This window comes from Convolutriloba macropyga, chromosome 11 (assembly GCF_964194025.1).
Source record: "Convolutriloba macropyga chromosome 11, txConMacr16.3, whole genome shotgun sequence".
NCBI lineage: Eukaryota > Metazoa > Xenacoelomorpha > Acoela > Convolutidae > Convolutriloba > Convolutriloba macropyga.
Genome location: NC_134478.1, coordinates 53,860,127 through 53,979,374, shown reverse-complemented (window position 1 = coordinate 53,979,374; position 119,248 = coordinate 53,860,127). Strand labels below are relative to the sequence as shown.

General features: G+C 36.7%; 2 protein-coding genes across 3 annotated transcripts; one reads left to right on the top strand and one right to left on the bottom strand.

Moving 5' to 3' along the window:
* The first annotated feature begins 5,299 nt into the window (after positions 1–5,299).
* LOC142350001 (uncharacterized) lies at positions 5,300–70,019 on the top strand. 2 transcript variants are annotated; one of them, XM_075401887.1, is made up of 12 exons: positions 5,300–5,450; positions 5,563–5,627; positions 5,699–5,749; positions 6,539–6,643; positions 7,021–7,119; positions 8,947–9,192; positions 10,847–10,973; positions 12,555–12,752; positions 20,637–20,734; positions 60,905–61,068; positions 62,260–62,337; positions 69,453–70,019. In XM_075401887.1, exons 1-12 carry the CDS (start codon positions 5,384–5,386, stop codon positions 69,640–69,642), a joined length of 1,488 nt encoding a protein of 495 aa, XP_075258002.1. In that variant the 5' UTR covers positions 5,300–5,383; the 3' UTR covers positions 69,643–70,019. The 2 variants fall into 2 exon arrangements, with proteins under 2 accessions (XP_075258002.1, XP_075258003.1); XM_075401888.1 differs by having other exon boundaries at positions 8,953–9,192; positions 69,453–70,018.
* On the bottom strand, positions 25,312–37,673 carry LOC142349230 (uncharacterized). Its single transcript, XM_075400655.1, has 3 exons — positions 36,741–37,673; positions 30,758–30,972; positions 25,312–26,357 (listed from the first exon to the last, which is right to left on the bottom strand). The coding sequence occupies exons 1-3, from the start codon at positions 36,811–36,813 to the stop codon at positions 26,211–26,213; spliced, it is 435 nt and encodes a 144-aa protein (XP_075256770.1). The 5' UTR covers positions 36,814–37,673; the 3' UTR covers positions 25,312–26,210.
* Positions 70,020–119,248: the final 49,229 nt, after the last annotated feature.

The window sequence follows — 119,248 nt, the reverse complement described above, 5'->3', positions numbered from 1 at the left end:
CTATTGTGATGTTCTGATTTTGGTAAGATTAGGTTAGAGATTATAATGCACGACGATTCGAGTCGTTTCCGGTATACTACCGGCTATGTTTTTTTATAATTCTTAGCCCCCCCCCCCCACCCCCGCAACCCCCCCCCCAACTTACCCCCCACCTACCCCTACCCCCTCCCTTCACGTAGCTACCCCCACCTACCCCCCTAACTACCCCAGCACTGCCCACACTCCCCAACATATCTGCCCGCCCACCCAAACTAGCTCCCCCCAACTTAACCCCACCTACCCCTACACCCTTCCTTCACCTAGCTACCCCCCACCTACCCCCCCCCCCAACTACCCCCAGCACTACGGCACCACCCACCTCCCCAACCTATCTACCCACCCACCCCACCTAGCTCCCCCCGCACCTAAAAAATTGTCGGCATTTAAAAAATTTAATGGAGTTGTTTCAGGTTTTCTACCTGCTAAGTTTTTTAATTCGTCTCCATCGATGATTCTTACGACCTGACTTCTTGGAATCGGCTTTTCAATGACTTCAGTGACTTCTACTGCTTTGCAGTAGAAATTTGCGTACGTGACGTCATTGCGTACGTGACGTCATTTCTCTTATGTCAATGCGTGCTAAAAAATGACTTCTAAACTCACTTATGGAACTTAAAATTTTATAAACATTTATTAGTTAATGATCAATAGTGTGCATCTAAGTAGTACCAAACTTATATGCCCTAATTCTTGAGTATTAGTTTTGAGTTTTCGATTTCGAATATCAATTTTGAAGAGCTCTTTTAGGGCGTTTCCTTATAGACCTTATATGTCATAAAATTGACAGCGCGAATCTAACCCAAGAACTCCAGTGGTCTATTAAAGGACTGGTGGTCGATCTTTCTATTTTAATTTTTTGCTTGTTTCAATTCATGAATGGCCACAAGCGTCTATAGCGGCTATTTTCCGGCAATCTGCCGGCTATGTTTTGTTTTTTTTACAGCAAGTAATTTTTGCTTTGTTCATGCTGCATTTTGACCTAATTCACTGAGTTCAGTGAATTACTTTTTGACTTTAAAAAAGTTTCTGATAGAACAGCGAATATAGATAAACGTTTTGAGACGTTTTTTCGTCCATTTGGCTCAATTTTTTAGTGGTTTTTTTGTTTGTTTTTGTAGAAATGGTTTTGGATCAATGCTGCTTTAATATGTAACTTTCTGAATTGATGAGGAAGGTTTTCCAGAGCCCATAATTCTTTTCAAGTGAAGAATACGCACTAATTTTCAATTTGACAGTTGATTTTTGTTTTTATTCATTAATTGTTTCATTTTTGGATCTTAGAGTGGGCTTTTTCTAAGTGTATTGCAAGGTTTGTATGGCAATGCGTGCTTTGAACAACTGTTTTGAACGTGAGGATTTTTTTTGCTAAATTGTACACATACTAATCCGTTTTTTTACTATTCTTGCTCAATTTTTCATTGTTTATCTGTTTCCGGTTTTAATTAGTGGTTAAAATATTTCTGTGCACAGCAAGTGGTTATAATTCGCGTATAAAAGAACCCACTGGTTTTTTGACGTTTAATGTTTGAAATTTATTGAAAATCTGTTCCTTAGAATTTTAGTATTTTATAGAGATTTTTGGAGTTTTTTAAATTAGGATGTTAAAAGTCAACACTGCATGTGAAAAATAAATGTTAAGGTCGAACAGCTGAATGAACCGAAGAGCAGAGAGAAGAGGGAGAGGTTTTTTGTAAATGTCATTTTTTGAAGGAACGCGAAAAAAAGGTGTAAAAAATTTTCGCAAAGCGAGCGAATTTATGTTTTCATGTGCGTCCTTTTCAAAGCAGTCTCTTTTTAGCTGACTCCATTGTTTTCAATCAATAGTCTTTCCTATAAATATCTAAACAAGTTGTAGTGAGTTAGGAAGTTTTTTTGAACATCTGAAGCAAATTTTACTCTTATAGATTCAATTTTCAGCCATTTTAACCATTTCGCCTTGTTTTAAGCTTTTCTGGTAATTTTCGTATTCTTCATTTTTGTAGCATTTGCGAACTTACGTGGCTGATATAGATTGTTTAGGCAGTTTCGAATGTATTCGAATCTGTTTGATTATTTGTATTAAATGTTTTTGTCGGAGAAAATTGGCTAAATTGGAGCAACCGTTTGCCGATTTTTGTATGCTGATTATGGTTTATACCCATTTCTTCTGATCTTGCGCTTGTCGCTGTCTTTTTTCTGAATCAGTGCTGAATTAAGAGCTTTGGATGAGTGACTGATATAACAGACAAAATTTGCGCCGACTATTGGCTGCCATTGCTTCGGTATTACAGGTTTTTGAACAACCGTTTTTAAGTCTCATCTAAAATTAATTTTTATACGTGTGTATCTGTTTCTGTCGGTTAGTGTTCTCGTGATATTTTTCTGTTGTTTTTTCAAGTGCTTTGTATAATTACTTAGATTGTTCTTAAGTGAAGTGAGTGAGTCACTTTTTTTTTACTTCGAACCGTTTCCGGAATTCTTCCGGCTATGTTTTTTAATTGGTTGTCTTCATCATCGATGATTCTTGCGACCATTGATTTTTTCAATTACAGTGACTTCTACTGTGTTGCAGTTAAAATTTGTGTTCGTGACGTCATTTGGTCCGCTTTTAGGTCAATTGTGTGAATTACCTCACTCGGAAAATCAACTTCTGAACTCAATAAATGAACTTCAAATTTTACGAGCATTTACTAGTTAAAGATCAATAGTGCGCAGCCTTAATTCTTGAGTAGTAGAGTCGTGAGTTTTTGATTTCAAATATTGATTTTGAAAAAGCTTTAGTAGGGTTTTTCCCTACAGAGCGTATGTGTCTCATAAAAATGACAGTCCAAATCTAACCCACAAAGTCTGGTCCATTAAAGGAATGGTGGGCAATCTGTCTTTTATGTTTTTAGTAGTTTCAATTCTATGGAAGGCCACAAGCGTCCAGCGCAGCTATTTGCCGGCAATCTGCCGGTTTTGTTTTTTGAAGCCTATTGGGCATGCTCAAAGACAAGACTGGCGCTTAACCTTCTACAGAGATGGCCAAATATTTTGTATATTGAAAGAGACCTCGTTATGTGTCCTTGAGGGATGAGGGGTTAGATTCCAATTTGCTCTTAAACCTGGTCAAAAAATTTTCCTTCGGATTGATGTCAGACATGTCAATCTTTTCATCGGAAAAAACTCGACTCCAAGCACAATGTAAATAAGTCGGGGAAAATCTGATTTGTTTTTTTTGAAAGACCGTTAAAAAATTTGCTGGGCTGTACAATATCTGAATCCTGCCCGTCGAATTCGTCTTTGGGCTGTCAATATTGTAATTGCAAAATCTACCATGTGTCCGTCTAGTTCAGTTCGGGTCTTGTTTTGATGTCATAACTTGAGGGTAGGGGGGGGGGGGGGGCAGATTCAATGTTGTTGAGCTTGGAGTTCCCAGATAGAGCTTCTTTAATTTTCGCCAACCAGTGCTTGGACTAATGAAAAGTTTGTTAGCCAATTCGGCTAAGGATTTTTGCCTCCAACAAATCATGAGGTCAAAAACGTACATAATTGTCAAACGATCCTCTGCCTCTCACACTTCGTTTAATTTCTCGCTCTTGTTGAGCCTTCTGTTGTATCAGCTTTATGGGATACGCTGTAGAAGAAGGTCATCGACTTCCAATGCACGCAAACGTTCAAAACTACTAGACATTCCAATAATAATCATGGTCATGCTTGACTTATGACATTGAAATGATCATTTTGATTTATTTGTTTCGTTCCCTCTTTAGTCTGAAGTGCCAGTAACATTGATTAATTCGTTGCTGCTAATGTTGAGCTCTTTATCGCCAGCTCGCGTGTTCTGGTGTTAAATAAATAATCTTAGTGACCACAAGCACAACAAATTGTCTTCCTGGCATTAAATGAGGAAATTTTTTGGTTTCATCTGCGATACTGTATTTTAAAACCATTTATGGAGTTGGCAAATGGGGAAAAGAAGGAAAGCAGAGGCCCAAGTACTGTCTCATGGGGTCTCATGTCACTTTCTAAAGGAAAAGAAATAGATAAAACACCGTTAATAGTAGCAATCTGACTCCTCTGGCTCAAATAAAATTTAACATAAAGAAACTGTGTGTCAAATTGAAACAAGGCGTTTTAAATCAAAATTTATTGAAAAACTTAATTGGAAGCTTTGCCGGAGTCAATATAAATATTTTTTCAAAGAAATTTGAGTGGTTTTAGTCTTTAAAAAATAGCGGTTGGGTAATGGTTGAATTGTAGTGGTTTACATCAATTTAATATGAGCTCAATTTATTATTCATTGTACTGTATACGTAATTGAAAAGAATTTTTTGACAACCAAGGAAACGCCCGACTTAAGTAGAATGGGCCGACATCTATCAATTTTGATTTTGTCAAATTTTCTATGTAATGATTTTGTCAAATAATATTCTGTAATTTTTCAGTACACAATGTTTTTGTTTATTAGAACAATGTCAGCGTGTTCAAGGATGTTGTAGCTTCAAGATTGTCCTGAATTTTTCTAATTTTCTGAGTTAAGTCTTAAAAGCAAATAGAAACCACAAAACACACAAAACTATCTGAAATTCAAAAAATATATTGCAACATCTCCGTATAACTGTAATCATATCTACGATCACTACAGTAAGAATTTTCCCAAAGAATGGGATTAATGTTGCTTGATTTTGAGGTAATTCTAAGATTATTTTTTCATTTAGAACGCTTTTTGAGTAAACAAGCTGAATTGTTAACTATGACACAACACTTGAAGCTATTTTTAACGATCAGCAATATATCGGTAATCTTCTTCTTAGTTGATAAAACTAGTTGTTATACGATCGTTTATGGACTTGACGGCTCCGTCAGCGAAAAATCACTTTAGAAGACAGTTAATGCATGCACACAAAACATTTTTTTGCAAAACATGCAATGAAAGTATCGATTGCAGTACAAATCTATCGTTAAAGTCACGACAAACCACAGCACGATACTTGGAGGAAAACAACAGACTTATTAAAATAAATTTTTTAACTGTCATCGAACGAACTTTGAAGCAAATATCGTAAAAGTGTGGCAAAATTTTTGTATTAGCGTTTTGTTCTAGGACCCTTCCGTGATCGTTTTCTTTTTGCAGGCACAAAAAATTATCCAGGCACAGCCTCTCTAAATTAAATTGACCCGCCTGTCGTTAGAGAGCAATTTTTCCGATGTTAGTCGATTTTTGTTCTTTCATCTTTTTCTAAGATGATAGCGTACTTGCCTGGAATAGGTAGTTTGTCTTTACTTCGCGGGTACATCTTTGCAAGGAATCATTATATAGGTTCTGGATGAGCTAGAAGAGAGATTGTTGTCCCTGGAGACCCAATTGGTCGAGTTCTCATCAATGACAGTCACAGACACTGTCAGGCCATCCAAGTTCAAAGAGGGACACTTTCACGTCCCCAAAAAAGGTGAATAACCAAATATTTGCCGAGGGCGCCTAAAACTGTGGTAGACCCCCTTTTTTCACTGCGCATGAGTTTGGGGTATTAATAATGTTGCGTCAACTGTTTTAAATTTTAGTTGAAGACATGGAGAGATACGGTGATGGTCTGCAAATTTTCAGACAAGAGTTGGAGAAGAAGCAGGCAAGTGACATTAGTAGGTTGTAATGCATGTTATTAATCTTTTTAACTGTCGTTTATGACCATATCTTCAGAAACGGAAGTTGGCTGGCGGGGGAGGTGATCGCACATCAAAAAGCGTCGATGTGAGTACACAATTCGTTAAATACCTCATTTTGAAGTAATGGTTAAGTGACTGTGCTTGAAGTCACTGAGAACTTCTGGCGTTTATCGAGAACCGCGAAGTCATTCGAGATATTAAGTCAGAATTTCGGAGTGACTTCTACCGAGTCACTTAACCATGCTTAAAACAGGAAACGCGCACGTTTCAAAATGACGAAAGTCAACTTCTGGCTAAGTAGCAACTTCTGGCATTATAACTTCTGGCATTTTAAAATATGCACGTGAGTGTTTTAATTGATATTTGATCTGATGTGAATAAATTGCATTCACACGTCGTCTAAACACGTTCCGCAGAAGTGGTTTCGTAAAATCTTTGGGTGCAATTGATGAAAACCGTCAGATTCTGAGATTCTGTTTGTTGATTTTTTAATAAGTAAATAGGTCAGGCGTTGTGAGGACGTTCCGAGCATCAATTTATTTTATTCTTGCTTACTATCAGTTTTTGTATTGATACAAAGGATGAATTAATACTTCTGTTTCTAAGTCAGTTTTCTAAATCTTATTGAAATAATGAGAATGTTTGCTTACTTCCTGCTCCATATTTCTACTGTTTCTATATTGTACTATCCGATTTGATTTTTGATTCAATCAGTAGAATTATGCTGGCTTGATCTCATTATGCTTATAAAAGCAGAAATTTTTTTTTACAAAAGGCGCGTTATTCTTCTCTGTGATTTGGTTGTCATCCATTATTAAGCTCAGGCGTGATGTTAAGGTCATTAGAAACCTTTTGATGGCTTTTCGTGTTTTAGGCAATCCATTTTCCTGGTTTCTACGCTCAAGAGATGCTTGAGTTTCCTGGACAGTACGAGGCACCGGTTCTAATGAATGCTGTCACCCAGAGACAGAGTTTCAACGTGAGCGGTCTTTTTAATTCTCCTCTTCTTGAGTTAATATCTTTCTCTTGTATTTTGTCTCAATAAAAATGTGCCTATTTTCATTTTCAAAATATCAGGATTGATTGAAATTATTGGAAGCTACCAAATTTCTTGATTTGAGCCTCGGATATAGAGATCCTATTAGGAAAAATTGAATCTTTTCTCTTTTCCGTTTGTGCCCCCCCCCCCCCCCCCACTATGCACCCCCACATACAGAGCACGTGTCATTACATAGTAAATCATATAAAAATATGTCATGTGCGTATGGGGGGGGGGACGGAAACTATCGTTCGAATACTAACTATCATGTAGCGAATAAAATACCCAGAATTATTAAGGCTAACGATGTTTTTTAGGCTGGCTTTATGAAGTTCTGGAAGAGAATCTTTCTGTCCGAGGCATCTGTGGCCATCATGCAAGATACCTTCTGGTGGATATTTCTGGACAAGTTTGAGGTACATGTTAACTAATATTAGCACGCGCTGAAATATGCAGGTTTTTTCAAATAGAAAAGTTGGCTACTATGTTGTGAACAAATAAAGTATTTCTATTTAAATTGCTCTTGAACGAAGTTTGAAGCAATTATTGTAAACGCTGTCCTTTTATGCATTATTTATGCTTACCGTTATCTTCTAGAATGTTTTTTCATTATCGCTTGAGAAATTGAACTTTTCGTCTTAGAAACAGGATAAACTGGTGAAGCCCGACGGCATTAAATCTGAGCAACTCTCTTTGAGTTTTTTAAGCGCTGAGTGTACGGTTTAGCTAAGTGAAGAACTCCGTACCACTGGGAATTATTTAGAAAAATGTGAGTTTTTCCGCAAGCTCTCATTTCATTGAATCCAGAGAACGCAGCAATTATTTCAGCGTCAAATGACTCCCCGTATATGGCTTTTTTGATAAAGTTATCTGTTTGAGTGCCTGATGTCATCGCGACATGATTGATTGAGACAAAATCATCTCGGCATGCTCGGCCTTAAATTTAACCTGTGTGATTGAGCTAAAAAGATTGTTACGTGCTAGCGATGGGCAACAGGGAATTTCTAGTTACCCAATTGTAAGCGAGTCCACAAGAAGCTTTTAACGTCACAGTCACTGCAACAGAACTTTATTTAAGTTGCTGAGAGAAAGGGTGATGTTGCTCTCACAGCTAGTGAATTCAAATAGGAAAAATAATTACCAAACTTTTTAAAAAAGGGTCTGAGTTGATACACTTAGTCTTTTATTTATTCGGTGGCTTTCAGAAATCACTCGAAAGGATATGGAACGAATATCATTGCTTGCAAACAACAGAACTTTAACTCGTAGGTGCTTCAGTAGCCTTAAATCTTTTGGTTAAGCAGTATCGGTTAAGTTGATGAAAGGAGTAAGCGCAATGCTGATAGTAGAAAGCTCTTAGCTGTGGCGCCAAACTATAGATAAAGTTAGAATTTTTGCTACAAAAGAAAAACACATTTTACAACGCGTGTCCTGAAAGAATGTTCGAAATGCAAACGGTACATCCTATTGCATTTATTAATTGCTCTCGAGCGAAGTTATCGCGCTTTTGTTTTAGAAAACTCTCAGACTTCTTGAGTTACTTCGTCACGCTTCAGTTCTTATTCTTTTCTGCGATCTAAGTTGTTCTCATTCTGAAAGATAATTTCTTGCTACTATTGAAGCGATTGTGAGCGAAAGAATTAAAGTCATTGTAATAATTGTGGTTCCTGCGTTATCGCAGCGGAGCAGCATTAGGCCTACAGCAGCCTGTTCTCAGCTGCCCTTTTTCTTATTATTCCCCACATTTCAGACTGATCTTTTTACGAGCAGAATTGCTCTTTTTTGGTGACAATGGACTGTTTTTTTGCGTCTGAAACTTTCACGTGGTACCATTATTGCAGCCAACATTGTAGCTAAGTTGTGAAGATGTGAGAATGACATCCTGGAGGTCCGTTTTTCCCGTTTTTCGAACTGTGGGGGTTTTTAAGCTGCAACCCCTCTGAATTAAATTGCCCATGCCTATCGATTGAGAGCAATTTATCCGACGCTAGTCGATTTGTTGGAACGGAAATTGTATTCCAATTTTCTTAGCAGATAACATTGTCTCGAGATTGCATTTCAGTCAGCTTGAATAAATTCTTAAATGACTTCATAAACTGATTAATTGCTCTGCAACGAAGTTTTTTTAGCAATTATATTGGTCCTGTGGTTAATGCAATTTTTTGCCTGACCGATTTTTCGTCTGGCCCTTTTAACTTTTTGTCTATAGAAAAGGGATAAAACAAGCCAGCCGGGAAAGTAAGTTTCAGGGAAAGCACAACAAACAGCGTGAAAATGGTGGTGCTTACGCATCTAACAATGACGATAGTGGCAAACAGCCAAAAGGGGAGACGGAAGGTGGTGGTGGTAATGGAAATTCGAGATCTGCCTCTGGATTGGGAGAGACAGAGATCCAGGAATGCAAGGATAAACTGTTCAACAGGATTGCAGATTGTTTCGTCACAATGTTCTTCAGCATTCATCCTGACATGAAGGACAAATTTTTAAATGTACGTTTTTTTCTGGGCTTTTGTAGCAACTGTTTCTTCTTCTCTTTAACAAAATTTTGTTTTCAGGACCACTTGTTTGAACAGAATAATACGTTTTTTAATAGCCGCGAAGCGATAGCTGAGGCTATTATTGGCCTTCTCTTGTTTTTTTTTATTTATTTCGTCAAGATGTTTGTTAAGACCATATGACGTCACAACCACTTCAAATTGCTTTTTTTTCATTCGTTCATTCAATTTCAACTGAATTGCGTGCGTGACGTCATTTTTTGCTCTTAGTGGAACTAGTTTTTTTGTTCATTCGCGTGATTAAATTTTTGGTCACACGTGACTTACCTCACTCTTAAAAATGACTTCCTCACTCTGAAATTGACTTTTCTGTGCTTTAATTCAAAGAGAATAGGGCAATTGAGTGCTTGTCACTCTAATTGAAGGTTATTTAAGAGCAGCTAATAGAAACAGCAATAAGTTATACAGAATCTTAATTTTTTTGGTCTGTGTTTTTTACGGTTTTTGCGGCTATTTTTAAATTATTAAAAAATAGTTGAAGATATTTTAAGAAGAATAAAATTGTTTTTTGTTATTACGCGGGCCTCCTTGAGTTAAAATAAATGATTTTAAAATGAACATGTCTGATAAGATTTCCGAACCTTCAGTTAAGTTATGTCAGTTGAGAGATGTTTCTAGAAAGACTAAAACCAAAAAATGTTTCGAGAGCTTTTACATATTAGTCAGCCCTATAAATCATTTCTTTAGCGTACATTGAATGGGTGCGTATAACTCAACAAAACACGCTGGTTATCAGCATTAAGAAAGCTGTTCATTTAAAAGTCAAACCAAATGCATGAAAGAAGATATCAATTGGTTGGCGTATTTTCTATTGACAGAAGACCACAATCAACTGCACGCCGAATTAGGATCTTTTTTGAAACTTAGGAAAAAATTCTGTCAATTTCTATCTCCCTCTTTTTCTGTTTCAATCCCGACGTGCTTCAATGGCGGCTATTTTCCGGCAATCTGCTGTCTATGTCACTAATGTTGAACCAATCACATCCAGTACGGCATTCCCGCTTACAGTTGTTGCGGTTTTACGTCTACAAAATTCATGAATTTATTTTGAATAAGAACGAAGTTGCGACGATTTGTTTCTCAAATGTTTTTAATCAGTTTACGAGCTTCCTTTGTATGAGCTTTTAGAGTTTGTACAGAACTCAATAAATAAGCTTCATAGTGAGCATTTCTGCAATGAAATGTTTGACCTCAAAAGGGTACACTACACCATAAATGGACAATAAATTGCTCATTGAGTTTTAATCAAGAAAAATGTTGAATGGTTCTCTGTGAAGTACGGGGTAAAAACATTGAACCACATTTTGAAAAAAAATTGTCGTAGAAAAACTAACTTCCGAGGCAGCTGTTTAAAGTGTTACATCTTTATCATAATTTGAAAAACTTGAATTGCTATATATATTGTTTGACCTGAAGAGCAGACTAAAAAGGAGATTTGTAATAATCGCATATCTCAGCTTAAGCATGTGGAGTATTGTAAAATTTGTTAAGAGTGTTGGTTAAGAGACGATTTTTAATTCGAAATTCTGAATCGAAAAATTAAATTGTTATTCGAGGTTGAATTGAGAGAAGTTATGCTTGTGCTTAGGTATATCCGAATGTACTTGCACAGACCCTGTTCGCATCTTACGTCGAGTGTTTCCCAATGTCCAAGATCCTGTTCGATGTCCATTTTAAGGAGTATGTCGCCAACATATGCTTCCAGTGGATATCAGGTTACCTTTTCACATCTCGTTCTGGTTTATTAAATGCTCACGAACGAAGTTTGAAGCCGTTATCGTAACTGCGTGTCTTTTCGAGTCATTCTCACGACCATGGCTTTTGCGTAATCTAAATTGCGCTCATTCACTACTTGAGGCAGCCAAACTCCGTTGAGGTAAAATTCCTTCTGAAAATGAAATAAAAAGTATTTCCAAAATATTTTCATTTCAATTGAAATTTTGCTGGTCGACAATAAGCTCTAATAACATCATCTATACTCATTGGTAACTTATTGCAACCCGCTAAGTCAAGGTACTGTCAAATCCTTGTTGCGCATGACTGAAGCAGGCTACAATAGAATCAGGCTCCGTTTGTCGTTCGTGAGCAATTCGTCGATATTAGTCGTCTTTATCTGCCTTAGTGAAAACCTAAACGATGTCTTTGTAGTAAATTTGTAGGAGGAGGGTGCTACATTGATCAAACGTCTCTGAATATCGCTAGATAGTTCTGGATAATTTCTGATTATAGAAGATATTTGTGTACCTGCAAGCTTAAAGCACTCGAACTTTTCGTGTTCAAAGTGTAATGATCTATAACGTGATGATGACTTGCTTGTGGCGCTTAAGGTAAAAGTGAAATGAAAATATGCACATAACATTCAGAAGCGCATTACGATGCAGAGGTATACCCAAATCGTCACGGGCAGATATGCCCGATGCGTGTATCTCGTGTTCGTTTTTACTATGTTAATACATTGAAAGTGGAACAATATTGCGGAAAATAGCTACTTTAGCAGAAACCGGCAAAGTGGAAGGGAAATTAACAACCTGTGTTCGCAAAAGTGTCCTAATGCTAGCCACGAAATATAAGTACAAACTTTATAACCTATTTTTTGCACGGCTTGTATCACGCATCTGCTCCATTTATGTATTGATTTTTTGAACGCAATGTAGCTCGATTTCGCATATAATCCGCAATTAAGCCTAACTTATTTACTACTTATTTAATTCAGCCTAACTTATTACTACTAGTAGTACTTTATTACTACTTTTACTACTTATAGTACTTTATTACTACTTATTTCTACTTATTAGTACTATTTATTACTACTTATTAAACTCGGCCAGTCCCACGTTGATATACAAAGCCTTTGATGTGCGAGGGATTTTTCGGAAAATAATCAGTTTTTGTGGTTGCATGTATTTAAAGTACTTTAAAGCTTTGAAAGCTTTAATTAAATCTTTATTAAAGTGCTTATTGCATGCTCAAAATGCGCGCGAATAATAGATACCTAAATTGAGCGGAAACGTGCTACAAAGTTTGTTACCTACTTTTCGCACCGAATTTTCTTTTATTTCGCAAAATTGGCGGAACCCCTTCTGCGAAAAGTAAGATACAAAGGATGTCTCCTAATTTCGTTCATTGTATGTATCTAATTTTCGAGCCAATTTTACAAAGGCGGAATTTTTGGGGTATACCTCTGCATCGTAATGCGTTTATCGGTATACCTAGTTTTGTTAATTGCTCTCTCCCCTCCCTATCACTCACAATAAGCCTACTACGTCTACAACTCACAATGCAAATAATGTTCACAGGTATCAAGCCTAGTCCCCTGCAGACGCGTGATTGGAAGTTAGACAAGTTGATGGCTGTTCCAACTGATAATACTGCCAACTCTGTTCTGGACAGTGCGCGATCGGGTGGGGGAGACATCGAAATCAGTGGGTCTGGCAAGAGCACACCCAAAAGCCAGTTCAAACGGGCCTCTGGGCAAAATCACGCTAATAAGAAAGGTCTTTTTATTAATAGCCGCACAGCGATAGCTGGGGCTATTATTGGCCTTCTCTTGATTTTTTACAATTCAAAGAATTTGAATTGTATTGGGGCGCTGTCTTTTTACGACTCGAAGAGGAGTATTGGAGAAGTCCTTTTTTTTTAATCAATTTTATTGGAGTGATTTTTGAAGCGCGAAATGAAACTTATGAAAAAAATTCGAGTGATTTTGGTGCTGAATAAAAGTGAAGAGCGGAGCGAGTGGTTTTTGTTCATACCGCTGTTTTTGAGAGAGCGAGAAATTGATGTGTAAAAAAATTTTCTCTAAGCGAGCGAAATTTTTGTTCACGTGCGGCATTTTAAAGCAGTTTTTTTCTTTTATTTTGGTTAAGAGGTTTGGTTATGATTTTGTTTTAATTTTAGGCAGGTTTCGGTAGTGGTTTGAAGGTTTCTGGAAATTCATATGAATTTTATGATAATTCGGAGGTTTTCAATGTATTTTGCTGATTTTCGGGCTAATTTTTGCGTTTTTTGACGATTATTTTGTTTTACTGGCTCAAATGGGTATTGAAGAAACCCCTTCTACTTGAGAAAATTTTTGAAAACAATTGGTTACAGTTTTTTGGGTGAGAATCATTTTTTTGTTGAGAAATATGACAAAAAAATGGCGAAAATTGGAACTATTTTTCTTAATTTTTTGCAGTTTTTCGTTTTTTTTTCTGTTTTTAGCTAAGTTTCTTTGCCTATTATGACTTGCCTATTGTTTTGCGAGCATCTGGATACCCTATTGGCTGAAGGAAATTTTTCTTTGGATTTATATGTTTTTTGAAATGTTAAAAAATTTAGTAACTTTTTCCAGTTTTCAGTGAAAGTTGTTTTTAAGAGCTTTTCTTTCATAATTTAGCCTAAAGTATTTTTTCAAAATTCACATAAGTGGGTTTTTTAAGTACTAGTTGTTTTGATGAAGTTATTTTGGCAGAGATAGTTTTTTCGGGATCTCAATTTATAACAAAATTTGATCAGATTTTTATCATATTTTAACAGACTTGATTTTATTGTTTTTGTTTTTTTCATGACTTTGTTTCAAGATAATAATAAATTGAAGGCACGTTTTGTTTGATGAGTTGTTGGATGGCGTTTAAATGGATTTTCACTTCGAGTCGTTTCCGGAATTCTTCCGGCTATGTTTTCTTCTGACAGTGCGCGATCGGGTGGGGGAGATATCGAAATCAGTGGGTCTGGCAAGAGCACACCCAAAAGCCAGTTCAAACGGGCCTCTGGGCAAAATCACACTAATAAGAAAGGTCTTTTTAATAATAGCCGCACAGCGATAGCTGGGGCTATTATTGGCCCTCTCTTGGTTTTTTACAATTCAAAGAATTTGAGTTGTATTGGGGCGCTGTCTTTTTACGACTCGAAGAGGAGTATTGGAGAAGTCCTTTTTTTCAATCAATTTTATTGGAGTGATTTTTGAAGCGGGAAATGAAACTTACGAAAAAAATTGGAGTGATTTTGGTGCTGAATAAAAGTGAAGAGCGGAGCGAGTGGTTTTTGTTTATACCGCTGTTTTTGAGAGAGCGAGAAATTGATGTGTAAAAAAATTTTCTCTAAGCGAGCGAAATTTTTGTTCACGTGCGGCATTTTAAAGCAGTTTTTTTCTTTTATTTTGGTTAAGAGGTTTGGTTATGATTTTGTTTTAATTTTAGGCAGGTTTGGGTAGTGGTTTGAAGGTTTCTGGAAATTCATATGAATTTTATGATAATTCGGAGGTTTTCAATGTATTTTGCTGATTTTCGGGCTAATTTTTGCGTTTTTTGACGATTATTTTGTTTTACTGGCTCAAATGGGTATTGAAGAAACCCCTTCTACTTGAGAAAATTTTTGAAAACAATTGGTTACAGTTTTTTGGGTGAGAATTATTTTTTTGTTGAGAAATATGACAAAAAAATGGCGAAAATTGGAACTATTTTTCTTAATTTTTTGCAGTTTTTCGTTTTTTTGCTGTTTTTAGCTAAGTTTCTTTGCCTATTATGACTTGCCTATTGTTTTGCGAGCATCTGGATAACCTCTTGGCTGAAGGAAGTTTTTCTTTGGATTTATATGTTTTTTGAAATATTAAAAAATTTAATAACTTTTTCCAGTTTTCAGTGAAAGTTGTTTTTAAGAGCTTTTCTTTCATAATTTAGCCTAAAGTATTTTTTCAAAATTCACATAAGTGGGTTTTTTAAGCACTAGTTGTTTTGATGAAGTTATTTTGGCAGAGATAGTTTTTTCGGGATCTCAATTTATAACAAAATTTGATCAGATTTTTATCATATTTTAACAGACTTGATTTTATTGTTTTTGTTTTTTTCATGACTTTGTTTCAAGATAATAATAAATTGAAGGCACGTTTTGTTTGATGAGTTGTTGGATGGCGTTTAAATGGATTTTCACTTCGAGTCGTTTCCGGAATTCTTCCGGCTATGTTTTCTTCTGACAGTGCGCGATCGGGTGGGGGAGATATCGAAACCAGTGGGTCTGGCAAGAGCACACCCAAAAGCCAGTTCAAAGGGCCTCTGGGCAAAATCACACTAATAAGAAAGGTCTTTTTAATAATAGCCGCACAGCGATAGCTGGGGCTATTATTGGCCTTCTCTTGGTTTTTTACAATTCAAAGAATTTGAATTGTATTGGGGCGCTGTCTTTTTACGACTCGAAGAGGAGTATTGGAGAAGTCCTTTTTTTCAATCAATTTTATTGGAGTGATTTTTGAAGCGGGAAATGAAACTTACGAAAAAAATTGGAGTGATTTTGGTGCCGAATAAAAGTGATGAGCGGAGCGAGTGGTTTTTGTTCATACCGCTGTTTTTGAGAGAGCGAGAAATTGATGTGTAAAAAATTTTCTCTAAGCGAGCGAAATTTTTGTTCACGTGCGGCATTTTAAAGCAGTTTTTTTCTTCTATTTTGTTTAAGAGGTTTGGTTATGATTTTGTTTTAATTTTAGGCAGGTTTCGGTAGTGGTTTGAAGGTTTCTGGAAATTCATATGAATTTTATGATAATTCGGAGGTTTTCAATGTATTTTGCTGATTTTCGGGCTAATTTTTGCGTTTTTTGACGATTATTTTGTTTTACTGGCTCAAATGGGTATTGAAGAAACCCCTTCTACTTGAGAAAATTTTTGAAAACAATTGGTTACAGTTTTGTGGGTGAGAATCATTTTTTTGTTGAGAAATATGACAAAAAAATGGCGAAAATTGGAACTATTTTTCTTAATTTTTTGCAGTTTTTCGTTTTTTTGCTGTTTTTAGCTAAGTTTCTTTGCCTATTATGACTTGCCTATTGTTTTGCGAGCATCTGGATAACCTATTGGCTGAAGGAAGTTTTTCTTTGGATTTATATGTTTTTTGAAATATTAAAAAATTTAGTAACTTTTTCCAGTTTTCAGTGAAAGTTGTTTTTAAGAGCTTTTCTTTCATAATTTAGCCTAAAGTATTTTTTCAAAATTCACATAAGTGGGTTTTTTAAGTACTAGTTGTTTTGATGAAGTTATTTTGGCAGAGATAGTTTTTTCGGGATCTCAATTTATAACAAAATTTGATCAGATTTTTATCATATTTTAACAGACTTGATTTTATTGTTTTTGTTTTTTTCATGACTTTGTTTCAAGATAATAATAAATTGAAGGCACGTTTTGTTTGATGAGTTGTTGGTTGGCGTTTAAATGGATTTTCACTTCGAGTCGTTTCCGGAATTCTTCCGGCTATGTTTTCTGACAGTGCGCGATCGGGTGGGGGAGATATCGAAATCAGTGGGTCTGGCAAGAGCACACCCAAAAGCCAGTTCAAACGGGCCTCTGGGCAAAATCACACTAATAAGAAAGGTCTTTTTAATAATAGCCGCACAGCGATAGCTGGGGCTATTATTGGCCTTCTCTTGGTTTTTTACAATTCAAAGAATTTGAATTGTATTGGTGCGCTGTCTTTTTTTAAGATCTGTTCACACGTTTTCATGATTTTGAAGTCAAATTGGAGTAGTGATTTTGGTCACGCCGAAACAGCAAATGGAGCGAAAAATCGAGTGCTTTTGCGGCATGAATTTTTTTGCTCTAGTTTTAAAGTAGAGTGAGAAAACGGTGTTTGAACAAAAATTCGTTTTCTCGGTAGTGGTTTTTTCTTCACATGCGGCAATTTCACTCATAGTGCATTCTAGGTCTAGTTTTTCTGTTTAGTCAATGAAAAATCTTTGAATTGTACGTCAGGACTTGTCCTGCTATACGACCATATGACGTCACAGCCACTTTTTGTTCATTCGTTCATGCAATTTCAACTGAATTGCATGTGTGACGTCATTTTTCGCTCTTAGTGGAGCGAGTTTTTTTCATGCGCGTGATTAAATTTTTGATCACACTTGACTTACCTCACTCTCAAAAATGACTTCCTCACTTTGAAAATGACTTTTATTTACTTTAATTCAAAGAGATGAGGTCAAATGGATGTGTGTCACTCTAAATGAAGGTTATTAGAGAGCAGTTAATTGAGGCAGCAATAACGTATACAGATTTTTAATCAAAATATAACAGCCCTCACTGAAAAGACGAATTTTTTTGGTCTGTCTTTTTTACTGTTTTTTTAGACTACCGATCTACGAATCTATTGCGGCTATTTTCTGGCACTCTGCCAGCTATGTTTTCTTTTCAAAGGCCTTTTAACGCTGGTTTTCTGACTTACCTCAATCACTGTTTCATCTGACTAGAGTTTATAATTTATTCAAAAATTAGCGCATTGTAGTGACTCAGCTAATGGAGAAAAGAGTAATCGATTTTCAGTTGCGTTTCTGAATTAATTGGTATTAGTATTAAGATTACTAGCCTTTTAGTTTCGAGACTGAATTCTGTATGATTAATAGCCGCGAAGCGATAGCGGATATTATTCTGGACATCGTGGTTTTTTACAATTCGAAGAATCGGAATTGTACTGGGGCGCTGTTTTTTAAAGACCTGACATTTTCATGACTTCTGAGGTCAAACTGGAGTAGTGATTTTGGTCACGCCGAAATAGTAAGTGGAGCAAAAAAGCGATTGATTTTGCGGCGTCATTTTTTCACTCGGAATTTTAAAGTAGAGCGAGAAAATGGTGTTTGAACAAGAATTCGCTTTCTCGATTGTCATTTTTGTTCACATGCGGCAATTTGGCTTTCATTTTTTATCTTTTTTAGCATTGCATTTTTTTCTAAATGGTGTTCCCAATCCATTTACTGTCCAATTAAGGTCTGGTTTTCGTTTAGTCAATAAAAATTCTTCTAATTGTTTCAGGACTTGTCCTATGTTTTTTTTAATTCGTCGTCTCCATCGATTATTCTTGCGACCATTGACTTTTTCAATTACAGTGACTACTACTGCTTTGCAGTTAAAGTTTGTGTGCATGATGTCGTTTGTTTGTTCTACTTTTAATTCAATTGCGTGACTAACCTCACTCAAAAAATGACTTCTGAACTCACTTAATGAACTTCAAATTTTATGAACATTTACTAGTTAAAGATCAATTGTGCGCATCTAATAAGTGGCAAACGTATATGCCCTAATTCTTAAGTATTAGTCTTGAGTTTTTAATTTCGATTGTTAATTTTAAAAAAAACTCTACTAGGGTTTTTCCTTATAGAGCGTATGTGTTTCATAAAAATGACAGTGCGAATCTAACCCAAAAAGTCTAGTGGTGTAGGAATGGAAAGTTAAACTTAAGCGTTTTTCGGAAAAGAACCAAATTAATACTGACCTTGAATTATTCCCAACACAAAAGCGAATTCTAAAATTGAAACTGTAGAAAGATAATAATGGTGAAGAAATTTAAACTGATGAGAACGGTTGAATAAGTAAATATTGACTCGGATCAAGATTATATAGATTGAAAATCAAAATTCTCACCCACGTATTATTGGATTAGAAACCCAAATTAGGGGCGTAGGTTATCAAAGTCATGAATGACCTCTTGAAAACTTTTCCCAAAAAGGTATTTTTCACACAAATGCTCGGAACATTTGGTAAAAATAGGACAAAATAATCATAACCAAACATAGATAAGCATACTATATACGGCTCTTTTAGCCAATTTTTGTAACGAAAATCAGTCTGAAAACAATTATATTGTGATAATCGAAATTGCGGAGTAAATTTGATTCGACGAGTGAGTTAACAGATCGCTGTCGTGGTACTGAAAATTGTAATAATTGTTTGAACTAGTATACTCTGGTAACTATACTTTTCGTTAAATTAACTTAGCAAATTTTCCACTACTTTCTCTTTTTAGACCTTTTCTTATGACTTAGTAGAGCTTAAACTGGTATCTAGTAGGTATTTGCTAAACGCTTCGATACTTGGAACTCATAGGCATTTGTAACTAGTTGTTCTGAAGGAACCATAGCCTTGTAATAATTAAGATTGGGTAAAATTTAATAGTTTCTTTCGGTTTTCTGTTAATCAACAGCGTAATTGTACAACTTTAGTAACTTCACAATACATCTCTAAGGATCTGAAATCATACTCAGTCTAGCTTTAATTTATTAGATTTAAATTAGTTTGGTGACTAGTAATGTAGTGATCAACCAATCAATAATTAGGTTAGGTTAGGATAACGAACTGGAGGGCAGCACCGAGTCCAGGACAACATCAAGACGATTGATTTCTGAGAGTATTAATCGGCCAATCTCCTTCAGGAGACCGCATAGTGAAGGCACTCTGAGGGTAGGCCTGCCTGCTCGTAGAAGACTTGGCAAGTTAAGACAACCCTTGTAGTATGGAATGGTGAACCAAGTAGACAATTAAAACGGTCTGCAGTAACCTGAAGTACCTGATGGGCAATGTCTTAACGTTCTATCAAGTTGGTTAATACTCGTCTGGTTGGGTTGTGGAGTGAACACCGACGAGCTCTTCATGTCATCTACTATTTTGCTTTAAGTATATTGGTTGATCGATTAATTAGAAAGTGAATTGAGGACCTGGTATAATTCTCAATCTTAGAGTCACCAATTTGTTTCATTTGGTAAAACGTTTCTTAGAATCTAAAATATCATATAACATAGTGAGGCATTACAAACATATTCTAATATCATCATTATTATTGGCAATTGACTACAATTCTATAGCGCCTGAAAATACATTCTTTAGGGCTTGAACGGAGGGCCTGGTATAACCCTTTAGTCTAGTTAAGAGTAGTAGGTTTGTGAAGTTACTATCCAGTCCAGTAGTTTTCTCTAAAGATAGATTCTAGGAACAATTGTGGAATTGTGAATAGGGTGAAACCTCCACCCTAAATATTCAGATTCTATAAGTGGTCCATCAATGGAATGGTGGTCAATCTGTCTATCTTATTTCTGAGTTGTTTCACTTCCATGGAAGGCCACAAGCGTCTACCGCGGCTATTTTCCGGCAATCTAGATTGCACAACTAGCCTTTTAGTTTCGAGACTCAATTCTGTATGATTGTTTATTCTAACTAAATAGAGCGCATCAAAATACAACCCTTGTGACACTGAGAAAAGGTCTCCGAATTTGTATCTTTTTTCTTTCATTTTTTGTTTCAATGAACGTTAAGGGAGTAAACGGTGGCTTTTTTGGGCCTGGCAATATCAGAAAATTAATTAATTTTTTCAAGTTTTTTAGTGCGTTGTTTTCAAGAACTTATTTTTTCATGAATTGACTACAAAATTTATTTCGCTTGATTATCATGAGTGGCTTTAGTGGGTACTAGTTTTTTTTGGTCGGGTAGTTTTTTTTGGCAGAGCAGCCTCCCGAATTCTTCCGGGTTTTTTGTGTTTTTTGTTTCAAGGGCGTAATCAGTAGCTATTTTCGGCAGTAATTGTGCTGTGTTTGCCTCATGATTTTCATAAACAAAGTTTTATCTCTGATGTTTTTTGGTATAATGTTACAGAAGAGGCTTTCGAGGACTGGGAGGCAACTAAACAACAGCAGAGTACCAAAACAGTCAGAGGCATTCCCAAATTCACTCGCGCCAAACCCAATCATCAGGTAGTTATCTAATCATCCAAGATATACTTGTTGTCTTCTGAAGGGAGAAGCTGAGAGCTTCCGTTTTAAAAGCAGAGAATGTGAACGAGACAACAGATCAGCTGTGCCCTCACTTCTATCTGATATAACATTAAATTGATAGAGCATTCTGTTTTAATTTCACATAAATGAAGCGACTTCAAAATCATGTATTTTACTATCATTATTTGCCGCATTTAATCTTTATTAAAGGCATAACATTAATAACAGATTTGGTTTAATAAGGAAAATCTTGACAATATTGTTATGGTTTGTAACTAAGATTAAATGCAGTAAGAATTGATCGCCAACCTCATGATTTTTGGAATTGCTTCATTTATCCTAAACTAAAACATAGTTTTTCAGATTTTTCTTAAGGCAACTTAAGTTCTATATATTAAATTTTCTGAGGCGTCAATTGTGTGAACTGATTTCTCATAAATTGGTAGCCATATTTTCAATATTAAATTTGATCAACAGAGAAATGAAGCGAAATGTCCTGATATGACTTGATTGTGTGGGTTCATATCTGTGTTAACTGAGACTCGATTTTGTAGTTCGCTAATAAATATACAAAAGTATACAAACTTGTTATTTGTGAAGACCAAGTTATGGGGGAGAGTCTGTCTTTTTCATGAAGAGCTATGCTGGACAACTTTTTTGAACTGATATAAATTGTGAGAACTCAGATAATTAATTGCTCTGGGTCAAAGTTTCAAGCTTTTCTTCTGGATAAATTTTCCGTTTGCGTGAGTGATTTGAATTTTCCTAGAAAGTAACAGGATAAACTGGTAAAGACCGAGAGCATTTAGACTCTGAGCAGCTCCCTTAGAGCTCTTCTAAGCTCAAAGTCTACGGTTTATGGAAACTGCTGAGGAAGATATTTATGTTTTGTATGGCAACTTGTCAACCCCCTCCCCCGCGCGTGCTTTATCCTCGTTCCGAGTCTAGCCTCCCTATGCTTAAGCTAGCTACAACTAAAGCCAATCCGTCGTCTATTTTTTCGAAAGCATTGTGTCCGGCAGTAGAAGGGAATGTTTAATAACTTTTTTTGAGATAAATAAGAAGATGGTTCTAATGAGACAAATTGTGCTATGAAAAACCTATCTCAGATCTTGAGTCATTTAGCACTGCTGCATACTTCTTTTGCACTAACAACGTGTTAAAAATTGCTCCACGCAAATCTTCGGTTATCTGTCCTGTTTAATAGACTATCTTAAGCATATAAAACTAGATCAATGCCCACAGTCTCACGGCGTCAATGGGAATGCAATGGGTTGCATCAGTTTTGAGCTTCTTGGCTCGTTACATAACCCATCTTTCTTAATTTTGCCATTATGATGGCCTTGATTATGGTTCCACTCCTTTTCGCCCCGATTCATTTAACCCCTCATATCTTAACACCATGTCATTTCACCACACAAATTAGCAGTCAGCATTACAAGCATGTTTCCTAATAATTAACAGAATAATTTAATCCCGTCTTTGATTGTGATAGTTTCATATGAAGTTCCACGGCTCGCTGAGGTATGGCCGTGGAGCTTGGGGCATGTTCAAATGATTATAGTATAGTGCCTATTATATAAAGGATTAAATTCGAGGTGAAACAAATAATGGTGCAAATCGGATTTTGAGTTCTCCCAAAAGGTTTTTTCTTATTAATAGCCGCACAGCAATAGCTGGGGCTATTATTGGCCTTCTCTTGGTTTTTTTTATTTCGTCATGATTTTTGTTACGACCATATGACGTCACAGCTACTTTTTGTTCATTCGTTCATGCAATTTCAACTGAATTGCATGTGTGACGTCATTTTTCGCTCTTAGTGGAGCGAGTTTTTTGTTCATGCGCTTGATTAAATTTTTGGTCACACTTGACTTACCTCACTCTCAAAAATGACTTCCTCACTTTGAAATTGACTTTTATTTACTTTAATTCAAAGAGATAAGGTCAAATGGCCATTCTAAATGAAGGTTATTTGAGATCAGCTAATAGAGACAGCAATAACTTATTAACTTATACAGATTTTTAATCAAAATATAACAGATCAGCCTTCAATGAAAAGACGTTTTTTTGGTCTGTCTTTTTTACTGATTTTTTAGACTGCCGATCTACGAATCTATTGCGGCTATTTTCTGGCATTCTGCCAGCTATGTTATTAAAATTCTTGTCCTCTGACTTTTTTTTGCGGATTTAATTGCTCTCGAACAAAGTTTGAAGCAATTATTGTAAACGTAATGATTTTTTAGGCAAAATTTTAACTGGGCCGCTTTGACTTTTCGAGCGACGTTTACGCCCTTGACTTTCTGGTTTTGCGTTATCTGAATCTTGCTCTAATTTACAAGTGTCAGCATCTGTGCTCAAGTGGTGCCAGTTCGCTACAAATAGACACATGAAAAAAGCGCATTTTTATTGGTGGTTATATTGGTAAATAGTCTCCTCTAATGACGTCATTTGAAGCCCCCTTAGTGATTTTAGCCACTCCCCTCCCCCTCAAACTGAAGCAGGCTGCAATAGATTCGAGCTCCCACTAGTCGTTTGAGGGGAATTCGTCCGACGTTAGTGGGTTTTGTTTCGCCAATGCTAGTCTCTTCGACAGAAATGCACTACCTGCCTGTGACTTCTTTACTGCTTTGTCCGTTTCCTTCAGATTAACGATCTTATTGATTTATCAATTGCTCTCAAACGAAGTTTGTAGCAATTATATTAGTCCTGCCGGTCTTTTTTATGCGATTTTTTGCTTGACCGATTTTTCGTCTGACGCTTTTGACTTTTCGTCCTCAATAACGGGATAAACAGGTAGCGCCCAGCGGGCATTAAGTGCTCTTAGAGTCTTTCAGCTGTGTTTGAGCTCAAACTGTTTTGGAGACTTATAATTATACTTATGGTGTGAAGGGCGGTTCTTAGAGGTTGACACCCCCCCCCCCCCCCGTGGCTAGCTACTGACGAAGCCAACCGCTGGCCGGTCGTTTGAGAGCAATTCGCCCGACGTTAGTCGGTTTTGTTATATTTATACTCGTTTTCATCTCGGTACTGGGCTTCACTTTATTTCTTTTTTATTCAAGTTTGACTCATTTTCTACTGGCGATTGTGAAAATGGCAGACGGACCTCAATATAGAGATTATGGCTAGCTAATCAGAATTGAGAAAATGTGTTACTGTTTAAAATAGCAGCCCTCGTCTTCTCAGTCGGCTATTATAGCGACCCTATTGTTTATAGGGTCGCTGATCAATTGTGAAGAGCGGACCGAAAGAGTTTTTTGCTGATACCGCTAGTTCTGAGAGAGCGAGAAATTGAGGTGTGAAAAATTTCTTCTCAGTGAGCAAAGGTTTTTTGTTCAACTGGATTTTCTGCTTCAAAAGTTTGAATCTGCTATGATTAATAATATTAGGGTTGCGCCAACTGCATTTGCAGGTTTGTGGTAAAAAATAATAAGTGATTGTTAAAGCATGTTTGGAAGTTTTTCGACTGTTTCAAATTTTTAGGCTATTTTTGGCCTATTTTTTGCTATTGCTCCATTTTTTTTCATCTATTGTGAACTGAAGACCATTTTCTTACAGGGCCGCTATTCACGCCTCAGTCTTTGAGGGAAGACTGAGGCGTGAATAGTTATTTTTTGTTCACATGCATTAGTTTGAATTTTTTTTAAATGCCTCTCGTTTTTTTCTAAATGGTTTCCCGAGCCTGTTCTTCGTCATTTCGTTTTTGAATGGTAGTTCGGGACGTCGTGCTATATTTTTGTCGAACAAAATTTTCTCTCATACTACTCAAAGTGCTTTTAAGGAGCAGTTGCTCAGCATATTTGTCTAGAATCAACAGAGTCATTGTCGAAAAACGAAATTAAAAATAGAAACGGGATAAAACAATAAAACCCAATTTTAATTGGTTGATACTTGAACTTTGTTCTTATAAGTCTTAGTTACTATCTCTAATGCATTTTTGTATTGATTTTAGCCCTAGTATCCTGTCATGATCCCTGTTAATGAACAGGGATTTTCTAACAAAGAAATGATATCGACAGAGTTCGCACTTTAAAAATGTTTTATCGTTTTTTTTTCGTTTTAATCGTTTTTTTCTTTCAATGCCAATCGGGGTTATTGGAATCAATGGCAGCCGTTTTCCAGCTGTCTACCTGGTATGTTCTTTGTTTGGCTTATTGCTCATTAATGGGCTGCACAAAACATATTTTAGAACACATTTTTTCGTGATAAAAATATGTAGAAATTGTTCAGGAACCGCGTTAGCCGGAAAAGCAATATTTTTGGATAATCTAATCCTATCTTCGGATGCGTTTACAGCAATTCTCAGGGGGCGTTGAGACATAGCTATGGCCTAGGATTTTTGCATCTACAATTTGGTTTTTTCTAATGAAAGTTAATTGAGCGCAATAAGCTACATTCTCGTCTATTGTCTAGACGTCACTTCTACTATAGTAGGTACGTCAATGCTAAAGTTAACTTTGATAACCTGCGATGATGTAAACAGCAGGTTATATACCTAATTGAACGAGTGTTTAAAATGACAGGTTGCAACTTTTCTTCTATTACCCGTAAAAAGAAGGTGGGTGGTAACTTGTCAATTTGGTTATTACATGCATACATAAATTAATGCCATGCTTCATCAATGTCAATCTACATATAAAAACATATTGTGTTAGTCTTCTCTTTGACATCTAAGTAATAAAATTGTCCCCTCCTTATGACATCGAACACATGAGCCCACTCGAATTTTGGGTGCCATCAAATTAGCTACTGCAGGATTTGAACTTGAATTTAATGCGGCATGCAGTACATTTTAGGCGTGGATTTTATGCAGGGTCTGGAATCTATTCAAAGTATCAAGTCTCTTTGCAAAGAATTGTTCCCCATTTACACAACTGGATCCTATTATCATTTCATAAGTATCCATAATTGTTATTGAGGCTATTTATGAACTGGATGAACTATGTTAACCTCTAAAAAATATGTTGTCTAGGTTACTTTATACCTAATTATCTAAGGCTGAAAGTTTGTATCGACAATGGAAACAATTCTTGTGTTCAACATGTGGTGATATTAATATAATATAGTCTGTCCCGTTAAGTTGAAACAATCGGACGTTCGAAAAACGCCAAAACGTGCAATTAAGCATTAATGTGTTCATTTGAACCCCAACTCTTTTTTTAACCTTTGCTTTATTTCATCTGCTTTGTTCTTTTTTACGTTTTTAATCTGACCTTTGAACTGATATTTGAAATATTTCTTTTTCAACTTTATGGGACACGCTATAGCTCCGCTTATTTATATATAGCAAGTTTCATAAAGTTGAACCGCAAGCGAACATTGAACCATTCGAAATATATGTCAATATCTGAAGGTCTTAAATTTGAACATAACTTTTGAAACGTTCGCTAGCGTTTCAACTTCATGCTACGGTCTAAATGTTCTGTTCGGTTGTGTCGTGTTGTTGTTCTGATGGAATTTATTCGCCTTGTTCCCCAGTGGGTTCAGAAGCTTTGTTGCTGTTGAATTTGGCATAGTGTTTGTTCACCATCTTCATTGGTCGACCAGTGAGAGTATTCTTGGAGTAGAATCGCTCAAGTCCTTTTGTGACATTTCGACTGCTTGACTGAAACAATTTTCAACTAGTTTAGTATCGAAAACACCAACTGTTGCTCTCAAACGAAGTTTGTAGCAATTATGAGAATCCTGCTGGTCTTTTTTACAATGCTATTTTTTGTACTAAAGAATTTTCATCTAATACTTTTTCAAAAATGGGACAAAAACAGGTACTTTACAGATCCCATTTGTTAAGTATTGGTCAAAAAGGAGGATCGGTTAAAATTGATAATCAAGTGTAAAAGCTGTAACTCAAACAATTAACACTTACCCTAGGAGATATAGTCAGTAATGTGTATATGATGGCTTCCGCACAGCGGAGCCGACTCTATCCATGCATAAATTTGCCAATTTTTGCTTTTATTACATTTAGCTCATTTTTACTAATATTTTCATAAATTTAATATTTTTTGAGGGGGAATAGGCCAAATTATCCGGCTAACTGGAAGCCCCATTGTATCCCTTACTATTTATGCATGGATAGAGTCTGCTCCGCTGTGCGGAAGCCATCATATACACATTACTATAGTCTTCAATTATTTAAGCTGTTTTTCTCTTTTTCAAAATTGCTGTTACAAGATTGATACAAATTGATAACATGGAGAAAAAATAATATTTAATTTAGTAATAATTTTAGGACAAAAATCTGCAAGCGAAAAATTAGTCGCCTTATTTGATTGGAAAATGATTATATTGAATGTGAAATTGTAAATGCAGCAATGATTTTTTATCAAATATAAGTTAGAAAAAAAGAAAAACATTTTTCAGGGCAAATGTTTTTACCAGTCGATAAGATTCTGTTTAATTATTTCATTGACACTACCGAGCAGTCAAATTTTGTTTTACTAAAAACGTACATTCTTCTTCAAAAAACATCCATTTTTTCAAACATTTTTACAAATTTGAAAGTCAAGTTCCTTTAAAGCAATAATGAACAACGTTGCATAGGCCGAAAATCTTTTAAATTTTTTGGCTTAATGGAAATAATTTTTAACCGTAATCATTTTTTATAGTTTTTTTGAGGTTTTTTGTCGAACCACTAATTTCTGTATTCGCTGTGCTCTGTAGGTTTTCTATTGTAATACTTGTGGCGACCGATAAAAATGAAAAAACGGTGCGTATGGCGATCACATATCAACGTTGTATTAAAAGTTTTGTTTGTGTTCGGTTGAATGATTATATTTGCCAAGTATAGGTGCTATGAATCTACCTATTTTCAGTCACTTTAATGTTCTGGGCAAATTTTTGATAAATTGAAAAGCAAAACTGCTTGTATAAAAGATTATTTTGAGGTGTTTAGATTAGTGCAACGAAAGTTTGCTTTCTATTCTGAATAATATTAACCGTTTAAAAGCTGAAGATCTTCATTTTAATTCAATGATTGATGATCCACCGATAGCCATGATAAATAACGAAGTCATCTCTAACTATTGAAACGAGTGGTCCTGCGAAGATAAATAGATCGAAAATTTTGTCACGATAGTAGTTAACATTTGAAAATGGTTGATGTTCTCGTTTCTCATGGAGAGCTAAAGTGGATAGTTTTTATTTTCTGCTCACTTCTTGAAGGTTGTTGATCTATAAACGAAGTTTTAATATGGTTACAAAACCGTAAGACTCGAAACTAATTAAAAATTTGAGGATATTTTGCACGAAATTAGCTTTAAGCAGAATTTTCAAATTTTTGTTATGCTACAAAATCTCTGGTTTTGTTCGAAACCAAGTATAATAAGCAGACATACTTATCTTATGAAAAAGTACAAAGATTTAGCAACCGAAATATACAAATTTTGAAACTTTAACCTCCATTTTCGTCCTCTAGAAAAAGAATTGAAATTGTCTCTTCATGTGTTTATTTAGTTTTAGAGATTTTGTCAATTTTAACCCATTTTAGTTGCTCTCAAACAAAGTTTGTAGTATTTATATTAGTAATGCGATCTTTTTATGGGATTTTTTGCTTGAGTTATTTTTCGTCTGACCCATTTGACTTTTCGTCCTCAACAACGGGATGAAGATGTTTCACCCGGAGGGTATTGAGTTCTATTAGAGCCTTTCGGCTTACTACACTCTAAGTACACGATTCTTCAAAACTGTTGTAGAGACACAAATTCATGGAGAACGGGTGCTTCATGTGAGGAGTGGTTTTACTCTTCTGTTTTCTCTCGAAAAAAGATATCAGTCGGCCAAAATTGATTTAACAAAAAATGCAGGGTAGCATAAAGTGCCTAACCCACAGTTAAATTTGAGGTCGGAGCAATTATAAAGGTTGAATTGATTTTATACAACCTTATAAAGAGCCGAAATTGTACTTTTTAGCCTGGACGAAAGAAAATAGAATTGCAAGTTTAAAATCGAAAGCATCCGTTGATAATTCCCAGTATTTAGCATTTGAAATTCAACTCTAATGCAATTGACTCAGCACAGGTTCAGTAATTGGATGCGGAATTAAACGAGTCCTAAAACTAATTTCCTTAACATAATCGGACGGTTATCTTGCAAGAATATTGTTCGATTTTGCAAGATAACCGTCTATGTTGCAAAAGCTGATTCATGAGCCTCTTTCAGCTTCTTTTACGTCAAGAAAACAGGGATTGCATTGGTAACGAAAATACCAGCTCAAAGTATGGGCGAGCAATTTATTAGCCGGCGAGGTCATGATTTGGCTACGAATAATTTGTCTGAGTTTAATTAAAGGTTGTGATTACGCTGCTGTGAATGGCGGACCTTTAATTTTTCGTAGGCTCTTTAATCAACATATTTAATTTTACTGGTTCTCATGCTTTTTTGTTTGACCGATGGACATTTCCTCCGTAGAAGCTAGATAAAATCGCAAAAACTGAGGATATAAGGTCTCTGTTCTGTTCTCATGGAGTTTTTTGAAAGCTCTAAGCATATGACCCACTGAAATTGACGAGGAGGAAATATTTCACGGTTCGGAGGGCAGTTTTCGTAGGTTTGGACTCCCTCCCTACTCGTTGAACACCTCTCTTGAGTTGTAATTTTGCCCCCTTACCAACTGAAGCCAGCCTTACTAGGTTTAAGTTGGCTACAATCAAAGCCAGTGTAATTCTAGTTTTCTGAGGAGAATTCGTCCACTCTTTGTTATGAGAGAGCGAGAGAGAGAGAGAGAGAGAGAGAGAGAGTTAATTTATCCTCGCTTGCAAAGTATAAATAAATAAAATAAATACAAAATAACAAAAATTAAATAAAATAGCACAATCAGCAGAGTATATTGAACTTCAAGCAAGGATAGGACACGCAGCGAGGTCATTCGACCTACTTCACAGTGTGCCCAGAAGGACGAGAAACCTTTTTTAATTTCATCATGAACGAGAAACGTTTTTAAAATATTATTCATTTAAAAAAAAACAAGATTCTCCAAAACAAAATATAACTCATTCAAAATTTAAAAAATTTTAACAACTCACTTCTGTTTTCCGGCTTCTATGGTATATAAGAGCTGACTTAAGCGTACTCCCAAGTTTCGATCAGTAATAAAGAGAGAAAAAAAGGAAAAATCAAATTTTGACTGCAGAAATTGAACCGCAGTGCCTTCTACGCATCTAGGACGCATCAAGAATAACAGGGTTCCCAAAAATTAGCCCAAAAAGTTTTCAATTAATTATATTTTAAGGAAGAAAGAGTCTTAGAAACTATGGGCTAATGATTATTTCTACGACTACAGACCGAACACTTCCATTGACAGCTCTTGATTTCCTAAAATATAGTTATCTTGAATCCTATGAACAGTCGACGAAAAGTTTTGATCTTCACCGTCGATGATGAAATTTTCATGCAAAAGGTTATACAGTTTACTTCCACGATACTTTATAGATTGTTGTTTCAAAACCTCTAACAGTTTTATTATTTTTCGTGGTCTTTTTTATTGAATGGACAATGTTTGGTTGCTAATATGACCAATAATTTGATGATACATATTAATAGAGAAAATGGCGTTTGCAGTTAACAGCTTTGTTTGAGTTAAATTGTTTGATTCGAAAACTGTTGCCGAAATGAGGGGAAAGGCATGAAAAAAATCTTCTGGAGGCAAAAACTTTTTTCGTCTAGAAATATTTGAACTATTTTCATACAGGTTTTCATAATCTAAGAATGAAAGTCGAGGTAAAATAAAAATCAATAGAACTGCAATCAACTATCAAGTCTATCCCTATGAACAGTAATTAACGCTCTATTTAAAGGAAACCGTAGCCGAAACTGATATTCGACTGCAAGATGTAAAAGCGATTATAGCACAGGAAAGCACAAGGGCCTAATTTTTTTTCACCCATAAAGAAAAATTTATCTAGGCTACAGCCCCCTGAAATAAATTCCCCGCATTTGGTTCGATAGCAATTTGTCAAACGTTAGTGGGTTTATGTTATAAATTGAAAATGGAGGATTGAGACTTACAAGTAAGTCATCGACCTTGTTGACCTCTGGCTTTGGCATGGAGAGAGAACTGATGAGGAGCTCGCTGAGGAACGTGTGCTCTTCACTCAGGAACTTCTGCAGTTCGCTGATCTCTGCCATCAGTTCTGTGATGCGTTGCAGGTCTTTCTTCTTGTAGAATCTCTCAATCCTCGATTCCTTCTCCCCACTCTCATCTGCATTTGGGGCTGTGTCCTCTGTCAACAGTTACCCTCTTTACTTGAGAAATTTCAGGCTTTGTTCTGATTCGAACAATTCTGACATTAAGATAATAAGTAAATATTTATTAATACTAGTTCCCCTGTTTGAATATTACAATAAGTGATTAATTGTTATCAAACAAATTTTGCGCCTATTATTGTGTACGTGTGCCTTTTTTATGCAATTTTTTAAAACTTTTTTAGGCTTTAATTTTTTGCTAAAAATGTTCATATATTTTTTGCCTAGACCAAGTTGGCATGCGCTTCGGAAAGAAGCTGATAATAGGAGTTTTGACTCAGGCTGGCTTTTAAAGTGCTATAAAAAAACTCTGATTTTTTCCGACCTTCAGAACATCTCATTGTGAATTTTTGCTGGTGAAAATTTTTCATTAATTGTTTAATTGCCCTATCAAAATTTATTTTGCTTAGCATTTTCAAAATCTTCCCTTGTTTCAAAACAATGTACTAGAAATACCTGTTTTAGATGCTAATTGATGTGGTACGTGGTAAACGTAATCAGTTTAAATAATTGCCCTCGAACAAAATTTGAAGCAATTGTATTGGTGTGTCATTTTTGTATGCAACATTTTTGCTTGACCGATGTTCTAGAGTATTTCGCTCGTTTGAGCGATTTGAATTTTGATTGAACTTTCCACGTTTTGCAGTTGATTTTTGCGTGATCTGAATTGCTCTCTTATTTGTAATATTTGAAATTTTTAGCTACTTAGTTACTAAAAGTGTAATAAAATTTTATTCAAATTATTACTATGGACAACATTATACTAATTAATTACAGAACAAACGTTGTTAAAAATTCACGTTTTAAATTTTATGTCGGTGTATATTGACTACCAACTGCTTGACTGAATTTTGAGAAAGGCTTCCGTTTGGGTACATGCTTACTTAGTGTCACCTTTTCTTGACCTGTCACCTAACAAATTATTTGAACCTCGGTTTCTTTTTAATGGTGTTGTTTTGTCTTGTATTTTTAATAGCCGCCCTCAGTTTCTCAACCGGCTATCATAGCGCTCATATTTTTCGCAATTCAAAGAATTTGAATTGTATTGGGGAGCTGTCTTTAAGATCAGTTCACACTTTTTCATGATTTTTAAAGTCAAATTGGAGTAGCGAATTTGGTCACACCGAAACAGAAAGTGGACCGAAAAAGCGAGTGATTTTGCGGCGGGAATTTTTTTCACTCTAATTTTAAAGTATAGTGAGAAAACGGTGTTTGAACAAAATTTCGCTTTTTTGCTAGTGGTTTTTTGTTCACATGCGGCAATTTCACTTTGATTTTTAGTGTTTTTTTTTTCGTTTTTTTTTGGATTGGATTTTTTATCTAAATGGCATGGTTAGTTCACAGCGTGTTCAACATTTTGCGTGAAATCTTTTTGACTTCTGTAGGCTAGTTTCACTCTTCTCTCATTCTGGTAAAAAATATTTTTAGACATCAGTGGCTCAGCAAAGCAATTCAAAGTGAACAGTCAGTATCAAAAAACGAAATCAGAAATAGAAACGGGATAAACTCATAAAGCCCAATTTTAGATGACCGTTACTTGAACTCAGTTAGTTGCGATCTCTAATGCTTATTGGTATTGATACTAGCCCCTGTGTCGTCTCATTGCGAAACAGGAGTTTGTTCAGTTCCAAAATGACATCAAAATAGTTCGCACTTTAAAATTTTTTATGTACAAAAATCATCGTTTTCATAAGTTTTTTTTCTTTTCTTTCAATCCCAATCTTGGTTATGGGGATAACTGGCGGGTATTTTCTGGTAATCTGCCGGGTATGTTTGCATATTCATTGCGCGCATTTTTTTCAATCAAATTTTAAGGCGATCTTTGTTCAGAGTCACAAGGTCTGTCTTCTGATCGTATTAACTATAGTTCACTTCAAACTTGTCAGATCAGAATTTGATCGCTTTGATCGGAATTGCGTTGCTCTGATTAGAATTTAGTTGCTATGATCAGAATTTCGTTGCTCTAAAGAGAATTTGATGTTCATTATAGTTTCCAAACATATCGATATCAATTTTTCTTGTATGGTGATTCTGAATTGATTTCCAATTATTGTTTGGTTTGTCGCTTCTTTTATTATTGCTGTCAAAAGGTTGCTAGCCAATGTTAGGGTCCTAATTGCTTTTTTAATGAGATTTTTTGGTCGATTTTTTGCCGCACCCTTTAACCTCGGTTTTTTTAAATCGACTTCAATCAAAATTGCTCTAATTGAGAGTTGAGGCTGCTAACTTAATTGGCGATTGATTAATACTGAGAGTGAAACAATAATTCTCCTAAATTAGTTTCATTTTAGTTCGTATTAATTGCAGTTCAAACGATATTAATTAAGTCTGAGAAAACTATATTAGCAATTATAGTTATGTGGTCTTTTTATGCGATTTTTTGCGTGACCGATTTTCCTCTGGCTATTTTAATTTTTTGTCCCTTTTTGTGGGATGAACAGGGAAAGAACAGGTGGTATTATGTGGCTGAGCAGCTCTCGTAGAGCCTTACGCCCTACAAGTGTCTGAGGATTCGATTAATCGAAACTGTTTTGTATGTATTACGGTTGAATCAAGGTACCATTGACCCTCCAATTCGTTGTTTGTGAGCAATTTCATAAACTTTAGGGGGTTACGTTTTCATTGCTGTGTCACATTTAGTTTTCTCCGGAAGTTAGCTTTCGATTTGAGGCATTTTTATATATCGATACGAAATTAAGGGGGTAATCAAAATAGAACATTTGGTCGTTCTGCTATCTAGATTACTTTTTGAAAAGTCAATGCAATGTATGGTACTAACGCTGTCCTAACTGTCATGCTACATTCTAGCGATGAGCTAATTTATTAAAGTTTTAGTTGATAGATGTAGCAGTTTTGGCCTAGTCATTTGTTGTTTAAAATTTATAGATTTAAATTTATAGATTTAAATTTATGGATATAAATTTATAGATTTAAATTCATTGTTGTAAAGATTTGAATGGTGGTGTATTCAAACTAACTTTTTCTGCGTTGATTCACATGTCTCTGCATTACATTTGTTCCTTAAATTACATTTCCACATTTGCCTTGAATTGCGTTTCTAATTACATAAGCATTTGTTATACTCATAATGAATTCCTGAGATCAACTTTGGGCAGCTCTAGTGGTTTGCGACAGTTTTGGAATTTAATATTTTAGTTTTGTTCATGCAATGCGCACTGAAAATAAGAAACATCAATCTAAGGAACATTTTTTGCATGAATGTACTGAACGTAAATGTTTGAATTAAGGTTGAATCAAATAATGACGTCATTAATGTCCTTTTTTGCTAATTTTTGCTGGACTGTTTTCCAATTTTTGACTTACTTTAACGTTGCCGATTTTTTGAAAAGTTTTGGGTGATGTTCTCTCTTTCGAAAATTTAAGGAGCTCAATTTAAGGGGTTGGCGTTTAGGGAGAAAAAAGTTAAACCTGCACCCAAATTTATTTATCATTTTTAATAGCCGATGTTATGATCTAATCATATGATGTTATGATTTCATCATATTTTAAAAATAATAATCTATGATTCTCCATCGATGACTCTTACTAGCATCTGATTTCCATTTTTTTTATTAACATCAAACTTTTTGTAACTTAACTGTTTTTGCGTGACGTCATTTCTCCCTCTTTCGTCAATTTTTAGGTCAAGATCATGATTAGTTTTTTGATCCTACGTGACTTAACGTGATTCAAATAATGACTAGTCGCTCGAACTGAAATACTTAAGATAACATCTGTTCGTGAAGGTCAATGTAGGGCGATAGTCTAGAGCTCTCTTGCTTAGGCGGTTTCTATTACCTGATTGAGTTTTGAAAATTTGGAATTTTTTAATTGCTCTTGAACGAAGTTCATAGCAATTATTGTAAACGTGTGTCTTTTTTAATGCAAAATTGTCTCTTAACCGTTTTTTGACTTTTCGAGTGACTTTTACGCCCTTGGCTTTTTGCGTTTCGCGTGATCTAAAATTCGCTCTCAATCACAATGTCAAGCAGCTGAACTCAATTGGCGGCAATTTAATACTGAAAGTCAAATGAAAAGTGCGCCGAAACTCTTGTCATTTTTACTTTAAATCTTAATAGTGGTAAATGTTACCCTCTAATGTGGTAATTTGAAGACCACTATTGAACTTCTTAGTCCCATTTAGACCCCCCCCCCCGACTGAAGCAGGCTGCAATTGATCAGAGCTACCACAAGTCGTTCGAGAGCAATTCTTCCGACGTTTAGTCGGTTACGTTTATCACTAGAGAAAAAAGCAGCCGAATTAGCCTGTTTTGAAAATCATGTGGTGTAATTAGTCATCTTGCCATATCATCGGTCTGTCGTTGCAACAGGCGTCAACAGCCTATTGTGCAGCTAATTCATTCGTTTCATTTTGAAACTTTCTGGTCTATAATAACCTCATGACGTCATTTGAAGCCTCTTAGTGGACTCAATTCGCTCCTTTGTTTACTTTCGTTTTTCTTTCGTCTAACTTCATGTTTTTATTAATAGCCGCACAGCGATAGCTGGGGCTATTATTGGCCTTCTCTTGGTTTTTTACAATTCAAAGAATTTGAATTGTATTGGGGCGCTGTCTTTTTAAGATCTGTTCACACATTTTCATGATTTTTGAAGTCAAATTGGAGTAGTGATTTTGGTCACGCTGAAACAGGAAGTGGAGCGAAAAAGCGAGTGGTTTTGCGGCGTGCAATTTTTTTCGCTCTAAATTTAAAGTTGAGTGAGAAAACGGTGTTTGAACAAAAATTCGGTTTCTTGGTAGTGGTTTTTTGTTCACATGCGGCAATTTCACTCTGATTTTTACTTTTTTTTCAATTTTTTTGGATCGAATTTTTTTCTAAATGGTTTTCCCAATCCATTCACAGCTCATTCTATGCCTAGTTTTTTGTTTGATTTAAAATTTCATTTCTCGCTGGTGGTTTTTTTGTTCACATGCGGCATTTTGACATTGATTTTCTGTTTTTTTTTTATTTTTTGATCTGATTATTTAAAAAATGGTTTTCTCAATTCACTCATAGTCCATTCTAGGTCTAGTTGTTTTTCTGTTTTGTCAATGAAAATTCTTTGAATTGTACGTCAGGACTTGTCCTGCTATGTTTTTTTATTGCGTCGTCATGATTTTTGTTACGACCATATGACCTCACAGCCACTTTTTGTTCATTCGTTCATGCAATTTCAACTGAGTTGCATGCGTGACGTCATTTTTCGCTCTTAGTGGAGCGAGTTTTTTGTTCATTCGCGTGATTAAATTTTTGGTCACACTTGACTTACCTCACTCTCAAAAATGACTTCCTCACTTTGAAATTGACTTTTATTTACTTTAATTCAAAGAGATAAGGTCAAATGGGTGTGTGTCACTCTAAATGAAGGTTATTTGAGATCAGCTAATAGAGGCAGCAATAACTTACACAGATTTTTAATCAAAATATAACAGATAAGCTTTCAATCAAAAGACAATTTTTTTGATCTGTCTTTTTACTGTTTTTTTAGACTGCCGATCTACGAATCTATTGCGGCTATTTTCTGGCAATCTGCCAGCTATGTTAATTGTTTTGGATTACTTATAATAGTGCCGTGGACATCTGGGGTTTCCTAATTTGGTACTTAGTTCACTATTATAATACTCGTAAATTTGGTGACTTATTTTTTGGGTCGTAAAATTGCTGACTTATTTTTTGGGACATAGGAGTTGAATAGGTTCAGTTGAACAATTTAGATGTGTTGAAAAGATGAAATGGATAATACTCACTTTTCTTGGCTGCGACAAGTGATAAAAGCAGGACAGAAATGGCGATTAATGACAAGAACTTAACTGGCGACATTTTAACACAAGAACTCTATAATCACTTTTAACACGCTACGAAGATAATAACCAGCGAGTCAAGTTAGTTGATGAAGTAATCAAATGCAACGTTGTTCGGGCAACTAAACGTCCACTATGTAAATTAACTCTGAATCTGACTAATAAACAAGGCAAACAATGATTAACGCCCAGGTAGTCTGTCTAAGCGCAACTTTCAAGTCACAAATCCGAGAAACTCAAACAATCAAACACTTAAGTTGCTATAAAGTTGTGTTAACCTGACGCTTTTGTGAAGCAAGTCCAATCATAAAATTTAAACTGCTGATGAAAAGGTCTGAATTTTATGAAGTGAGTTGTTCAATCGTATTTCGTTATACTGAGTAATATTGCTGCTGCTTTCAATTCTGTGATTGTATAGCCCCCGAGCCTTACCTGTGTGGATATGTAAATTAAGAATAACCGTGTTGAGTTAGAAAATTGACGTCACTGGGACTATCTAGCGTCAAAGGTCGAGTAAACTGTTGTTTAAATCTTCGGGTATAGAACTGAACTCTGAAAAGCAGTATGAGGTCTTTAATGAGGTCTTAAAACTCTTTCTATATTTATCGATTTCGTCTACTGATTTTGTAATGTGTAGATTGAATTCCGTTGTGTAATTATAAACCGCTTCACTAGTTTTGTAATAATGAGGGGCTGGTTATTATGCGCGACCTGGTCTACGAGTTTTGTGTAATAGACGTACAGGTATAAAATGGATTTTTGTCTCTCTCTCAGGTTAATATTTATAACCAGTGCTGGTTATTACTTATCTTCAACCGTTCGTGTTATAACTCGATTGTGACAGTCTGTAATTGGGGCGAATTTGAGGTGATATAATTTTCCCCTGTGTGTAAAACTGGGAAAAGAAAGAAAGGGGGAACGACTTTTCCATTGGTTGTTAAACTGGCTATTTCGCCTCTCTTCGAAAATTGTAAAATCACTGAAGTATTGTGTTATGTTCACAGAATTGACGATATTTTCAATATTGCAATTAGCCGATGAGCTATTAAACCACTTAAACATTTTTTTGAAAACTTACGCATAGAGTGTTATCGTATAAGACATTTTGAAAACGACAATCAGGCAATTAGATTACCTATAGCTCGAAAACGGGTAAAGGGGGGTTAAGGTTTGGGTTGCGAGCTGTTCTTTAAGGTATTTGCGGAGTCGTTTCACTAATTGTTTTTATATTTTTCCTATTTTATATTTGGCAGCTTTTTTTAACATTTCAGTTGAATGGGAGTTGAAAAAATATACGTTTGAATTGGGACGTTGGAGTTTGTTAAAACTTTGAGTTTTTGAGTGACCTGTAATTTTTGAACTAACTGTTGCATATTTGACTATTGATAAGTGATTTGAGTTTTTTAATGCTTGCAAAATTTGAGTTTTTGATGGATTGATTTTTACATGATCTTTATAATTAGTTGCCATTTCTTGGTCTGTTCTCGTTCCTTTTAATATTTTCAGGAATAATTTTTCTCATTTTTTCAGTAATTTTCATCGTTTTCTAGAATAAAAATATTTTAGGAAGATATATATATATATATATATATATATATATATATATATATATATATATATATATATATATTCATTTTCTGGAAATATTTTAATACTTTCACGAATAACTTTAATATTTTTCGAATATTTTTTGTTCAATTTTTTTGCTATTTCTGCGTCTCTGCTTAACGTGTTTTCCACTAATCGTCGCATTCAATTGTTCGACATTAGTGAAGACTTATTCATACATTGTACCTGTGTTCTCTCTTCAGTGACCGAAGTGAGGAATAAATTGTTCTTACATTTGGCCCAGGTTGCCCGAGCAGTAACGTAATTAGAAAATTGGAGAAACAAGACAAGACTAAATAGGACAGATCATTAGCAGAACAGATCAAGTTGCAGAAATGGTGACCCTGAAATGTCAAGCATTCGAATGTCATATTAGGGAGCATTTCATCTTTTCCGTTTATGATCCCCCGTCCGTTTGGCACCCCCCAGTTACAGAACTTTTATCATGCACGTGCTTCGGGGTCAGGCACTCAGGTAATTGAAAATTTTAGTGCTTAAAACAAGCCGGCCACTGAACGCTTTAGTGCGTCACGGCCAGACTAGACAACTTGTAATTTAATGTTATTTTGACAACATTTCAGTTTCCTTGAAAAGTAAAAAACATATTTCTTGTTTTACAACAATATTGTTTTGATCCAGTCGTATAATTTGTAAACTTTCTGCTTAAATTGCTTTTCGGCTGCAATGTTTTATGAGCTATTGTGTCTAATTTGAAACTGGTGAAGACTTTACACGTTTTCAAGTACACGTCACGGCCAGCAGGCTCTTTATGTGGCGATTGCCCAATTTACCGATAGGGGGTTAGCCGACAACCAAAAAATGGGAATTTAACCCAAACGGACCGCACACCAATTGCAGTGGCTCGGAGAATTGGTAATGTTTTGGATCTTTTTAGTTTGTGCCCCCAGTAAGTTATGCACCCCCAGTTACAGACCATGTACTATTGCATAGAAAATCGTTTTGCAAAAATATGGCACATGAGTCTATGGGGTGCAAATAATACGCACCCACTAAACTGAGGGGGGGGGGGGGGGGCAAAGGGAAAGATCCAATATCTTGACCAATCAGATTTTTCGACCGTGCAGAATAAAAATGTTGCTAAATTTCTCCATTTTTCCGTGTCGGCTAAGCTCACTTTCGGCCAATATTCTTTGCAGCCGTTTCTGTGTGTACCTTGTTTTGTTGTGAACAAATTGGCAGTAGAACCCAAACACACGCAAGCTAACGTACGTATAAAGGGGGGGGGTATTTGCCAGAAGGTACAACCCAGCAAGCCAAACCTTTCTTCATTTTTTCCATTCATATTAGTTGTCTGGTGGGGGTTAACGGCGGTCGAGTTACTTTCATGTTTGGAATTACAACTGGCCTAATCAAAGAGATTACCGTCGCCTGGGGCCGACATTACTTGAATTCCATACTTTTTGTACATTTTTGGTCAAATATTCTAATTTTGGGTGAATAATTTCCATCACAAAGGCTTCGGCAGGAAATTTACCGAAATATCTTCAGTAAAAACGACTTAATTCGATATCGAAAAGCTATCTATTAGTCAGCGGATCATTTTTGTACCCAATTTAAGGTTAAGGAACGCGTGTATGAATTCAGCCCCATTAGCCGAACTGTTCTTTCTCGAGCGTCAAAATGGCCAGCAGGCCGAAAGGGGATGTCCTTTTAGCTCCTTTTATTAGCTTTTATTGGGACTGGCTGAGAGACTCTAATTTCCTTAAGGACTGTAATAAGAGAAGAACGGTTTTGAAATGCTTTGTCAAAGTGCTGTTATGTATGTACGTAGATATATTAATCAATAATAATAGCATCTAACGTCTATTTTTGAGCCTAGAATTGGTATATTGAGAAACGGATCTCGGTTCCCGTCAGCTACCCCCCCCCCTGATTTTTTTTCATTGTTTTAGAATGAATTTTGGACTTTTAGGTGTGGTGCTAATGATTGGTAATATCATCAATTACAAATTCTATAAACTTACATCGAATTCGCACATTTTCTCGGGATGTTTGATCTCTTTAATACACCGAAAACGTTGGAAAAAGTTAAGGGAAATTATTCGCTCCCTTTAAACTTTGAGGATTTTAATTATCTTATGGGACTTTTTAATTTCTTAGCACTAGGCTTAAAATCCCTTCAAATAAGAAATTTGGTTAGATTCAGTGTGAAAAGTAAGTAAACAGGCATGCATTAGGTTAGTAGAACTGTTGGTTATGTTTTAGTTACAAGATTCCCAAACGCTCTCAGGGTTCAAAAATAACCCAAACAACTCTAAAGTGGCCTTAGGTGTTTAAATTGCACACCTAATGCGCGCCAAGTTTCTAAATAAACCCGAAACTGCCGCCCGCCCGCCTTTGTAGCAATTGGGTTTGAAGTTGGCTCTATTTTGAACTTGACGCAATTTTCTCAACGTGACGTCAATTATGTCAACAAAGTGTAGCAAAAGTGGAAATGGAAGCATGTAGGGTGATTTCCTTCAAGTGTGTCAGGTGTGCGCTCAAATAGCCGAAGGTTTGCTGAAGGAATTTTGGTCGTTCGGTCGATCGTTTCTTCTTGCCTCTAGAGCGTGGACCAAGAAAATCCTCTAATGCCGGCTGACTTTAAGTCCCCAATTTTGATTAAACATAAATATTCGAGTTCTGCGAATGATTGAACAAACAACGTTGAAATCCTTTACCAAGGCCTTCATTTTAATATCAAAAAAAGTTGAATGCGAAAAAAGTTGATTGAAGCAATTTGATTTGCTGGGCTCAATTTTTATCATATTGGCCAGTCAGACAACAGAAAATAAAGTGAAGTTTTAATTACCAACAGCTTTCATTTTTATTTGACTATAAATTGCGGGTCATGGTCGGGCCTCAGCAGTCCGGGGGGCGAGATCTGACAATACTATAACCCAACAGAACAAAATATCACGACTGAACAAGATCATATATTTTCTTTTATTTTTTGACTTTGTTAATTTTTCGGTTATCTATTGTCTTATCCTCTGACTTTCGGCTGTGTGATACACCACAATATGTGGGTAGCTCTCCAAAATGTTTCCGGCTATCACGAGGAATTTCAAAGTTGAATTGTTTGGAATAATTAAGGAATTAAAGTGAGTCCCTCGTGGATATTGTTTCTACACAAATGCTACCTCCACCTAGAATAACATTTCTCAACAAGTGCTAAGTTAATGCTCTTTCTGACAGCTTGCCATTTGTGCCGAAAATAGTTCTAAAATTGATATAAGGATCGTTACTTGATTTAACATTTAGCAGAGTTATGCTTTTTTTCTACAGTTTTTGATGCATAAATGCTTTGTAACTTCATGTTTATTGCATGTGTTGTCTATTTTGCTAATTGTGGTAGCTGAAATTGGTAAAAGGCAGCAAAAAAAGCGTTGATTACATTTCATTCGCATTTTGACTTCGGACCACCTCGGTGAACAGACTAAGCAATTGTGTTTTTGGGTGTCTACCATTTTAAACAGAAAATTTAGTCAAATGAGTATGTATTAGCGCAAAGCAGGAGAACAAAGAATGGCAAAAAAACAAAATTATGATGAGCACTTGCATAGCATTTCTAATCATGAAAACCAATTATGCAAACTACAGCACAATTTAGGTACTAAAAGAATTGGAGACCAAAAACAATGAAAAGATGAAAAAATGGGAACTTCTAAACAAACATTTACTTTTTTAATGCAGTATGAACTCAAATAGCACCCAGGAATCAAATATAACTATATGGGAAAGGCTTTTGACACGCAGCAATTGACCAACAGAGACGTTTAGCCCCAGGGCAGATCTAAGCAAGTGGCATTCAGAATTTAATTGACGACAATTTCAACAGGCTGTTTATCGAAAAGTAACGAACTTTCTACGATATTTGCATTGCAGAATCAACTATGTTAGTTCCAATTTTTTGTATGTACACCCGTAGGCAAGTAATCTGTACTGCAGCTTGGGTTTTATGCATGCTTTTTGATATTTAAGAAGGATGTGGTTTTTCAAGTGCGTAGGTATGAAACAAGTCAAACCCATCAACCTGGAAAAAATAAGGTTTTCTTTTTGATTTCCAGGCCGGGATCTATATGAAGGCTTAAGTATTTATCATCATTAGAACATGTAATAAAGTTCCGAGGTAGCAGTAAAAACTTAATTTTCTTTTTGAGGTCAATTGGTTTTTTCTGTCTCGTTTAAAAATGTGGTAATTTGACTTAAATCATCAAACTAAGTTAAACCTTTGGTCCTCATTGATCTCGAATGTGTTAAATGATCAGTATATATACTTCTAATTAGTCAGAATTTAGCCCTATAATTTCACTTAATGTTGTTTGAGAGTAGTTAGTTAGTTATACAGGACCAATCTCATGGTTGGTCTTCTTTTTTGTTTTTTTTTTCTGCTTTTTCACTCCAAATCTATTAAAATTCCGGTAGGTAATATCAAATTATTCAGTGTACAGTTTAAAATATAAGAATTGAAATTGAGCGACTCAAAGTTAGACACCCATTGCTTCATCGGTAACAATTGACGTGCACTTCTGCTAAAATTGCCATTCTTTAAATTTTATTGACAGACTCACTGGTCAAAAAAATAATAGATCGTTTCCGGACCCATTTCGAACTCTTTGATGTTTTCCGTAACAGATGTTTTAAGATAGAAGGAAGCAATTTTAAGATACAATGGGAGCCATAGATTTCGGCATTGAGATTCCTCTGCGTGGCGCTTTTAGCGTGATAATATATATCTTTCAATATTTTCATTGTTTTTGCTCGAGACTTGCTCGTAACGCTCGTATGTAGTTTCTTAATGTGTAAAATATACAATTTTCATGAAATGCGCTCTTTCGTGAAGTTCCCTGCAAATTTTCTGCAACATGGTTTGACTTGGTATATATGTTATTCAGCAGTTTTTTTTGCTCTGTTTCTTGGACTTGATAATTCATCTGTATAATGAAACAAGAAAAAGTAGCTAGATATCAGACATGGACTTTTTGAAGATATTTATTTGCATCTGAACTAAAATATAACATAGACCTTGGTATTGTGCTTTGTGAGCACTACTGAAATCAGTTGTTAATTGCTCTCAAACGAAGTTTGTAGCAATTATATTAGTCCTGTCGGTCTTTTTTATGCGATTTTTCGCTTGACCGATTTTTCGTCTGACGCTTTTGACTTTTCGTCCTCACAAATGGGATAAAAAGGTAGCGACCAGTGGGCATTAAGTGCTCTTAGAGCCTTTCAGCTCTGTTTCAGCTCAAACTGTTTTGGAGACTTATACTTATGGTGTGAAGGGCGAAAGAGAGGTTGAAGAAACCCCCACTGTTGACCCCCCGCCCGTATTGCCCCACCCCCCCCCCCCACCGCGCTCGCGCTGTTGCCCCCCCACCCCTGTTGCCCTCCCTCTCCATCGTGGCTACGTTCGAACAACCGATCGCTAAAAACACACAGTTTTATAATAATTTTAACAATTTTTTCAAAATTTTTGAAAATTTTTGTCATTTTGAGTTTTTTCAGCCCTAGGTGTCAAGAAACCTCCCCTAGGTTTTCACAATTGGTTATTGTATAGTTTTTAGTGGTGGTGGAATGGTTTCAACATTTTAACAGCACGAATTTTAGCATTTTTTCGACAAAACGTGCAATTTTTTTTTCAATTTTTTGACATTTAATTTTCATTATTCAAGTTTTTACAGACCCAGGGACCAGAAAACCTCCTTAGGGGTTTAATAATAAGTCACCGCAAAGTTTTTTTGGCCATGGATTAGTTTTAAGTTTTTTATTGTCACAAATTTTAACAATTTTTCGATAAAATCTTCAATTTTTTTTCAAGTTTGAAAATTTTTGTCGGTTTTTAGGTTTTTCCCGACTCAAGAGCCAAGGAATCTGTTCTAGGGTTTGACCATAGGTTACTATACAGTTTCAAAATGTATGGAATGTTTGTCAAGTTTTCAATACCACGAATTTTTAGCATTTTTTTTACAAAACTTGCAATTTTTTTTTAATTAGTTTTATAACATTCATTGTCATTATCCAGGTTTTTCAGCCTAGCAGAAAATCTCCCTTATGATTTGATAGTAAGGTACTAGAAAATGTTTTTTTTGAGCGTGGATTATTTTCAACTTTCAAATTTTAGCAGTTATTTAAGTTTTTTTTAAATTTTTGGTCATTTTTTAGGTTTCTTCAATCTCTAGAGCCACTAAACGTCCTCTAGGGTTTGATATAGCTTCTAACTTCTAGTTGTAATGGAATGTTTTTCAAGATTTTAATATCAGCATTTTTAAAAAAAATTATTTGCAATTTTTTCAAGTTTTTTAATATTTTTGATTTTTGGCATTTTTTCCGGCACCAGGGTCCTAGGGACCTCCTCCAAGTTTTGATGACAAGTTTTCGTATAGATTTCAGAGTTAATTGAATGGTTATCCATAGCTTACTGACTCCAGCGTTAGCAATTTTCTGCTAAAATTTAATTCTCTCAATTTTTCGGAAAATTATTATCATGTTCCAAGTTTATGGTCCTTTATGAGCCAATGAAATTATTTAAAGCTTGAGATAGGGATACTGGATAGTCTCTTGACACAATGAGGTGGTTTTGAAGTTTTTAATATCTCGGATTTTAGCAAGATTTTGTTAAAATTTTGCGATTGTTTTCAAAATTTTTGATTAATTTTGTCCTTTTCTGAGTTTAACGATCATTACTGGCCAACGAAGCTTTTCAAGTCTTGCAGATTGGTTACTTGACATAACTCAAGAGACAGAAAGTAGTTTTGAACATTTTCACTTTTCTTTTGCAAATTTTCATATTTTGCATTTTTTAAATTATCAGTTTTTATTTGATTTTTTTACTAGCAAGGATAGAAAACTTAAAAGTTGAAGACTCAAATGAAGCTAAAGCTAGCCTCACTAAACCGTGGCTAGCTACTGACGAAGCCAACCGCTTGCCGGTCATCTACGGTGTCTTTTTCTAATCTGGCATTACCACCTCTGGCAAATTGCCTCACCAAGGTAAATCCTTTTTAGTGGTCCAAATATTTAGCTTGTCAGGTTTGCAAAACAGAAGCCGCACATGAAAGGTCGAGAAGCATCAATCATGCGGCACCAAAATCCTTGTATAAACGGGGCAGCTTTCTAATTGACACACGTCAGTTTTCTCAATAAAGGGGTGCAGTTGGCTTTTTTTGTCACAGATCTAGTAGGTATAGCGTTGTTTTTTATAGCTGCGAAGCTGTAAGCTGAGCGAAGCTATATTGCGGTGCTCTTGGTTTTTTAGAATTCAAAGAATTTGAATTGTATTGGGGTGCTGTCTTTTTTTTAAAGATCTGTTCACACATTTTCATGATTTTTGAAGTCAAATTGGAGTAGTGATTTTGGTCACGCCGAAACAGGAAATGGAGCGAAAAAGCGAGTGGTTTTGCGGCGTGAATTTTTTTCGCTCTAATTTTAACGTAGAGTGCGAAAATGGTGTTTGAACAAAAATTCGGTTTCTTGGTAGTGGTTTTTTTGTTCACATGCGGCATTTTGACATTGATGTTTTCTTTTTTCTCTTATTTTTTAATCTGATTTTTTTAAAATGGTTTTCTCAATTCACTCATGGTCCATTCTAGGTCTAGTTTGTCTGTTTAGTCAATGAAAATTCTTTGAATTGTACGTCAGGACTTGTCCTGCTATGTTTTTTGTTTCGTCGTCTGACGCTCTTTTTTCGTTTTACATTTGTTCACACAGCAAAGCTGAAAAAGTCAAATTTTCTGAATGACTTCTTCCTCTCACTAACGGCATTTGCGCGCGTGACGTCATTTCTCACTCGCTTTAGCAAAAGTTTTTAGGTTATCTGCGTGATTAGATTTTGATCATACGTGACTTACATCCCTCAATAAAATGACTTTTGCACTTTAAAAACTTAAGCTTAGTTTGAATTTGTTTAAGGTCAAATGAACTCAAATGTGCAGTAAAGGTCCCTAATAAGAGGCTTCTGCGGAATGACTTTTAACAAGCTTTATTAATTTTTCGTTGAATGTTTTTACCTAGTTTTTTGAGCGGCGTCGATTTTTTTCAATTTAGATCTGTATCTGTTTCTATCTCTATTATATGGCACGCAGGTCTATTCTTTCGCAGCTATTCCGGCAATCTGCCGGCTATGTTAGAAAGAACTTCAAAGCAGTACTACAAAAGGAAGAGCACCACGGCTACCTGAGACTCGTAACACTGCTGATCAGTACCACTGCTACCAGTGGAACAGAGAAAAAGGAGCAGAAAGTAGGACAATAGTGAAAGCAGAGCATTCGTCGTTATTGTCAATTTCCACAAAAATAGCCTGTGTATAATGCACCCGTTATACAAACTATTAAACACCAATTGATTTTCTTCCATCGGAATTTAAACTCCGTCATAAGGGCGGCTACCCCAACAAAGTCCGGCACCTACGTACAGGATATAGTAATTCAATTCGGAGCTGAAACACGATTAAGTAGCTTCACGGGTGCAATTGGAGACTATATAATAACATTTGGAGACTATTAAATAAATTGTTTGTCACAACAATTTGGGCTAAGAGATTAGGAGAAAATGTCATCACATTTTACAGAGCATCACATTGAGCAAAACCGGTTGCTTTTTAGGAGCTTAATTTCCGTTTTCTCTCCTCAAAAAATATGTTTGCTTTTTTGCTGCTGTACTCTACAGACTTTTATTCATCTAGATAAAGAGGCGTAAGAATAGTACAAATGGGTCAAACATTTTTCATGGCAGTTTAATTTTTTTAATAGCCGCCCTCATCTTCTCAGCCGGCTATTATAGCGCTCCTATTTTTTACGACTCGAAGAGGAGTATTGGAGAAGTCCTTTTTTTTAAAATCAATTATATTGAAGTGATTTTTGAAGCGGGAAATGAAACGCGTGAAAAAATTTGGAGTGATTTTGGTGCTGAACAAAAGTGAAGAGTGGAGCGAAAAGAGAGTGGTTTTTGTTCATACCGCTGTTTTTGAGCGAGCGAGAAATTGATGTATGAAAAAATTTTCTCTAAGCGAGCAAAATTTTTTTCACGTGCGGCATTTTAAAGCAGTTTTTTTTTATTTATTTTGGTTAAGAGGTTTGGTTATGATTTTGTTTTAATTTTAGGCTGGTTTCAGTAGTGGTTTGAAGGTTTCTGGAAATTCATATGAATTTTATGATAATTCGGAGGTTTTTAATGTATTTTGCTGATTTGCGGGCTAATTTTTGCGTTTTTTTTTACGATTATTTTGTTTTACTGGCTCAAATGGGTATTGAAGAAACCCCTTCTACTTGAGAAAATTTATGATAACAATTGGTTGCAGTTTTGTGGGTAAGAATCATTTTTTTGTTGAGTAATATGACAAAAAAATGGCGAAAATTGAACTATTTTTCTTAATTTTTTTGCAGTTTTTCGTTTTTCTGTTTTTAGCTAAGTTTCTTTGCCTATTATGACAAAAATGGCCTATTGTTCACTTTTTCACGCGTTTCCCTTGCCTATTGTTTTGCGAGCATCTGTATACACTATTGGCTGAAGGGAATTTTTCTTTGGATTTATATGTTTTTTGAAATATTACAAAATTTAGTAACTTTTTCCAGTTTTTCATTGAAAGTTGTTTTTAAGAGCTTTTTTTTCATATTTTAGCCTAAAGTATTTTTCAAAATTCACATAACTGGTTTCTTTAAGTACTAGTTGTTTTGATGAAGTTATTCTGGCAGAGGTCGTTTTTTTCGGGATCTCAATTTATAACAAAATTTGATCAGATTTTTTATCATATTTTAACAGATTTGATTTTATTGTTTTTACTTTTTTATGTCATGACTTTGTTTCATGATAATCATAAATTAGTGAAGGCACGTTTCGCTTGATGAGTAGTTGGATGGCGTTTAAACGGATTTTTACTTCGAGTCGTTTCCGGAATTCTTCCGGCTATGTTTTTTTTTACTTCGTCGAACTTTTTTTCGCTTTACCATTTTGCCGCTTTTTCGACATTTTGCGTGAAATCTTTTTGACTTCTCTAGGCTAGTTTCTCTCTTCTCATACTGCTTAAAGTGAATTTGAACATCAGTTGCTCAGCAAAGCAATTCAAAATGAACAGAGTCAGTATAAAAAATTGAAGTCAGAAATAGAAACGAGATAAACCCATAAAGTCCATTTTTAGATGCCCGGTACTTGAACTTTGTTCTCATGTTTTAGTTACTATCTACAGTGCTTATTGGTATTGATACTAGACCCTGTAGCCTCTCACTGAGAGACAGAAGTATGTTCAGCTACGAAATGCCATCAAAATAAATCGGACTTAAAAAATGTTTTTGTACAAAAATTTTTTTTTCAATATCGTCTATTCTTTCAATCCCAATCATGCTTATTGGAATCAACGGCGGCTATTTTCCGGCAATCTGCCGGGTATGTTTATTATTTGCTCTCAAATGAAGTTTGTAGCAATTATTTTACTCCTGTTTTCAATGCGATTTGTCGCTTGACAGAAAACGAGTTAGCTCCCGAATGAGAGTAGGGTCTCATAGAGTCTTTCGGCGGCTGTACTCCAGGTAAGCGACTGCTCTTTTGGAGACATAAATTCGTGTTGTGAGGGGCTGTTCATGGAGTTTGACCCCCCCCCCCCCACTTCAACCCCCCTCCTCCCACTTCAGCCCATCCCTGCAAATCGTTGCACCTGTAAACCAGACTGCTCGCCATTCGTTTGACAGCAATTCGCTCGACGTTGGTCGGTTATATTTTCCTAATTGCTCGGGTGCCTTTTTTACAAAACTTTTGCCAGATTTCGCAGAATGTAGTTGAGCTTTGTTGTTCGCGTTTTTGAACATCGATTTTGTTCTTAGAAAATGGAACATGAAAATTAAGAGAGCGCTTAGATTCTAATTTACTGTAGATAGGAGCTTCTGAGCCTATCCGAAGTGTAAAGGTAATCATGTTAATTTTCGACCCAATACATACACCCCTACAAATAGGGCTACTTTTTCCAGACAACTAAAGTATAATTGGAAGGCTTTAGTTTGTTTAATTGCTCTTGAACGAAGTTCATAGCAATTATTGTAAACGTGTGTGTCTTTTTTTAATGCAAAAGTTTCGCTTGACAGTTTTGACTTTTCGAGTGAATTTTACGGCCTTGATTTTTTGCGTTTCGCGTGAATTAAAATTCTCTCTCAATCACAATTTCAAGCACCTGAACTCAATTGGCGGCAATTTAATACTCAAAGTTAAATGAAAAGTGCGCCGAAAGTGGTGCCATTGTTCACTTTAAATCTTAATAGTGGTATATGTTAACCTCTAATGTGGTTATTTAAAGCCCACTATTGATTTTCTTATTCCCATTTAGTCTCCCCCCCCCCCCCCCCCCCGATTGAAGCAGGCTGCAATTTGCAATTGATTAGAGCTCCCACTAGTTAGAGAGCAATTCTTCCCATCTTCCGGCGTTTAGTCGGTTATGTTTTGGAAACAACTGTTGTCAAACACTTGTTCTTGGCGAAATGTCCGATTGATATATCGATTCGCTTCTTACAATGCGAAGGGCAGTATTGGATTGGATTCTCTTTTTCAATCAATTTGATTAGAGTAAATTTGAAGCAGGAATTGTTTTGACTTCTGAACAAATTCCAAGAGTGGAGCGAACAGACGTTTTTGGTCATACAGCCCTTGTTAAGGGAGGGAAAATCTGAGATAAGAAAATTTTTTCATTTCAGTGATTTTATTCTTGTGGCTTTGTCGATTGATTTTTTGTCTGAACTTCTATGTTTTTTGCAGAAGGCTTGAAGTGGCTGAAATAATTATATCAAGATCATTTTGCAGCGTTCTAAAGTTTTTAGGCAATTAAAATTTATGCCAAATTAGATGTTTTAAACTGTTTTTGTTGCCTGAACCAAGTTAAGTTACCAATCGATTACAGTTTTATTGGTTTTGAAAATTTTTGTTTGTTGAAAAATATGACCAAAAATTGAGAAAAGTCTGACTATTTTTTGGCATCTTGATCTTAAGATTTCTTCCTTTTCTTTGGAATATGAGATTTTTGTTTGCTTGTTATTGTGTGCCTGATATACTGAACCGAATATAATTTTAGTGTCCTTGGATCACAGGTTAAGGTTTTATGTCAACTAATATATGAAAAAAAATATTCAATTTTTATTTTAAATTCCAGGCTCCACACACCCCTCGCAATTAAGCTTATACTAGCCTCTCTAAGCTGCAGTTAGCTCTACCAACTAAGCCAGCCTTTGGGCAGTCGTTTGAAAGTAATTCGCCCGGCGTTAGTCGGATATGATTGGCTCATTTTTTCGAACTATTTTGGATTTATTTTTTAGTGTTCTATTGTTTCTATAGTATTAAAATTAATCTGAGGCGTTTGCCGTTCCAGAGATTTGTAAAAAGATTTCAGATAAAAAAATTTGTGATAAACTTTTATAATAGTGAGGGAGGGAGCATCACGTTTAAGAGGTGGCCTTCGTTATAATAAAGAATTACGCTCACGTGAATTATTTATCATTGTTTTTTATTGGTGTAATATCGAATATTACTGCATGGACGCATAAATAAATTTGCATATATAAATGAAGTAATCAACTATTGGGTCGCATTCAAGTTTCTAACAGAGAATAGAAAGGTATGATTTCATCCATTTGTCTTTGATCAGACGTATCTGTGTCAGAATCTTAACTAAATTGGAGATCTTTAGTGTTGAGATATTAAATTTGCAATACCGTCTGAGCTCTGAAGCGATATTGAATTTAGCTCAAGTGTCTTTTAAGTCTTCTCTTAGGGTGTTCCCACGCGTAAGGGATTACGATCACAGTAAAGGGCCGAGCCACTAATTTACGATTCTATTCCTTTCAGCTGAGGTATTTGTTGTGTTTGTAATTGATTTTACTGCTCAGATATATTGTACCCTCCTAGGGCTAAAACCTACACGCTTGTCTGTTTGAAAGGACGCACCTACACTCATTGCCGCTCAAGATAAAGTTCCTTATCAAAGTGGAACCTCGTCTATTCCAACAGAAGTCTATTGCCCGACACAAAGTTTCCAAATTTGCCAAATCTGGATTGCAATTTTTCATGCTTCATTGCATTCTTGGACCATTTGGCTCAAGTAAATATCATGCCCAGTAAATGCTGCCGCTTTAAAAGTAATCTTTTTATAAACACTAAAATTTTGCAAACGGAAATGAATGGCAACAAGTAATAAAACTTTTGATTTAGCGTAAAATGTAGCTTCAAACTTTTGGTTGCTCTTCAACGAAACGAGCACAGATCGAACAACGAACTTGAAATCTTGTGCAACTTTTCGAAGTTTTTGTTCCGACCCCTCTTGAGGGGGAAGGAACTATATCTCAGATGGGTTTTTTTGTTCAGATAATTTTGACCGATCGATATATTCATCGTAGAGAGTTGTGCGTGGTATCACTTAAAAGCCCGTCCAGTATAGAATATGGAATTAAAAACATTTTATTGAATTTCGTTTTCTAGTGCGAATTATTGATGTTTCAATTTTTTGTGAATATTGGACCAGAGAATAATAAAGACAAAAAAGTATTGTTGAATATTTTGAATAAATTTTTTGGCTAAATATTCACGAAATAATAGCACGAAATAAGGTTCTTTAGTCCACTTTGATTTATTTTCCCAGAAGTACACACCAAAAAACCACAACACGATCTCAGTAAACTCAAAAAGGGGCTAGTCCTTCTTCCGTTTTTAAGAGCTTTTTTTTTCATATTTTAGCCTAAAGTATTTTTCAAAATTCACATAACTGGTTTCTTTAAGTACTAGTTGTTTTGATGAAGTTATTCTGGCAGAGGTCGTTTTTTTCGGGATCTCAATTTATAACAAAATTTGATCAGATTTTTTATCATATTTTAACAGATTTGATTTTATTGTTTTTACTTTTTTATGTCATGACTTTGTTTCATGATAATCAAAAATTAGTGAAGGCACGTTTCGCTTGATGAGTAGTTGGATGGCGTTTAAACGGATTTTTACTTCGAGTCGTTTCCGGAATTCTTCCGGCTATGTTTTTTTTTACTTCGTCGAACTTTTTTTCGCTTTACCATTTTGCCGCTTTTTCGACATTTTGCGTGAAATCTTTTTGACTTCTCTAGGCTAGTTTCTCTCTTCTCATACTGCTTAAAGTGAATTTGAACATCAGTTGCTCAGCAAAGCAATTCAAAATGAACAGAGTCAGTATAAAAAATTGAAGTCAGAAATAGAAACGAGATAAACCCATAAAGTCCATTTTTAGATGCCCGGTACTTGAACTTTGTTCTCATGTTTTAGTTACTATCTACAGTGCTTATTGGTATTGATACTAGACCCTGTAGCCTCTCACTGAGAGACAGAAGTATGTTCAGCTACGAAATGCCATCAAAATAAATCGGACTTAAAAAATGTTTTTGTACAAAAATTTTTTTTTTCTATCGTCTATTCTTTCAATCCCAATCATGCTTATTGGAATCAACGGCGGCTATTTTCCGGCAATCTGCCGGGTATGTTTATTATTTGCTCTCAAATGAAGTTTGTAGCAATTATTTTACTCCTGTTTTTAATGCGATTTGTCGCTTGACAGAAAACGAGTTAGCTCCCGAATGAGATTAGGGTCTCATAGAGTCTTTCGGCGGCTGTACTCTAGGTAAGCGACTGCTCTTTTGGAGACATAAATTCGTGTTGTGAGGGGCTGTTCATGGAGTTTGACCCCCCCCCCCCACTTCAACCCCCCTCCTCCCACTTCAGCCCATCCCTGCAAATCGTTGCACCTGTAAACCAGACTGCTCGCCATTCGTTTGACAGCAATTCGCTCGACGTTGGTCGGTTATATTTTCCTAATTGCTCGGGTGCCTTTTTTACAAAACTTTTGCCAGATTTCGCAGAATGTAGTTGAGCTTTGTTGTTCGCGTTTTTGAACATCGATTTTGTTCTTAGAAAATGGAACATGAAAATTAAGAGAGCGATTAGATTCTAATATACTGTAGATAGGAGCTTCTGAGCCTATCCGAAGTGTAAAGGTAATCATGTTAATTTTCGACCCAATACATACACCCCTACAAATAGGGCTACTTTTTCCAGACAACTAAAGTTTAATTGGAAGGCTTTAGTTTGTTTAATTGCTCTTGAACGAAGTTCATAGCAATTATTGTAAACGTGTGTGTCTTTTTTTAATGCAAAAGTTTCGCTTGACAGTTTTGACTTTTCGAGTGAATTTTACGGCCTTGATTTTTTGCGTTTCGCGTGAATTAAAATTCTCTCTCAATCACAATTTCAAGCACCTGAACTCAATTGGCGGCAATTTAATACTCAAAGTTAAATGAAAAGTGCGCCGAAAGTGGTGCCATTGTTCACTTTAAATCTTAATAGTGGTATATGTTAACCTCTAATGTGGTTATTTAAAGCCCACTACTGAACTTCTTATTCCCATTTAGTCTCCCCCCCCCCCCCGATTGAAGCAGGCTGCAATTTGCAATTGATTAGAGCTCCCACTAGTTAGAGAGCAATTCTTCCCATCTTCCGGCGTTTAGTCGGTTATGTTTTGGAAACAACTGTTGTCAAACACTTGTTCTTGGCGAAATGTCCGATTGATATATCGATTCGCTTCTTACGACGCGAAGGGCAGTATTGGATTGGATTCTCTTTTTCAATCAATTTGATTAGAGTAAATTTGAAGCAGGAATTGTTTTGACTTCTGAACAAATTCCAAGAGTGGAGCGAACAGACGTTTTTGGTCATACAGCCCTTGTTAAGGGAGGGAAAATCTGAGATAAGAAAACTTTTTCATTTCAGTGATTTTATTCTTGTGGCTTTGTCGATTGATTTTTTTGTCTGAACTTCTATGTTTTTTGCAGAAGGCTTGAAGTGGCTGAAATAATTATATCAAGATCATTTTGCAGCGTTCTAAAGTTTTTAGGCAATTAAAATTTATGCCAAATTAGATGTTTTAAACTGTTTTTGTTGCCTGAACCAAGTTAAGTTACCAATCGATTACAGTTTTATTGGTTTTGAAAATTTTTGTTTGTTGAAAAATATGACCAAAAATTGAGAAAAGTATGACTATTTTTTGGCATCTTGATCTTAAGATTTCTTCCTTTTCTTTGGAATATGAGATTTTTGTTTGCTTGTTATTGTGTGCCTGATATACTGAACCGAATATAATTTTAGTGTCCTTGGATCACAGGTTAAGGTTTTATGTCAACTAATATATGAAAAAAAATATTCAATTTTTATTTTAAATTCCAGGCTCCACACACCCCTCGCAATTAAGCTTAAACTAGCCTCTCTAAGCTGCAGTTAGCTCTACCAACTAAGCCAGCCTTTGGGCAGTCGTTTGAAAGTAATTCGCCCGGCGTTAGTCGGATATGATTGGCTCATTTTTTCGAACTATTTTGGATTTATTTTTTAGTGTTCTATTGTTTCTATAGTATTAAAATTAATCTGAGGCGTTTGCCGTTCCAGAGATTTGTAAAAAGATTTCAGATAAAAAAATTTGTGATAAACTTTTATAATAGTGAGGGAGGGAGCATCACGTTTAAGAGGTGGCCTTCGTTATAATAAAGAATTACGCTCACGTGAATTATTTATCATTGTGTTTTTTATTGGTGTAATATCGAATATTACTGCATGGACGCATAAATAAATTTGCATATATAAATGAAGTAATCAACTATTGGGTCGCATTCAAGTTTCTAACAGAGAATAGAAAGGTATGATTTCATCCATTTGTCTTTGATCAGACGTATCTGTGTCAGAATCTTAACTAAATTGGAGATCTTTAGTGTTGAGATATTAAATTTGCAATACCGTCTGAGCTCTGAAGCGATATTGAATTTAGCTCAAGTGTCTTTTAAGTCTTCTCTTAGGGTGTTCCCACGCGTAAGGGATTACGATCACAGTAAAGGGCCGAGCCACTAATTTACGATTCTATTCCTTTCAGCTGAGGTATTTGTTGTGTTTGTAATTGATTTTACTGCTCAGATATATTGTACCCTCCTAGGGCTAAAACCTACACGCTTGTCTGTTTGAAAGGACGCACCTACACTCATTGCCGCTCAAGATAAAGTTCCTTATCAAAGTGGAACCTCGTCTATTCCAACAGAAGTCTATTGCCCGACACAAAATTTCCAAATTTGCCAAATCTGGATTGCAATTTTTCATGCTTCATTGCATTCTTGGACCATTTGGCTCAAGTAAATATCATGCCCAGTAAATGCTGCCGCTTTAAAAGTAATCTTTTTATAAACACTAAAATTTTGCAAACGGAAATGAATGGCAACAAGTAATAAAACTTTTGATTTAGCGTAAAATGTAGCTTCAAACTTTTGGTTGCTCTTCAACGAAACGAGCACAGATCGAACAACGAACTTGAAATCTTGTGCAACTTTTCGAAGTTTTTGTTCCGACCCCTCTTGAGGGGGAAGGAACTATATCTCAGATGGGTTTTTTTGTTCAGATAATTTTGACCGATCGATATATTCATCGTAGAGAGTTGTGCGTGGTATCACTTAAAAGCCCGTCCAGTATAGAATATGGAATTAAAAACATTTTATTGAATTTCGTTTTCTAGTGCGAATTATTGATGTTTCAATTTTTTGTGAATATTGGACCAGAGAATAATAAAGACAAAAAAGTATTGTTGAATATTTTGAATAAATTTTTTGGCTAAATATTCACGAAATAATAGCACGAAATAAGGTTCTTTAGTCCACTTTGATTTATTTTCCCAGAAGTACACACCAAAAAACCACAACACGATCTCAGTAAACTCAAAAAGGGGCTAGTCCTTCTTCCATTTTTATCGAGAGTGCTCTGTAATTAAAATTTTGCCGTTTTCTAACTTTTCTCGTTGATTATCAAAAACGCAGCATTTTTTTGATTTTTTAAATAACAAAAGAATCTATATCTATAACGATAGAAAATTCAGGTGTTCCTACGCAGCTCCCAATTAATCTATCTAGTTTCTGACTTGAAAGCTTATAGTCGTTTTGACTTTTAAAAATACTTGAATAAATAAATAATGGCTTATTGGACTTTGCCTCTACTTTTTTGTCTTATTTTGGTTAACTTGTAGCTTAGTGTCAGCGAGGAAAGAATGCTTCTCATTTCTACTGAATTAAGATTTAACCTTTTTTGCGGTTGTACGCTCCAAGTTTTCTTCCTATTTTTTTTAATTTTAAGGCCTTTCTCCATTTTTCACGTTTTATTGATTTGTCACATTATCACATTATTGACAGATCACATACCACCTTATTGGTGTTCAAAACAAGGCACCATTGAATATATCAAAATCTTTAAAGATATGGATTATGGTTTAAACGGCTTCGACACCATTTTCTCGAAGAATTTCAGGTTTTATTGACTTTTTTATGGAAGAATGGATGAGCCGATATTGTGATTTGAGTAGATAGCTGTTGGATTTCATGACTTTGAAAACAATTGTTTTCAAAAAACCCTAACTTTGCAATTTTTTTTATTTGTTACCTAGTCTCGTTAATTACACGTCATATATGACATTATGTCCATGATGTCAAGGGGGTGTCAAAAGTTATTGGTGTCACAAAATCTAATGTTTTTAAAGAATTCGTTATGACTTAACTGGCTTCAACACGGGTTTTTCTCAAAAAAAAGGAATTTGATTTTTTTGTAGTTTTAAGACATATTCTGGATAATTAAAGGTCTCAAGGGCTCCCCTTGATCAAATAAACGAACCTATTTAGTAATTAATGGCTTTCATGACCTTGGAAATATTTTTTTTTCTAAATTTACAATAATACTTAATTGTGCTCTTTCTTTTTTATGGGTGTTCGAAGAAGGCGAAATCGAACATTTTCGAGGGGCAAAATATGGCTTTGTGGCTTCGACCACGTGTTCTGGCAAGTTTTAGTTTTATTTTTGTTTGTTGTCTATTTTGTCGTTCCCTTTTAATACTGATCCCAAAATTTGAATACTGATAGGTCTTAATGCGGTCCTATAGGTAATCTTAAGCGTGTGAGATGTTTTCAGTTGATTTCTAATGGTTTTAAATACTTTGAAATAAATTGTTTTTCAAAAACTTTAGAAAAAGTTTAAGGAAATTTTTTAATTTTAATGTTTTTGTTCTTTTTTGTCTAATAGTTACCGATCCTCATTATGGACTGGTCCCTTATCTTTTCTAGTGAAGTGCAAGTTGTTTAATTTAGTTTGGATTTTGTCTGACGCCATTTTGACTTTTTTTAATACCCGCACAGCGATAGCTGGGGCTATTATTGGCCTTCTCTTGGTTTTTTTTTTATTTCGTCGTCATGATTTTTGTTACGACCATATGACGTCACAGTCACTTTTTGTTCATTCGTTCATGCAATTTCAACTGAATTGCATGCGTGACGTCATTTTTCGCTCTTAGTGGAGCGAGTTTTTTTGTTCATTCGCATGATTAAATTTTTGGTCACACTTGACTTACCTCACTCTCAAAAATGACTTCCTCACTTTGAAATTGACTTTTATTTACTTTAATTCAAAGAGATAAGGTCAAATGGGTGTGTGTAACTCTAAATGAAGGTTATGAGATCAGCTAATAGAGGCAGCTGTAACTTATACAGATTTTTAATCAAAATTTAACAGATCAGCCTTCAATGAAAAGACAAATTTTTTTGGTCTGTCTTTTTTACTGTTTTTTTTTGAGACTGCCGATCTACGAATCTATTGCGGCTATTTTCTGGCAATCTGCCAGCTATGTTATTAAACTTTTTAAAAAAATGGACATAGTTCTTAATAACGGCAGATCTCAATCTAATGCGTCATTTTTTACTCCACTGAGTTTTTTTGCTTTTGAGGCTATCTTTTTTGTTTATACACCAATTTTTTTGAAAGATGCTTGAGTTGTTGGGGATTTTCTATCTGTTCCTCATTTGGTAGACAATTATTCCAAAATTGAGATTGAACGGGGTCGGAACTTTATGTGCGATCGGACATTACCGAGCCTCCTTGTTTTTCTAGGCGTATTGGTCAGAGCCTAATGTACACACACAATCATATAGGCGGAGTTCAAAATGAGGGCAGAGAATATCGAACTAAGAAGGGCAATGTTTCCTCGCCATAAAATGAATAAAAATTCAAATCATCAAACTTAGATCTTAATTCAAAGCAGGAGACTTGTCTGTCGACCGTTGAAACTCAAGCTTCAAAATACTTACCTCTAAAATGATGAAACAGTCAAAATTGAATAGCATAGAGATTACCCTTTCTCAGATTCTGGGAATTTTTTTCATTAATTCTTATAGTTTTTGCTGACGTTTCTGAAGTTGGTGCATGGAAAGTATAGTATCACAAAATGTCCCTTCATATAAAATTCCATTAAGCGGTGTGTTTTAGTGAAAAACAATTAATTTGAGCTGTCTCAAATACTAATTATATATGCTCCATTCTGACTACATTTCGAGCAATAAAATTGTTAATCGAGATCAAAAGCGAGGCAGAATCGAATTCAATTTCCTCTGCTGATCGATTTCGTTTTTCAAAAAAATTCAAATTAATCCTATCTTGTTCAATGAAACAGAGAGTAATTGTAAAGCAGTTACTCTACAGTTACCGCTTTCTTTCGTACCGCTCACGTAACTTGAAGATGGGGGTTTGACTCCCTCGCGTGCACAGATTGATAAACCAAAATAGGTACAATACAATTCTTGCGGAGATGAAATACTGGAATGACATAATGTCCTTGACGATATTTCTATGCAAAAATACATAATTTGAGCTACGATTTTTTGTTATTGCGTGAGCATGCCATCCATCAGAGTGCCACACCACCTTATTAAGGAGTTGTACCTAATCGTGGTTTTTCAGAAACTTCTGAAACCCAAGTTTTCTCGAGAGTTATTTCACTTCCGTTCTATGTCAGCTGTCACAGTTGCAAAGAGTGTGTTGCGACATGACGAAATCCCAGTGTAATTTGCTCCGAGTTGATGTGTTTAAGTTTTCTCCAAATTGTCTGAAGCTACAAATGACTACGTCACGGAGTATGGTGGTTCTATGGGAAAAGTTGTTATTGGTCTTTGATTGCCTGTTTTTATTTACTAAATACTCTCCACGACTGTGTTGTCTGGTGTCGCTTTTTGTTACCTAAAATTTGAAAATTTGTTAAAATTGACATCATAGTTGTTTCAGATTGATTAATTGCTCTACAACGAAGTTTGCAGCAGTTGTTGTAAACGTGTTGGTCTTTTTTATACAAAATTTTTGATCGACCGTTTTGACTTTTCGAGTGGCTTTTGCGCACTTGACCTTTTTGTTTTTGCGTGATCTAAATTTCTCTCTCATTCGCAATTTTAAGCAGCTGACCTCAATCGGCGGCAATTTAGTACTCAAAGTTAAATGAAAACGGCGCCGAAACTGGAGGCACTTTTCACTTTAAATCTTAAGAGTGGTATATATTAACCTTTAATGCGGTTATTTGAAGCCCACTGTTGAACTTCTTAGTCCCACCCCCCCCCCCCGACTGAAGCAGGCTGCAATTGATTAGAGCTCCCACTAGTCGTTCGAGAGCAACTCTTTCGACGTTTGTCGATTATGTTTATAGACGTGCGTCTTTTATGCACATTTTTTCCCTCATTATGTCAATTTTTAAAAACTTAATAGTGGTATTTAATAACCTTTAATGGCGTTATTTGGGGGCACTTAAAAATTTTAATCCCCTCCCCCAACCACCCGTCACATTTTCATCATCAACAACAGAATTTACATTTTGTGCTGGTTTAACGGGTTTCGATAGGAATTTTGGATACGAAAGTATTGATATAATTTTTACAATCTATTTCACAAATACAGTTTATTAACTTTGAAAGATTTCTTTTGCTCTCGATCGAAATTCATAGCAATTATTGTAAACGTGTTGGTCTTTTTTATGCAATTTTTTTGCTTGACCGTTTTTGCACTTTTCTTCTAGAGCATTCTTTGACTTCTCAAGTGACTTTTTCACGTTTTCGTTCTTCATTTTTGAGTGATCTCTATTGCTCTCACTCCAAAGTAAAGCTTGTAGCTAAAATATAATTGATTGCAGCATAGCAACAGGAAAGATCTGATGGCCGAGTTTGCAGTGCTTCTGGTGATGTATCGGGAGGCCCAACGTTGTTAGGGAGGTCCGTTCTATAGTGAGGTCAAGCGGGAAGTCAGGCTATTTTTGCACCCATAAAGAAAAATTTATCTAGGCTACAGCCCCTCCCTGAGTCAAATTTCATCGCCTGTCGTTCGAGAGCAATTCTTCCATTAGTCGGTTTATGTTCAGCAATTGTGATTAAATTGATGTTCACATCAGGAATCCTGAGACGGTCGGTTATCGTTAATTTTGCAGTACGGAAATTTGCCATTCAAAAGACTCTGAAAATTTAAGATAATGATTTAATTGTCTGCGAACCTATTTTCTTAGAATACATTCGATGTGTTTAATTCAGCGATAGCCGTTAAATTTTTAATGAAATATTTTAGATGGGATAGGTTAAACATGTTTTCTAATTTCTAAAGACTTGCTTGTTTTCTTTCACACAGTGACGTCAATATCGTTTCAGTCAATGCCGGCTGCGGGTTCTGACCAGATGGAGAGGCTACCATTCACCATATATGGAAGGAGTCCCCTAGTTGCCCACTGGCTACACTCCAAATCCCTGGCTGGGAAGAGTCAGCACACCACCGGACCGAACACTATGGTCAGAGTGCAAGTTGAAAAACTCAAGTTAGTTTATTTATCATCGAAACAAATAAAATTTATCATCGAAACAAATAAAATTATTTATCATCGAAACAAATAAATAGCACCGCCAGCTGCTAAAATAAGCAATGTTTAATTGCTCTCAAACGAAGTGTGTAGCAATTATATTAGGCCTGTGGTCTTTTTATACGATTTTACTTGACCGTTTTTTGCTCAAAGGGGGATACATAAGTAGCGCCGGGGGGCATTAAGTTCTCTTAGTCTTTCGGCTTATTTAAGTATGCGATTCGCCGAAACTGTTTTGCATACATAAATTCATGGTGTGAAGGGCGGTTGTTAGAGTTTGACCCCCCGTACCTACCCCCCCCCCCCCCACACACACACACACACACACACACGCACACTTTTTACCCTGTCCCTCACCTTACCCCCAATGCCCACCATCTGCTCATCGTTGCACCCGTAACCAAGCGCTCTCTCCCCATACCCCTTCAATTAAACGAAAGCTAGTCTCCCTAAACGGCATCTGGCTACTGACGATGCGAACCGCTCGCTAATCGTTTGAGAGCAATTGGCCCGACTATTTTTGTTTCAGTCTGCTCCATATAAGATGATCTACATCAAATATTATAGCCCAAATGATACGCTACTCGAATCTGAGCTAATGAGGACAAGTTACCCATTGCCAAATTAACCAATGCAATTTTTACCCTCATTTTGAACTTCTTCAACGTTTATGAAGTTCAATTCAGATTATCGAACACATTTATCATAAAAGATAATTTTTATTATGGGGGTAAATTGACTTCGGGTATTTGGCACTACGGGTGAAAAGTATTAAAGGAAAAATGATAAGTAATTCCTGAATCTCTCATCAACTGACATTGTTTGTGTAGGCATTGCTTATGTTTTTAGTTTCAGTCTCTGCCATATAAGATGATATAAATAAAATATTATAGTATAAATGATATGCTACTCAAATCTGAGCTAACGAGAACAAATTATCTATTGCCAATTTAACCAATACAATTTTAACCATTATTTCTAACTTCCCCAATGTTTATGAAACTCAATTCAGATTATTGGTCACCTTTATTATAGATAATTTTTTTGATGGGAGTTAAATGACTTTTGGGTATTTGGCACTGTGGGTGAAATGTAATGAACGAAATGACGAGTAATTTTTGAATCTCTTAACTGATATTGTATGTGTAGCCAGGAGACACTCACGTTACAAGATGTCATCAATGAAGTCAATGACAATGCCATGACGAGAAAGAAGGAAATGACAAGGTAAAACACTGACACAATGCTCAAATTTATCATTATCACTTTCCGCAGGAGTTGATTAAGACAATTTAATCTCTAGCTTTAATATAAATAAAGCATTAAAATGAATGAATCAACTTAGTTACTCAAGACAGTCAAATCAATTGTAGGAAAAAATTAGGATCATCTAATCGAGAAGTCGAAACCCCTGTTGGATCTTTTCCGCTTGCGCAGCTATATTGCGATGCTCTTGGTTTTTACTAGATGATTATTTGTTTTCTTAAGGTTTTTTAACCTATTCGTTTGGACGGCATTTTGACCTAAAAGCGAATGTGAGCAAAATTGCCATTTGAACTAAGTTTTGCTGAGCCAAAGAAGTTTTTGCTGAGCCAAAGATCAAGCACTGCGTTCCAGTTATTGACTTTTGGACTTTAAAAAGAGTTTTTGTCATAATGGCACATATACATAACCGTTTTAGGCGTTTTGGCCTATTTTTTTGTTTGATTTGGTTTTTGTGTACATTTTTAATAGCCGCACAGCGATAGCTGGGGCTATTATTGGCCTTCTCTTGGTTTTTTTACGACTCGAAGAGGAGTATTGGTTTTCTTAAGGTTTTTTTTTTTACCGGAAGTACTATTCGTTCAGACGCTGTTTTGACCTAAAAGCAAAAGTGAGAAAAATTGCCGTGTGAGCTAATTTTTTCTGAGCGAGAGAAGTTTTTTGATCATGCGCTGCGTTTAGTGAATGACTTTTTGACTTCGAAAAATAGTTTTTGACTGAATGGCACATATGGATAACTGTTTTCAGCCGTTTTTTCGTCTAAGTGGCCCATTTTGTTTTGCTTGTAATTTGGTTTTTTGTAGAAATGATTTTATTCGATGCTATATTGAAATGTAAACATTGGAAATTAATAGTACAGTATTTTGCAGAGCCTGAAAACGCGTTGGCATAAATTTCTTGATTTTTTAATTATTTTTTGGCTTTTTTCCTATTATTTTCTTCATTTTTGGATCTTTTAGCCGTCTTTTTGTCAAAAATCAGTCAATATGACAACTTCCCGTTAACAATTCATATACTCAATGCCTCTTCTTTCCTCGATGTTATTTTGTTTTATAAAATTGTACATATGCTAATCCGATTTTGGTAGTTTTTTCCCTATTTTTCTCAGTTTTTTGTCTGTTTTTTTTATTTTTAATTACTAGAAATATTCTTTTTGTGCAACATGAGGGGCTTTAATTTCGTTTCAATAAAAACGTCAATAATTATTTAGCGTTAAATTTTTGAAAAACAGTTAAATTTTATAAATGCAGTCCTAAAAATTTTTTGACCTTTTTTTGCAAAATGTTTCAATGTTTCGTATGTTTGATTTCTGCTTTTTCTTTTTTGATCTGTTCAGGAGGATAGATTTTTGTCCCGGATGAATCGTTGTCTTTTCTATGTCTCGAATGCTGAAAAATGAAATGGTGTTAGTTTTTCTTGTTTTTTCAAATTTGATTTTTAAACTCAAAAATTTAAACTTTGATTTGAACTTTCAAAAATCAAGAATTAGTCTTTGTTACGGTGTTCCTTACATTGTGTCCATATTGTTCACATTCTAGCTTGTATCATTCTAGCTCTGTCCTGGCACCTACATTTATACTGGTTATATTGATTTTTTCAGTTTTTGACAAATTGAATGATTTCGGCTTTTTCTTAGATTTTCGTCATTTCTTTGGTTTGCAATTGATTTCATTCAACATAAGGCAGTACTAAGAGTTTACTAGAAAGCCTTTTCCATAACTTCCACTTATTACTTTTTATAGTATTTTTTCCGACCTTGGTATTGTTCTTAAACATTTTTTTGCCTTTAAATATTACTCTGTTGCTTTTCTATGATTATTTTAATTTTTGAGTTAGTTTGAAATCATGTTGTTTAGCATATATACAAGAAGAAAAAAGTATATGTTGTTTTTGTCTTAATTGCAGTGATGAGAATTCTCACTAGTAGTTTTCTGATTCTTAACTTTGAGCATTTTTTTTTGAAAAATTTAATTTAGTTTCTAAGTTAATATTATCTGCCGTTTGCTTTAGCGATCTTTTTGAGATTAGAATCATGAATTATTTGAGGGCAGTTGATAGCCCTGTCAGTTTTTTGAGACTATCAGTGTTTTGATTATCCTAATTATTTTGCAGTTATCCTTACCAAACGTTTTCAATAATAAATATTTTTGCGGCATTTTGTTTCTCTTGGTGACAGTGGTTTAAATTTCACCAATTGGGGGGGGGGGGGGGGGGTGATTAGTTTATGGTTTAAAAAAGGTAATGGTTTCAGCTGCAATTAGGGTTTTTGTCAAGTTTTTACGCTTCGAGTCGCTTCCGGAATTCTTCCGGCTATGTTTTTTATTTCGTCGTCATGATTTTTGTTACGACCATATGACGTCACAGCCACTTTTTGTTCATTCGTTCATGCAATTTCCACTGAATTGCATGTGTGACGTCATTTTTCGCTCTTAGTGGAGCGAGTGTTTTTGTTCATGCGCGTGATTAAATTTTTGGTCACACCTGACTTACCTCACTCTCAAAAATGACTTCAATATGAAATTGAATTTTATTTAATTTAATTCAAAGAGATAAGGTCAAATGGGTGTGTGTCACTCTAAGTGAAGGTTATTTGAGATCAGCTGATAGAGGCAGCAATAACTTATGCAGATTTTTAATCAAAATATAACAGATCAGCCTTCAATGAAAAGACGAATTTTTTTATCTGTCTTTTTTACTGTTTTTTTTTAGACTGCCGATCTACGAATCTATTGCGGCTATTTTCTGGCAATCTGCCAGCTATGTTTAGTATATGCTGTTTAATTGCCTTGAACGCAGTTCATAGCAATTATTGTAAACGTTTGTGTCTTTTTTATGCAAATTTTTTGCTTGACAATTTTGCGCTTTTCTTTTAGAACATTCGTTGACTTCTCAAGTGACTTTTTCACGCTTTTGTTCATCATTTTTGAGTGATCTCTAGTGCTTACAATTAAAGCTTGTTGCTAATATAAAATTGTTTGCAGCATAGTCTAATTAAGTGTCTCGTAGCGCAGTTGTTTTTGCGGGTCGAGGTTTTTTTGCACCCATAAAGAAAAATTTATCTATACTAAAGACCATGATTTAAATTGCCTCGCCTGTCGTTCAAGAGCAATTCTTCCGACATTTGTCGGTTTATGTTTTAATATGTGACCCTCTGAAATTGATACCACATTGTTTTGAGAGCCTAAGAGAATTTCAAGTGTAAAATGTGCACTCATCAATTTTTTAAGTTAATTTTTGGCTTTTTTAGTGATTTCTACATTTTTGGATGTTTAAGCTGACTTATCGGTGCACATGGCAACTTCCCTTAGATAATTCATGCAGTGAATACCTCTTCTTTACCGTGAGGTATTTGTATTTTTTAAAAAAATAGTACATATTCTTATCCGATTTTGGCCGTTTTGTCCAGTTTTTTGTTTGTTTTTTGGCTTCATATACTAGAGAGTCTTTGCATCTTCAGGGATTTCAATTCGTTTTACTGTCATTTGAACTTTTTTTGGCGTTGAGCCCTTGAAGTTCAAGAAAGAAAATTAAAATATGTGCAATTTTAACTTCTGACATTTTCAAAATTTTTTAATGTTTTGAATCTTAGAACTCGACTTCACTTTTGCTTACAGGAGGATGATTAAGTATTATATCTAAGCGTCGAATGCTTAATAATGAAATATTTTTGGTTTCAATTTTTTTTACCTTCAAAAATCAAGTAGTAGTCTTTTTTTGTTTATGATTAATTACAATATGTCCATAATCACCACATTCTAGCATGTGTCATTCTAGCTCTCTTCTAGGACGTAGAGTTTTTTCGCTCGGCTTTAATCAGTTGTTTAAAAAAGTTATTGTTTTTGAATTGCTTCTTAGATATCTATAATGCTTCTTATCTATAATGCAGCATGCGAATTTGTTGGAATTCCGTTTCAATGTTGACTGATTAATTCTTTCTGCGAAAATTCTTCAGGGCTGTGTTTTATTTATAAATGATTTATTTGCTTTTGAGCATTTTTCTGTTACTTTTGTCTGTTTCATGATAATTTTATTTTTCGCAATTGTTTGAACTCATTTTGTCTATTATATCTCTAATAAGAGAAAATAAGATCTTATTCTTGTCTTAAATGCTGTGACTCCAAAACGAAAACATGTGTTTTCTTGAGTCCCAATTTTTGTGTGTGTGAAAATCAGTTTGATTTCTTGGAGTATTATCTTCCTGATGTTTTCCAAATGTCTATTGGTTCGCAAAGTTGATTTTAAAATTTTAATTTTTAAGACTTTAAAATTTATAGCCGTGTCAGTTTTTTGAGCATTATTTTGTCTCAGTATTTGACAATCCTAAGAAATTTGGCCATTTTTCAACATTATCAAATGTTTTTAATCATATGAAGTTAACGTTGTCGAGATTTCTGTGAGTTTTTGAAGAAAAAATTGTCTTATATTTTAAGTATGTGCTCTGTTCGTATTGTTGCTGCAGGAAGTCATAATTTTTATTGACTTGTTCCAATGATATCGATGCTCAAATCGTTCTCGTTCTGACAGCGCTGTTAATATTACCTATTTTTAAAATTAAATCTGGTGATTTAAAGAGTTACTGTTTTAAGACAAAAGTAATGCTTTTGGCTGCTTTTGTAAAGTTTCGACGCTTCGAGTTGCTGACGGAATTCGTCCAGCTATGTTTTTGTTTAATCTCTCATGCTCTTTTTTCGTTTTCTGTTGATTCACACAGCAAAGCTGAATGACTTCTTCCTCTCACTAAGGGCATTTGCGCATGTAATGTCATTTCTCACTCTTTAGCGAAAGTCTTTAGGTCATTGCGTGGTTAGATTTTGATCATATATGACTTAGCTCACTCAATAAAATGGCTTTGCTTTTTAAAACTCAAGTTTAATTTGAATTAACTTAAGGTCGAAGGAACTCAAATGTGTAATAAAGGTCACTAATGAAAAGGCTTCTGGGGAATGGATCTCAAGCGTTCTTAATTTATTGGTGAATGTTTTTTACATAGCTTTTTGATTGGCATCGATAAATTTTTAACTTATAACTGTATCTGTTTCTATCTCTATTATACGGCACGCAAGTCTTTCTTTTGCAGCTATTCCGGCGATCTGATGGCTATGTTAATTTCTAAGGCTATATCCAATTATTGTGCTTTCTCCGTGAGTTTAGAATGTCATATTGAATTCGTTTTCAATCTCCCCGTTCACGTGGATCAAACGCTTTAGATAGAACGCTCTTTCAATTATAGCAATCCTTGTTTAGTTGATAAGTTTACTTGCTCTTGTACTTTAGACTTACTTTTTCTCCGAAGTGATGGAAATATTGAAAGGCAAGTTTTATTTTTCATCAATAAGCAATAGACACAGAATTTCGTCGTATCATATTTGATATCATAGTACACAATACAATGAAAAAAGAGACAAGAGGCGGTGTAATAAGTCTTTGAACACAAATAATTTGCAGGCAATAATAATAAGCTAAAAATTCATTAATAGCCGAATACCGATAGCTGGGGCTATTATTGGCCTTCTCTTGGTTTTTTTTACATTTTACAGTTCAAAGAATTTGAATTGTATTGGACGCTGTCTTTTTTTAAGATCTGTTCACACATTTTCATGATTTTTGAAGTCAAATTGGAGTAGTGATTTTGGTCACGCCAAAACAGGAAATGGAGCGAAAAAGCGAGTGGTTTTGTGGCGTGAATTTTTTCATGCTAATTTTGAAGTAGAGTGTGAGTACGGTGTTTGAACGGAAACTCGGTTTCTCGGTAGTGGTTTTTGTTCACATGCGGCAATTTCACTTTGATTTTTTGCTGTTTTTTCGATTTTTTGGATTGGATTTTTTTTCTAAATGGTTTTGCCAATCCATTCATAGTTCATTCTAGACCTAGTTTTTTGTTTGAACCAAAATTTCATTTCTCGCTAATGGTTTTTTGTTAACCTGCGGGATTTTTACATTGATTTTCTGTTTTTTTATGTTTTGATCTGATTTCTTTAGAAATGGTTTTCCCAATTCACTCATATTCCGTTTTATGTCTAGTTTTTTGCTTATTCAATGAAATTTCTTTGAATTTACGTCAGGACTTGTCCTGCTATGTTTTTTTTATTTCGTCGTGGCGATTTTTGTTTCGACCATATGCCGTCACAACCACTTCAAATCTGCTTTTTGTTCATTCGTTCATGCAATTTCAACTGAATTGCGTGCGTGACGTCATTTTTCGCTCTTAGTGGAGCGAGTTTTTTGTTCATTCGCGTGATTAAATTTTTGGTCACATTTGACTTACCTCACTCTCAAAAATGACTTCTTCACTTTGAGATTGACTTTTATTTACTTTAATTCAAAGAGATAAGGTCAAATGGGTATGTGTCACTCTAAATGAAGGTTATTTGAGAGTAGCTAATAGAGGCAGCAAAAACTTATACAGATTTTTAATCAAAATATAAAATATCAGCCTTCAATGGAAAGACGATTTTTTTTGGTCTGTATTTTTTACTGTTTTTTTTTGAGACTGCAGATCTACGAAGCTATTGCGGCTTTTTTCTGGCAATCTGCCAGCTATGTTCTTGTTTGGATATGATATTTGAAACTTATTTTGAAAAATGGCTAGATTTTATATTTGGTTTTCTCCGCGTTAATGTAAAATTTTATTTTTATGTTATTATTCACAGGAACTGTAAGTTATAATTTATTGATAAGATGCTTCAACTTTCCGTGTAGCAAAACAAAAACACAACTGTGACCTTTTCAGGTATAGTCGAATTTGACATAGCGGTGACTCAAATCTCATTTTCATTGAATATCTGAATGAGATATATAATTAATTCTTAATCGGAAACTTTTGGGGTTAGTGGGTACATATTATTACATAATATTACGGGTACATATTATAACATAGTGGGTACATATTATTACGCGCTTAGTGGGTACATATTATTTGCCCCCCACAAGTAATGATTTACTATGTAATGACAGGTGCTCTCTAACTGGGGTGCATAACGTACTGGGGGTACAAACGGAAAAAATTTGAAATGTTAAACGAGTTAAGACAATGGTGATGTTGTTGGACGAGAGAATTTTTTGCAAATGAGTTGTTTTAGAATTGAGAAGGAAACACAAAGAGAGATCCGGAGAATAGATGAGAACTTGAAAGCTCAGCTGAAAAGCCTCAAAAACCTCGAGCAGAAACTGGCCAAAAATTCACTGCCCAAAATTAAACGGAGGAAAGATAGTAACGCCATAAGTAGCTCTGGAACATACAGAGACGATTTATCCTCAGACGAACAATGATTCATAATTCTTCTAGCTTTGGATCTTGTTCCTTTTGTGCCCCCCCCCCCCCCCCCCCAGTACTTTATGCACCCCCAGTTACTGTGCACGTGCCATTACATAGTAAATCATTGTATAAATATGGCACGTGATCTTCAATCTGGGGGTGGGGGTACAATCTCAAAAGATACTCGAAATTTTATAGTTGTAAATATTTGTTTAACTGTACATTTATAAATATGAGGTTTGTAAATATAATTCACAGTTGTTAGTTTTATTGACTAAAAAGATTTTTGATCCCAAATCGTGGCCATTCGCCAAAGCACCGTTTCCATCAAGCAGATTCAATGAGAGCAGCAAAGTTAGACAAAACTAGTGTTAGGACGAAATACCTAACGCCAATATATCCACAGAAAATCAAGGTAAACAACAATAGTGCTCATGAATGTGACCTGAGGTAATATATCCATCGAGCACGATAGGTAGATTAACCAGGTCAAACTTGGCAACATGGCCAGAGTGTATTTGGACATGCCTCAGTTTCCAGTCCGAATTTACTCATGAATGCATGATTCATAACAGAACTGCAAAAGATTTCGGTTGGAAAAATTTAGGAGAGACAAAGCAGGTGTATTCTACCAGGAATCAGTATCTTTTAAGTATCAGAGGGTGTAAAGTGTGGTTTCAGCCCGAAGTTTTGGGATCCACTTCGAGCGAGGACACCGAAATAAGATGAATAGTCTTTCAAACGGGTAGGATAGTCACTCGGTACTACTCCATTAGGTACTCAACTCCATTCAAGAGAAAGCTGACTGCCGGAGGATCGAGGGTTGAAGATACCAAAGAAACTTGGGCACAGCGAAGGAAGATCTTGTCAAGACCAATTACGAAAAAGGGATTGGGATGAGATTATGGGAGTTCGATTTGAGAATGAGGTGATTTCCCTAAAGAGTAACGTGCAAGCTGTTATAATTAGTATAACACGTAAGATCAAGAAATTAGCTATTTCAATCGACGTGTCATTGGAGCAAACAACTAACATTTGTGTGAGTTGCGCATGCCATCAAAATTTCTAAAATTTAATGCTCTGACTAGACAAAGTTGGCCAAAATAGTTAGAAAAATCTGCATGCTTAATTTTGTCCAGTTTTGTCGAAATACCATTGCGGATAAAAATAGTCCCGAAAAAGGAGGCTTCAACTTGATGTGGATATCTGACCAAGATAAAAACAGTAGTTTATTGCGGGTTTAGCCCAGAATTGATCTCATTAATCGGATTGATGTGACCACTACGTGTAAACACTAACTTGGCTTGAATTTCGTCACTTATTCTCCGATGAAGATTAACCATTTCCTTCATTTTGAGCTTGAATTAGCTTCAAGTTTCCTTGCCCGGTTGTTATTAGTAACTACTTGAGATCCAATTGAAAGACTTAATTGCTGATATGGTTGTTTGGAAAACCGCTTATTGCCTTCCTAAAGCACAACTAGCATTGCAATTTCAGAAATGGATCACCTATACAGCTCCGCATTTCAGTCTAATTGGAACTTATGTGACAAAGTTTGCGAGTGGAACTGAGTCACTTTTAGCATGAAAAAGAGTGCGGAAGTTTTTCACGCTCGATCAAATCATGCACTGTAAAACTTATACTTATATATACATAGGTGAGGTAAGTTTGAACTAAATTCATATTAGTTGCCAAATTTCCACAGTTTTGTAGCCTGATTGTAGAACATGCGCGTGAAAAATTTTACAAAATCTATCAAAATTCCAAGGTAATTTGCCACGTAATGTATCATGTTGCAGAGAAAAAGGATGAGTTCAGGTCTTCGTTTTAAACGCTTAATTAATTGTAAAAAAAAACTTATTTCCATTCATTGTTTCATAGACTTCTGAATTGCGAATAATTTGAAATTTTAGGTCGTATGTACAGAAAATTGGGCGTTAAATGAAGCTGCACTTAAATAAATGATCAATTTGGAAAACTTGTCGACAATATTTGACAACGATCAACTTTGCATAAAGCAATTCAGATACTCTGAAGTGATTGCCAATTAGATAAAAGCCGAATTGTCATCGAAAGTCCTAAAGATGTCCAATATCAATTTTAGAAAGGTTGATTCCAAAGAAGAAGTCCATGAGAACTTGCAACCATCAGGAAAGAAATAGGAAAAAGAAACTGACCTAGGGATTTTACTACTCTGTCCTTTCTTGTCAACTTAAACATTTCCACAAATTTAACACAAGGCAGTTTTTTTGTTTAATGTTTTTTGCTTGCGCTGCTAGGCATGCTACTATTTTACGAAAAACTGTTGCAGAACAAGATTAACCATGAATTGCTTTGTCAATGGATTAAATATGAAATATTTTTGTAGAATTTTTTCTTTTTAGGTGAGAAGTATCATGTGCAAGAAGTTTTTACAGATATTTCAGGGCAGATCAATTTTGCCAAACGACTAATTAAACTTAGTTTCTAATTATTTTCTTACAGTGAAGTGTGAAGAACAATTGAGAAAAAATTTTTAAAAAATTGACATTTTTTTGAAAGTCTTCAGGCACAAATAATGCGCTAATAATAATGCAGCATGACAGTTTTTTTTCCAAACAAGACGTTTCATTCTCTACGTTCTGTTTTGCCCAATTTCACTGCAAAGTGAGCAGCAGAACACTTTTGTTATTGATTTTAATGGTTTTATCCGGTAGGAGTTTATGATAATGATCAAATTTCTCATTATGTCATTGAAGTCAGATAGTGTTGTTTGGAGCAAATTGTTGAGTTGGAACTATGATCTCCAGTTCTCTACCCAAAATGCATTCCTTAATCGAAACTATTTTGTTCCATTGAGCTGTAAACTGTCTTACTAACTATTATAGATGCCTGGGGCAAAAATCTTAAATGATTTGACTTCTCTCCAAATTTTTTTAAGAAATAAGAAATGCTGCACCTTGTACGAACTTGCTGCGGCTAAATGTTGGATGAATGTGAGTTTTACATCTCAAGTTTGATTTAAAAAAAAACAGCAAAAACTATGTTTAATCCGTGGGCAGTGTGTGTGCAGTGGAACAAAAGAAGGCTCTTGTTGAGGAAATTCGGTGATCGAGATTAATATGTAATGGTTACTTATATGTATAAAAAGTGCTGAAGGCGAGGAAATTGTAGAAACTATGAAAAAACTATGGAAAAAAGTAAAGACTATGGAAGATCAGCGTTGAAAGTGCGGAGTTTTTATCGAAGGCGCTGAGATTGGTGGAAAACAAATGTTTTTCAGTTGAGAAACTTAGATTTTCTTAAAAAAATAACAAATTTTAGCAAAATTGGCGAAGTTTTATTCAAAAATTCCGGAAAAAGTGAACAAAATCTCATCGGAAATTTCAGCACGCTAATCGGTCATTATGTAAAATTATTCCGCTAAAAAATATTTGTCACCAGGTGCTGTCAGTGCAGTTACTGCATAATCGCGGAAAACTTCAACTCAGGTGTCTCAATTAGGCATACACTTTTATAGCCATATAGTTTGATAATTGATTTTTTCTGGATTTTCAGTTTTTGCATACATTTGGTACTTGCACTCTGCTGCTTTGGTTAACCAAAAAGTGGACTAATAGTGTGGCAGCATCAATTATTGTTCTGTCCTACAATAAAACGAGTTAATGACAAAATCACAGAGTACACTGCAAATTTCAGTAGCATCCTGGCTGATTGATATTTTTGGCATCTCCGAAAAGCAAATTGAACGAAAATTCAACATTCTAATTTTATAGGGATCCGAGAAAAATCAAATAATCAAAAGCTCTATTTGTCCCCTTCCTTGCCTGTGAACAGGAAAACTAATCTGTTTTCTTCAAATCAATGCCCCCTTTGTTGTGGTACGAAATGTGACAATGTCCGAAACGGCAAATTTCAATTTATTTTCCGTTTTATGGAAAAGAGTGACACAATTTTGTCACCATTTTCAATCTTTTGTAACCTCCTTTCTCGATGAAAAATGATTACGCCAAACGTGGAAATAAGTTAAATATATCTTTTTAAAACGCTTACATTTTGCAAATAGTATTCGCGAAAAAAGTAAATCATTTCCACGGTTTTGATCATGCAATGAGTCGGAAATTTTTTCGGTCGATTTTTTTTGCTTGTAATTATTTGAAACTCCAATTCAAAGATTTAATTGTTCAGTCGCAACAGTCGTATGACCTAACAGTCATACGGCTAATGTTGAAATTGCTCATTGTACTCTTAATCCGCAATTAGTATCGACAGGGAAGTTTCTGAAGTTTATCACCAATTAGGCTGCCTTTCACTTCAGTCTAATTGACACCATCTTGTTGTGCGGAACTTACATAGGGTTGAAAATTAGTTACGATAAATTTTCAATAGTTTTCGCACTTGTCCTAAAAAGGCGGTCGGGGAAAGTAAGTGCACATACATCCAATTTTGAAGCAAACTTAAACTACATTTGTGTACTGTAACTGGTTTCCACGCACCCTTATTACTCTAATTTTAAGACATTGGTCGTAAAATTAAGTGCCAAAATCGGATTTTTATACTCGAGAAATTTGATATTGGCCATGTAATGATGGTTTAAATAAATAGAAACATTTTTTAATGAATGTCAAGGGTGACGTGATAGATAGAACTATTCGAATTATCATTTGTGATATTTCGAGTTAAAATCAAAATTCTCTGCCTGTTCATTTTTTCTGCTCAGACGCCACACACACTACTCGGAACATTGAAGGACATGTTTAGTGGTTTAAGTAATAGCTTTTAATGATATTTTTCATAACGGCAAGTTGGTTGTCATAACAAATCGCTGTTTTTGAAGCTTTTGAATAAAAACTTGGTATTTCGTCAAGTGGCCCTCTTTCTTACCAATGATAATCATGGTGCAATTTGTCAGAAAAAGGAGCTCATAAAAAATCAAACTTTCACCAGGGTAAAAACTAAGATTACTATAACCGTTTTTGCCTCAATTAAAAAAATGTTTCCCCTGTTTGTTTGCCGCAAATCGGAGAAGAAGATCGACGAAGATTCAAATCCAATTCAGGGTTCTGAGGGTTTTCAGTCAAGTGCCAGACTGAAAACCCTCCGAATCCTGCGTTGGGTTTGATTCATTTTCAATTACCTTTAGAATCGTCTTCAAAAAGAGACTCAGATTTGGGGTTTAAAAATAAGAGAAGCATTTTTTTAACTACTAGTATGATACATTGGATATATTCTGTTACCAGCCTGGTTTCAATAACAGACAGTGTGACACAAAAACTAGACTTTAGAGTAGTAGAGGTCAGAATTCAAACATTGATCGGCATTTTCTTTAAGAAATGGATGCGTTGAAATTTGACATGTTTTCGAAGGCGGTCTGTTATATTCACAAATTGTTTGAAAACTTGGTCGGATCGGTCGAGCAAGCACATTTTTACCAGCAAAATGCGGCCGAGTAGCATTTTTAAGCTAAAAGTAACACTTTCATGCAAACTTTTTTATCGAATGTGCGAGTTTTGAAACAGCATGAGTTTTATTTTATGAACAAATTGTTCGCACTTTAAAACAAAAGACAGCTTGCCAAAATATCGATTCTTTTACGCATGCGTTATTTTTGTTTGAGTTCGCGCCGACTTCTATATAACCCCCTATGGAAACGCTTATAGCATTCTTTTTGATTTACAAAAAGTAAATTAAAACAAATTGTTCAAACTTTTATTATGAAAAATTTGACGCTAGCATAGAATCTATCTTTTTTAAGCGTTTGTGCGGCTTTGCTTTCAATTTTAAGAGTCCTGTTGAAGTCATTTTTCAGAATCGTCAAGATTTGAGTTGTAAAGATTGATAACAAACGTGCTTTGTTCATCGTAACTTTAATGAACCATAAATTTCAATTTGAACAACAAAAGAGTGTTTGTATCTTTTCACAGATATTTGAATTGCTTTGTTTATAATTTCGCCTCTGCTCTCGTAGAAAACTTTCAGACAGTTTAGAAAGAACAAATCGAGTTCAGTCACGCGCGTCAAAATTGAGTTGTTAAAGCTTGTTCATAAAATTATGTGGTGAAAATATTCACGCTCTGATTTTTTAAGGAGAATAATTTCACACAACAAAATAGTTTAAAAAAATCATTTTTCTTTTAAATTTGAGAAAAATCCGCAAAAAAGTTTCAATTCTGATCGCATAATTGGCTTCAAAAAATCTTCAGTATATTCTGTCCAAAAACATAAAAAAGGCTTCCAATAAATTTGCGTCAGAGAATTTTACGAAGTTTTGTCTACATTTACTCTGACACCGATGTAAAAAAATAGAAATTAATTGAAGATAATGAACAATATGTTAGAAAAGCCGACCTTTTCTTGCTTTGAGAATCAATGACTTTGTAATTTTTAACTTTAACATTCAAATATAATGACATCTTACGATTTAAAGGAACTATACTGACATCATAAAATATTTTAAGCAGTATATAGTACTATTTTTTTACGCTTTGGTTCAATGATATTTTTTCAATTTTTAAAACGAAACATTCTGACATTTTTGAAGATCATGAGGCCGAGTTTTGTTTTGAAATTCCTTTGAATTGTAATTTTTACAATAAAAGGAGAAAAGAAAAATAAAAAGTTTCTGACTAGATGTAATATTTTGGAAAAAAACAGAAAGTAACTGTACAAGCAGAAATTTAAATTTTTTCCGCCCTTTAGCCATTTAAAGTACGAAGTTGTGGCTTTCCGGATTTCAAATATCTTATTGAATGTTCTCTCAGCCTGACTTTAGAAGTTACTGTCATATGCTTACACATATTATTATATATTATTCACAATAAAGAAGGAAAAGCAGATAAAAATAGGATAACGCAAAAATGACGAAAACTATTTCTATTGGCCGAGAGAGAAACTGGGAACTGATTAACTTTTATACTTTAGTTCAATATAGATATACTACTACAGAAGATGACAGGCACGCTTAGAGAATTAGAGAAAGATACTACTCGATATTGCCTTCAACTTAACTACACATTTTTCTATGATTAACACGGACACAATTATTTGATTACTTAGTCTCTCTTTGTAACTGCTAAATACTGTATAGGGAATCATCCCTTATACTCTTTTGAATAAATGGTATTGTTCCATCTTAACATCTCTTCAATTATAGTCTGAAGAAATAAAAGAAGCACGATCGCCGGCCCATGCATCCAATTGTACGTCTTACTTATTCTTTTATTAACAAAACGCTCGCAACAATAACTTGCTTCTTTACGACTTCAAATTGTTAGCCAGTATATATAATCCCCATAAGGAATATGCCTAATAATAGCAACGGTAATTAACACATCAAGTAACTACTAAAAGTAGACAGAATAGGCGCACTACGTAAAAGGTTATCACATGGTGACAGTCGTTGAAGTCATCAGACAATTGAAAAGACTGAGCATTAAGAACAGAATTCAACGAAGACGGGTCTCTCCATACCAACAACAACTCACTTTCTTCAAAACAGCAGAAAAGCTGTTCCCGAGAGTGATTGGCAAGACACAGACAGAGGTGGAGACACATTCTGACTCATACAACTAGACACAGGCAAGGTTTAATGATATTTTATCTATTAGAGCTAAGTAAACAGTACTAATAACATGGCAGATGCTAATCAGGCAGTCCCTCCAGTTATTGTTCAAAATCATGCCCTTAGAATACCAACTAACATAACACTGCCCAATTTTTCTGGAGCCCCCAATGAGGAGGATATTGTTAAATTTTCAAAACGATTAGCTTCATCTCTAGAAATAGGTAACATCCCTGCAGAAATGCAGCATCACTACCTGCATTTGAACTTATCGGGAGGAGGCTTAGCTTTTCTATCAAGAGCTGCCGGAAGAGATACAAGAAAACTTTGAAGGGGCACTTGAAAGGCTCTACCAGAGATATAACCCGGCAAATCATACTCAATTGTACAAGATTCAATTCCATGCCCGTAAATTTCAGCAAGGAACTGAACAACCAGCCGATTTCTTAACTGAATTACAACGCTTAGCTCTATATGTTTTCCCTGACATCGAAGCTAACCGCGAACAACATGTACAGCAAGAATAACGAAATGTCGAACGAACAAGACGAGTAAGAGATGCCTTCATAAAAGGCCTACCACAGAAGCACCGACGTAAATTACTTCAAGAACCAGAAACAACAACAGTTCAAGATCTCTGTGAAAAGTATACAAAACGACTGATGCTCGAAAATCTCCTGCCAGAAAATGATGTTGTCACAGCGTTCAACCAAGTTGCGCCGCCAGCACTTAGCGAATCAGAGAGAGATACATCAGAAATTCTTCAGAAATTGGAAGAAATGAAAAAACAAATAGACGAAATGGACAAAGCAACAAGAAGCAGTACATCAGATCTGCAAGGACGAAGCAAAAACGAAAATTTTCAGAAACAAAACTTTCCCAATAATGGAAACAACAAAATTTCAACCAAAATTTCCTAAATCGCAATCAGAACCGCGCACCTGCACCAGCACTAATCGGTCAAATTCATTTTGCAAATCAAGGACAGTTTTACTGCAATAAACCAGTATGCAAGGGTTGCAACAAGACTGGACACTCGATCTCCAAATGTTGGCATATAAAGCCTCATCTCAGACCACAGTTCCCATACAATACCATTAGTAACCAAAACCAACAGAATAAACAAGACAGTTTCAACACGGTCGAGTATATTCCAAACAGTGTGGAAAATTTTAGTGACTATTTTGTCCCGCCAGGGTGCAATCAGCAGTCTCAAATGATGAGTAGTCATGGAGCCTTGAGCAACCAGACGTACCAAAAAAACTACTAAAGCCACGTCATTTAATTCCTATTAAACAACAAAATACAAATAAAAAGGAAACTCTTTTTCTACATAACGTCTGTGAAGACAGAAAAAACAAAGTGATTGCCGTTTCGACAAAAAAAACCACTTCTTTTCTATGTCCCGTTTATAACACAAAATTACACATACGATGCTTGTCTCGATACTGGAGCTTTCCATAGCGCAATGAGTTTCAAAACTTTACAAAAAATAAAACAATTAAGCCCTAAAAACATCATATCGATCAAACAGGAACAGCAGAAGTTTGTCTCAGTTGCAAATAAACCGCCCGTGAAAATATTGAGCACAGTGGTCATAAAATTTACCCTATCAAATATTGAATACGTCGAACCGTTTCTCGTAGCCCCTAACCTGACAAACACATTAAAAGGACTACCATTTTTTGAGAAAAATAACATTCTCATCGATACAAAACACAGAACTCTGATGACGCAAGATCTAAGTCTACACTTAAATATGATCCAGAACAAAGCAGGCGAAAAGCATCATTGCAGAACACCAAAAAAACCCCTTGCTCTGTACACAGCGAAGAAACTTACAATTCCATCAGACTGCCAAGAGATGATACAATGCGACTTAACTGATCAACCAGAAATGAGAAACAAAACTGGAGTTGTTGAGCCTTCAATCAAGTTTGAAGAAAAGACAGGGCTGTGTATTACATCGTCACTTAGTCGTATTGATGAAAATGGACTAACAACAATTGCAGCAATCAAGGTACAACCTTATATGATTAACCATACCTGCAAAAACAATAGTAGCAACGTTTAAATTACTCACTCCTGAACAAGCGGAATACCTAGTTCCACTTGAACCAGCTCTTTTTCAGTCAGAAGAGCTACAGAACAATTTACACAACTTGATTGAATGTAAAAACAAAACCAACGCAAGTAAGCCCTAACACCCGGAGAAACTTTGGTTTCCAACTCCTGAGACATGTAAAGACCCATCACGATTAAACAAAATCGAGCGCCGAATTTACAATTCGCTCTGTGACTTTAAACTGAAACAAGAAATGGACCCAAAACGTTCCGAACAAGAACGACTAGAATTTTTAACAAAATTCAATTGGAGCCAAAGTATCTTCAGCGAAAACGAAAAACGCAAGATGGAAGACCTCCTCGTAGAATTCCACGACATCTTTGCCAGAAATCGATTTGACGTCGGACTGAACACAAGCTTCAAGGCAAAATTAACTCCTGAAAAAAATATGCCAATCTATGCTCCCAATCCACAGAAACCAGTTCATTTGCGGGAAGATTTACTTGTAGAGCTAGCCCTCATGTAAAACTTCGACATTGTTACAATGCTGCCCTACTCAAAATACTTCAGCCCAATATTTGCAAAGAGAAAACCAAACGGAAAGTTAAGAATTTTAATCGACTTGCGAAAAATCAACTTCCTCCTACAACACGATTATAGTAACAACAGTTTCCCAGTCGCTACAATGACAGATGCTGGACAGCACCTAGCAAATAAGAGTATTTTTGCAAAACTTGATTGTAGTCAAGCCTATTTTTCTATTGGAATGGCTGATGAATTAAATGTACAACTTCTTGCATTTAATTTTGGCTCACGAACCTGGGCATTTAAACGCCTAGCACAAGGCCTAAGCCGTTCACCAACAATTTTCAGTTCCTGCATTCGACACCATTTGGAAAGATGCATTGCAACGGATAAAGGTTATTCATTCTTTGACGACATCGGAGCAGGCGCCAACAGCGGAGAAGAGCTGATAAAAAACTTGAGAGAGGTATTTAAATGCGTCCGCAATGCAGGATTACGATTATCAATGGAAAAATGCCAATTTGGCGTAAAAACCATCGACTTCTTGGGCCACACAATAAACCAGCAAGGCTCTACTTCCAACAAAGAAAAAGTAAACAACTTTTTGAAAAAGCTGAAGATGCCGAAAACCCTTAAGCAAATCCGCCGACTGATCGGATTTGTACAATTCTTTAAGAGTTACATACCGAACTTAACAAATCAGCTTCGCTCATTTTATTCATTGCTCCGGAATGACAACGCAATTATCATAACACACGAGCATGAAAAAGCATTAGAGGAAATAACCTTTTCGCTCAAAAAGGCTTGTGAACGTACTCTCAGGATAATTCAAAAAGATCTACAGTACAAATTTCTGGCTGAAGCAAGTCATTATGCTGCAGGATATGTGCTACTTATTGAAGACTATGGTGAGAACAAAGCCGGAAAGAAAATAAAAAACTATGCTCCCGTGTCTTTCGGATCAAGACTTTTCACGCCAAATCAGTTGAAGATATCAATGTACTGCAAGGAATTTCTGGCAACAGTGTATGCACTATAAACATTTGAGGCAAACATCTGGGGAGCAACAAAAAATCCAGTTAACAGATAACAAAAGCCTAACAAGGTTTTTTCAGTCAAAGACCCTTCCCCTAGCTTATGGTCGAAAGCGGAATATTTTATGAGTTTTAACCTCATCTTAGGCCATATACCAGGACGACCAAATGCAGCGGCAGATTTTCTTTCACGAATGTATGTCAATCCCGACTCTAAATTCAAATTGCAGTTGAAGGACCGACTGCCCATTCATGATGTCGAAATAGAAATCACACACAAAGAACCAGATAACACACTCTCCTCATTGACAATTGCTAACTCGGAACACAATGAGGAAAAACAGTGCATAGAAGAACCATTAAAATCAGAAGTCTTTAAAATAACGCTAGCCCATCTTCTCACAGAGGAGAACATCCTTACAGAAGCAATTAAATTTACAACAAAAGAAAAACGAACTCTCAACGCACTATATCTGAGCAACCCACTGGACTCGCCAGATCTTTCGGAGAAGTACTCAATGCTCAATATGCAGGAGGAACAACGAAAAGACAAAGATATCACAGAGACACTAACATTGTTGCGAAGAAAACGCACACCAACATCGAAATACCTCAATTTCGACTTACAAAAATACCGTAAGCAAATTAAAAGGTTAACTGTTAGCAATAACGTTCTTTATCGACAATTCTTTAATCACATTGGCAACATCTCACACTTACAATTATGTGTACCAACGCACTTGAGGACTGAGCTAATATATCACCTCCATAATTCAATACAAAAAGGCCATCAAGGAATCTCAAACACTCTTGTAGAATTACGTAAAGAATTCTATTTTCCCGGATATCAAGAGAGCATTCGCGACTACATCAGTAATTGCACAACTTGTCACCAAGCCAAAGTTGCCAAACTTACATCACAGAGACCCCCTCTTCAACCTGTTTCGGCGCTACAATTCTTTCCTGAGGACTTGATGCAAATTGACATAGTAGGAAAACTGCCTTAGTGCGAAGGGTACAAATACATCTTGTCGGCAATGGATGTGTTCTCTAAGTACCCTTTTGCAATCACAAAAAAGCACCCCGACGCCAGCACTGTAGCCAGAAACTTAACTGATTTATTCCTTCAACATTCCTACATTACACGAAGAATACTCTGAATACTCTGTGACAAACGTTCTGTCTTTACAAGTAACCTAATTAAAGAGCTTGCACAAATGCTGGAAATCAAAATTCAGAATCCTTCTGTTAAGCACGCACAAACAATTTGACTGTTAGAAAGAGCTCACGGACCTTTGAAAAAGTATCTTCGAATTTACGAAAACCTTAATTCACGACAGTGGCCGCTGTTGGCAACACCTGCGGGTTACGCTCACAATACTAGGTACCATGCTTCAATAGGATGCACACCATCTTTCATTTTTCACGGAAGAGAGCCATTTGGTGCCCTAGAGCTTCGATTCAACACACAGAACTTACAAAACAAACAACCAAAAAACGACTTTAACATAGAACTACACAACAAAATGCAACATGTATTTCAAAAACAGCACGAAAACTTACTTTCGTCGTATCACAAGTATCCTGAATACTTTGCTAGGAAAGCAAGGGCACAACCACTACGACCTAAAAGTTACTGCTTAGTTCTACACCCACTTTTAAAAACACAATCAGAAAAAATGAAGGGATTACAATGCAAATTTCAGTTATTATATCGAGTTGAGAGAGCTCTGACCAATTCTAACTATCTGATCTGCAAAGTGGGAACAAATCATACACAAATTGCACACCGCATTTGATTACGTCCGATCAAACCACAGCATCAAATAAGCGACCTTGAAATAATTGATCCAAAAAACTTCAGCTGTGATCCATCAATTGAGAAAGATGCTAAAGAACCCGTTCTCATAGATCAAGAAATTGACCGTCTTGGCTTTTTCCTTTTTCGCGAATGCCTCATGCTGACCAGACGCCTACAGTTACCTTCCAACTTCCATTTCAACGGCGGAGAGAAGCTGAGCAATTGCCATCCGCACAACCGACTAATGAAAACCCCCCATATTAACTCCTAACACATCTTTTAACAACCCAAGTAGAAGAACCTCTCTATGAATTTCAACGTCACTAAGTAGCCCAACAATATCAAGGCCCAAAACACCAATCGAAACTAACTAAATCTTGGACGACAGTCATTTATTCACTCCACCAACTGCATCAACTCCCCAATTAACACAAAGGACCATGACTGCGTCACCGAATATATCACCAATACAAACAGAGATTTCAAAAATGATCATAGTTGAAAACCAGGGACCAATTAGACCACCATTTAGACAACCGGAAGTAATCAGAGTTCCAGAACAACTCGGTTCAAGAAATAGTCACCAACATAGTCCTGGCCAACCTTTCACTTATACACATCCAACTCTCCACCAATCCCCAATGTTTGCCCCCTTTTTATGCTAGGCCACCTTTGGTGTGCCCCCCGGCAAGCCTAGTTACTCAAAACAGACCTCAAACAAAGGGTATCATTGGAAATCCCGATACACCTCCTTTGCCACCCCGTCGGACTTCGTCCCGCATCCGTAGTCAAACGGAGTTCTATAACAACCCTATACATCATGACGCAACGCCCATGCTTAGACGGTAAAGATTTATTTACGCCACGGCCAACAGCACAATTGAAGCAAGCACAAACACTTGAAATCAGAAAAAACCGATAGAATCTTTAAAACAATACGACAACAAAAGAACAGCATCCTGGACAATCTAAGAAAAAAATCTACAACTTTTACGTTAATAGACTTTATAACCGACAACGACTCTACTGCATCCGTTCTAACAGTAGAAAGCAGTAAAAGCAACCCCGAAGATCAAAAAATTGTTAAAAAACCCGAAAACTAGTGACAATACCGAAAAACCGAATCAAAATCCTACCAAAAATCCAGAAAAAATGTCAAAAGATCAAAAAATTGACATCCTAGGCGCCTTTGCAGGGCACAAACTAACTAAACGTGTCTTGGGGAACATTCAAATTCCAATTCCCACGCTTGAACATTCTCTTCGGGACGCCAAATCGAAAAATTTAACAAAAAGTCTATAACGACCTCAACTAGCCTTCGGAAAAAGTGGCTGGAGACAAAAATACTGCTAGTACAGTCCCAGATTCACCATAGGGGTACCAAAACAGCCGGATCTTGAGGTCTAGGGAAAAAATTGAGAAAATTGAAAGTTTTTTTCCAAAGTTGCCCAACCGTCACTAAATTATCCGCCTAAGTGCTGAACACCAAAAAACAGCCATTTTCCGGAACACCTACAAGTCCAAAACGGTAATTGGCCCTCAAGAACTACTCTGCCTCCGTCGGAAGGTCATTAGCAACCAATTGTAAAAATCTAGCAATGAAAAGCAAGCAAATAAACTGAAGAATGCACTCAAAACGGCGGAAAAATGAGTAAAAATCGCGACGGAAACATAATCTCTCCAACATAAAGTGCCATAAAGCAACAAAAACCCATATAACCTACTTCTATTAGCTCTGCTGTAGTAAGAAGCAGTAGGAATTGCCTTAGAACCAAAAAAGCAGTGGTTTCTCATCCCTACTCAAAAACAATACGAAAACGTTACCCTAGCGCACGAGAGAACTACGAAAATGTCGAAAAAACCAACATTTCAAAAAAAATTTAACCACGCTAGAACAATGCAAATAGTACAACAATCAATGCTGCTCCATATTATATCACTGCCAGTAGTCCTAAGTAAGATTCAAAGTGTCCAAACACTCTAAAAAGACACCAAAAAACAAAAAAAAAATCAGGAAATAGTTGCAAAAATAAAATTGTTGATCTCAGACTGAATTACATACGAAGCAGCTACTGCCACTAGAATAACGCTATCCCCTCCCCAACAAGTTCAATACTGGTCACATTATCAAGTGCCAGTACGTTGCTTCCTTCAGAGCAGAAAACATTGCGTTAACGCACAATATCACAAGACACAAAGTAGCAACAACAATAAATACAACAAATTACTTTACATAACTTTACTTACTGTTCAATTTAATGTTTTTTCTGCTTCTTCTCCTTGAAGGTGACTGGTTTTGCGGCTCGTTTTGCTGGGTTTCATCGCTCAACAGCAGATATACAACTGGAAGCAGCAAACGATCTGTCCTCACTGTAAAGCAGAAAAACAAATTGAGGAAAAAAAGCAAAGTAAAACAAAACCTGAGCCTTTGCCCAATGCAATAGGCAGCTAGTACCTGCCAGTCGGCAGCTCCCGAAACGGCTCACAATGATGCGCACACCGGTTCCCCATTTCTTGGTATACGTTATGAAAAACGAAGGCTGCGCCATTCGTGGAATTTCGCTTATGGGGATATTTCACCCAGGCACCTCCTTGTGCGTATTGCCAGTATACCAGTACATCTACGACAGTGGCATAAGCAATCCCAATAAACTAAAAGCAACGACATTAGAGAATTTGATGATCCGGAGAAAAATTTAACTTGCACAGTATTTCAGTTACCCACTGCTGAGAGCAACCACGTCCCCGGTACTGCATCTCATAGCCAACCATGAACTCATTGACGTTTTGGTCGATAGTATCCCGGCAGAGAGATTTGAACATTTCAGTCTTCATCTCTCTCCCAATGGATTGACGAATAACATCACAGTCACGATCAGAACGAGAGCAATCTAGCAAAGAGAACATTTTCACACTGAGTAACCCTAAATTAAAACCATTCTAACGAATGTTCTTTACCGGAAACAAAACCAGTTAAGTGGAAGAACAAGGAAGAAATAATACATTCCCCATTGCCCTCCACGTTATGCAGCCTCAGATTCCTCCATTCGGGAACGCCCGGTATCAACACCGCTCGTTCCTCCAGGACGGTACAGCGCCAGAACTGCACTCCGAAACGCTGACACAACGCAACCCTTGTCTCTTTTGGAACGTTGTAGCAGCTAGGACGAAAGCTTGAATTGTCCCGAATGAAGCACGGCATGCACTGATGAATGTAGCTGCAAGCAAAACACGTGGCAACTATGGATACAAACTATCAGCAATAGTTTCCTCCGCTCATTGGATGAAAACAGTTGCAATCAATTTTTCCTAATTTTCACTGTATAATTGTGTTACCCTCCCCACTACATCAGGTAAAGATAACACAACAACAGCAGATCTTATCTCCCCTCTCATTGAGTGAGAAAGACCTATATAACATTCAATAACTGCGCACAAACCGCTCGAAGCCACCAGAGAAATTGTGGATTGCTAGACCAGTTGCACTCAACACAGAGACGATGTCCTGCACATTCTTCTTTGATGTGTGCGTCCTATCTTCCGTCACGTGCTGATCCTCAACAATCCAATCAATCTCGATTGCAAGCGGGATCAATTGATTATCGAAGAGAGGCAGATCATCGATGTTGAGGGTACAATTTTCCAATCGTCTCCGGAAACGGACTCTCATGTCCGTAGTTGTTAGTTCGGAGCGATTGTGCAATGTGCCTATCCTGCAACTGATCAATAATGGCAAAATACAAATGAGAGTCCATTTGATCTGAAAAAAATCTTTTTATTAAACAACCTTTATCAAAAAGACTACTTCAAGCTTCAAGGTTAATGAATCACTCTTTAAAAGTTGTTAAAAGAAAACACTTCCGTTCTTACTCATAGTCTGTGGAAACAGGAAAACCTTCTCATATCAATTAAGATAACATCAAACCTTCCCAGACAGTTATCGCATCAGACTCCACTCAGGGCAGACAACCAGACTCCTACAGCCCTAAAATAACAAAACAGGGCACCTGAAGCCAAATTTTCCCCTCGCCGAAGAGACGATTTTCCCAGGCGGACTGAGGAAAGTCTGATGAAAGCTAACAAAAAACTATTTGAATTTAAATTAGATCATGGAAGTTAGAGCTGTCACTCAAAAAAAAGGAGGGAAAAACTGCAAAGTATTAGCAACTAAAAGCATTTTAATTAACTATCCCTCTCCAATCCCCCTTCCTTATCACAAAGCAGGCAGGGAAATTATCCCGGAACAAAAAAGCATTTAATTGACCACCAGGTTGGATGAGATTATATCACTACTTTGACCTCAATATCGTCAGAGCTAAAGTTAACAGAACTCAATTACTCCTTTCAATCCTATAGGCCGCTCAGTCAAATACTCTTTACATAGGCCAAAAATTTATTCCCTAAAATTTAGACAAATCATTTATCGGAAACACCCTTTAAAAACTAAATGCCCGTTAGAAATTATTAATATTTTTGCGCAGCGCACAGTAATCCTATACCCGATCTCTTCCTACGTAAACTTCAATCAATTCCTTCCTTCCTTCAGTCAACTTATCAATATTTTGAGAATGTACACTACGCTCGCCATCTAACATATAATCAAACTTGTTCTTAACTTGCTTGCAATCCACAAGCAACAACAGACGAGGCTGAATTTCACACTTTCTTGGGAGACAAATTTTTCTTCCGCATCTACTCAAGTGGCTTTGCTCTAGCGAAAAGCTTGCCAGTAGTCCTAGACGACGATGAAGATGATGAGTTGGAAATAACAAGCAACATACTACAGCCAACTGTCGACTCCAGATTTTTTGTGCCGGACCCTACACCAATCCAGCTGCCTGGCGAAATCTTAAGTTCCGACTCAACATCAGCCGATTCAGCAACCAATTGTAAAAATCTAGCAATGAAAAGCAACCAAATAAACTGAAGAATGCACTCAAAACGGCGGAAAAATGAGTAAAAATCGCGACGGAAACATAATCTCTCCAACATAAAGTGCCATAAAGCAACAAAAACCCATATAAACTACTTCTATTAGCTCTGCTGTAGTAAGAAGCAGTAGGAATTGCCTTAGAACCAAAAAAGCAGTGGTTTCTCATCCCTACTCAAAAACAATACGAAAACGTTACCCTAGCGCACGAGAGAACTACGAAAATGTCGAAAAAACCAACATTTCAAAAAAAATTTAACCACGCTAGAACAATGCAAATAGTACAACAATCAATACTGCATCATATTATATCACTGCCAGTAGTCCTAAGTAAGATTCAAAGTGTCCAAACACTCTAAAAAGACACCAAAAAACAAAAAAAAATCAGGAAATAGTTGCAAAAATAAAATTGTTGATCTCAGACTGAATTACATACGAAGCAGCTACTGCCACCAGAATAACGCTATCCCCTCCCCAACAAGTTCAATACGGGTCACATTATCAAGTGCCAGTACGTTGCTTCCTTCAGAGCAGAAAACATTGCGTTAACGCACAATATCACAAGACACAAAGTAGCAACAACAATAAATACAACAAATTACTTTACATAACTTTACTTACTGTTCAATTTAATGTTTTTTCTGCTTCTTCTCCTTGAAGGTGACTGGTTTTGCGGCTCGTTTTGCTGGGTTTCATCGCTCAACAGCAGATATACAACTGGAAGCAGCAAACGATCTGTCCTCACTGTAAAGCAGAAAAACAAATTGAGGAAAAAAAGCAAAGTAAAACGAAACCTGAGCCTTTGCCCAATAGGCAGCTAGTACCTGCCAGTCGGCAGCTCCCGAAACGGCTCACAATGATGCGCACACCGGATCCCCATTTCTTGGTATACGTTATGAAAAACGAAGGCTGCGCCATTCGTGGAATTTCGCTTATGGGGATATTTCACCCAGGCACCTCCTTGTGCGTATTGCCAGTATACCAGTACATCTACGACAGTGGCATAAGCAATCCCAATAAACTAAAAGCAACGACATTAGAGAATTTGATGATTCGGAGAAAAATTTAACTTGCACAGTATTTCAGTTACCCACTGCTGAGAGCAACCACGTCCCCGGTACTGCATCTCTTAGCCAACCATGAACTCATTGACGTTTTGGTCGATAGTATCCCGGCAGAGAGATTTGAACATTTCAGTCTTCATCTCTCTCCCAATGGATTGACGAATAACATCACAGTCACGATCAGAACGAGAGCAATCTAGCAAAGAGAACATTTTCACACTGAGTAACCCTAAATTATAACCATTCTAACGAATGTTCTTTACCGGAAACAAAACCAGTTAAGTGGAAGAACATTCCCCATTGCCCTCCACGTTATGCAGCCTCAGATTCCTCCATTCGGGGACGCCCGGTATCAACACCGCTCGTTCCTCCAGGACGGCACAGCGCCAGAACTGCACTCCGAAACGCTGACACAACGCAACCCTTGTCTCTTTTGGAACGCTGTAGCAGCTAGGACGAAAGCTTGAATTGTCCCGAATGAAGCACGGCATGCACTGATGAATGTAGCTGCAAGCAAAACACGTGGCAACTATGGATACAAACTATCAGCAATAGTTTCCTCCGCTCATTGGATGAAAACAGTTGCAATCAATTTTTCCTAATTTTCACTGTATAATTGTGCTACCCTACCCACTACATCAGGTAAAGATAACACAACAACAGCAGATCTAATCTCCCCTCTCATTGAGTGAGAAAGACCTATATAACATTCAATAACTGCGCACAAACCGCTCGAAGCCACCAGAGAAATTGGAGATTGCTAGACCAGTTGCACTCAACACAGAGACGATGTCCTGCACCTTCTTCTTTGATGTGTGCGTCCTATCTTCCGTCACGTGCTGATCCTCAACAATCCAATCAATTTCGATTGCAAGCGGGATCAATTGATTATCGAAGAGAGGCAGATCATCGATGTTGAGGGTACAATTTTCCAATCGTCTCCGGAAACGGACTCTCATGTCCGTAGTTGTTAGTTCGGAGCGATTGTGCAATGTACCTATCCTGCAACTGATCAATAATGGCAAAATACAAATGAGGGTACATTTGATCTGAAAAAAATCTTTTTATTAAACAACCTTTATCAAAAAGACTACTTCAAGCTTCAAGGTTAATGAATCACTCTTTAAAAGTTGTTAAAAGAAAACACTTCCGTTCTTACTCATAGTCTGTGGAAACAGGAAAACCTTCTCATATCAATTAAGATAAAATCAAACCTTCCCAGACAGTTATCGCATCAGACTCCACTCAGGGCAGACAACCAGACCCCTATAGCCCTAAAATAACAAAACAGGGCACCTGAAGCCAAATTTTCCCCTCGCCGAAGAGACGATTTTCCCAGGCGGACTGAGAAAAGTCTGATGAAAGCTAACAAAAAACTAATTGAATTTAAATTAGATCATGGAAGTTAGAGCTGTCACTCAAAAAAAGGAGGGAAAAACTGCAAAGTATTAGCAACTAAAAGCATTTTAATTAACTATCCCTCTCCAATCCCCCTTCCTTATCACAAAGCAGGCAGGGAAATTATCCCGGAACAAAAAAGCATTTAATTGACCACCAGGTTGGATGAGATTATACCACTACTTTGACCTCAATATCGTCAGAGCTAAAGTTAACAGAACTCAATTACTCCTTTCAATCCTATAGGCCGCTCAGTCAAATACTCTTTCCATAGGCCAAAAATTTATTCCCTAAAATTTAGACAAATCATTTATCGGAAACACCCTTTAAAAACTAAATGCCCGTTAGAAATTATTAATATTTTTGCGCAGCGCACAGTAATCCTATACCCGATCTCTTCCTACGTAAACTTCAATCAATTCCTTCCTTCCTTCAGTCAACTTATCAATATTTTGAGAATATACACTACAATCGCCATCTAACATATAATCAAACTTGTTCTTAACTTGCTTGCAATCCACAAGCAACAACAGACGAGGCTGAGTTTTACACTTACTTGGGAGACAAATTTTTCTTCCGCATCTACTCAAGTGGCTTTGCTCTAGCGAAAAGCTTGCCAGTAGTCCTAGACGACGATGAAGATGATGAGTTGGAAATAACAAGCAACATACTACAGCCAACTGTCGACTCCAGATTTTTTGTGCCGGACCCTACACCAATCCAGCTGCCTGGCGAAATCTTAAGTTCCGACTCAACATCAGCCGATTCAGCAACCAATTGTAAAAATCTAGCAATGAAAAGCAACCAAATAAACTGAAGAATGCAATCAAAACGGCGGAAAAATGAGTAAAAATCGCGACGGAAACATAATCTCTCCAACATAAAGTGCCATAAAGCAACAAAAACCCATATAACCTACTTCTATTAGCTCTGCTGTAGTAAGAAGCAGTAGGAATTGCCTTAGAACCAAAAAAGCAGTGGTTTCTCATCCCTACTCAAAAACAATACGAAAACGTTACCCTAGCGCACGAGAGAACTACGAAAATGTCGAAAAAACCAACATTTCAAAAAAAATTTAACCACGCTAGAACAATGCAAATAGTACAACAATCAATGCTGCATCATATTATATCACTGCCAGTAGTCCTAAGTAAGATTCAAAGTGTCCAAACACTCTAAAAAGACACCAAAAAACAAAAAAAATCAGGAAATAGTTGCAAAAATAAAATTGTTGATCTCAGACTGAATTACATACGAAGCAGCTACTGCCACCAGAATAACGCTATCACCTCCCCAACAAGTTCAATACGGGTCACATTATCAAGTGCCAGTACGTTGCTTCCTTCAGAGTATAAAACATTGCGTTAACGCACAATATCACAAGACACAAAGTAGCAACAACAATAAATACAACAAATTACTTTACATAACTTTACTTACTGTTCAATTTAATGTTTTTTCTGCTTCTTCACCTTGAAGGTGACTGGTTTTGCGGCTCGTTTTGCTGGGTTTCATCGCTCAACAGCAGATATACAACTGGAAGCAGCAAACGATCTGTCCTCACTGTAAAGCAGAAAAACAAATTGAGGAAAAAAAGCAAAGTAAAACAAAACCTGAGCCTTTGCCCAATGCAATAGGCAGCTAGTACCTGCCAGTCGGCAGCTCCAGAAACGGCTCACAATGATGCGCACACCGGTTCCCCATTTCTTGGTATACGTTATGAAAAACGAAGGCTGCGCCATTCGTGGAATTTCGCTTATGGGGATATTTCACCCAGGCACCTCCTTGTGCGTATTGCCAGTATACCAGTATATCTACGACAGTGGCATAAGCAATCCCAATAAACTAAAAGCAACGACATTAGAGAAATTGATGATCCGGAGAAAAATTTAACTTGCACAGTATTTCAGTTACCCACTGCTGAGAGCAACCACGTCCCCGGTACTGCATCTCATAGCCAACCATGAACTCATTGACGTTTTGGTCGATAGTATCCCGGCAGAGAGATTTGAACATTTCAGTCTTCATCTCTCTCCCAATGGATTTACGAATAACATCACAGTCACGATCAGAACGAGAGCAATATAGCAAAGAGAACATTTTCACACTGAGTAACCCTAAATTAAAACCATTCTAACGAATGTTCTTTACCGGAAACAAAACCAGTTAAGTGGAAGAACATTCCCCATTGCCCTCCACGTTATGCAGCCTCAGATTCCTCCATTCGGGAACGCCCGGTATCAACACCGCTCGTTCCTCCAGGACGGTACAGCGCCAGAACTGCACTCCGAAACGCTGACACAACGCAACCCTTGTCTCTTTTGGAACGCTGTAGCAGCTAGGACGAAAGCTTGAATTGTCCCGAATGAAGCACGGCATGCACTGATGAATGTAGCTGCAAGCAAAACACGTGGCAACTATGGATACAAACTATCAGCAATAGTTTCCTCCGCTCATTGGATGAAAACAGTTGCAATCAATTTTTCCTAATTTTCACTGTATAATTGTGTTACCCTCCCCACTACATCAGGTAAAGATAACACAACAACAGCAGATCTAATCTCCCCTCTCATTGAGTGAGAAAGACCTATATAACATTCAATAACTGCGCACAAACCGCTCGAAGCCACCAGAGAAATTGGAGATTGCTAGACCAGTTGCACTCAACACAGAGACGATGTCCTGCACCTTCTTCTTTGATGTGTGCGCCCTATCTTCCGTCACGTGCTGATCCTCAACAATCCAATCAATCTCGATTGCAAGCGGGATCAATTGATTATCGAAGGGAGGCAGATCATCGATGTTGAGGGTACAATTTTCCAATCGTCTCCGGAAACGGACTCTCATGTCCGTAGTTGTTAGTTCGGAGCGATTGTGCAATGTACCTATCCTGCAACTGATCAATAATGGCAAAATACAAATGAGGGTCCATTTGATCTGAAAAAAATCTTTTTATTAAACAACCTTTATCAAAAAGACTACTTCAAGCTTCAAGGTTAATGAATCACTCTTTAAAAGTTGTTAAAAGAAAACACTTCCGTTCTTACTCATAGTCTGTGGAAACAGGAAAACCTTCTCATATCAATTAAGATAAAATCAAACCTTCCCAGACAGTTATCGCATCAGACTCCACTCAGGGCAGACAACCAGACTCCTACAGCCCTAAAATAACAAAACAGGGCACCTGAAGCCAAATTTTCCCCTCGCCGAAGAGACGATTTTCCCAGGCGGACTGAGGAAAGTCTGATGAAAGCTAACAAAAAACTAATTGAATTTAAATTAGATCATGGAAGTTAGAGCTGTCACTCAAAAAAAAGGAGGGAAAAACTGCAAAGTATTAGCAACTAAAAGCATTTTAATTAACTATCCCTCTCCAATCCCCCTTCCTTATCAGAAAGCAGGCAGGGAAATTATCCCGGAACAAAAAAGCATTTAATTGACCACCAGGTTGGATGAGATTATATCACTACTTTGACCTCAATATCGTCAGAGCTAAAGTTAACAGAACTCAATTACTCCTTTCAATCCTATAGGCCGCTCAGTCAAATACTCTTTCCATAGGCCAAAAATTTATTCCCTAAAATTTAAACAAATCATTTATCGGAAACACCCTTTAGAAACTAAATGCCCGTTAGAAATTATTAATATTTTTGCGCAGCGCACAGTAATCCTATACCCGATCTCTTCCTACGTAAACTTCAATCAATTCCTTCCTTCCTTCAGTCAACTTATCAATGTTTTGAGAATATACACTACGCTCGCCATCTAACATATAATCAAACTTGTTCTTAACTTGCTTGCAATCCACAAGCAACAACAGACGAGGCTGAATTTCACACTTTCTTGGGAGACAAATTTTTCTTCCGCATCTACTCAAGTGGCTTTGCTCTAGCGAAAAGCTTGCCAGTAGTCCTAGACGACGATGAAGATGATGAGTTGGAAATAACAAGCAACATACTACAGCCAACTGTCGACTCCAGATTTTTTGTGCCGGACCCTACACCAATCCAGCTGCCTGGCGAAATCTTAAGTTCCGACTCACCATCAGCCGATTCAGCCTTCTCAGAAGAAGAAGAACATATGTCAGAATAAACAAACAGGTAAAAAGAGTTTATTTTTTGCTTAAATGAATTGACTCCTAAGCTCCCAGTTCATCAGAGAAAACACAAAGAGCAACAAAATATGACTTTAAAAATAGAAAAAGTCCAAATTTTGACAATACTTTTCCTCCTTATGGGAGAACTTCGTCCAACCTCTACTGAGTTAGAAGAAACCAGACCTGTTTGGCCAGAACACGAAATAGATAATTCCGGAATATATTTTAACCCAGTCAAACAAGTACTAATGGCCGATTAAAATATTAACGTCGATTTCGGAGTTCCTTTTCCCAGTTACAACACTACATTAAATGGGAAAAATATAACAGAACAATTGAACAAATTTCAACTATGCTGTATCACCTTTGGACAAGAACAGGTTATAATTGTTTTCTACATTCTGCTTTAAATGACACAGATCATTTCAAATACGATACATTGCCAGATTTGGTCAGAGCAGAACATCGAAAAGCCATGGATGATGTCACTAACATACGCGACGAAATCCACGAGGTTCTCTCATCGAGAGTGAACCCTATAGATACATACGGAGCAACGTCAGGCCGAAGCCGGAGATCAATTGGTCTCGGAGCAATTGCAGAGCTCACTGTTGGATCTTTAGCAGCAGGCCTAGGAACAGGCTCCGCACTAGGACGCGCCTTTAAGTCTTTTCTTGGTTGTTGTGAAAAACAAGCAAAAGAAAACAAAGAAAATCTTAAAATACTTGGCCAGAACTTCGAATCCTTGAAGGATGCTTGGGCCAAAACAACTTTGCAAAACCAACAAAAACTCTTTTTTGGTTCGATCTGAACTTCGTGACCTTAAAAAGACGCAACAAGAAATGGCAAACACAGTCATTTTGAACTTCGAAATTATCAACACCAAATTTGAAGCACTGATAAACAGAACAAGATTGGTAGAAGAATGTCAAAAATTTCTATATGTTCGTAACCAACGTCTTCACATTGAAACAAATTTGGTCTCAATGCTATTAACCCTTTACAACAACATCAAATCTTATAGATCGGCAGCATATGCGTATCGCATTACAATCCTTAACAGCATAACAACAATGACAAATAAAAGAATCCCAATGGCGCTAATACCAAAAAAAGACTTTGAGAGTATCTTGCTAGATATATCTGATGAACTAGTGAAAAACAGACAGAAGCTAGTTTTAGCGATTCCACCAAATCAAATACTTACTTACTACGAAACCCAACTTCTCCAAAGAGTCGAAACAACCTACATTGGCCTAGTTTTCCAAGTTTCTATACAACTCGCCTCAGTCGAAACAGAAAAGGCTACGCCGATTCCAAAGCCTGATGAAAACAACCCAGGTATGGCAACTATCTGGGATATTGAAACAAAATATTTAGCTCAACAAGGCGACAACCAAGTACTCTTGACGAAAGAGCAACTTGATACTTGTGTTGGATCACCGGCCATAGGTATCTGTACATCAGGTAAAGATAACACAACAACAGCAGATCTTATCTCCCCTCTCATTGGGTGAGAAAGACCAATATAACATTCAATAATTGCGCACAAACCGCTCGAAGCCACCAGAGAACTTGGGGATTGCTAGACCAGTTGCACTCAACACAGAGACGATGTCCTGCACCTTCTTCTTTGATGTGTGCGTCCTATCTTCCGTCACGTGCTGATCCTCAACAATCCAATCAATCTCGATTGGAAGCGGGGTCAATTGATCATCGAAGAGAGGCAGATCATCGATGCTGAGGGTACAATTTTCCAATCGTCTCCGGAAACGGACTCTCATGTCCGTAGTTGTTAGTTCGGAGCGATTGTGCAGTGTACCTATCCTGCAACTGATCAATAATGGCAAAATTCAAATGAGGGTCCATTTGATCTGAAAAAAAATCTTTTCATTAAACAACCATTATCAAAAAGACTACTTCAAGCTTCAAGGTTAATGAATCAATCTTTAAAAGCCGTTAAAGGAAAATACTTCCGTTCTTACTCATAGTCTGTGGAAACAGGAAAACCTTCTCATATCAATTAAGATAACATCAAACCTTCCCAGACAGTTATCGCATCAGACTCCACTCATAGCAGACAACCAGACTCCTACAGCCCTAAAATAACAAAACAGGGCGCCTGAAGCCAAATTTTTGCCTCGCCGAAGAGACGATTTTCCCAGGCGGACTGAGGAAAGTCTGATGAAAGCTAACAAAAAACTAATTGAATTTAAATTAAATCATGGTAGTTAGAGCTGTCACTCAAAAAAATGAGGGAAAAATATGCAAAGTATCAGCAACTAAAAGCATTTTAATTAACTATCCCTCTCCAATCACAAAGCAGGCAGGGAAATTATCCCGGAACAAAAAAGCATTTAATTGACCACCAGGTTGGATGAGATTATATCATTACTTTGACCTCAATATCGTCCATATGTTTCGCCAGAACACGAAATAGATAATTCCGGAATACATTTTACCCCAGTCAAACAAGTACTAATGGCCGACTAAAATATTAACGTCGATTTCGGAGTTCCATTTCCCAGTTACAACACTACATTAAATGGGAAAAATATAACAGAACAATTGAACAAATTTGAACTATGCTGTATCACCTTCGAAACCCAACTTCTCCAAAGAGTCGAAACAACCTACATTGGCCTAGTTTTCCAAGTTTCTATACCACTCGCCTCAGTCGAAACAGAAATGACAGTCCTTAAGGCTACGCCGATTCCAAAACCGGATGAAAACAACCCAGGTATGGCAACTATCTGGGATATTGAAACAGAATATTTGGCTCAACGAGGCGACAACCAAGTACTCTTGACGAAAGAGCAACTTGTTACTTGTGTTGGATCACCGGCCATAGGTATCTGTACGAATGGTTTCCCCATAGAAAAAAAACACAAATCATGTCTCAGCTCACTTATATACCGCGACACCCATGCAGTTGTGAAAAACTGCAATATTAAATCACTTCAACTACCAATGTACGAAAAAGCAGAAAACTTAGGACATGGCGTATGGCTAAAAACGTCTTTTACGTCTAATTACCAACTAACGGAATCAATTCCGTCTGAATACCCAGGTCAAGTTGCTCGAACGAAAAATCACAAAGGATGTCTATCATGCATACTTATTTAAGAATGCGGACATACCCTATCTGGACCAAACATAAAAATTACGTCAGATTTATCGGCCTGCAAACGAATACCGCATATACGGATAGATTTAAAACTGTCCGATCCACTGAAACGCATTTTCACTGAAATACCTGAGCTGACAGAGTTACCCCATATGCCCACATTAAATGTAGCAAAAGAAGAAATGATGAAGGACATCAGGAAAAAACAATCAAAATTACCAACGCCATCATTCAACGAGGCGCAACTGTCAGCCAAAGCAACGGAGATCGCATATACACTTCAAACAATCAGACCCCAATTTTCGGATAATTTTACATCATCTGATTCGACTTTTAGACAAATTGTTTTATGGATTTTCTCTGCAGTTTTTGCATTTATACTTTATACTCTGATAACCTATGCATACCATAAATACTTACAAGTTCACACTAAATTTCCATTTAGGTCTCAGTTCAGAGGGTGGACAATGTTCTCCAAACCCATGACGGTGGTCGATCAAGACGACTGCAATTATTTGAAGAAACACCCAGACTGCCCCTTGTGGAAGGAAACGTTTGTACTCCCAATTTCTAGAGCAACTGCTTTGAAAGACGACATGGCCAGTATTCACGCCCCGGTAAACCCTATTTCTTCCTTTGTCTACCCACAATTAGCTACATTGAGAAACCAACAAGTACAACTACAAACTCTGCCAACAGACAAAAGCTCGAATTTTACAGATTTTGACCAGGAGACCAGTGCCCCCGAGTATAGTTTCATCTAGAAAAATCAAAACTCAAAAGTTTTCCAGAAAAAGGACGGCAACACAAAAACAATAAACAAATGACGATGAGTGGCTTAAACGAATCAAACTATATTTAGTATACAAAATTTTTCTAGTCCGGTAGTGTCAAATGCTTACACATATTATTATATAATATTCACAATAAAGAAGGAAAAGCAGATAAAAATAGAGTAACGCAATAATGACGAAAACTATTTCTATTGGCCGAGAAAGAAACTGGGAACTGATTAACTTTTATATTTTAGTTGAATATAGATATACTACTACAGAAGATGACAGGTACGCTTAGAGAATTAGAGAAAGATACTACTCGATATTGCCTTCAACTTAAATACACATTTTTTTATGCTTAACACGGACACAATTATTTGATTACTTAGTCTCTCTTTGTAGCTGCTAAATACTGTAAGGGGAATCATCCCTTATACTCTTTTGAATAAATTGTATTGTTCCATCTTAACATCTCTTTAATTATAGTCTGAAGAAAGAAAAGAAGCGCGATCGCCGGCCCATGCATCCAATTGTACGTCTTACTTATTCTTTTATTAACATAACACTCGCAACAATAACTTGCTTCTTTACGACTTCAAATTGATAGCCAATATATATAATGCCCATACGGAATATGCCTAATAATAGCAACGGTAATTAACACAACAAGTAACTACAAAAAGTAGACAGAATAGGCGCACTACGAAAAATGTTATCACAAATACAACTTTGAACAATTTACTGGTGTTGTACGTCAAAACAGTGGTTCTGGATTCTGTCCGAAGTTTGTTCCGATTCAGCAAAGTTTTAAGTCTATTGCCAATAGCGGTAAACCTATGCTATTGAATAAATCTTAAATGTCAGATGTGGCTAACCATTTTGTTTCAGTAAATTTTACCAAAAAAGGGTTTGCTATTAAATATGTGTGACAAAAACTAAAAAAATATCAACGCCACAATACTAGGTAAATATAAAAATTCCCAATGAAACGAAATTTTACGAACCTTTCACACCTTAATAGGATCTTGATAATAGTTTTCAAGAACAAATTAGTCATGTTCAATTAGACAAAATTCTCTAGATATTCTAAACAACTAGCCAAAAATTAGCAGACTTGAATCAAGATAATTGCTCAAATTACAATAGCAAAAACCAGTCAAAGGATCTGTTTTTGCACCAATTGATACTTTTCCGAAAATAAATTTAAAGGTTTGTAGAGCGTCCCATGTTGAGGTGCCAGACGGAAACCAGTATATCCAGACTATCCCAGAGGGAAAGCACTTATGTCCAAACATTCGTGCGTATATGTTCAGTATTTCGTTCGTTTTTCGATGCTTCTAGATTATGTTATTTTGAATGGTTCTACTTCTTTTCACCCCTCTATCATTTAACCCCTCTATCATTTCATACCGGCAATTGGCAGTCGACATTAAAGGCATGTTTTGTCATAATTAAGTGGATAAATTAATCCCACGTTAGGTTGTGATAGTTTCATATCAAGTCCCACGGGCCGCTGAGGCATTGCCAAATGATAGAGGGGTTAAATAATAGAGGGGCGAATAAATCGGAGTTAAATGATAGGGGGTTAAATGAATAGGGGTGAAAAAGCGGGACATCATTTTGAACATATGACTCACCCTTGTGTGCTCATCGTTGGTCTGGGTATACTTGTTTCCCTCTTGAAATTCAACCTGGGATCGTAGGAGGCATAAATAATATATTACAATCAACACTCACAATTATGAATGTGTAACCATGACAATTTGCGGTATTACAAAGCAATGGGGAGGGGTTGAAAGCAGCAGTGCCTAAAAGTTTGAATATCTACACAAGTTAGGCCTGATTGAAATTGGACAAAATTTTCGTTAATTTTGCTAAAATATCTTGAAATTGTTAACTGTAGTGGGACTGATCTTATCTTAAAAGATAGAGGGAGTTGCTGAATTGTTCGATCTGAGCTTCTTGGCTAAATTTTGTGCAAAGTTTTTCAAAAATCAGACTTTTTTCATCAAAAATGGGACCAAATATGCACTTTTGGCCCACTTTCACTGAATTTGCTCAAAGTAGACACCTTAAAACTTCAGTCATATTTAATCACAAGCTTGAGAGAGATAGTTGCACTCCTGCTGGTTTTAAGAGTCTTCAGAAATCATAATTTTGCCAGTGCTTTGCAATTTTAATCACGGTAATTAAACAAAATGCATTATTTATTTTTGATATACTAAAAATTTTTTTTTTAAAAAAATTGATCTATTTTGCGACCATTTGAACAATTGAATGTCTTCTTAGTCGCGCAGCAATATCAGGGTTGATATTGACAATGACAGATCCCAATTGCTTCATTTGCAGATATACATAAAACTTTTAGTGATTTCACTTATTATCTAACGATGATAATCCTTTTTGAAATCAATTGTTTTCAAAAATGGAAATGTTTTTCTGAACTTCGTACCTTTTTGCTCTGTTTGTCGAACTGCTACCCAGTTGCATTGAGAACAGGTCCCATATATTTTCTATTGAACCAAAGGTTATTTTTTTGTTTAGGTTTCATCTGATGGAAGGCTGATTTTGTTATATTTTTTTAAAAAAACATAGACATCGAGTTTTGGTCGTAATTAATGTTTGTCTAGCGTGGCCTTATTCTATTCCATTAGTGTTTTTTGAGCGATATGTATGTTTTTGAAACTTTTCTATCGGTTCATCATTTGGTAGCCAATTAAGTCAAGAATGTGGATTAGCGGGGTCGGAACAATATGTGCGTTCGCACATTGCCGAGCCTCCTCGTTTATGATAACTAGGAGGCTCGGTAATGTGCTTGCGCACATAATGTTCCGACCCCGCTCATCCACACTCTTGACTTAATTGGCTACCACATGATGAACCGATAGAAAAAATTTCAAAAACATACACATCTTTCAATAAACAATCAATGAAATACGATAATTCCTCACAAGAGGGCCGATGATAGTTGTTGATAATAGGACTACTAGAAAAGACAATAACAAACAACAAACAATGACAACAAGTCAAACACAAACATTTTTTACGACCAAAACTCGATGTCTACAATAAAATCATAACAAAATCAAACACGCATCACGTAAAAACCAAGACAAAACACCTTGATCTTTTCTTCATTAGAAATGATATGGGACTTGTCCCCAATGCGACTGGTCAACAGGTCGACGCAAAAAAAGAGCAAATAGGTGCGAAGTTCAAAAATGCTTTTCCATTTTTGAAAACTATTAACTTCACAGTCATTAATGTCATTAGATATCAACTGAAATCACTAAATTTTTCATTTATATCTATATAGGAAGCAATTGAGACTTGTTATTATCCAATGTTCAATTGCGCAATATTTCAAAGCCAATGAGATCCACGATTATTGTTATAAATAAAAAAAACAGTAATAATTTGAAATGTACAAATATATAAAATAGTGACATTTTATGAAATCTCGTAGTAGCAACAGAAACAACACCGAGAAATAAAATCAGACACTAAAACTGTTATAAAGGTTAAGTTATAGCTCACTAGAAACGAATTGTGACCTGTGTTTACAGAGACTGAGCTACAAATCGACTGAAGAAATATTTAGAATAGACGAAGCTCAAATACAAAAATTTATTTTCAAAACAAACATATTCAAACATCACGACAGACTTACAACAAAGCAATGAATTAAGTTTCAACACCTCAGAAAGCCGATTGGACCTTTTAATAATGAGACTAAGTCAGGAGCCCACAAAAAACAAATACATGAAGAAGCCCAAACTTCAAAGAATTTTACCACATGACACTGTTCAAGGCAATATAATTATCAGATTTTACCTGCAAGAAATTTAAATCGTCACTTTCCCTTCATCTTAAAACCTTTTAAGAGTCTTCAGTATAAAAGGATTACTTTTGAACAGTATAGAAATCTCGAAAACTTTTTATGAAACTAAATGGTCGAAGCAATCAGTCACAACGTTTGCCAAGCGCGAAAAATGTTTGAATCAACAAAAGTAATTGGGATTCAAATGAGCGAGATTGAGTTACATTGTGTAGAAAATAAAAGCAAAAAGGAAACACAGGCAAAAAAATCGTTTTTTTAATGTAATTTGAAGGTCATGAACACAAACAGCCATAAACTGAAATCTTTAACTAGGTTGAGCTATATGTCTTGGGGAAGTAGCTAAGATCTACCGTTATTGGGTATATGGCGTACAACAACGAAAAGAAATACAAACATAGGCAAAATAAAAAAAAAACAAACCCATAAAGTTTTTGCGAGATAAATGTGTCTCAGCCCAAAGACCATAAACTATTCAACAAAAACAATTAACATATCCAGAGACGCTGTTTTCCAACGTTGTGGATTTTTACTACAAAGCCTGCCGTATATTGAACTTGTCAACAATGTGATAATTCGAGAAGGAAAGAAAATGAACTCATAAAATTTGCAATTATGATCAAAAACAAAAAAAAATAGAAAACTCGGAGTACCAGAAAAAAGAAACCATTAATTTATTAAACAATCGTTACCGATATCAATGTATAATTCACAGGAAGTCGGTTTCCGCTTGTTTTTTTTGCTGAGACTGCGCCCGAAGTTGAGAGAAGTAAGTTGAAATAGCGGCAAACTTCAAAAATGCAACAAAATTATCTCAAAACAAATATAAGTAAAGTCATAGCAGACATTAGATAACCACTGAATTAAAAATGTTTAGCTTCTTTTATGCCTTCTAAAAGCTAACTGGATCTCTGATTGGGAACACTAAGTCATTGAGCTACAAAAACTATAAGAAATGAAAGCAAAACGCAAGAAGTCTTTTAATTTTTAGGAAAACAATTAATGAGAGACTTAAAAGCCATGAGCTTTACTCTGAAAACATAATATAATATCGTTAGGTCTCGTTTATTGTAAAAAGTATCTGTCAATAATTGAGCCCTGATTTGAAATTCTTGTCCGTAACTGACATAAAAAACTTTTGCAAAGTGGAATTATTTTGAAAAAAATGTCGCGCCTTATTTGAATCTAAGAAATTTTTATCATAAGGATCCACGTTGAGATCAAATCAGCCCGGTTAATGCGTTTGCCAAAATTAAATAATTTGGTTTGTACAATTATTGAGTTTAAATTTGCAAAAAATTGGCAAACTTATAATTCGAGAACACTCTTCCTTTAGAGATAAAGTCATTAAAACTACAGTTAACAATTTTAACATTTTTTAGCAGAATTGACGAAAATTTGTTCAGAATTGACGAAAATTTGGTCAAAATGTGAATAAAAACAGCTGAATTATGTCTAATATTCACAAAACTTTAAACCTTGTTAACTCCCTATAAAAAGCGAAAATTGAAAGAAAAAATCTTTTTAATTCCATATTCTACGCTGGACGGGCTTTCTAATACCACTCACCACTCTTTATAATTATTATATCGATCGGCCAAAATTGTCTGAACAAAAAAACCCATTTGAGTAAATAGTTCCTCCCCCCTCAAGAGGGATCGGAACAATCAACCGACGGTATCTCTGAATTTGTTTCAGACATTCCGGGTATCGGGCTATTACTGAGTTTAGGATGCAATCAGAAATACACATAACAGCAATATTGGTTTCATTGCATCATATGAACAGTCCACATTTAAGAACCTAACTTTCCTTCCCGAAACTCAAAATTAGCTACGTTTTATCCAACCGCTCTTTTTATTTTTCCTTTGAAAACAATTTGGTATTTGAGTAGCCGATCTTAGTATCGGGATTAATGGAACTAGTAACGGGATTCAAGGAGCTAGTAAGAACAATCGAGTTTCGACTGCAGCTAAATCTTGATGCGAAACCTCAGACGCCTAACCTACATCACAACCTACACTCTTCGAATTATATATATATATATATATATATATATATATATATATATATATATATATATATATTGTACACACACACACACACACACACACACACACATATATATATATATATATATATATATATATATATATATATATGCGTGTGTGTGTACACATATATACTTTTGTCTTGTTTGTAATTCCGGAGGAACCAGAACAAAAAAAGAGTTTCAGAATACTTGTTTAATTTTCTTTTTTTCATGTTTAGTGCCGTGATTCCCATTGATTAAGTGCCGAGAAGGATAAATCTAAGCTTTTGAATATTTTTTTAAAATAAAAAACAGATATTGAATTTTAAGTCTGAGAAATTAAAAACAATCGTTTCTTAGCAAAATTGTCCATTATTAGCTATTGTAGAAAATTTTGTGTTGTAAAGATCTGTAGTGTTGCGTGCTTTTTTAAAAATTAAATATATTTTTTTCTCGCGTCTTTTTTTGTTTCACAGAATAATTAACTGATTTTTATTTTTAATCTTTCCGTGTTTTCAAAATTTTTTGATCAACTAGTGATTCAATAAACAGATTTGATAACCTAGCAAAGAACCGGAATTTTTACACATTCTTGTCATATTTATTGTGTAAGTTTTTTTCGCCTCAAAATTGTTTTTTCCATCTTACTTTGACGACTGTCGGCTGTATCGGCCACTGTGTTTTGCGATCTTTTTAGTTTGTGCCCCCCAGTACGTTTTGCACCCAACCCCCCAGTACGTTTTGCACCCACCCCTTCCCCCCCGTTACAGAGCACTTGTCATTACATAGTATATCATTATGTAAAAATATGGCACGTGCGTATGGGGGCTGCAAATAATATGCATCCCCTGAGCTGGGGGGCACAAACGGAAAACATCCGTGTTTTTTTAACTTTGTTTTTCATTAAAAAAGACAAATACAATAAGTAGTTCCGACATTTGGCGTTTTTGTGTCACTTTTTTTTTGCTTTTACCCCTTTAAGCGCCAGATTTCTATGCCTAGGAGCGAGCTCTTGAGAAACGTAAGTTTTATTTTTTCAATATCAGCCGAAGCTCTGACTTTAAGTGTTACTCATTGCTTTTTTGTTTGCTTTCCGGAATTTCCTGCGGAAAATTGAGTGATGGTAGACATGAGTTGAAACGAGTCTTTTCCATTTGTGACCCACCAGGTTAGTGGGTGCATATTGTTTGCACCCCCAGACGCACGTGCAATATTTTCACATTATGATTTACTATGTAATGACACGTCCTCTAAAACTGGGGGTGCATAACGTACTGGGGGGCACAAAGGAAAAAGATCTGTAATTATTTCTAACAAAATTTTTTTTGCTCAAAATTATTGTTTTATTTGAGAACACTTCGTGTGTCACCAATGCAACCTCAAGAAAAAAATATACAAAATCTGAAGGTGATGATTTGCCGCAAAAAACTTGACTTTATGCCCTGCGACACTAACTTATAGCTACTTAAAATATGAAAATCACAATCTTGAAATTTTGACATTCAATGCTAGAAATTTGTTTGTGTTTGATAGAAATTGTAACAAGCCAACATTCAGGCATGCAACCTGCAGATGCTAAACTATAAAAAAAATTTGACACTACAGGCTAATTTTTTTACTGGTTCAATACATCACCGCTATAAAAAGATCTGAAGAGAACCTAAATTGGTCAAAAATATGGTTTAAATTAAGAGAAATGTTGTAGGGGTAGAGTTCAGTTGAAATGAGAAACCTGTGAATTGATTGTGGAATCAAATGCGTTTTACGTGATCTAGTCATAAAAAAGTGTTCACGATGTGGCTTCGTGTAGTAATTGACAAAAGTGAAGTACTTTTCATTGCTATTTTCCTTAACAAAAATAAGAAGCAAAAAGAAACAATCGATATTTTTAAAGTATTAACAAATAAAAGTAGTCATTAGAAAACTTTTCCTGCGTAGAATAATCAAATTAGGGGTCTTTGAATTTTTCTTGATTCGAGGAGTTGTCCGGGCTCCTAATTTTGTAAACAATTGGCGGATCTTTTCCTTTAGAGCCCCCCCCCCCCCCTAGCCTAGTGGGCGCATATTATTTGCACCCGCCAGGAGCACATGCCAAATTTTTACATAATGATTTACTATGTAATTGCACGTGCTCTGTAACTTGGGGGCGCATAACGTACTGGGGGGGGGGGGAGGGGGGGGGGGCGCATAACGTACTGGGGGGGGGGCACAAACGAAAAAGATCCCAATTGGCTGATATACCTTAGCATGTTTGTTTCAAGTTTGTAAAAAATCCTGTTCATCGTTGGCCTATTTGATATCAATTAACTAACTTCTTCATCATTTTACGCTAAAAAAAACTGTTGTAGCCCTTAAAATATTGCTGGATTATTTGGCTGTTGATTCTGAAAAAAAGTAGCCGCATTTTTGACAACTAAGCTTTCGTTGATAGCAAATGGCGCCAAACAGGTGATTTTCAGCATGTTTTTTCCATACATGAATTGCACTGACGTTTGAAACGCCCGCATAGTTTTTATGCAAGTAAAGATGGCTAGCCATACCAGACACACAGATCTGGAGTTTCAGGTCAGCCTAATATCAAGCGTTCTTAGCTCAAGGTAGTCATATTGATTAAAAGCACCACATGGTCAAACTTATTATTTATCATGCCCCTCAAACTTGGCACAAAAAAACGTGTCAAAAAATAAACTAGATGACCGATAACAACATTACCAGGTCGAGGTGGCCAGACCGAAGTGACCTCTGATCAGACCATCTTCGAGCGCACACATGTTCTCGGTGCGCTCGAATTACATGGTGTGAAGACTTCGAGCGCACTTTTGTCTTGACAATGGTCTGGATCTTGTCTGATCAGAGGTCACGTCGGCATGGGACGATCTGACCAGAGGCAGTTTTGAGCGCAAACTTGTCTGATCAGAGGCCAATTTGAGCGCACAGTAGTCTGATGAGAGGCCGATTCCAGCGAATTTTTTTTCATTTTTTTTGTTTTTGTTTGGCTCAGTGAGGATGTCTCTCCCAAGAGTCTACAATACAGAAGCTTTCTGATCAGAGACCCATCGACAGCCTGATGGGTTGATCAGAAACAAGAGGCCCAGCTGATAGCAACTTCCGGTCCCCTTTTGAAAAGATTGGGATTAACTGTAGATCAAGACATTATTATGTAAAGCTGTCTAAGTTCATCTATTAAGTCAAAAACATGAATTATTGGCATACTCGACAAAAAGTTTTTCCGGCACTTCGGATTTCTTTTAATTGGCAATGTTTTTCTTATAGGTTTTTAATTAGTTGAATATATTTCTGAAAACATCAATTTTCAAGAAATGAATATATTAAAACAAAATTGAGAGATTTTTTCATGTTCAAATCCTGTCTCTGATCAGACTATTTTGAGCGCACTTTAGTCTGATCAGAGGCAATTTCGAGCGCACTTCAGTCTGATCAGAGGCGATTTCGAGCGCACTTCAGTCTGATCAGAAGCGATTTCGAGCGCACTTCAGTCTGATCAGAGGCGATATCGAGCGCACTTCAGTCTGATCAGAGGCGGATTCGAGCGCACACTCGTCTGATCAGGGGGCGACATTCAAGCGCACAGTAGTCTGACCAGAGGAAGTTTTCTAGCGCACTCTAAGCGCACACGGAGCTTAGAGCGCACTCTAGTCTGATCAGAGGTCAAAACAGACTGGCTCGGTCTGATCAGAGGTCAGTTTTGTCTGGGATGGTCTGATCAGAGGCCATTTCGGTCTGGGGCCTCAACCTGGGTTATAAAGATCCGAAACTATGCCAAAGCATGATTTCTTTTTATAAATCCCATTATTCAAAATGATTGCCATTTTAGTGCAAAATATACACAGTAAGAAAACAATTTGTTGTATTTGTACGCTTTAGGTCCATGATGAGAAATGACAGACGTTTATTGTCTCTAAACACGCTTTTTTTTGGGTGCCAACAATTCAAATTAACTATAAATATATATAACTTTTAACTCAAAATTCGTAACAACGATTAAAAATTAAAACTGTCAATTCGAATTGTCTTTGATGCCACTGTTTAAGCACTTTTTGCAATTTGTGAATAAGGTACTCAGAAAGTTACTGCGATGTGCGTTTAAACCGAAGTTAAGCTTACTGGAAATATCATCTCTTTGAGGCTAATTACAGACTGAAGGGTTCGAGTCACCTAGCTTAACACTGCAGTCACGATAGGACAATATTTTTGCAATGAAGTAGCGGCGGCATGGTAAAAAAATATTATCATGATCTGGAAAACGGAAGATTGTAGACTATACAAAACTCAAAGACGCTTAGATTGTTACGACAGAAGTGTAAGCCAGATAAATTTGTATTTTTCGTTAATTGGTAAATCAAGTTTGTTAGAATATCTATCAAACTATAGTTTTCAACCTAGTGAGAATTAAAAGAAAGAAACTCACCAGATTACCAAGACAGGAGCAAATTCATTCTAATCACAAAGTTTGTTTAAATGAATAGTCAAGAAATGGTGCTTAGAATCAATATTCGGTTGAAATAGGTGAATCTAGATAACTATTCTTAGAGTGAGATTATTTGATGTAAAATCATCCCAGCATTTATTGAATGATTATGATACCACTGGAAATGTGAACGAAATCGTATGGTCTACGATCTATGGTATCCCCTGCGACTAATTTCTAGGAAATTTCTGAAGCAAACCATATTGGGTAACCCTTGCGAGCCCCACTGTAAATCATAGTGCTAAGATTAGTTTTGTATCTAGACTTTCATGCAATGATAATGGGTATATAAACAGCTGATTTTTGAGCCTTTTTTCATCCCCAAAATCAAATCACCATCTTGATCTATTAATCAGATCTCTCTTGTAAATCTCTAAATTTTGTAAACTATCATTCTTGTTATTCTCTCATTTTGAGAAAATAATTTTTCTACTTTGTTAAAAACGCCTTTTATTTCGCATGCGAAAACCCATAACCCAACAGGTTATGGGCCCAGCATTTTTCTAAGTCATAAAACTAATTTCTAAACCAAAACTAATTTGTTGTTGACAGTCATAGTCCTTATCTGTTTAGTGTCTTTTTTTCACAACTGTTTTGCCTGCTCAAATTACGATAGATCGACAGAGAGTGAAGCTGCTGGTCTACACAGGAAAGGCACTGGACTTTCCAATCTTGAGCACGGTGCAGACGAAGGTACTCTGCAAATCACTACTTGGGGCAACCGAATGAGCCTGTACCACTAGCCAATGGAGCGAGCAATGGTGAGAATAAGAACCACACGGTGCTGAAGGATGCATATGAGAAGGAAGTTGCAGACATCAAGGATAAACAGAAAAAGGTGCGGTGCCATCTGGCACTGACTCTAGATGCAACAACCCTCATGCTGATGGGACATGACTGTGTGGGAGATGACGGCATCGGAGATGGAGCAAAAGCATGGAAGATTTTGCAGGAGAGATTTCAGAGTGAGGAGACACCGACAGTGGTGACTTTGGTGGCATAGCTTGCTCGACTGCAACTCGAGGATTCTGAAGATTTGGATAGCTTCTTCCTCAGAGGACAGGAGTTACTCACAAGGCTACAAGAAGCAGGGGAAGTAGTGTCAGAGACCCTATTCAACGCCTTAGTCCTCAATGTTCTGCCAATGGGATATGAAAGTTTTGTTATACAGGAAAGCTTCAAGCCGGCAACGAACTTCACAGAGTTGAGGAAAAGGCTGCAGAACTTCCATGACAGCACGGCACAGAGGCACAAGGGACAAATTGGTTCAGTGGCATTAGCATTGAAGCGCGACTCCAAGAAGGGACTCTCGAAAGGAAACTGCTTTGTGTGTGGGATCCCCGGACACTTTGGCAAGGACTGCAGGAGGAAGGAGACAGCAGAATGCAGCAAGTGCCCTGATAAAGGTCACCTAGACAAAGCATGCAAGAGACAAAGAGATGGAGGCAAACATGATTCAGTGGAAATGGGTCAACTTTTGGATTCACCAGACGAGGAAAACTGGGCAGCTCTTACCCACTAGAAGACAGCAAGTATGCTAGTGGACAGTGGTTGTACAGAACACATAATGACGATCATCGACGCGTACCTGGACTTTGTGCCCCTTCAATCAGTGGTCAGAGATCCCAACGGAGAGGCTCCCAGAGTGGTGGGCAGAGGCTGTGTGAGGATCAGCATACCCTCAAACAAAGGTGAATTCCAATGCGTACTCCAGAATGTTTTGTGTGTGCCTGACTATTCTTCAAACCTCTCATCAGTCTCAAGATGCACGAAGTGGGGACATAGTTTCATTTTCGAGAAATGACATAGTTGATCAAACTCCAGAAGGGAACTCGGTTAAAACTAATACAAGAAAATAATTTGTTTTACTTACCATTTCTAGAATTCAAGATGAATTTCAATTGCGTGAAACTTGACAGTGCAAGGACGTGACACAGGCGATTGGGTCATTTGAAACAAGCGGATGTGGTCAGGAATGCACCAGAAACAGTGTGGGAACTGGATGATGTATGCAATGTGTGCGCAATGGCCAAGATCACAAAGACTCCAATACCAAGAGTTGCAGAGACATAAGCAGAATAGAAACTGAAGAGGGTGTTCACAGACGTAATGGGACCTTCAGATTAGAGTCACTGTCAGAGTTCCGGTTCTGCATTTTGTTTGCAGACAAGTACACGAAGTTTGTGTTTTTGTGGACTTACTTAAGGTAAAGAGTGAATCAATGGCCAGCCTGAAAAAGTTTGTTATCAGTGTGGGGACGAACAAGAAACAGACAAGACAATGCGCTTGAGTTCTTCTCAGAGCAGTTAGATGTACTGTTTAGATGCAGGCATTCTTTGAAGACCACAGGAGAATACCATACCAGAGACGCCACAACAGAATGGGTTAGCTGAGAGGTGCAACAGGACTGCTGGAGATTGCAAGATGCTTGCTCATTGACTCGGGAATGCTTGCTCATTTTGCCCATTGCTTGCTCATGATGATGTGGGGTGCAGCAATTTTCCACGCAACAAGAATCAGGTTGTGAGACGAGGAGTAGAAAAATTCCCAGCAGAGCTGAAGCGAGGTATAAAACCTAAGCTTTCAATTAGTAAATTATCTATTTTTGCTTGCACAGTCTTCATGAGGAAGAGGGACAGAGACGTCAGAAAACTTGAACGCAAGGCACTGGAAGGAAAGTTTGAGATTTACACTGAAGGAGGCAACGGATACCTGGTGTACGTACCCAATACACGCAAGGTGGTGGCAGTTCGAGATGTGATCTTCAAAGAGTCCGAAGTTGGCTCATTCCCTAACAAGACAGAGACGCCCAACCTACTAGATGAGGGGTCACCGCAACTGTGGATATGGCACCTAGATGATAGTCAACAAGACGATGGCAACAAAGAGAAACAGGGCACATCTACTGCAATAAAAGAGGAGTTGAGAGCGTGAACACTCGAGGAAGACACTGAGACGAGACGCCTCGGATGTTGAGGAAGCAGCACTAGATGAGGAATCTACTGCGACCAGAGGGAATCTCAGAGACTCGGAGTCAATGGAAGACAGTGACACAGAGGACTTTTGACACTCAGAGACAGTTGGCTTCTTTAAAGAGGCACTGGATCAGGCGGACAGGGCAGAGCCCAGACGAGGGACACGAGCAAGGAATGTGCCGCAACTTTTGGGGAAGTCAGGACCCATATTTTATCGTGACTATGTGGAACCCAAAACAGTCTACGAAGCCAAGCAATGTGATGATTTGGACCAGTGGCACCAGGCAATAAAGGACGAGGTCAAGGCACTCCAAGACAACGAGACGTGGAACCTTGTGAGATCACCCACAGACAGGGACGTCATACCGGGCAAATGGGTCTACAAAGTAAAATTGGGACCCAGTGGTCAAGTTAACGAATACAAAGCATGCTATGTGGCAAAAGGCTTCAAACATTCCGGATTCTACTTCAACTATCAGCGAAGCACAGCGAAGCACAAGTGGGCCATTTAATGCACAAGTTTGATGTCAAGGCGGCTTTCTTGCACTCACCAATAGAGGAAGAAGTGTATCTGGAACAGCCACAAGAGTTTGTAAAGCAAAGATCAGATGGAGAGAAAATAGTGTGTCGCATGTCCACTGAACAAATCAATTTTGCGGTTTGAAACAGGCAGCTATCAACTGGTATAAGGAACTGGCAAACTTCCTACTGAGACAGAGGTTCACCAGAAGCAGGAACGATCAATGCTTGTTCGCGGGAGCAGAGACAAAAGGTCACACCTTCAATTTGGTCCAGGTTGACGACCTCATAGTAGTAACAAGAAGCTTGACAGTGATCTCCGATGTCAAAAAAGCACTCGAGGCAACATTTCACATGGAAGACAGAGGGAGATTAAACTGGTTTCTGGGCCTTAGAATCAGACGAGATGAGGGCAAAGTCACAGTCGACCAAGAACGCTACATAGAAAAAAAGCCTGAGTGGTTTCAAATGGATCAATGCAAACCCTCGAGAACTCCAGCTGATTTGAATTTGATACTTCGGACAGCACAGAATGGAGACGAAGAAGTGGACCAGAAAATCTACAGAAGCCTGGTTGGATCACTTCTGTATCGGGGCAAACAGACGAGGCCAGATATCATGTTCACAGTCGACATTCCGTCCAGACACATGATTGCACCTACCAATCAACACTGGCTATGCGGAAAACAAATTCTCTAATATCTTCAGGGTTCAAAATTTTTAAAAGTACCTTACACAAAAGAAGCTAATTATGGTTTAGTGGAGGAGAGTGATGCTGATATGAACGACAGAAAATCAACCACAAGCTATTACATTAGGTTTAACGGAAGTGGCGCGGCTGGGGTGTCAAGAAGCAGGCCACAGTTGCTCTTTCTTCATCAGAAGCAGAATATCAGGGCGTGGCAGCAGAAGTTCAAGAAGCATTGTATCTGGAGGATTTCGGCATCCAGCAGCAACATCCAATAGCAATTGGAAAGGACAACCAGAGTTGTATCAAATTTTGCCATATCCCAGTCATGCACAAGAGGAGCAAACACGATGAGACAAAATTTCAATTCATTCCGGACAAGACGGAAGATGGGACTATTTCAATTCATTATGTTCCTGCTGACAAAATGGCAGCCGACATCTTCACGTAATCTTTACCGTATCGAAGGTGGAAACATTCAGAACTGTTTTGAGGGGAACAGACTCTACGCAGTCAGCTTGTCTAAGTCTGAGTGGGGGTGTTAGAATATCGATCAAACTATATTCTTCAACTTAGTGAGAATTAAAAGAAAGAGAGTTTAACTTACCAGATTACCAAGACAGGAGCAAATTGATTTTAATCACAAAGTTTATTTAAATGAATCGTCAAGAAATGGCACTTAGAATCAATATTCGGTTCAAATTGGTGAATCTAGATAACTATTCTTAGAGTGAGAATATATGATGTAAAATCTACCCAGCATGTATTGAAGGATTATAATACCACCGGAAAAGTGAACGAAATCTTAGAAAAATGTAAATGCATACCATCTATGGTATCCCCTGCGACTGATTTCTAGGAGATTTCTGAAGCAAACCATATTGGGTAACCCTTGCGAGCCCCACTGTAAATCATGGTGCTATGATTTGTTTTGTATCTAAACTTTCATGCACTGATAATGGGTATATAAACAGCTGATTTTTGAGCCTTTTTTCATCCCCAAAATCAAATCACCATCTTGATCTTTTAATCAGATCTCTCCTGTTAATCTCTAAATTCTACTGTAAAATATCATTCTTCTTATTCTCTCATTTTGAGAATTAAATTTTTCTACTTAGTTAAAAACGCCTTTTATTCCGCTTGCGAAAACCCATAACCCAACAAAGTTCGTTCTAGAAAATTTATCTCGCTCAAAACCAGTTTGTTTAAAATGCCGCATTGAATAGAAACGAACCATCACAGTCACGCCACCAAAACGAACCAGGATACTGAAAGAATTTCTTCCAGTATCTGGCCCTAAAACTAGCTGTTAGATTGAACTTTGGAGCTTGAAAGTATTGTATCTGAAATAACTAGTACAGCGAACAGAAAGGAAACAGAAAAAAACATTTGTACGGCTAAAAAACAATCCTATAGAATTTGAGACAACCGACAATCAAAATAGTGGAGTCAAATGAAAAGCTCATAAAATCCAGAAAACAAAAAAATATAACAAGTGGAAAGAAACGCGTACAGTCAAAATTGGCAAATTGGACTGGTCGGTAAATTTGACATGCATTGGAAAACTATATATTCGAATTCTATGGAAAAAACTTACTGCAGATACCGAAAGAAACCTAATACCAACCAAAACTTATCATTCGATTCCAAAACAACAGAAGCCGACACAGCAAAAAGGGCAGAGAAGATGTTGTGGCCAGAGCAAGTCAAGGGCGAAAGTCGGAAGTCAGTCAGGGGAAAAAAGAAAGAGATATATGTAACAGATTTTTCAGAGTAAAAAAATGACAAAACTAGGAACGGACTGCAAGTATTGAAAGCAAGGAAAAATACGTTCAGCGCAAACAATATATTAGCCACAGGGAGCCCAATTTATATTTACCATTAGACTTAGCAAACATAATAGCCAACAGAGTAATTTTTTGACAGAGCAACAGACTGCCCGGACCCTAGTGCCGAAGTAAATCAGTAATGAAACATTTTAAACCAATAGCAGATGGAAGATTGAGTATTGATTCGAATGACCGAAGGGATCTCGATTGTGCATTATGTTCAGTTCAAATCAATTGTCCAATTTTTTCTAAATTTACCATGAACTTTCGGATTTTGTTTTTCATTATGTTCATTCAAAAATCGGATCTTTTCCGTTTGTGCCCCCCCCCCCAGCTTAGTGGGTGCATATTATTTGCAACCCCCAGACGCACGTGCAATATTTTTACATAATGATTTACTATGTAATGACACGTGCTCTGTCACTGGGGGGAGCATAACGTACTGGGGGCCCGGACCTTGCTCACAGTGAGTTTCAGCGCTGTATCATTGACTCTCAATTGTAACCATTACTGTACCAGACAAATAGAAGTGTAAATACTTCTCCCAGTCTGCCCAGAGTCGATTAAGAAACATCCCAGTCTGTCTCTTTTCTTCGCAGCCTAATTTACATTATTGGTGAACACTGCACAGAAGGTTTCACATCATCAGACTGTACATACAACGAACATAGCAAATTTTGAAAATTTCGAATAACTGGTGTCATGCATAAAATTTTTAAGATGGCGATATTCTGAACAGCCATTCTAGCTCTAACTAAACCATATTGGTGCGTTCATCTAAACCATATTGCTGCGTTCATCTAAACCATATATTGGTGCATCGGCGGAGGTCGGAGATCGGTGGCGGAGGTCGGTGGCGGAGGTCGGTGGCGGAGGTCGGTAGCGGAGGTCGGTAGCGGAGGTCGGAGGCGGAGGTCGGAGGTCGGTAGCGGAGGTCGGAGGTCGGTAGCGGAGGTCGGTAACGGAGGTCGGAGGTCGGCGGAGGTCGGCGATGTAAAAATGGTCTCTATGTGCTCTCGTAATACCAAAAAACGTTTGGCGGTAGCGGAGGTCGGTGGAGGTCGGTAGCGGAGGTCGGTGGAGGTCGGTAGCGGAGGTCGGAGGTCGGCGGAGGTCGGAGGCGGAGGTCGGTAGCGGAGGTCGGTAACGGAGGTCGGAGGTCGGCGGAGGTGGGCGATGTGAAAAAGGTCTCTATGTGCTCTCGTAATACCAAAAAACGTTTGGCGGTAGCGGAGGTCGGTGGAGGTCGGTAGCGGAGGTCGGTGGAGGTCGATAGCGGAGGTCGGAGGTCGGCGGAGGTCGGAGGCGGAGGTCGGTAGCGGAGGTCGGTAGCGGAGGTCGGAGGCGGAGGTCGGAGGTCGTTGTGCGAGTCAGAATTAGTTGTGTAGAAGTAGAAGTAGTAGTGCAAGCATCGGGCTTCGCCCGTGGGGTGTCAATCCCAGTGTTCATCAGTGTGTTTCCGTTTATCTTTTCCAGTGTCTGAATAGTAGACTCAATGGTAGACTCATATGTTGTGTTTTTCAGATTTGATTGTTGCTTTGTGTTTGATCCCTTTGTTTACCTGAATTTGTTCTCCGTGAAATGGCCAGTGATATTGTGTTTAATTTTGTTTTCCACGAAACAGTTATACAGGCGTGCGAAGAAGTCGATTTGTTGCTTGCGATTGTAGATCAGAAGACGAAAGATTGCCACGGGACTGTTAATGTTATAAGGGTAGTACCATCAGAAAAGTTAATCAGGAAGCGAAAGAGGGCGACCAGAAGTAGTAACGTAAAGAAGGTGTTTTTATGTGACCAATGCGACTACGAGGCGGATGCTAAGTACTTGATTGACCGCCACATGAGACGAATCCATGAGAATGCGGAGAAGTTTAAGTGTAAGTTATGTAATTTCACATCAATTTACCCGTATAGCATCAAAAGGCACGTTGCTAGACAGCACCACAATGTTGAAATGTCGTCGGAATCCAGTTGTATCATGGCCAGAACACGAAGGACTGTTATTCGGGAAACATCAAGTGACAATGGAACATCAAGCGAAAGGGACAATGTTGATCTGTTGGAGATAGGGTCGGTGAACAGTTTTTGGCGGATGTAGTTGAGTTTGAGTTTGACTGTTACCTTGTTATAGTTATTTGTTTATGTATACTTGTTTTTTACTTTCTTTACTTGGATTACTTCACAGTAGACAACTCACTTAACTCACTTAGTCTACTGCTTTATGAAGGATGACGGAACGGAAAATAAATGTGTTACCCTGCACTGTTTGTGTTACCCTGTATGTTACCCTGCACTGTTTGAAGAGAACTCAGATGAGGTTAAACTATGCTTTCCACAACGCATCTTGCCGAATTGTTCTGGAGCAATAACATCCGGCCAGTTACTGACCAAAGTTTATCACAGATCATATCTGATTACGAAAATAAACCGTCGAATGTTATCAATAAATATCCTTTCTTCTTAAGTTACTCCAGTCGGTCTGGAATGTTTGAGTGCTTGGTAAACAACCATCTCGACAGCAGTCTTTTATTTTGCATGTCTCTATTGTTCAACTTATATCACAACAGCACTTAACCATTACGTCTACAGCTCAGGTTTATTTCTTCGCAGAATTTTGTACAAAATTTGGCAATTTGCAAAGTTCGTGCAGAGAACATCTCATGGTTTTTGGTCTTATTCTGTTACAATTTGATTGAGGTAATTCCTTGCCCAGATATAGCGCAAAAGGTTATTTCGAAACTTCAGAGTCTAAAAAATATGGCTGTTCGTCATATATTTGTGCTTATCTGTTTTTTTTTCAACTTCCCTTTAGTCGTTTGAACTGTGTGTCTTTCGATAACAGAGTTAAATATGTGCATTGTTTACAGAGAACTGTTTCGTTCAGTTTTTCCTAGTCACTTGCGTAGCTTGTTTTAAGTGGCATCCCGGATCTGTTAGTCAGTTAAAATCAGAGCTGGAACATTAATTTTTACAGCCTGGATTTTAGCCAGGCCAGCTTTCTGAACATGTCCCACTTTGCAATTTACAACATGTTCTGCAGAGAAAATTATAGTGATTCATCCTACGCATTATTGAACTACGCATTTGGTGAAACGTGCATTGAAGGAAGCCTATTACGTAATAGTGACAGTGATTAAGCAGTAGTGACAGTCTCGTAATAGCATCGCGAATGAAGTAACGGTGTCATTAAAAACCGAATCAAGAGGACTGGGCAATTTTTGCAACAGAAACCGAAAGTTAAGTAACGAAACAGCAGTAGCTGCAGCACCTCAGCCCCCCAAGAGACGGATCACAACTACTAAGTTGGAATCGTATAGTCGAATGACTTCATGTCCTGACAGCTCCACGTCTGTTGCAGGGGAAGAAAATGAGTAACTTTTTCGTCAGTGATGCCAATGCTTCAAGATGACATAAACAGTACTGATGACACAACATGAGCAGCAGCATAGACTAGAAGATAAAATTAACCAGAGCACCAGAACTGCTGCAGCATCATTAGCAAGTAGTCGATCTAATTCTGCATTGATGATTCTGCATTGATCTAATTCCGCATTGATGATTCTGCATTGATCTAATTCTGCATTGATCTAATTCTGCATTGATGATTCTGCATTGATCTAATTCTGCATTGATGATTCTGCATTGATCTAATTTTGCATTAATTCTGAATTGTTTGAGCTATCATTCACTAATTGCTATAGTTTGACCTAGTCACGCGCTGCTTAATTAATTCAACTTTTCGCGCTGCTTCTTTTCCCCATTCGCATTCATTGAAACAACGCGTTATATTATCGTTTGCTACACGTGGACACGCTGACGAACACGACAGCAGCGTTCCAGGTGTGTCCACCCGACATTCCAGGCCAGACGAGGTCGGCCCACGTCCACCTTCGTCAGCAGTAGCACCTCCGACCTCCGACCAACAACACACCAGACCCCCCCCCCAAAGGCGAAACCTATCTGATTGCTCAAATCTGATTAGAACTGATAGAGTGGGGTGTACGTGGGGGGTGGGGGGGGGGGGTAACGGAGTTACGGTAACGTTTGCGCGGAGCGACGTGGTTTGGTTTGGGGGGGGGGAGGGGGGGAGGGTCCTTGATGTTAAACGTTAGAAGGCAATTTGCCATCAAATATCAGAAAGCCCGGTCATGTTTTATTGCCCGGGTCCAGTTTTATTCCTTCGCTGGTATAGTCGATTCATTACAGAACAAATTTAATTACTATGTTGATCTTTGATCTATTTCAGAGCCTTGTTGTTCGTTTCTATTTCAAAAGCAAAAGTCAAAGCCAGTTGAACATCTGACTTCCATCAATTTTCATTATGTCGCAAAGCAGTCGAAAAGTTGTAATGGTTCAAGACCCGGCGGCCGACGAAGAATTGGCATACAACAATGAAAGTCGTCAAGTTATAATATATCAACCACGTGCTATGGAACCATTGGATGATATCGGTCAGCAGTTTGATAACAATAATGCGGGAAACAGCTCCAGTGTTGTAAGTTTGGTTCATATTATTATTATTATTATTATTATTATTATTAGTATTATTTTTATTATTATTAATATTATCATTATTATTATTATTATTGCCTATGTGTGTGTGCGTTTGTGTTTACGTGTGTGTGTGTATCTGTGTGTGTGTGCGTGTGTGTGTTTGCGTACGGGTGTGTGTGTGTGTGTGTGTGTGTGTGTGTGTGTGTGCGTGTGTGTGTGTGTGTGCGTGTGTGTGTGTTGTGTGTGCGTGCGTGCGTGCGTGTGTGTGTGTGTGTGTGTGTGTGTTTGCGTACGGGTGTGTGTGTGTGTATGTGTGTGTGTGTGTATGTGTGTGTATGTGTGTGTGTGTGTGCGTGCGTGCGTGCGTGCGTGCGTGTGTGTGTGTTTGCGTACGGGTGTGT

What these genes read in the sequence shown, in the direction of transcription:
- LOC142349230 (XM_075400655.1), bottom strand. Translation starts at nt 36,813, where the DNA reads ATGTCGCCAGTTAAGTTCTTGTCATTAATCGCCATTTCTGTCCTGCTT. An exon ending in ACTTGTCGCAGCCAAGAAAA is followed by an intron (nt 30,973 to 36,740) that starts GTGAGTATTATC and finishes AACTGTTGACAG; the next exon opens with AGGACACAGCCCCAAATGCA. An exon ending in ACAAGGTCGATGACTTACTT is followed by an intron (nt 26,358 to 30,757) that starts GTAAGTCTCAAT and finishes AAATTGTTTCAG; the next exon opens with TCAAGCAGTCGAAATGTCAC.
- LOC142350001 (XM_075401887.1), top strand. Translation starts at nt 5,384, where the DNA reads ATGACAGTCACAGACACTGTCAGGCCATCCAAGTTCAAAGAGGGACAC. An exon ending in CTTTCACGTCCCCAAAAAAG is followed by an intron (nt 5,451 to 5,562) that starts GTGAATAACCAA and finishes TTTAAATTTTAG; the next exon opens with TTGAAGACATGGAGAGATAC. An exon ending in CCCAGAGACAGAGTTTCAAC is followed by an intron (nt 6,644 to 7,020) that starts GTGAGCGGTCTT and finishes GATGTTTTTTAG; the next exon opens with GCTGGCTTTATGAAGTTCTG.